The following is a 141,265-nucleotide window of genomic DNA, read 5'->3' on the forward strand; positions in this document are numbered from 1 at the left end:
CAAAAGAAAGAACAAGTGCCGAGCGTCTCAACGGCGTTCGCGATGCCGCGTCTCCGCTTTCAGCGGTCGCGCCGAGAGCGCTAATGGAAACCTCGTGTCCCGCCAGCGTGACGTCGTATTCCGAGCCCGTTGATCTGGGAACAGTTACGATGGCCGCTTGTGGCGTTAGCGGCCGGACGTTCCCACGCCGTCGACAAAGAAAGCGCCAATGGGCGGCGCAGTTCTTTCTCTTGTCTATAGGCGGCCCTGTGTATACCCGTGAGCTGTTTGCGGCCGTGCTCTGCGTGCTTTACTGTTGGTTCCTGTGTGCGTGTGCGCACATAATGTGGTGCTCTGTATGGCACAGCTCTTTTTTCCTTTGATTGCTTCGGTCTGTGCAGAAGGCCGCATTTACAAAACGCCTCGCGCGCGCGCGCGCGCGTGATTGTGTGTGTATGTGCTTGTGAGAGAGAATGTCTGTGCATGTGTGCGTGTGTGTGCTGCGGATGGCATGGTTACTTTCTTTATCTGCATTGTCGTACCTTGTCCATGCACTATAAATTTTACATAGAGCGCGTTCCAGCCTTTAGGAGGGGAGGGGGGGGGGGGTGATTGCTCGAAATGAGACTGGAAGGGGGTGGGGTTGCGGTCGTCTCTTTTTTGTTTTGTCACACAACACCCACTATAATGTAAATACTGTTTCATTTTTGCTAACAGTCATCCCACTCATTTGTCCTAATCGGTTTTTGTGCTCGTAAAGAATTATTAAAACATTACGGGCGACCACGCTTCAGGTATCTCCGTAATTTACTGCGCTAAATCTCTAAATAACGAAGATTGCTTCTCAACGTGTTATGGGGAAAGCAAACACAATCCCATTGTTAGAATGAGTGAGTACTGATCTTGGTGCCCTAATAGGTGCAATTTTAAACGGGTAATTGCGCTGGGTGTAGTACGAGATTATTACATAACAGACATACAGTGCTGCAGTTATGAAGATTATTTTATTTTTTCCCAATAAATGAAGTTCATGCGATTTCATTCAAATAACCATTGTTCTACAATTCCTGTGAGACGTAATAACGACGCGAAAAGTTACTTGTACATAGGAGAATATCAGTCCAAAACCTGAATATATATATAATATATACGAAAGAAAGCACGGCAGTATCGCTATCTATTGTAGAATTATACAGCGACGAAATGACATTAATCAAATCATGCCCATCGAACGAAGACTAGTGCACTCAACAAAACCATGGTAACATTTTTATGCAAAAAGTTGCAAGCGCAAGATCGGTTCAAAGTCTCAAATTCGAAGTACAACATGAAGCAGCGACGCATTTATAGAACATTCATCCCACTTTGTACTTCCTATAAACGCTACGGAATCAACATGATATGGCACCGTGAAGAGAAAATCCCCCCCCCCCAAACTCGACAACATAATTAACATAGGGATTATACATTTCGCTAATTTCAGCTCGGGGAAAGAAACGCACATGTAATTACAGCTACGCCACGTTAGCCTGAATCCGCCGAAGACTATAGAAATAGTACTTCTAGATTGTCCGTCCGCGGTGTGCAGCGTTGCACGCGCGCTCGTTTCACACTTTCTACTTCTTCCATGTCCCACCTGGACACAACAACAGCCGGGAAAGCGCGGTCTAGCCAAGGAGGTTTTAAAATAAAATTGGGTCTAGCTAACACAGCGGCGCACAGAAAAAAAAAATAGAGACTAACTGAAACCTGCACACACGACGCCTTTGCCACACTGCGAGATCTACGGAACAGCACACACGCATGAGCACACATCACCGTAACAACGCCGCCATTGTGCCACGGTACAACATGGCAGCTACAGAGAAAAATACCACGTGATTTCCTCCGCACTTTTCTCCTAGCGCGCGGACTGGGTAGGGCCTTTCAGTTTTTGCCTTCCTCCATGAGCGCCGACGGACCGGGATCAATCACTAAAACCTACCGCGCGCTCTATCGCGACGACCATGTGCTGGGTCAAATCGTTCGGCTTGAATCGTGTTGCGCAATACCGCCGCCTATAGTTCGTTCCCTCCTCCATGACCACCGCCTTCTATTTCTCAGCAGCCGCACATTCTGCTCAACGTACGGACTACCAGTTACGTCACCTATTTGTTACGTTAACGAGGCTATATATATATATATATATATATATATATATATATATATATATATATATATATATAGCTGCCGCGTCCCAGGATTACATTTCTGTGCATTTGTACAGAAAGTACAATAATTTATTTTTGGACGCTTTTCGATTCACTCCACCTCGATGAAGATAGTCTCACTGTTCAATAAGTTGTATTTCCCCAATGGAGCAGTGTACATGTGGCAAAGTGTGCCTTCTAAAGTTGTTTTGCGCACAATATGGAAACCGCCCAATTCTTGACTAATCCACCACGCTGGGTATCTGTCACTTGTGCAGAGAAAACAATAGCTGCAACAATGCCGTAATGATCGAATAGTGATCTAACGCCGTTACACACATATATATGATGCCATAGGCACATTATATAATCTACGTTCTTTTTTTGTTCTTCTTTTCAAGTAAAGCTGAACAGTATTTGTTTGGAAATTATTTTGTGGCCAATACACCGCCTTCGGTGTGCTCTATGTCGGATGGCGCAAAGAAGAAGATAACGAAGAAGAAGGCGTCGCCATTGCTGCTGTAGTTCGTGCAGTCGCCTCGTTCGCGAGATATCCAAGCCACAGAGTAGCGATTCTTTATCTCACGTCCAAGCACCGCTGTCGCCAATGTCCAAGAAAGAGAAGAAGAGTCGCGGAGGGAGCCAGATCCCGCCGTCGAAGACCACCGAACTGAAGGTCTCTGCACGACCGAGCACACCAGCAGATTCGAAGAAAAGTTCCATCAGCGAAGCCGAACCGAAGAAACCGAGCATCGAAAAGACCGCTGTCCCGGCAGTCACTAACCCCGTCAACAAGAAGGTCTTCATCGAAGCAGTCTCTTCTGACTCAGAAACTCAAGAACCAAAGGACGGCCGAGCTCAGGTCGACTCTAGCCCCATCGGTGCGGCCGTTAAAGACGCTACGTTGAATGGTGAAGTGACCAACCGCGAGAAGGCTCGCCAGGAAAGAAGGCGTCGAAGACGCAAGCAGGGTCGCCGCTCCAGAAGGAAATCCATCGCACCTCCCGACTCTGAAGACTCGGAAACGGAGAACGTGGCTGCCGAAGCGAAGACTTCCGATGACGACGACGACAGCGAGGAAGACGACGGATCGCCGACTGAGCGCAGGACCCGCCGTTCGACCCTGCCGCAGGCCGGACGGAAACGTGATCGGGTGAAACTGGTCGACGCTTCGACAAACACTCCGCCTGCTTCGATGACGGGCCTCGTCAGCTCTGAAGCGACCGCTGCCAAGAGCGTCCAAACGAGCACCAAGGCCACTCAGACGGGAGACGTCATTTTAACACCGCGAGTCGCCAAAGGCAGTCGCGCGCAGCGTTCTTCTAAATGGGCCGACAAAAAAACTACCCAGGAAAAGTCGAGCCCAGCAACAAGACGACCGAAGCCACGTATCGCAATGTCAGACACGACCGTCGTGACTACGGAGCTCCGCGCGCCCAAGGCCACAATTTCGGAGCGTTTTTACGAAGAGACCATTTCAACCAAAGACGACAGCACGGACGACCCGTCATCGTTCAGCAGCGATTTCTTAAGTGAAGACGCATTCACGTTTTCCCGTCCAGCGAATGTGTTAACACGGCGCCCGCGGAAAAGTGGGAAGTCGAAATACGCTAGAAGCACCTTTGAACCTCGACCGGCCTACTCAACAGACCCAGCTATAGCTGAAGGACCAATAACGTCCGAGTCGCTGGAAGACGTGAACAGACTTTGTTCTTATTTGCCCACGACAAGAGGAACAGATTATGTTGGTGCGGTCGAGACGCGAGATCCGCGGTACTTGAAAAGCAACGACGATGCCAACATTGAAGAGTATTACAAAGAAGTGAGAGAAGAGCTCGTCGAAGCTAGCAGCAACGACTCTGAAGGTGAGCAAGCTAACCGAGTAGGACGTGACACAACGGTAATAGAGCGTTACAACTTCATCGACACGCCTGAGTACGCGCGTAGACTTCCACGGCAGTCAAGTGCCTTTGACGACTCGCAAACGTCTTGGCAGCCTTCCATGGATGGCACGAAAGGGCAGGGTGCTGTCTCTTCCTCGTGGAATTTTCCCAGCCGCGTCGACGTAGAAGCATCACCCACGCGATACGCATTCCAGGTGGCTGAAACAACCGCACAGGGGCAAGCCCAGCCCCCGCCAAATATGTGGCCTGGTAGCCAGGGTGCCGCACAGAGCACCAGCGTTAATCCAGTATTTCGGTATTGTCGAACGAACGCGGCCGAAACGTGCTCCAGCGAGCCTTGCGTGTCTGTACCCGCCGATGACACTCTGATGGGCACATCCGCGGCTTCAACACCGGCGGTGCGTGAAAACGCAAGCTTCCAACACTACGGCGCTGCAGCTTCGAGCTTCATGAATCGATTCCCCGTCAATGCTGAACCATGTGTTATTCATAAAGCCATGCTTCAAGGAGGCCAGATGTTACCGCTGGCCATGCCGCCCCTGGTGCGCTTCCCAACGGCCGTTCATTCGACGTGTAGTTTCCCGAGTGCATGCCACAGTTGGATGCCGAGCAGCCACCCGAGTCAATTTTGTCAGTTTCCCCAGCAGGGAACCCACTGTTGCTGTTCGTCGGTCCTACGCGGCATCGCCAGTTGCCTAGGCTGCCGACCTTGTCCGGCGAACCCTGGTCATCAGCGTCAGATCACGTGTCGTCCTGAAGAACGCTCACGTTCACGACCGTCTGCGGAAACCTGCAAAGCCCTCGAGGACGAAAGAATGGGTAGCGTCGGCCGACACGGAAGACAAGATCAGCGTGGCGTCCCTCCAGCAGGACACCCGAAGCATCCAGACGCTGGCGGGATGCCGCATCGACAAAGGAGCAGAGCACCCCGCAAAGCTTTTCCCCAAAAACAGCGCAGCGCGGCAGGGACGTCGTCTTCGGGTGCCCTCCGTCAAAAGAACGGGACAAAAGAGAGGTCGTCTTCTAAGCAGTCGGTGGCAGGAACGACACCGCCTCTAGCGGGCTCACCGTCGCGACAGCTTCGCGGCAGCAAGCAAGAAGTACGAGTAGCTCGTGCCAAACAACCCGGAAGGATGTCACCCAGAAAGAGCAATGAGAGGGCCGCAACTTCCTCAAGTTCACGTCGTCAGCTGCGGGACCATGCAGATGAGACGACGGCTCCCTGCTCGAGCACCGAGTCTCGTCCTGAACGATCTCGTCTACCACCAGAGGATCTTCAGTAGATTCGCCTAACCAGTTGGCCAAAGCTGTTAAACGAGTAACATTTTCACGTGAGAATGCCACCGAGTTCATCCATAACCATTTACCGAGCCACTCTCATCTCCTTTCTGTTAAGAACCGAGTTTAGAATCTGCTACAATGAACGGTGCGCAATATACCGATATTACCTATATTCGCTGGTAAATGTGATGATCACGGATGGTAACTTTATTTATTATTAGGGTGTCTTGCGTTTTTACCCGGCGCATATATGGAACCTATGGAATAGTTGCTTGTATAAACTTTCTTCCAGTAACTGTTTAGGCTTGTCGAAGTGGTGGTTTTGTTAAGTCATAGCCTCCTCGATAACTCTGTGCATGTCAAACGGCGCTCGATCGGCCGTCGCTTTTCCCTCTCCCTATTGGTCGTTTCCACCAAGAGATGGCGCCACCAACGTAGACTAGCTCATGACTCCTGTCATGTGCCCACGTCTCCGTCTCTCCGTTACCTCCGCTGGGATCGCAAGTAGGGTGCATTGTTTTTGTCGGTTTTTCTCGTGCAGTACGCTCAAACCTAGCAACATTGGTGTGGTCCGCGTATTTTAAACCACCTTGCGTGATCGTGAACCTGAGCTTAACGCTGAGCGACCATGATTGCTAGATGCTTTTGACGTGCGATCATCTAAAAAAAAATAAAAAAATCCGAAGAGGCCACGCTGTTTCACACACATGTGCGGGTAAAGCCAACACCATCTAGACTTTTAAAAGTCTAGGTGGTGTTGGTAAAGCACCGTGAACTTCTTCACGTGGATACATGTAACTTCGCGCAACGCATATAGTGACAGAAGCGCCCTCGGGATTTTGTATGTCTGAACTGCATGCATCATTCAGCAAAGCGTTTGCACTAAAATATTTGCTCGAATCTTGCTTATTCAAGGCATGCGGCGCTTTTCTAGGTCCTTAAATATGTGTTTCTATTTTTCCTGGTCGCCAAGGCACACGGACGTGGTAGACAGTGCAAAGGTTTCTGGGTATGAATATTCACGTCGGCCACAACGCGCATATGATGCAAGATAACTTGGGGAAAACTTGTCTGAAAGTCATAAAAATAGTATGCTACTAACGTGCGCCGAGGCCCGAAGGACAGCTCACTATATAAGAATGAAGGAAGAAGAAGAATATAAGAAGGACGGCTCACTATAGAGCAGCGTCGAAAGCAGTTTTTGACAAGATATATCTGTAAGAACGCTTGCCGACTTGCGTATTTTCTGCACTTTACTACGGTAACTAAGGGCGTATTAACCACAATGAACAAAGTCGCGGTTTTTTTTTTTTGCTACGTGCGACGCGCAATCCGCTTTGACGCTAAGTTGCTGCAAGCGCGCTCGCACTTTCACAGACTGTATTCGAGACACCACTATGGTGCTCTACAGCGTTATAAACACTGCTCTGGTCACTCAGTGGATCGTTGTTCCACCTTCGCAGCAATTAAAACAGCGCGTCCTACGTGAGACCTACGCTCCCAATCTATCGTCGCGACGAGAAAAGTACCCCGCCACTTCTGCAACATACCGTACACGTGCGAGGAGAATTATGGAGCGCCAACAAGGAACCTGCCTAACTATTGTCTGCCGTGGAAGTGGAAGAAGAAATGGCTTTTATACTTCTACCTACTTGTTTTCTAGAAATGGACAATGAATAAACGGAAGACGCGGACACCTCGGAAACGGCGGTAGTGGGTTCGCCTGGCTTTGCAAAAGCGCGAGAAGTTGGGTCACGCCAAGGTTTCGTTGCCGCACCTCCCGTCGCGCGACGTTGAATACTATCGCGAATATTGCTGACAATACGTTTTAGTGCCACTCTTGTCGTAGAGCAAGGGCTGGTTCTTGATCGCGTCGATCAGCATTACAGCCTACACTTTTGGTGCCATGTTCAATTTTACGACCGGTTTTTTACATGCTAGTGTAGCTTCCAGTGAAGCAGAACGACTTTCCGCCGCGTTTCCGCTTCGCCATGGCGAAAAAATCGGCCCGAGACCGATTTGGCTCGCAGCCTGTTTTGCCGCCTAGGCGGGCGGATTTTTGCAAGATTTTGCCGCTTCCGACAGTTTCGATACCAAGTGTGAACGTAGCCTTACTCTGCCAACAACCGCGCTCGTCGCTCGCCCGCACCGTCTCTTATCTCCACACGGCTCTGACCTTTATGCACTGTGCATTCGCCGCTCAGTTTCTGTTGAAGCGATAGACAGCACGTACCTTCGCCCGCTGCAGCTTATGCGCTTGCTGCCAGCGTTTTGACAGTCGTTGTCTGCAGTCATTCAGTGTGATCTATTCATGTTTGTTTGTGCGCGCTCACAAACAAACATGAATAGCCAAACGCGAGCCAAATCGGCCCGAGACCGATTTGGCCGAGACCGATTTGGCTCGCAGCCTGTTTTGCCGCCTAGGCGGGCGGATTTTTGCAAGATTTTGCCGCTTCCGACAGTTTCGATACCAAGTGTGAACGTAGCCTTACTCTGCCAACAACCGCGCTCGTCGCTCGCCCGCACCGTCTCTTATCTCCACACGGCTCTGACCTTTATGCACTGTGCATTCGCCGCTCAGTTTCTGTTGAAGCGATAGACAGCACGTACCTTCGCCCGCTGCAGCTTATGCGCTTGCTGCCAGCGTTTTGACAGTCGTTGTCTGCAGTCATTCAGTGTGATCTATTCATGTTTGTTTGTGCGCGCTCACACCACGCTTGTTCATTCAGTTAGTAATAGTCGGGCCGCATTTTCCAACGCACGCTACACATGTAATGCTGCCCGGATCGGCAGTGCAGCGCTACAGGTGTGTCCCTTCGCACGCGCTGCCCACGGGAAGCGCTTCTCATCAACACCACCGTCTCACACGCGCCTTCTCGTGGTCATCGAGTCTCTCTTCATGTCGGTCTACTTACGCCGCAGCACACCTGCTTACTTAATCAGCTCATGTTTACTACAATTCATATTGCTACCAAAGCCGCTCACCTTACTTCGTATGACATTGCTGTGTTGCTATCGCATTCATTGCTTCGCCCTTAGGGCGAAATTGTGACATTTTTTTCTTTATTAAGAGCGAAGCTGTTTAAGCCAGCCGGAATTTGTGGTTCGTGTCAAGAAACTGCCGCGCCGTAGCCATGATAACCAGGAGGGCGGAGGAGGGGGGCGCGGCGCATGCGCACGCGGTCTCCTCTTCGCCAACTCCCTTCCCAACCCCCGCCTCTCTTCTCCGCGGCGCGCTCAGCCAGGGGAAAAAAAAAGGCGAAAGCTTGCACGAGGCTGCGCAAAGCTTGACCATAGCCTCTATGGCTTGACCAGGCGCGGATCCAGGGGGGATGTCCGGATGTCCTGACCCTCCCCCCCCCTCAGATTTCTGCATACGCATAGCCCACTCGCTGACAGGGGGATGGCCCTGTCACAAAAAAGTATGGCCACCAGCATTCTTCAAAATTATTTTTCGTGAGTACCAGTGGTATCAGCCATGTAGAAGTAAAGCTAGCTCACTCACAAGCTTAGTTGTACTCCGTAGGGGTGTGGTGTCGCGAAGTTGCCGTAGTTACTTTTTCTCATGAATAGCTTGGACCTCCTGGCGCCTGGATGTCCGCGCGAGCGCCTTCGCGCCTGATCAACTGAGTTCCCCATTGGGGTGTTATCGGTTGCCTCATTTGCTGTCATCAATTCCGCGACCAACTTGCTTAATGAAAGAGATCTCGCGCTGAAGTGTTCATATATAAATAATAACAACTAACAGCTAAACTAAGAGCTACGCATAGGCAACTTATTTTTAACTGTAGCACTCATTGTGATCACAGTTACACATTGAAAATATCCAGTACGAGCACAGTACCATTCGTACGCTACAAGTTTTTCATTGTAACTTCGCAGTTTTATTGTCGTACATTAAGCATAGGAGGCTCAAAGCCGCCGGATCCGTTTACCTGAGTGGGCGTTCTCGCGGAGCGGGGCGAAGCCTCGAGCCGCGGCTGCGAAGTGGGGAAGCATGACGTCAGCGGCCAACGCCAGCGCGCGGGCCTAGGATGGCGTCGCGTGGTTAGAGAAGCGGGAGCAGATGCGCGCCTTGTGTAAAAGGATGACGTCGCGTGGGAAACAAAACATGAAGACGGTGGCTCGCGCTCTCGGCTACTATGCCACATCGTTCTTCTTGTAGGTGGCGTCGTGAGTCTTCATACGCGGTAATTCGCATATCGTAAACAACCAGCGTAGTTGTTGCCGCGTTGGAGCGCAGTCCTCCAATGCAAACTAAGGTGTCTCAGCCGAACACAAAGAATCTTCTTAAGGAAATCAAGGTGTCCCAACAGAACTCCAAAGACGGACCCCTGCTTACGCATTTATAACGAACCTGCGACAGATCATCCCAAATTTTATTTTAAGAAACAATACAGGCTAGATATACCTGGTGTTCAAAATTAAGCTTTATGGTTTTCTGAAAATTAGGCACTGGGAGGCACGTGGAGACCAGCTGCGCAAATAAATTGTGTCCAGGGGGACACAAAGTGAGATAATTATCGCTGTCAGCATCCGAATTAACCTAAATTGAATAATTAACTTTTTATTGACGCAGTGAGTGTGTATGTTTGTATTCAAAAGTTAGAGGCAGTCGTGTTTCTACACAGTTTCACTTGGAAGAATTCTTCTAGTATGTCTATGCTCCGAGATATCCAACTCCAAATTTTAATTGTCGTTCGCATGATTACGCATGCAAGAGAGCGAGGAACGGCGCAAAGCTCCTCCCTGATGTCGACGCGGCTGTTGGGTGCGGCGTTAAGTCTGACAACGCGGTGGAGGCATTGGCAAAGACAATAACTGCTCCCCTTCCCCTCACGGCTGGCGAAAAAAAAATATCGAGGAACCTGTAACCGCTGTCGTAACACGCCACCGCGCAGCCTGTAAAGATGGCGGCAGCTGCCATGCCAAGAAAATGGCGAGAGCGGAGAAGCCGGAGGGCAGTGCGCATGCGTAATGGTGACTAGACGACCGGGCATGGTCCTTGTTTGGGCTACGCAAATAAAGTGACTGCTGATTTCCAAGTATTGTAAGTTTTATTGAAATCAAAAGCAACAACTGCATCATCAACAGCAGAAGCCTTTTTAGCTATTCTAACGAATATTTAATACTGCCGCTTTAAGTTTGGTGTTGTCATGCACAAATATTATGACAACACTTCACCCATCAAGATGTCAATGCCATAAAAATGTTCGAAATGCCTCCCTTCCACAGCAACGCAAAGCATAAACCGCTCTCGCGTCGACTCGATTATTCTGCGCAGTACCACAATTGAAATTTGGAGTCGGATGTCTCGGAGCACGAACACGCTAGAATAATTCTTCCGACTGATACTGTGTAGAAACACGACTGCCTCTAAGTTTTCAATACAAACATACCCACTTACTTCAGTCGACAAAAAATAATTGTTCAATTTTAGTTAATTGGGCTGCTCACAGCGATAATTATCATCTCACTTTGTGCCCCCCTGGCCACATAACTTAATTGCACAGGTGGTCTTCGCGTGCCTCCCAGTGCCTAATTTTAAGAAAACCATAAAGCTTAGTTTTGAACACCCTGTATTACCAGGCACAGCCGCCAAGCACATGGCTGTATTGGGTAACGTGCTTTTCCTATAAGCTCGGAGAAACCGATACCTGGCTTCGCTATAGGGCTTCTTCCTCTTTCTGGGGTTTTACGTGACAAAGGCAGTTCTGATTATGAGGCACGCCGTAGTGGACGACTCTGGATTAATTTGACCCCCTGCAGGGTTCTTTAACGTGCACTACAACGCAGGCACACGGGCGTTTTTGCATTTCGCCTCCATCGAAATGCGGCCGCCGCGGCCGGGATTCGATCGCGCGATCTCGTGCTCAGCAGCGCAACGCCTGAGCTGAATGAGCCACCACGGCGGGCTACAGGTGTTGCTCTAGCCCTATAAAACGCGGGTTTATCTTGAGCAGAAACTTTGAATTTCGGTAAATGAGAAGGCCTACTATCATCATCATCATCATCATTGACAGAAGCTGACCCTCCCCCCCCCTCTCAGAAAAAAACCTGGATCCGCCCCTGGGCTTGACACAGCGAAACTGGCCGATTGATATCGAGTGGCTAGCCTCCAACGCGTTCGGCGTCGCAAGCAACAGCGTTCTTGGCACTGCGCCAACCTTGGTTAGCCTGCCTGCGTTTGTGGCATGCCAGGAACGCTGTCGCTCGTAGGCGCCGACGCGTCCAGCGCTAGTCACGCGAAATGTCTCGAAAGGGAAGGTACCTCCGAAAATGATCGCTCGAGAATACTATTCTACATCCGTAGTTAAGTTAAACCAAGTTAACACCTAGCAGGAACCAAGTTAATACCTAGCAGTAGCAGCCAGTAAGACTTGAGGATCGACAGTTTCGCTGTACCTAAGCTTTGCACGACCGAGTGCAAACTTGCCCGTTTTTTTTTTTTTTTTTTCTTCATTTCAATTTCAACTGCAGCTAATTCTCCCGATGATTTCCCCGATATCATTGTCTGTTGGCTTTATACGGTCATGAATAACAAAATCAAGCCCCTTGGTTTCCCTTCTGCTCTGGTTAGTGAGATGCCATTCGAGCCTATTAAGCGCCATTTTCTCCATAACTTTTCCCACACAGGAAGTGAGGTATATCGGTCGAAGGTTGGCCACCTTGGGGGGTGATTTGCCAGGGCATAGCCTCCTCTATACTTTTCGTGCCCGCGCGTTGGCGCGGAATACACAGGCGCCGTCCGTCCCTCATAGTTCCGGTGCTTGCCGCTAGAAGCCGCCCCGATCCCACAATACCAGCAGACGACGTGGCCTATGTGCACGCTTGCATTGGTGATCGTCTAGAAACGTCTTCATGGCATTAGACTATGCGTATACGCTAAATAGGGTGCACACATAAAATTTTTAACACAAACACTGTATGCGGAATGCAATGCGAACTTTTATATTTGATTTCGCGCTCATAGCTTGAGCACTTTTCGAAACAACGGTTTGGCGTGTAAATCTTTCGCAAAGTCGTGTTTGTCAGTCACGCTCGTCGCGAAGTTCACAAAAAATGGACGGAGAAACTTCATAAACACAACGTCCAAGAGTTTTTCATGATGGCCTGGGGCTGACCACTTGAGTTGTACACGTTTCTGAAGTACTTTCGCGGCGTTGTCAACGGCAGCCTTTAGTGGCTGCTTCATCTTTCTCGCTTTTGCGAGGAAAACTTTCAGGTACTTCTTTAGCGAATGCAGAACCATTACAAGCTCAGCAGACGGATAGAGGAGTCCACCTCTGTCCTGGTGCCTAATTAAGGCATCCGATGGCGTAGAAGTGTTTGGTTTCGTTACTAGAGTGAAGCATTCATCACAGGAAATGGTTTCGTGGATTTTTCGTGCGATATATCCGCCAACCATTGCTAGTGCAGCAACATCTGGTGTTGGGAGCAACGTCTTCCCCCTGTCGAGATGCTCCTCGAGGGTCGTGGTACGCTTCCTGAGGGCTGCATCGCTTCTTTCGGTTTGCTTTCGAGGCTGCAAATATGATGGATACTCTTGGAAGACGCTGGGCATAACGCCTTTCTTCAGTCTTCGCGTCGTGCACCCTTCTTTAAAGTCGGACGGGACGAATTAAGTGTCGGCTACAAACAGTGGAATAACAAGATGTGCTATTTGGGGTCCAGTTGTCTCTCGAGATTACCTTAAGCCACTTTTCGCGAAGTTCTTGGTCACTGGGAATTTCGTGGAATGATACTCCGGTTTCTTTCCGGCCGCTCCATGGTTTGCAGTGCGGTACGCAGCAGTACGGCATTGTGCAGCATTCGGGGCGCAACCAAACTTCTGAGCTTGGACAGCCGCCTTTTCTCTTTATCGGTAGTGCTGCACACAACAAAAATACCATTTTTAGGCATGTTGCCTTGAAACAAGCGAATTTTCTTTACGATGTAACACATTTAACAGAGAACTTACCCGAGTCGACCAAAAGTTGGAAGAAAGCGCACACAGGCACGGCTGTCTCAGTGAGTGCTGCAGTTAGCAAAGCACTTTGGGGACACGCACCACACTAGAAAGAACATCAACTGGCAAGCAGAGTTTTAGAACAAGCACGGTAAACTAATTTTGCACGCGGCGGGAAAACCGCAGCGTAGCGGTGTGCACCTGCTGTTGCAGCGAACGCCGAGTGAGCTATTATGGGACGCGAGCGCCCCTAGGGGAACGCCGAGGCGTTCAGGGGACGGCGGTGAGGGACCGACCGCGCAGGCACAAAAGTTATAGAGGAGGCTATGGCCAGGGTGTTGATGTAGAACGACAAGGGCTTCTATCCACGATTTGTGCACACGTGCCATTTCCCCTACCTCGCTGATAAAGTAAAGTAAGTGTTCTTGACGAATCGCAGGGAGGTTATGAAGCATCGCGTAAATGACTGGCCCAGGGGTAGAATTGCGCTGGAACTGCGTGAGCGCTGACTGAAGCTCTTGCATAGTAAATGGCGAGTCCATCCCCTCCGGCCTTGTTTGTACAGCCATGGTTGCGCCGGTGGAAGTGGTGGTGTGTCAAACTAAGGACTGAACGTGTCACGGAGCTCTTGAATGAGTTCATCAGTGGAACAACCATTCTGCAGTTGGTACCGTTGAAGTGCGTAGCGCTGTTTTGACTGACCAATCAGAATCGGAAAAGCTGCCAAACCTTGGACGTGTGGTGATCGTTGAGGTCCTCGCACAACTGCCGTCACCTCTGTGGCGCAAGTTTGTCAGCGTATAGGTATGGCCATATCTTGGGTGATAACGTGAATGCGCTGATGCAAGTTTTTTTTTTCTTTTTTCTGCCGTCGCTATCTGCTGTCAAGTTTTCGACGTCGTTCCCAGAGTGCTAGTATCTCGTAGTATTATCTAACACTTCGTAGTAGCATCTATAAATAGCACCTAACACATCTCATATTGACCCTTTTCGCGGCGCTCCCGTGGGCGCTGCCATGTTTGATCACGTGGTGACGCGTCCATTGTTTGCCTCGGCTGCCTCCGTTGCGTCCGCCTTTACAATGCAAGCGCGTGACGCCGGTGCGGCGCAGCAAACCTCCGTTTCGACGCATATAGTAGACGGTGGCTTTGTGCACGGCACGACGCTTTGACCGCAGCTTAAGAGGGCATGTAAGTGCTTTCAGAGCTCGTTACGCTTTGTCCAAACGGCGCGAGCAGCGTATACGATGTTTGCACTATAAAAGCAGGGCTAGAAATGTATTCCAACTGTGCAAACTTTCCGCTTATGTATTAAATCGGGATCAGTGTGCTCTTCGTTCTTTATTTGGCAAACATTTTGAAGCAGCGGCTTGTCATGTTTCTGGCTCAGTAAAGTTCCTAGGGTCCTCGGTGCGGCCACTATCTGACTGTTTATTTTAAGCCTAATCGCTCGCGGGTGTTCTCTGCTGCGATAGATTTGTTCTTGTTGCGCACAAAGCTTGGAATGTGAATGTTCTGTACTTTGCGGTAGCCTGTAGCAAAGACGTATTATTTATCGCTAGTCCCTCGCTTACTTTGTGGACCGTCACGAAACATTCAGCTTGCAACAGCATGTCTTGTAGGTGTAGTCGCCGTCACTCATGCTTCAGCACACTGATTCAAGTGTGCGCCCATTCACTTATTGCGGATGCGTTGGCGACAGGGTGGGCGCAAGTTTACATGCGAGTATAGGGGTGGAAGTCTGTAGACAATGCGCGAGAAACTTACTATGGCAGTAAGTGGCGCTACTTTTCCAACAAGCGGTACTCACTCTTAAGTGCGACATTCCGGAGTTGAAGTCCTTAATTTGGAGGTTAGCTATACAGCGCTGGCGGATGAATTATCTCTTTTTATCCTTGATGATGATGATACACTTTATTAAATAAAAAGTTAAAAACTAAATTATGGGGTTTTACGCGCCAAAACCACGATCTGATTATGAGGCACGCCGTAGTGGGGAACTCCGGAAATTTTGACTACCTGGGGTTCTTTAACTAAAAAGTAAGAATAGCCGTTGTGGAGACGGTCCCTCAGTCAGGGTCCCGCCGGGCACGCCTTTCATCGCTGCAGCGATGAAGGTTGCCAAGTGAGGAAAGCCGTGCATCGCGAAGGGCGGCAACACCTTATGTAGCAGCGGCGACACAGGTTGATTCCATTCCTTAATATATGAATCACTATTTTTGCAGCGAACTACGGCACACGTCTTCCCTTTATCGTTACACATTTTGCAGCACGAATTGGGCACAGTGCATTAGCGAACACCCAGTTGCATTTCCGACAGCTGATCGCACAGTAGCAGGGCAGAAGCAGTAATGGTTTCGTATTCGTGCGCATTCGCTGAGGCAACGTATGGCGCGCTGCCGAAAGCGCCATCTCGTTCCTCTAGAGCAAACTGCTCCGCGAAAAGGGTCAATAGCACCGAGTGCGATATGAGGTGTACGTGTGCTGAGAAACAGCTTCAAGTACTAGACTTACCCATGTGTTGGGATTCCGTGCTTTCATCAATTTCTTCCTCTTCGAGCTTGCGGCGTGCTTTGTTCCAGTCGTGTAGTTCCCTAGTGAGACGCTTTTCCAGACTGTCCTTTCTGCAGGGGTATTAGTATCTCAATGATGTGATCAGCTGCCCAGTGCGGCTTGGGAGTTTTCCCATTGGATGTATCGGTGGCTTATGGCCCAGGAAAGATCAGGGTTGGTGTCCTGTTCCCTCGAGTTTCCTAGCCTCGTTGTGGTGGTGACATCGTTCATGAGGTTTGCACGGCGATCTGCCACGAATGTGTTCAATCTTCTGCCGAGAGTCGACGACTGTGTGTATCCCCAGGTGGGGTGTTGGTAGCTGAAGTCGCCTAGCTAGTAATGTAAGCTGCAGCGTAGCGTACTCTTGCATGGAAGTGAATCAGGAGAGAGCAGCATCAAATAATTTCGATTGTATGGCCGTGGACATCTGTTCGTGTGGCTACCTGCTAGGCAGCAGTGGAGTTAAAGGCAAATATTGAGTCAGCGTGGACTGTTGAAATACCATTCCAGAAACCTCGCAGCGTTCATTTCGCACCAAGGAAAGACTTTAAGAGAAAATCGCGCCTGAAGGGTTCGCATACCTCTAGCGCAATTCAAATCGCCAGCCCCCGAGCGGGGAGTGGTGACGTTGCATACGCCATCACCACTCTTAGCTCTCGTCGGTGAGTAAAACCATGAGTAAAACGGTGCTCGACATGCGCCCGACAGACGGCTCTACGGTTTTTTGTGCGAAACGCAAACGCGCGGTCATGGAGAAAACGAACCATGACAGAGCGTTAGATTCACTGCTGCAGCTGCTCTTGGTCAAGTGGCGTGGACCGTTCGGTCATCCCGCGACATCACATGGACGTCGAATTCTCTGTTAATTGCAGTTTGTGTGAGCTGCGCGAGCCAGCAAAACCAGCGCAGTACTATCCGATAACGAAACTACTGAACTACGAAACTTCTATGAAGCGCGAAAGCCTGGGCAGCGCAGGGTCGAGCGAAAACGAAACCTTTCAGCCACCCGCGTCGTTGTGTAGGGTAAGGTTAACGAGTTCTTTTTTTTTAAAAGAATCGAATAGAACTCGACAAATAGCATTTTCTTCCGTCTTACAATGCAATGCAATTATATTTTTTATTACGAGAGGTTCAGTACTAGTGACAGAATTATGAGGAGTGCCTACGCCATTGGGCTTGATTGTCCCGGATGAGTCGCAAATCGTGGCCTGCTTCATTTACTTCAATTTCTCTATTACTAAAACTTTGTTCGCGATAACATTGACGTTTTAGACGTTCTCGGGCATTAAACTATCTGTATATAACTTGACTTGAGTGAGAGACAGAAGAAAGGGGAAAGGCCGGGAGGTTAACCAGATGGGAAGATCCGGTTTGCTGCCCTACGCTGGGGAGAGAGGGGAGGTAAATTAAAGTGACGGCAAGGTAGAGATAAAGAAGCAGAGACACAATCACAAGCGGTCACAGGTGGCACCGTTTTAGGTCGTTGCATATGTTGCAACAGATGGAGTCCCCCACTAGAGCACTGCACGGGCCTGATTTTTCGGCCCGAGCCCGGCCCGGGCCCACTTTACGAGGCCCGAGCCCAGCCCGGGCCCGTAATACAAAGCCCGAGCCCGGCCCGGGCCCGAGCGTACATGACCAAGACCAGCCCGGGCCCGACCCGGGCCCGTGTTACTGAGCCCGGGCCCGGCCCGGGCCCGGGCGTTCATTACTAAGCTTAGCTAGGGCCCGCGTGTGCATGACCAGGCCCGGCCTGTAAGAAAAAAATTCATTTTTTTTACTTACAGATTGTACCGTATCTGTCAGCCTCACCTTCTCGAGGTTTAATGAGCTGCAGTATATAAGCAATAAAAGGCCGAAATCTTTGTTTCTCCCACGGGAACATCAGTAATCCGGCCCATTGCCTGTGCTACTATTTTTCTGGTGGTGCGCATGTACTTACCTTGATTTGTACGATATGGTTCTATGATGTCGTTTAGCATGCAAATATACAGGGCCTTTCATTTTAGCTGAACCAAATTTTTAAAGATTGCCTGTGGCAGATAGCACAGTTACAATCCTTGATCTAAACTACTCGATGAGGCGGCCATTACTTCCCCGAGATATCAAAACGCCTAATTGAAGAATTAACATAATTACGCTAATTAACGTTTTAATTAATTATTTCATGGCACATCTTTCAATCCACTAATTATATCCGCCGAGTTCGCAAGGCGTATCCACTTGGAACGAATTCTCAGGACTAAACCAGTTTCGAGATAATAATTTTCAAAGTGTCCGACGAAATCAATCAAATCAAATCAATTTATCGTCCAGTTTACATGCTGGACGGTCATTTTGGACTAAAAGCTACATATGTAGCTTGACATTACCCGAAAGACCACACATGCAAAATAATTCACATATATTTCCAGCTATCGCTGGAATTCCTCATAGACGAAATAGCTATGAATGGAAAGGCAAATAATATTTGCGTAACGGCGAGTTAACAGAATTGGAAAAGTTTTAACAGAATGCATTTTAAACAACACTACAATAACAATACTAGCTATACAGAACAACGCAGCACCAGCTATACAACATAGCATGAGACTGAATTTTACAAGATCAACATTTGCTAAGAAAACGAAACAGGATTTACATTATATACTCAGAACCATACAGAAAGGCAGAATAATAATCACATCAGATACATTACAAGTGACCAAAGTGTCAGCTGAGTTCCTTCTTACTGAAATTACCGCCATTTTTGTATCTATTGAAAGTGAATGGTAGGTCATGTATTAACGACTGATGCTTATAGAGTGTTCTGAAGTATGGAACTGACCATATCTCAGGATTTCTTGTGTTCGCATTAATGCGACGACGCTCTAAGGAGGCTAATTGTTTTTTGTAGTTACAAGCCAATTCTGACATGGATGGCCTAATGGATGGTAAAAACGCCTACTTGAATATTCAACATAATTATGCGAATTAACTTTTTAATTATTTTACGGCACATCTTTCAATCTACGAATTATAGCCGCTGAGTTCGCAAGGTGTATCCACTTGGAACGAATTCTCAGGACTGAACCAGTTTCGAGATATTAATTTTCAATATGCCCGACAAAATTCATGGGCGTTCCAATTAACTTTTTGAGGAAAACGCTGTTTCATGCATTGAAGCAAAAAGTAACTGGCCTTAGCGCTAAAATAATGCCATATTATCGACACTGGTAATAGTGCGATCGCAAAAGCGGTAACATGGAAATGGTTTGAGGAGTGGTTCTTTGTATAATTTATTTTTCCTTACGCGGAAACAATGTTCGCTTTTGCGGAAAAGGAAAAAACAAATTAGCGTAGCTTGCACTGGCTGCGCAATGCTAACGAGACAGTGGAGATGATGGGCACCTAGCTAGTCCTGGCTTTTGGACTAGACTAAGCACTACTAAGTCATCCCCAGCATTTCCCGGAATTTATTTACTATTGATTGGCTATTGATTAGCTATTGATTGGCTATTGATTGTCTATTGCAGGATATTGGCCACGTATTTGGGATAGGCTAAGCACTACCAAGTTATCGGAATTTATTGATTATTGATCATTATCGATTAGCTATTGATTGGCTGCCGATTGGCTATCGTAAGGTATTGGCCACGTATTTGGGCTAGGCTAAGCACTACCAAGTCATCCCCAGCATTTTCGGGAATTTATTGATTATTGATCGATTATCGACTAGCTATTGATTGGCTATCAATTGCCTATCGATAGGCAATTAGTCCCCACTATTCTTAGCTAGACTTATCCTCGCTCAGCTTCGCTAGTTCACAGGTGTATGTGCCATTGCGCTTGGACCCTTTCTGCACTGCTGCCAGGATCGGCCCACATTTTTGGATTCAGCAGACACATTAGGCCCGACTGAAACAGCTCCGCTATTAAAAATGAGAACTTCATCTGTTTTACTATTTTCTTTGATAAGATATAGTCATCTGATAAGATATACACTCAAGACAGCGGTGTGGATCTGAGAACAAATGGGGATAACCGATATTCTAATTGAAATTGAGCGGAAAAAATGGAGCTGGGCAGGCCATGTAATGCGTAGGATGGATAACCGATGGACCATTAGAGCTACAGAATGGATACCAAGAGAAGGGAAGCGCAGTCCAGGACGACAGAAAACTAGGTGAGGTGATGAAGTTAGGAAATTCGCAGGCACAAATTGGAATCAGCTAGCGCAAGAGAGGGTTAATTGGAGATCGCAGGGAGAGGCCTTCGTCCTGCAGTGGACAGAAATATAGACTGATGAAGATGATGACCGTCATCTAGCATGTGTCACTTCAGCTTGGCAGCCCAGAATGCATTGAATCATGCAATGCATAACGGTCGCGTGTGCTCGAAGGCCTACTTAGGCCCTTCAATGAGCGGGCCCGAGTCTGGCCCGCTCATTGTGGCTTCAAGCCCGAGCCCGGCCCGGGCCCGTGGCCTAAAGCCCGAGCCCGGCCCGGGCCCGCGGCTTTAAGCCCGGGCCCGGCCCGAGCCCGCCGACAAAACGATTCGGACGGCCCGGCCCGGCCCGCGGGCCGGCCCGGGCCCGTGCAGTGCTCTATCCCCCACTACGGCGTGCCTCATAATCAGAACTGGTTTTGGCACGTAAAACCCCATAATTTAATTTTTTTTTTTGTTATATTGTTCGAATCAGCGGGAGTTCCACTGCCATATTGTGAAGTGCGATGATGCTGGTGGAGTGGGGGAAGGGGTGACTACCTTTGTTTCAGTGGCCATGTTGGGTTTCACAAACGGCGGAATTAAGGATACATCATTTATGAGGGTGTACGGTGTTTTCTAAGCCCTACAGGCGAGACATTTGTGCTAATTGGTCTCCCAAAGAGGTAATAGCTTACCTAAGTGGGCGTTGGATCTGCTCGCGTATGATCTGCAAAATTGTTGCTTCAGCCATCTGTTGCAATATGTGACAGACGCGTATTTCAAACCCTTCGGTTTCTGCGCAGGTGTATGCTGGAGGAGCAGAAGAGGGGATATTGGTGGTTGGAGCTGGACCACTCATCTAGTGGTCCTTTTTCTGAGATAGTGTGTATGTAGACGTTTGGCGTGACAGTTGCCAATACCTAGCTGTCAGGACCTGGAAGTCCAAGGACCTGGGCATGCAGTTGCCAGGCTGAGCGTGGTAGCGGCTGCTCGGATTGCTGTGCGGGCAACTTGCCCGGTGTTTTGGCGATGCTAACCTTTTGCTGCGAACTTGACTAGGTCTTCGGCGCAAGCCAGCTTCTGTTTTTACTACGCTGCCGCATCAAACCACCATTCCTCTCGGCTCACCCTCGCAATCTTTCCCTCGCACCTAGAGAATACGGTGCGCGATCGCGATGTTATCGCTCTTGCACTTTATATGGAACGTTACAGCGACGCCGATGGCGGAAATTCGCCTAGACTGTTAATCTATTTTCTATAAAGCGTTCCAAAACTGCGGCCTTGGCCACGCGGAGCTCCGTAGTCACGACGGTCGCGTCCGACATTGCGATCCGCGGCTTCGGTCGTCTCGATCTTGCTGGGCTAGACTTTGTCTGGGTCGTTTTCTTGTCAGTCCGTTTAAAACAAAATGGGCTCCAATCAACGCTGTGCTGTAAAGCTTCGCTGGTTGGCCACCGAAGCTATGGTATCACCTGACCCGATCGACCAATGTGACGTAGCCTTGAATGGCCGAGCAGCACGACGCCGTTGTGCATATAGACGTTGCTGTTCCTTTAGTCGCTCATCGTATTCGTGCTGCTGTTCAGGCACCCTATATGTGGCTTGCTTAGGGTAGGAACCGCTGCGTCCTGACTAGCCTGAGCACGACGCCGCTGTGCATATTGGCGTCGCTGTTCCCGTCGCCGCTCATCGTATTCACGCTGCTATTCAGGAGTCCTATGCGCGGCTTTTCCATAGTGCCATCACAACACAAACGAAATTAGTTGCTACGCAGCTTCTTTTACATATTACAGTGTAGTTACGTCACTCAATGCGTCGTCAGCTACAGTTGTCACTTCCCGGCAACTGCAGCTTATGCAACCGTAATCTTTACTGCGAAACGCTATGCGAGAAGGCGAGCTTTCTTTTTTCTTTTCTCCCGCACGGCCGGCGCTGCCGCGGATGCGTGAAGCTTTACGGATGCGCGGAAGCGAGCGCCATCTGATGGTGCTGCAAAGAACCCAGCGGCGCACGCCTTCGACTGATTGGTTGTTTTTGGCTGCGGAGAGAAGAAATCCCAGAATCCTAGTCATATACAGCATCGCTGTAAAAAATCCGAGGACACCTAAGCATGAGTTGCGAATACGAAATCAACGCCACTCAGCGGTCCTTCGAGTTATGAACTCATCGCGGGCAAGCGAGCGCGTGTACACGCTTGGCGCGTTTTGATTTGGTCCTACCGAGGCGCAGATAACACAGGCTTCCGAGAGCGAGGGTGACGTGCCGTCGCGGCGATTCCCTCTCCTGTCACACAAAGCCCGGCACGCTAAACCTGCAGCAGGTGTCCCCTTTCGCCCGCTCTGCTCCGTCGAGGTGCGCTCGTGACGTGGCGTTGTCGCAGCCAATGGGAATTTACCTGCCGTTTCACTGCCACAGACGACAGACGCCGGCTTTTTCGCTCAGTGAGCCATTTGACGCTATAGCATCAAAAACGCTGCGCGCGACTGCCTTAAGTGACTCGCCGTTATGATGACGTCTCCCTTCTGAGTGGTCTTGGTGCTCGTTCGGACGCTCTCGGCAGCGGTTGCTTAGGAGCTGACGAGGTCCATCATCGAAGCAGGTGAGGTGTTGGTCGAAGCGTCCACCAGTATGACCCAGTCATGTCTCCGTCGGCGTGCAGCAAGGTCGAACAGCGAGTCCTTCTGCACTCATGCGGCGATCGGTCGTCTTCCTCACTGCATGTCGTCATTGTCAAGGAAGACTTCACGTCAGCAGGCATGTTCTCCGTTTCCGAGTCTTCAGAGTCGGAAGGAGCGAGTGATCACTCAGTCTTACGGACATCAGGAGAGTTTCATCTGTGACATCGTTTTCTGCATACGTTCGCTCCCCATCCTCCACCAGCAGCGATGGCACATGCTGCCGATATGTGCTTACAAGGGCTGAGCATCTCAACAATCCCCATGGTGGACTTTTTCATAGCCTTTAAAATAAGTCGTGAATGTCCACTATGAGCCCCAACTGGGCCATGCTGCCTGACGAAAGCATGATGTCAGTATGTGCTGTGCTCCCCCTTACGCAAGTGCCGCTTCAAGATCATGGTAGAAGATGTCACATAATTTAACAGCTACAGTCAATGATAAAATCAGACAGCTTTTTTAATTTGTTTTCAAACTAAGCCGAAGTAATGCAAAATTTTGTATTTGCCAAGTTTAGAACCTTTTCTAACCAACTGAACCACAAGCCTCCATAACTAAACTATCACACCGTCCAACAAATAATGTTCATCTCGGAAAAGAAACTGAGGCACAAATCCTTTGGTGAGTATCTATTTCATTGCTTAAAAAAATGCCAGCAGTAGAACTTCAATAACTGCTAGTAGCAAAAATATTCTAGGGAAGAAATGCCTTTTTTACCTAAAGCTATGAGCTTTTTTCACTGATATAAAATCTAAAACTTACTGTACAACCCTTTTATGTTGTGGTGCGTGGCTAAGTGTGCAACTTTCAAATTTCATGAGATGCAAGGGCGCAGGAAATTCCATGCACAAGGAGTACAATACACCCTGGGACACTTGCATAGAATGCCCGTTTCTTGGAATATTTTGGCCACAGAACTACATACATTTATCTTATAGTATATCACTTTCAATAAAATTAAAAACATCACTCCGACATGTTAGGCCAATCAAGAACGAAAACATCGAGCAATGACACTGCCATTACTCAAAAAGATATGCATAGCCACATTGTGCAAGTTATTTTTTGGATGCACCCCTGACCAGACAAGCCAAGACCACTTGAAGCTTTCAGAGCAATGCATGTTTAACCAGAGACAGTCTATACATGAACAATGTAGAGAGAAAATAATGCAGTAATTATTGCAGGTTAACCTAGATTGATAGATCACACCAGTGGAAATGTGACTAGGCCAGTCTCATCGAGAATGGAGGCTCGATAAGACAGAAAAGACGAGGAAAAAAAGAAGCGGCTCAGGACACTAACTACCTGCCCCATTTCATTGTGACGTCCTAGATTTTGTCACTGTCAGCTGGGCACTAGTCAACCATATACCAATAAACAAATTGCGTTGTACTCGGAAAAGGTTCACACTAACAAAGATTTCACCACTCATTCCACATAAACGTGACTGAAGTATGCAAAAGTACCGTTGAATCTACATAAGCTTTTTGCCAACAGTGCAATGGTTCCATCATGCAATTCAAGAATAGAACAGCTTGGACCTTCGTTTTATCGGCAAATGGCCAACCTTCTCCCACAACCTTCTCCCACTAACGAAAATGTGGGTATCATTTCGGACAAATAATCCACCATTTCAGGCTCGTTTTTTTTTTTGTCTCCTCTTTAATTTAGGTCCTCATAAATCGAAAGCTCCCAAATTTATGTGTACCATAACTGTAGTGACACTCATCAGTGCATAAATGCAACTCCCTATTTGCTGGACAGCAAATGCCACAAAAGCAAGGCAACTCTGCATCTCTGATTTACAGAGCAATATGTTTGACAATATTCAGCACACAGTACTTACATAGCGCTTCAGCATTTAAATTTTTTACACAAGTTTTCCAATTATAGCTAGACAGTCTGCTCAAGAAACAAAAAAAAAAAAATTATGAGGTTTTACATGCCAAAACCACAATCTGATTATGAGGCACGCCGTAGTGGGGGACTCCAGAAATTTGGACCACCTGGGGTTCTTTAACGTGCACCTAAATCTAATACATGGGTGTTTTCGCATTTCGCCCCCATCGAAATGCGGCCGCCATGGCCGGCATTCGATCCCGCGACCTCGTGCTCAGCAGCCCAACACCATAGCCACTGAGCAACCATGGTGGGTGCTCCAGAAATAGGTACCACAAACAGAATAAGTACAATTTAATTCTCGAGTAAAAAGTTTTATTTCAAACGAGCATAACACATTTCTGGTAATTACTATACAAATGCAACACCATGTTTCCTGACCAGCAAATGCCACAAAAGCAAGGCATAGATTTCAAAACAACGCCTACCTGCCACAGATAGCAAGAAATAAAAACGGCTTGAAGATTTGAGGCCCTGTATACAAGGTACCCGTATGAGCCACAAAATGTCAAGCTTATTTTTCATCCTTGCTTTCTGCAGCTACGTATATTTTATTTCAGGCATGTTTATTTCCTCGCCAGATGGCTTTCCTTTGCACCCTAGAAAGCACTTAGCCTCAGGGCACATGTGTTAGCGGCAGGATGCCCACAAACTATTGTACAGTGCCATAGATGATTATCTTAACACAACACTACGAGTTTTCTAAAACAGTTTCATTAACACGCATACATAATCAACACGGTTACTATCTTATGGTAAAACGTCCTACTTGCAAAAGAACTAAAAGCTACTTACAAGGAACCAATGAGCTACTGATGTCACACACACTGCTACTTGGGAATTACAGCACAGTTTACAGAGTTCCTTTTTTTTACATTAGCACAGGCAGTGGCTCACATCTTCTTTTTGTCTCAGAGGCACTTCAGATCGCAAGCCCAGCAAAAAAAAAAAACCTTGCCAGGCGTTTTCCTAAAATATAAAACAACTAATGTTTGCAGTTGCTAGACAACAATAAATATTGAAGGTGGCGCACTGGAAAATTGAAACCACCATGTTTGTGTGGCAGCACTCAAGGGCTTGCATCTAAAAGCACAAAACAGAAGGGAAATGCAGGACTGCAGGAGTTTCAGAATGCAGTCTCACAGAAGTGCACAACAGTTTACTTGTTTGAAGATGGAGAGATCATAGACGACAGTTCGTGTGGCATAGCAGGCACTAGATGTCACAAGACAGCCAGTCCAGAGTTGAAGCAGTTAAGACATGCCACAGCATTGCTGGGAGCAACACCACTCACATGATCATGGTGATGCTTGGCTGAAGTTAAAATGGAACACAGGGACACACGTATATGTACATATGGAGACAGCTGGAGAGTAACGCCACTGACTACTAGAAGCTGCCTTGCCTTGTTGCCTTCACCATTCCGATGGCCCAAAGCGATGGACCACCTTCTCTTGATCCGAAAGATCCTTCTGTACTTTCTTTCGCATGTAGAAGATGGGGCAGTCGCGGCTGTAAGCAAAACACGCAGTGGTCATTAGTAATCACAGTGCTCCATCACCGCTTCATCACTGCTTCACTGACAACTGGTTTAATATAGTTATGCCTGAAAAATCCAGTGTACAGATGCACTCTCTACTGAATAGCGTCAAGCATCACACACCCCCTAATGTGAATTGTTGCACATTGCAGATCTACAGTAAAACCTCACTAATATGGAAAATCATAGAATTCAGATTCATTCTGTGGCCCCGGCACACATATTAATTATTTAAGGCATCAAAATCTCATCAATTCAGACATGTTTGGTCGCACTGATTAATCACAAGCCTTGGAGTACAGCGAGCATCATCATCATCAGCTTATATTTATGTCCACTGCAGGACGAAGGCCTCTCCCTGCGATCTCCAATTACCCCTGTCTTGTGCTGGCTGATTCCAACTTGCGCCTGCAAATTTCCTAACTTCATCACCCCACCTAGTTTTCTGCCGTCCGCGACTGCGCTTCCCTTCTCTTGGTATCCAATCTGCAACCCTGATGGTCCACCAGTTATCCATCCTACGTATTACATGGCCTGCCCAGCTCCATCTTTCTCTTAATGTCAATTAGAATATTGGCTATCCCTGTTTGCTCTCTGATCCACATCGCTCTCTTCCTGTCTCTTAACGGTAGGCCTAACATTTTTCGTTCCATCGCTCTTTGTGCGGTCCTTAACTTGTTCTCGAGCTTCTTTGTTAACCTCCAAGTTTCTGCCCCATATATTAGCACCGGTAGAATGCAATGATTGTACACTTTTCTTTTCAACAACAGTGGTAATCTCCCAGTCAGGATTTGGTAATGCCTGCCGTAAGCACTCCAGCCCTATTTTATTCTTATATGAATTTCTTTCTCATGATCAGAGTCCCCTGTGAGTAATTGACCTAGATAAACGTACTCCTTTACAGACTCTAGAGGCTGACTGCGATCCTGAATTCTTGTTCCCTTGCCAGGCTATTGAACATTATCTTTGTCTTCTGCATATTAATCTTCAACCCCACTCTTACACTTTCTCGGTTAAGGTCCTTAATCATTTGCTGTAATTCGTCCCCATTGTTGCTGAATAGGACAATGTCATCTGCAAATCGAAGGTTGCCGAGATATTCGCCGTTGATCCTCACTCCTAAGCCTTCCCAGTCTAAGAGCTTGAATATTTCTTCTAAGCACGCAGTGAATAGCATCAGAGAGATTGTGTCTCCTTGCTTTACCTCTTTCTTGATAGGTGACTTTCTACTTTTCTTGTGGAAAACCATATGCAGTGAGCATGGAGCGGCGCAAATGTGCAACCCAAAAGAGCAACAAGAGCGGCGCTAGCGGAGGGCAGAGTCCTGTGCTAGCGAAGGGCGAAGTCCACATTGTTATAGTGATCAGCGGAAACTGTATAGGGATAAGAGGAACACCATAACACTTCGTACCTATTTGTGCCTTTACAGCCTTTATTCTTGCGTTCAACACCAGGTTGGCCACGTGCCTTTGTCTAAATTGTTTGCGCTTAGTTTTCCAGTCAACATATGCCTTCAGAGCTGTGCGGTTACCATCCATAACTGCGTTGAAAGCGACATTTTTGTCCGCAGTGGTTGTGACAAGCATTAGCTTTATTTTGGCTCAGTGCTCTGCACCCGCAATGTCACAAACACTGCGGAAGATGTTGAGGATGAAGAGCAATCCTACCACAGCCCGCGCACTGGCATCAAACCCATCAACTACATCGTAATGGATGGACTATTAGCTGCTGACCAGCTCACCGGCAAAAAAAATTAACGGAATGTGTGCGCAGAAGTGAAAAGCATGTCTCCAAAAAAAGCCGCAGGTTTTGTGTTGCGGCTGCACTGTGAAGGAAGTTGCGAGGCCTTTACCGCTGCGAGCACTAATCAGTCCCGAGACGAGAATTGCTGTTTCCACAATGCTCTTGTGGAAAATAGAAACAGGATTCGCTGACTCATTCAGAAAATAAAAGCCCGCTAATGTAGTGAGCATTTTATTAACAGCGAAGCTGTTTAAGCCAGCTGTAATTTGTGGTTTTTATCAAGAAACTATCATCATCAGCAATGAAGAAAGAAATAAAAGAAAGTAAACTTTCTTGCCGAGGCGGGATTTGAACCAGCATACCCATGGTCCCAAGGCGAGTATCGTAACCACTAGGCTATACAGCCATGCTTGCAGAACATACATTTATGCGAACCATACGATTGCGTTCGAGCATCATTGTCTTCGGCCACAGCTGGTGCCGTTGCACGCGCTCGTGCCAATGCTCTTCGAGGTGAAGAAGAGGTTTTGCGCACTATGCTCAGGACAGAGATAAAGAAAATTAGAGTGAGTGAGAGAGAGAGAGAGAGAGAGAGAGATGCATTCACGGAGCGGGTCTGCTGGAATGCGTTGTCAGCATTGCAACGCGGTATAACGCGGTGTCGGCATTTCGGCCAGCTTCACTGTGTCTTGAGCTTTGCGTGGCCTAGAGCAAGCTTTCGCCTTCTTTTTTCTCTTGATACCCTCGATGATTCAACGTTTCGTTAAATCTGATATTCTTTTAGTTCTGTGAAATCCGAATTAACGAGGATTTACTGTATTCGCAAATGTGAATATATAATAAATTCATAACATGAGGTGCCAGTATATTATTCCATTTCAATTTGCAATCCAAACATTTGCACACGTGTTGATTCGCACCCCCATCAACAGCGGCTGCCACAGCTGGGAATCTCACGTGCAACCACGTGCTCAACATTTCATAACCTCACGATATCTTCAAGTTGATCATGTTTCCTTTTCTTAAAACAATATACTGCACTACGGAAAAAAAAAAAAACAAGAACTGGTAAAGTCCTTATCACACCACCCACCCACCTGGTACAGAGCACCTCCTCATGAAGGCTCCCCGAGCAGCGCTGGCACTGGGTCCACAGCTGTGAGAACTTGGACTCAAGGCTGCTCAGGTGGTTCACCTGCACCACACAAACACGGTTCACGCACCACCACCCACTCACAAGCGACAGCTTTGAGCACAAGCACAACTTCTTTGCCCACTCTACTCAGCGTACCAAAAAAAATTTTTTTTCCCTTTGCCACTGCCCTTAGGTCAGGCCTATAGTCGGGTACAACATAAGACAGCAGAGGCCCCGCCCAGATGACCAAAGCGCGGCAACCGATTGCCTCCGCGACTAAAGAAATAGTCCCGCTGACGCGACTCAGTCCAGCTTGAAGCGCAGGCTGCCATGTTCTCCATCGGCAGGGTCACCAGCCGTCTGGCTCACGACATCAGTCTAGAGTGCGCACCCATTGGTGGAGGCTTGTGCGCATCTGGTCTTGAGGGGCAAATGCCGCTGCCTTCTAATCTTCTACCCGACTATAGATACACGAAGCCTTAACAATTGTTCCTGTACATAAGAAGGACTGAGAAGAATAAGTGTAGGGCAGTTGAGATAACCAACACAACAAAGGCACTGATCAATAGCATGCAGATTGTACAAAAACAAAAAGAAAGAAAGAAAGATCTGTGACTTGGGCCAATACTGCAGATAGCCACTAGATAGGAGCTTCATGCAAAACCTACTAGTATGAATGAGAGTGGGAATCAACAAAACAAACACCCAAATGTTAATGTGCTAACTGGCCCACAAAGCTATGCTATTCACGCTTTGCCTTTACATATAAGATGCACAATGCATAAAAGACACTGCTCACCTCTACTAAGTAAATCTCAGCCTCCCTTGTCTTGCAGTGTTTGCACACAGCAGAATCTGAAAGAAAGAAAGAAGAAGTTATAGTCAATTCCACTGGCTGCTGTAGAAATTTAGCATATCAAGAAAGTGCTTTCAAAGAATGCAAGTGCCTACAAAGTTCAATGAACATGACTTAGATTACTTCAAGTCCTCCCTCAGGAACAGCTCAGTAATCTTACATCCACTAACATATGTAGGGATACGAAACGATCTACCCAATAAATGTTCTTCAACATGTCTATTTATCACAAACTAGAAATATTTTCTTAGGGAGGCACATGTGAGTACATTTGCAGCATTACTTTGGTACTATATAATAGAACAGTAGAATCCCCAGCCACTGTATTGACAGGTGTCCAAAATTCTTGCATATGGGGAATGACTGCAGCTGATGCAAATAAAGCTGGATCTGCAAATGAGCAGCAGTCCCTCATAGCCATGCAGCTCTAACAGTATTGCATGCGTCTTGTAGGAGGTCACAGGTCTCATTTAGTGTTTGCTCATAACACTAGCTTAATTTAAGGCTATGGATTAAAAAATGGATTTGCTTGTCTAAGAGATATAAAAGAGTCAGAAATTTAAAAGCAGGAATAGAAGCAACACCAGTCTCACTTTAATTCCAATTCTACCCAACTGTACATGCTTGCCAGGTGGAACCCACACATGAAAATTTTGGGTTCCACCACAGCAAAACCTTGTTGATACATTGCTGTTTCTTAAGTTTCGCAGTCTTTTATGCTCTGAAACTCCGGTCCTGTTTAGTTCCCATAGGGTCATGTGTGCCATGTGTATTACCTTCCTGTTATGTTTCCCTTCCTAGTTGTATCCAAAAACTGTCACGTCGCCACATTCGCAGATGCTGTCGTGACCTTTGGTATGTTGCACGCTTACTTTGATTTACGAAGGCGAGTCAAATGAAAGTCAGCCAATGCACCCTGTGCAATAATGGTTCAGTCCATTATCTGCGAGGCATGTGCGTAGCACACAGGCATCTCTCATTTACAAAAGTGACACGCAGGTGTGAGGATAAATGTTCGTTAATGCTCTCATACACTGGGTTGAACATAGTTGCGTGGCATAATGGATGCTCCAAAAGTTGAACAGCAGTGGTGTCGTGAGGTTTTTGACAGCTGAAGGTGTTTCCCAAAAAGAAATTAGTCGCCGTATGGCTGCCTTGTACGGTGAACATTGCATTTCATTTGCCACCGTGAAGCGTTGGAACATACGGTTCAAAGAAGGACGCGAAAGTTGCAAAGACAATCCAAGACTGGGCCAAAGCCACTGTGCAATCACCCCCAACACAATTGCAAAGGTTGATGAGTTTGTGATGCGCAAGGGCTGGGGCAAGCGAACCCAAGACCCGCGATGGGGAGCCACGGTTCTTGGAGGCCAAGTGCGGGATCAACAGTAGTTGACTGAGCGGAGAAGAGGTGGCGTGAAGTGCGGGGAAGACAGCAGCAGGAGTGAGTGAGTGTGTGTGTGCGGGTGGACGGGAGGCGAACGGGGCGATGCGGAGTGTCGTGTGGTGTGCATGGTTGGCGTGGGGAAATAAACGATACGTTCGGGACGAACGTGTGGTGTGTCGTTGATCGTGACAAGCTGATTAGACAAGAACGGAGGATAAGCATCGATGAACTGGCAAAGCGTGTGAACATCAGCCACAGTTTGGTTCACACCATTATTCATGACCATCTTGGTTATCAGCTCTTGTGTGCCTTGACTCCTCTGGTCCGGTATCACAATGAGGGTTACGACTTTTTGTCTGCAATTGTGACCGGGGACGAATCATGGTTCCACTACTGCGAGCCTGACAGTGGAAACATTCGAATTCATCACGCCCAAAGAAAGCAAAGGCTGTCATTTCCACCGGAAAGGTGCTGCTGACTTCTTTTTTAAGATCGTGACCTGGAGAGACTATCAATCGTTTCCGATATTGTGAAACGCTGGATTGGCTGCATGTCGCAATCAAGAACAGACGACGCGGAAAATTGACGAATGGGGTCATCTCGCTCCACGACCATGCCCGTCCCCACGTCGCTGATATGATTAGCACAAAACTGGCAAAGTTCAAGTAGGAAACGCTGCAACATCTGCCATAGAGCCCAGACCTGTCGCTTTGCAACTTCCACATTTTTGGGCAATTGAAAAAACAGCTCAAGAGAACCAGATTCGTGTCGGCCGATGAGGTGAAAGAGTCAGTTACAGACTTTTTGAAGCAGCAACCCAAGGAGTTTTATGAGACAGGAATCACGCATCTCGTTAGTTAGTGGGACAAATGTCTAAATGCTCAGCAACTAGCTATCAGCAACTTAGGTACCTGTGAATTGTGATGCATAGTATGCTCTACTCTTATTAAAGAGAACACCAAATTATCAAATTAGTATGCCAGCACTGATAATAACTCAGTTCGTATACAGTCGAACCCATTTATAACGATCTATCGGTTATAATGACCACATTTCAGTGCATTTACGATTTTCCGACCCTGCCTATTGAAACTCCTTCCAGATATAATGAACATTCTTTAAATCGCCACATTGTTGCAACGAATGCTTCGAACCTGGTCACGGTAAAAAGAGGGTGCACGCGTGACGAAACTGGGCGCACGGCAGCGCGCATCCTGCTCCAGTCAAACTGTGATGACGACACAGCCTTCGAGATGAGCGAGTGACCGATTGCTGTACGGATTTTAGAAGTTGCGAAGAAGGTCACTCGCTTTCAAGGTATGGTACAGCATAAACAGCATGACACGGGGCATGCACTAGCGTGTGCGCCGGTGCAATATCGGATGCCATGACGGCGGCGCTCTCGTTTTTGCGTAATTGTCTGTGTGACACCATGTACATTACGCCTATTTCAACGATTTGGAATGACCATCTATGTCCTTCCACCACAGGAACAATGGCCGCTCAAGCATTCCTGTCGTTGCTGTCGATATTCACGTGGCCCGAGTCACCGTGCTGCCGCCGCACGATGTTGCAAAGGACCGGCAGTTACTATGTCGTCACTAATCCGGCGAAGGCCAATTTTAGGATCAAAATAACGAAACCTTGGGCACATACAAATGCATGGGCACCGGCTGGGACCTTCAGCCAAGATTAAATTAACCGATAAATTGAATTAACCAGAGTCGAATTAACGGAAGTCTATCGTAGTCGTAGTCGCATTACGTTAATGCAAATGCAGAGCGCAAGACTTCAATCTGCTATGCAGCCCAGCTCTATTGCAGGAACATTTTCTGTTGCAGTCACAAGGAACAGTACTTTGCATGAACAGTACGCACTCTGATCTTCCAGCACGGCTCGGCAACCGATGCAGGTGCTCTTCTTCTTCGTGAAGGCTGCCAGGGCACCAACCTTGGAGTGCACCACGGTCTTGGTCCGTGTGTGGTCGCCATCTACAGTATGGGAGAGAAGAAAATGAGCAAAAGATTACTGTTGGACCTCGATATAATGAACATGAATATAACATATTATCAGATATAGAAAAGTGAATGCAAAATACTTCTTGCCAAAGCATGTGCGTAACAAATCTATGCTTATAATGAATATTAAGTATAACGAAGGTATCTTCACCTCAGATGCAACTACGTTGCAACGATGCTGGACTGTACCTCCATCACTGAAAATGTAATTATGTAGTTTCCTTATGTACAGGCCATGACAGAAAAATAAACCAAAAAATTTTTGGCTTAACTGCATGTCACTCCCTTTTTAAAGAAAAAGCTGTGGATGTGCAATGTTCATTTCTGGTGTATTTTGCAACAGAAGTCCACTTACTGGCGACAAACTATTAGCATAGCTCTATTGTTTAGTGACCCCCTTGCATTTTATTTTTAGACTACTTTACTTCGGGAGTTCTGAAAACAATACCTGCACTGTAAATTTCAGAACTTTCTCTGCTGGCTGCAATGTAAGCCCTCAGAAACTTAGTGAATATACCAAAGGATGCACTGAGGGGCAGAATGGTGGGATTTTCTGGCTTGTGTCTAAAGCAAAAGAACAAGTTTGATTTTTGTCTGCTTATCTCATTAGCAGGTAAGGGCAGTTTCACGAGCATCAGCCCTCCCAAGGTCATCCTCACTCTCACCTGCCCTCACAAAACAAGGCAACACTGCGAGGGTGCGGGAGAGTGGATGTTTAGCTGATGAACTGAATGACTGGTTGGAGACTATTAATGTAATCGCCGAGGGTTCCAGTTTACATTTGACCAGTTGCGGTTCTTCAATGTGCAGCCAAATCTAAGTATACAAAATCAATAACAAATTGCGGGATTTAACGTCTCAAAGCATTGCATGAGCTACGAGAAATGCCTTAATGAGGGACTCCGGATTTGTTTCCACCGACCCGGCGTTTTAGAATGTGCACCTAAATCTAAATGCATGAGTGGTTTTGCATTTCACACCGATTGGAATGCAGCAACTGCAGCCTGGAATTGGACCCGCGAACTCGTGCTCACCAGCCCAATGCCACAGCCACACTTGAGCAACCCTGGCAGGTCTAAGCATACAAGGGTTCTTGCATTCCAGCAGCTTCAGAAGGCTGCAGCGACTATAGCCAAGGAATCTGCCGTTACAACGTCTATGCATGGTGGAACGCATCAAGAATGCAAGAACGATCCTGATTGGCAGGCGCACTCACGCAATAGCACGGACTCTGCCTTGGCTTCGCCAAGGATGGGCTCGAAGATGCGCATTAGGGGTTTGCTCAGCTGGTTCTCCAGGTAGTACTGCGTGTCGATGGGCACGCTGTGCTCCAGCACAAACATGGGGTCCTCCGACTTGAGGTAGGCAGCCGTGCCCTTGGATGCCGCCACAATGACGTACGGCACACGGTCGCCCAGGTTCGGAGCGCTGCCGGCGTCTCGCTTGCGCATCCTGCGTAGAGATGCAGAATTTGGAGAAATTTCAGACAAGTGGAAAAAATAGCAAAGTTAATGGGCAAAAAAAGTTCTGCAAGATTTGAAAACATTAGAAAAATATAGTTTAAAGTACTACATCAATAAAATTAAAAATTTGTCAGAATTGTGTTGCTTTTACTTATGCGATGCCTCCCCCACATCAGTGCCCCATAAATGACCTGTAAGGGATCTTCAAAGAAATAAATAAATACATTAAATTGAATAAAATACCGCAGCCAAGTGTACATGCAAGGGCAGTCTCCACTGGTTGTGGCATCCTGTGTTGACATTCTATGATGATTAAGCATTTAGTTTATTCAGAGATGGTTAACGCTTTACAGAAATTCTCATTTGCCAACTCTGAAAGCTGCTTTTTTTTGGTCTTTCACAGAGAATAGGCTGGCACGCTGCCTGCACATTTGCTGTACCTTACTTTATCGTAGAAATTCATGCACGTGTAGTGTGGGGTTGCTACATGGTCCATTTCATGTTGTGGATTTTCCACTGACAAAAGCAAATGTGTAACTATGTAACAATGCTCGGATCTCTCGTGACATTCGTCTTCCCCACATGGCTAGTGTCTCCTAGTGTTTCACACAACACACATGCGACAGCGAGAGTCAGTGTTGTAGTTACGCAGTTACAAGAGATGGTGCAAGTGTTCCGATGCTAGCGGCGCATGAGAGCGTGAACAACTCAGGCATGAGAAGAACCTGCTTTGGGACGTCAGCGCATACAGAATGACCACACACTCATTGGTGTACCTTGCGGGACTGTTCTGCAAACGGCTTCTAATTCGGCTTCAAAACATAGCATCCACATGGGTGAACATGATCACGCATACATTCTTCCATTCAGAGAACCGCACTCACCAATGATTGAGGTGTCCGTGTCAAGCGTGGCGAACATTATTGGCTCGGTATCCTTGCATGGCAAGCCGAACTTCCTCAATTTCCTCAGCGTCTGCCATTAAGGAATTATTCATTCATTGTATATCTGCTGGCTGGCATTGTTGTATAGAAGGTGCAATGAATTCCTTTTTGTTGCGCCGTGTGTACTGTGTCCTTTTCACTAAGATTCAGACACCACAATGTATGGGCCCATTTAGACACAGTAAATTGAGAAAAGGGGCAGCCGTCAGTATATTCTGTTTTGCCTAGCGCTTCCATTGTGCACTGTAACATGTGGAAAGTGTCCATTTCTTTTTCAGTCTCAGGAGTAGGAGGACATGTCAAAGTATCGCCTTATGGTACATTCTACTTGTTCCAACTCGGTTTGCAGCAATGCGGAGCTTTCTGGAGGTTGGAACCACAAAGAGCCCAACCCAGCCAAACATTCAGCTGCTTCCAGAGCAATCAGACGAGCCACGTGATTGGGATCTTTTGTTGGATCTCGGTCACACTCCTAGCTTGAAGGTGAGAGTGCCCTCAAGTGCTCTGAGCTGAAGTGTGGCATTCTGAATGAACCAGCTGAATGTAAACCGCACAGCGAGAGCACTTAGAGTGCTTGAAAGCGACCAATCGAACGTGCCATTAAAAAGTCTGCTTTATGTGTGTAGCGGTTCATCAGTCATGTGGCCAGAGAGTCTGCCCTAGGATATGACGGCGTGAGGGCTCCCAAAGTTTAGTCACAGCAAGCAAGGAAATTCTATGGAGTCTTTCCTTGATAAAACAAAACTGGAAAGCCAAGCAAAGTTTCATAAGGAACTCACAGGAGTAATCTATGTCAGAGGTATGCCACTGTCAATTACAAGCACCCACTACTGGTGTGATTCTTTTTCTAGTTTCTCTGGCCTGCTTTTGTGCACTTGCAGTTAAAAGCTAAAATAACTCTTGGCCTGCTCATAGAATGGCACGTTTGCTTTGAAGCCAAGGAATGAAGTACATAGCGTAGCTATAAAGAATGCCACATGGATTTACCAACCTCTCAGTTCACACGTTTTCGTGCTCCATGAAATCAAGCACTAATTTCCACCTACAAGTCCACTCATCCGTGGAGCTGTTAAAGAAGCTTAGAAAAAGGAACTCTGGAGATACTGCACACCATATGGCATCAAAAATGCCACACATACCAAATAAAATATATTCTCTATTTCTCTCTTTTTCAGTGTACCTTATTACGTTATGTACAGTCCGACTGTCTTTGTTCTTCTGCTTCTTATGCCAAAAAAAAGAGAAAGCTTTTTTTCTTTTTCAAACTCCTTGTTTCTGTCGTGAGCTTTCACAGTTCTAACTTGCCACTGCTACATGGCCACCAAACAGTGAAATACAGTGAAACCCCAATAATTAGAAATCTCTTAACTCGAATTGATGAATAATTCGAACTGCTCTGTTGGTCCCGGCAAAGTCCTATGTATCTGAAGAGAGAAACACTCCCATGAATTCGAACTCCAAGAACCACACAATGGATATTTTGAACAAAATTTTTTACTTCCATGAATCGTTTTCCGAACAAACCCAAGCCAAAAGTGAAGATTACTGCATCACTAGCTACTGTAATGTCGTCTGCCATAAAAATGAAGAAGACGCATAGGAAGCCGAGACCGCACCGGATTAAGCAGAGCGGCATGCGCCCTCCTTTCCCATCCGGCTGAAAAAGAGCATGAAGGACAGTTACCGCGCTGCACTTTACGCGACCTTTAACCTCCCATAAACCAAGAATCTCTCTCGAATCCCCAGTGCACGCTTGATCACATTACTGCGTACTCACCTAACCCCCGCCCCCCCACTTCCATAGCACTTTAACTTAACACGGAATCCAGGGTTCTTCCATCACATGTCGTCACGCACTGACGAAGGAAAGATAAGACTTTTTCAATGCCAGCCTAGTGCCGGTTCTGGTTTTACGTGCCGTACCGCGCAATTGATTGGGCACTATACTTAAAGGGGCTCTCCTTAATTCGAACTCAAAGTTTATTGGAAACCGGAACTCCAGTTTATTCGAATAAATTTACAGGCCCCTTGAAGTTCGAATTAACAAGGTTTTACTGTCTATTCTTAAAAGTCATCTCGTCGTGCCAAGTCCAGGAATTTCACTGGAACATTGCTTTAACATTGAGCAATGACTTCACACCACTCAACAAGCAGTCGGCAAACTCACCGGTGCGCCAATTCCACGTGAGCCTGCTTGGCGGCATACTCGCCGTCGTTCTTGGTGAGCTCCTTGGTGATGACTAGCTGTGAGATGTCTACTCGGTTGCAGAGCAGGTCGGCTATTGTTTGCTTCGCAAATTCCACTGCACCATCGGGGTCCCTGTGCAAAGGAAATAGGCTATGCTATCACAGAACCAACCAAACAAAAAAAAAAAATGAAGAAGAAGAAAGAAACGAATGTTACTGTATTTACTCGATTCTTACTGTAGTATTTACTCGATTCTGAGGTAATTATTTTTTGCACAAAAATGAGACCAAATATTAGCTGCTCTTTACAACTGGATACAATTCAGTTCACAGCCTCGACAACAGCTTAAGCTCTGAGCCAGTGCCATCACCATTTTCATCAAAAGATGGTCACACAGCAAGTTTCTGTGTAGGTTGACCATGAAACACCACTTTCATTACGAGAGCTCATTAAAAAAAAGTCATTTTACAGCTTAGATCACTTATAACGTAACCATTTATAGTGTAGAAATGGCTACAATGCGGCCTTTTCTGACTCCTGTTTACCCTCCCTTAGAATTCCATGTATACGAATACCACTTACAGTGCAGCCGCGCGAGACAAAATACCGGTTATAATGCAGCTGTCGCAGGGAAATCTCTCTGACAAGAGCATGCTTCTCAATGATGTTCGCCCACTGATGGAAGAGGAAAGCAACGACGGCAAGGTGGAGGATAAGCATGAGAGGCAGAGCTAGCGAACAAACAAGGAAAAAAAAAAAAAAAATGTGGCGTGCGGTGGTTACCTAGGTGACTGAGAAGCCTTTTGCTCGGCTGCTCAGCAGCAGTGTGCTTTGCACAGAATGCGGCTTCAGTTTCTGTGCACCCGTCGCGATGCGCATTGTGAAGTGCAGATCTCGCGCGTGCAACACTGACAATTTAAGCAGTGTTCTGCAAATTTAGTTTGGAGCTATTAAGCTTTATGCGCACTTATGAGCATTCACCGTTCGTAGTAGTGTGTGCACATACAAACTTGGTAGGCATTCGTAGTAGATGCCGCAGCTGATTGCCCGAGGAACCAAACTCCACTTCATACACGTTGCTGTCAGTTCAGCCCGTGCGTGTTATCTATGCATAGTCTCTATGTAATCGTCTACGGGTACGAACATATCAAGCTTCCCACGACTGCATGCCCCTGGACAACCCCGCCAGCTAGGCCTAACCAGCGAGCCTCAGCGGCGACCAAAGTTGTGGTCTGGTGCCGAGTCAACGAAATGCATTGCAATGGCTGTACGGCACATGGAAAGCGGAGAAACCACTTTGATAACGAAAGTGAAGGCACGGGCAACACTCAAATGGTGGCAAATTGGTCCGCTGTCTCCATGGTTTTGTGGTTTTGACACTGTGCATAAGCCGATCAGTCTGAGAAATCGGATGAAACACTGTACTGCGCTTGAAATTTCAGCTGCCATCGTATTTTATATTTTTAATTAGTATTACTTTGTCTGCTTCATGCGAAGACCGTGGGCACTTGGACATTACCGTTTCCACGTTTGTAAAATTAAACGGATGCAGAACTCCTGGTCTCACGCTTCGATTCTCGGGTATGCGGGACCTACCTGGTCTACGTTTTTCATATGTGCAGGCCTTGAATATCATCGTTTTGGTTATCGTATGGTATCGGTTATAGTGCGGATATTTGCGACTCCGACAACTTGCATCATAAGCGGTCTACATACACTGTACGTTGTAAGCTGGTGGCAAGAGATCCGCAATACATATTTTTGGTGTTTTGAATACTTGGGTGTATAGCAGGACACAACAAATCCATTTGGAGTGAATTCATAGCTTATTTTGGCAGTCTGACAAGACAAGACTTTCTTGTCCTTTTTTTTTGTTGCACTGCCAAAATAAGCTACAAGTACATTTAGCCACTGTAGAGTTCTATATGCTATCAGTTCTGAATGCATAAATGTTTCTTCTTTTATAACGAACATCCCACTGCACTGAATGTTGAGTGAAGCAAGGACAGAATTACAGAACGAGACACATGTATGTACAAGAGCACTGAGCTCAAATATACATTTAAGGCTCTTATGCCCTTTCATGGAGTACACATTTTTCCCTTAATCTTTCTAATAAGTTCTTTTGAAACAGCAGGTGTTCAATGCCCTCACCGATTGATGAGGATGCGCTCGAGACAGGTGTTGATGAGGTTCGCCACCAAGGGGCAGTTGTCTCGGCGCACCGTCTCAATGCCCTTGCAATCCATCTTGTCGTACGTCTCTGGCCGCGTGTACAGCAGGCCCGCATAGCGCTTCTTGTTGATCAGCAGGTATGGGTAGTACACCTGAGGCCAGCAAAAAAAAAAAAAAAAAAGCAGGAAGGACAAGAGGGGCAACATTTTCATCACTCTATTGGAACAGGCATCCGCCCAGCTTGTGAAAGAGTCAACACCAAAACTAAATGTGAGTGTGAGGGAGCGACAAGTGCATGACAAGGTTGTAGCAAGTGATGTTCTCATATGTATGATGTTACCGCAGACAATTTTGCAGACAAGAAGCAAGAATTACTTCATAAAGTTACTGCAGATGAGTACTACATGCATACTCTTGCTACGTCTTACGTGAATGCATACTGTTGCAAGCATTAAGTCTGCAGCAACCCTGCTCTTATGGCACAGAGGTGCAGCTTGGAATCGGGACGTGCTCTGCATTGGCAGAAGAGGCAAGTGTGAGTTGTATCCTCAATGTGTGGCAACATGTGAAGCCCATGAAAGATCTACTGCAACAGCAGTTAAAAGCTTAAAATTGGGTTTGGTGTGTGTGTGTGTCTGTCCATTCGTTCCTGTCTCCATTTACGTTGCACCATCGACGCCATCTCCTCATCCTCAGTTTCAGCCTTGCTATATGCTCCAGAAAAACGAAACTTCACCTACCACTGCCAACACATTGCCTTTAACAGCTTGAAAATGGAGAGTTTTGAACAAGCAGTGTTTTCTTTTTTATTTATGTATTTATTTTTCGCGACACTAAAGATAAACTACAAGAAACTGCACTAAACTTAGCAGTAAAAAACAAAACAAAAGAAAAAAAGAAACAAAAAACACAACTCAAAATATTTTTAAACACTTCTTAACATTTAAGGGTTTTCAATGCTTCAAAAATGGAGGACGAGGAGTGTCGCTTATCACATGCGGCATAGCCTGAAGCCCGTCACAACGCAAAGGGCTGACAACCAGCAATGACGGATATGAATCGGCGTGCCATCCACTCGCAAGCCATTCATCTCACCTTGCCCTGCTAGCCAGCCCAAACAGCTCATCATTCATGCTTCAGCTCAGTGTCATGAAGGAATTTCAGGAGGAGCCGAAACACCTCCCTTCAAAATGTCCGACGTCTTCGCGGAGACAAGATGCCACACTTGCCTGCAGGGCTATTCTACACTTGAGCCAATCCATTATTACCACTTCACGTTCTGTAACAAATTCAGGACACACTAACAAAATCAATATGTCTGTTTGGATAGTCAAGGGCTTTCAAGGACCAGTATGAATCCTTGGACAAGAAATACAGTCAAACCTCAACATAATGAAGTTGTACTTGCAGTGAAAAACTTTTGTTATATCGCGAATTTCGTCAATTTGAGGTTATAAAGTTTCAGCAGGAAAAAGAACTTTATAAATTCCCACAGCATTCCTGGTGGACAGTATCTACGAGGTGCTACCCAAAAGTTCCAGGAATTCAGTCGTAAAAAAAAATGTGTTCACCAAAACGCCTAATCAGCACAGTCTCCTTCAATGTAGACCCCTTGAGCATGTATACACTGATCGCAGCGTTCCTGCCGCGATTCCATGCATTCGTGGAACTCTCCAGGCGACAGTGTTTGAGGACCACCTGCGATTTTGACTGGATCTCTTCAACAGTGTGAAACAGACGTCCTTTCAGCCTAAACTTCAACTTTGGGAACAAGAAAAAGTCACAAGGGGCGAGATCAGGTGATTAGGATGGGTGCGAAAGTACTGTGATTTGTTAGGAAGTCAGGAACTGTTAAACAACGAGTGATGTGTGAGCGGGTGTGTTGTCGTGATGAAGAAGCCAGTTGTTGTTCTTCCACTTGTTCAGACGTTTGCGACGAATGCTCTCTCTTAAGCACTTCAAAACGTCACAGTAATGCTTGCTATACATGGTTTGTCCAGGAGGTACGAAACCTTTGTGAACAATTTAATGTAGATAAAAAAAAAGAAAGAATGAGCATGGACTTCACATTGCCACGAACTTGACGTGCCTTTGTCGACAGCGGGGAATTTGGCAACTTCCATTGCGACGACTGCTGTTTGGGTTCAGGATCGTAGCCATAAACCCATGTCTCATCCCCAGTTATTACACTGAAGAGGAATGTGGGATTGTCTCCGACTTGTTGCTTCAGTTCCGTACAGACAGAAACACAGTGCAGCTTCTGTTCAACACTGAGCACTCCTGGCACGAATTTTGCAGAAATGCGCCTCATGTTCAAAACATGCGACAAAATTCGCTGAACTGTGCCATACGATTGTCCTACAATGTCACAGACATCCTTTATAGTTAGTCACGACAGTCATGATGCGGCGTTAAACGTTGCCTTGCGTGCACCACTTGTGTAATTGTCTACGTAGCAGACAGAACACACAGCGAGATGTGTTTGCTTGAGGCGTAGTCGTGCGCCATTGTTCGTAGCCTGCGAGAAAGTTAGATCGCATCGTGGCTGAAGTGTTGATTTGCTGGACAGCCACTTGCATGTTATCGTCTTGACGCTGCAGTGCTTTAGTGCGGCTTTGCGTCTGCACGCCCTGCGTCTGCACGCCCTGCGTCAGTTGTCTGCATGTACAAACCTGCACGGTGTTTATTTTTGAGAAATAGCAGGAACGTGCAATATCATACCTTGAGTCTTTACAGTTTGTCTACAACTGTTACCATGTTTAGTAGTAGCGTTTCTTTTATTCAAGAGACCCCAAACGAAGCAAGCTTTCTGACAACGCCTTTCCCTTCTCCCACAATCATCCCATATATGTAAGCTGCCACGAGCGACGAGTGGCTATTATTCACCTGTTTCGTCAGTGCGTTGGCTTTACACATTCTCTGTCTACTCTTTCTACTATGCTATATCCTCTCTGAGCTGTTGCATGTGTGTACAAAAGTAAGCGCGCTGCAGCTTCTGCAATGCTTTAGCGTGGGGCTAACGCATAATTACAGCCGCCCAGAGGGCATTGTGTCGATGGCCAGAAAGTTCCAGAAGGCACTGTGACAATGACCAATGCCCATGAAGTTCTCACTGGAAAGGGCTCACAGGCACCTCTCCTGCGTCCCTACCATGTACATTATACACATTCTCAACCACCCCCAAAAGCAGCGTGCAAGACAGCTCCAGCAGCAGCAGTAGAAAATTCAAGGGAAGAGGCAAGAAGGTTCGCTTTAGAAAGGTGTATCCAACTTGAGCCAGAAAGAAAACGTCACAGTTTTACCAGAAAAGCTGAGCGTTGATGGCGATAGCAAAGAGAAAATTACACCTATGAAGCTTCGTAGTTTTGTCACTGTCAGCGCACTCAGGCAAACATCACCAGATCTGGCTCGATGACCATGAACTCACTGTCGCAACGCAAGCAACCGCTTTGCACCGTGTTGTGGAAACTTGAGATTACGTGACCGCCAAATGCAGATGCGCAGAAATACAATGCGAGACATTCCTGCCCCCCCCCGCACTTGCTTGCTCACGTTACCGCGCGTAGGCTCCCTACCCATCCCCATTACACGGAAGCAATTGTCAGCTCACATGCTTTTCCGACCGCTGCAAGCTGCCGCATGCCTCGAGGCCTCCACAAGTTGTTTGCCACACGACAAATGGTGCAGCAGTGTTTCCTGCCAACCGTGTCCCGGCATGTGCTTTGGCAGCTTTTTGCTGGTCAAATTTTTCATGCGGAAGGACGTTTGAAATAACTTTTGCCTTGGCCGTTATTTTTATGGTTCCTTGCTAGATTTACTAGCCATACAGGCTCCTACATGCTTGAAATGGCCGAAAACTTCATTAAATCGAAACCGTGTCGCGAAATTACTTCATTAAATCACAAAAAATACACAGTTTTCAATGGAACTAAGATCAGGAAATGAAAATAGTATGTTACGTCGCGAAATTTCGTCAAATTGAGGTTCGGTATATTGAGGTTTGACTGTATTTGTAAAATTTAAACAGCTTTAGGTAAGAAGCCACTGCCATTCATTCTACCAGCGAGCAACTCACCTTCTCGAACTCAAGGTTGATGGGGCGTACAAACTTGGCGGTGACGTAGTTCGCAGCCTCACGGCCAAGCTCCATGGCCTTCTCGAGTGTGTCGGTGCCGAAGCGGATCATGACCGAGTCAGTGTCGCCGTAGATGACCTTGGCGTCGTGCTCGTACCCGTTGGCCCGCGTGTACTTGGCCTCCACTTCCTGCTTGGTCTTCTCAATCATGGTGCGGCCGAACGCAGTGACACTCTGCAACCGAGACAGAGGCACAGAATGCTCAGTGCCGAACTCATGGTCAGTACAGCTAGCCTTTCTCCTAAAGGATAACTGTTACGAGTTTTCAATTTGGTTACATTGGTTATACACGAGTACTATACGTTATTGAAGCAATCCTGCCAAAGCTGCAGGGCTGTAATTGTCTAATTTTCTCGTTAGCAGCCTTGTGAAAATACATCTCAGCCACCTGTTGGCTAGTGCACGTGATGTGAATCTCGGAACACGACTTTCGAGATTTTCATTGCGCAGCGAGACAGACGCGATCTCGGATATCATTTGCAGGTGGCGTGCTGGTCTCAGTCTTCAAGGTTCTGCATTGTTTCTGGCAAGCAGTAATGGTGGCATTTGGAGTCAGAAACCTCTATCTCTGCTGGCTTCTTGTAAAGCATACCTTCATGCCTCAAATGTAAAAGCTTGCAGGATGGCTGCGCTATATCTACACTATCTGAAACTAGCCTTGTTATACAAGGTCCAAATTTTGCTGCAGTTGGCCTTTAAAAGCACCCAGTTTCGCGAGAATCATTTTTCCCAGTTTCAACAAGCCAAAATTTATTTTGCAGCAGGAATAGGAAACAAGAGGCATTGAAGGTGAAAATTATGCGCATGGAAGTAAAAAAAATTCTAGCACAACCTGAGAGATGATGATGATGATGTGTGACGTTTTATGGCGCAAGGGCCAGTTATGGCCAAAGAGCGCCATGCCAGTGTTTGTGAGTGTGCAGTGGAGCGATGAATTCTGAGAAGTAGATGAAGTGTGGCTGTAAAGGGGCCTAAAAATAATCGCTGTAAAATGCGTAAAATATACATGCACTAAAATCATGGCAATGACTAATGAGGTGTACTATGAAATGAAGAATGCACTGAGAAAGAATGACATGATATTTAAAATATTTAAGATGTAGTAGTTGGAAAGAAGCACTACTGCCTAAACAGAGCCCTTGAACCACAAGGGCCTGGAGGCATGTGCTTATACAAAACTACCATCACAGCAGCATCCTCTGGAGAGAGGATGCGCTATGAATTTATTGGGCTTATAACATGCAGTACCACGTCATTTAAGAAAGCGAGGACTGCTTTAGTGCTAAACAGCGGTTCCTCACCAAGAAACATACTGGGATGCAGAGGGACATGATAGCGGTAAGCTAAAGGGAAATGTTTTTTTCTATCTGCTTCGGCATCCCGACACTCCAGGAGAACGTGGAGGACGGTTAGCCTCTCACCACATCTACCACAGGTTGGTGGTTCATCCCCGGTCAACAAAAAACTATGGGTGCCAAATGTATAACCTATTCTGAGACGACAGAACAGGACATCAGTTCGCCGTGTTCTCGTTGCGGAGGGCCAGAAACCTAACTGTGGCTTAATCAAGTGAAGCTTATTATTTGTTTGTGCATCCCACAGACGTTGCCAATGGCTTCGCAATTTCTTACGGAAGAAATGTTTCAAATCTGTTGCAGAAACAGCAGCTGTAGGATTAGTAGTGTGCGATGTTATTGACGTAGCCATTCGGTCAGCTAGCACATTACCCTCAATGCTTCTATGGCCAGGCACCCAGCATATAATGATATGCTGGTTAGATACATACGCTCTACACAGTACGGAATAGAGCTCAATGAGTATAGGATTTTTCTGTTTACAGGGTGACTTTAAAGCGTTTACGACACTTAGAGAGTCTGTAAATATGATTGATTTTTGAAGTTTAGATTTCCTTATATGCCTCACAGCTGAAAATAATGCATAGGCCTCAGCCGTAAAGATACTTGCTTCCGGGTGGAGTACACCGGATTCCGAGAAGGATGGGCCGACGGCTGCATACGACACCCCGTCACGTGACTTAGAAGCGCCTGTATAAAACTCTGTGCATGTGTACTTGGACTGGAGTTCAAGGAAATGCATTTTGATATGTGCCTCTGGTGCGTGCTTAGTGACCTCTACGAACGATGTGTCGCACTCAATGATCTGCCACTGCCACGGCGGTAACAGTTTCGCTGGGGCCATAAGACAGTGTTCAAGCAACGGAACACCCATTTCCTCACTAAGATTCCGTACATGCAAAGAGAACGGTTTTCTCGATGCCGGTCGATTTTGGAAGAGTGTGGCAGTGGTCATGTCGTTTATGGTTGAATAAGAGGGATGTTCAATGTTCGCGTGTACTCTAAGAAAATATGTAAAACTATTATATGAACGCTGCAGAAGAAGTGACCATTGATTCGACTCTACGTAGAGGCTGTGGATCGGACTTGTTCGGAAAGCACCGGTCGCGAGGCGGATGCCCAGATGGTGAACGGGGTCTAGAATTTTTAATGCACTTGGCGTTGCTGAATTATAAATTATAGCTCCGTAATCAAGGCGTGAGCGGACAAGACTGTTGTACAAGTTCAGTAGGCATTTTCGGTCACTACCCCATGTTGCGCGCGACAAAATTTTTAAAAGGTTCATCGTCTTCAGACACCTTGCCTTCAAATATTTAAGATGGGGGATAAAGGTAAGCTTTGAGTCTAGAATTATTCCCAGGAATTTATGTTCACTGCTCACGGATAGTTCCTCTTGATTAATCGTGAGATTTGGCACTGGTGTCATGCCTCTTTTGTTTGAGAAAAGTATGCACGTACTTTTCTTTGCATTTATTTTAAATCCATTTACATCAGCCCATTTAGACAGTTTGTTTAATCCAAGCTGTACCTGTCGTTCGCAGATAGCAATGTTGCATGATTTGAAACCTATCTGTACATCATCGACATACACAGAATAAAACATGCTGCGTGGAATAACTGTATACAGGGAGTTCATTTTTACAATATTATTAAGAGTGTGCAACTAAGCACACCCCCTTGTGGCACGCCAGCCTCCTGGGTGAATGTTCTAGATAAAACATTGCCGACTCTTACGCGAAACGTCCGGTTAGACAAGTAGCTTTCGACTGTGTTTAACATATTTCCACGGACCCCCATCGCGGAAAGATCTCGCAGAATCCCGAAGCGCCATGTCGTGTCGTACGCTTTCTCTAGATCTAGAAAGACCGAAAGTAAAAACTGTTTGTGTATAAACGCATCTCTGATGTTTGCCTCGATGCGAACAAGGTGGTCTATTGTTGAGCTACCTTCTCAGAAGCCACACTGGAAGGGGTCTAGTATTTTGTCATTTTCTAGGAAACAGATTAGGCGCCGGTTTATCATTTTTTCATACAACTTGCACAGGCAGCTTGTTAGCGCTATTGGCCTGTAGCTGCTAGCTAAAGACGGGTCCTTGCCTTGTTTAAGAATCGGGATGACTATGGCTTCTTTCCACAAGGAAGGAATATATCCAGCCGCCCACATGGCATTAAAGAGAGAGAGGAGTGTTGTCAGTGTTTCGGGGTGTAAGTACCTAATCATTTCGTAGATGATACGGTCGCCACCTGGCGCTGAGTTGTTGCAACAAGCGAGAGATGCTTTAAGTTCGGCTAAGCTGAATGGTCGGTTGTAAGCCTCATTTGATGAACCTTTGCGATTAAGGGGCTGCCGCTCTTCGCGTTCTTTGAACTTCAGGAAAGATTGTGTATAGTGCGATTCACTCGATACATATTCGAAATGTTTGCCTAGACTATCCGCCTGGTCTTCCAGGCTATCACCTTGGCTATTTACTAAGGGTAGGGGATGTAACTCCCGACCTATTAATTTATTTACCCTATTCCAGACTTTCGTTTCATCAGTGTACGAATTTATGCTGGAGATGTACTTTTCCCAGCTCTCTCTTTTAGCACATCTGCGCGTTCTCCTGCCCTGCGATTTTGCTTGTTTAAAATTAATCAAGTTTTCGGCTGTTGGGGAGTTGCGAAACAATCCCCAGGCCTTGTTTTGCTTTTTATGTGCTTTTTGGCATTCCTCGTTCCACCAAGGCAGGCGACGCTTATTAGCTAGTCCATTAGTTTGTTGTATGCACCTTTCTGCAGCGTCAGTGATAAAACGTGTTATATACGCCACAGCATCGTCTATGTTAAGAGAGGCAATGTCATCCCGGCCTAAATATGTTATTTCTTTAAAAAGTTGCCAGTTAGCAGAGTTAACCTTCCATCGGGGAACATGTGGCGAGCAACCATCTTGTTTTGTTAAGCTTAGTATAATTGGAAAGTGGTCGCTCCCAAAGGGATTCTTCAGAACGGACCACTGCAGGTACGGAATTAGTGTACTCGACACGATACTCAAATCTATGGAGGAGTATGAATTATGCGCCACGCTGTAGTACGTTGGCTCTTTCTTATTAAGTAAACATGCTCCCGAGGAAAAAAGGAAGTTTTCAATTAGGCGACCTCTTCCATCACAACGCGAGTCTCCCCACAAGGTGTTATGTGCATTGAAATCTCCGAGAACTATGTATGGCTCCGGAAGTTCATTTATGTAGTTTTGAAATTCAGATTTATGTAGTTGATAATTGGGAGGGATGTATATAGAGCTGATAGTGATCAGCTTGTCAAACAACACCCCTCGGACAGCAACTGCCTCTAGGGGCGTACGAAGTTTTAATTCCCGGCAGGCAATACCTCTATCGACTACAATAGCCACACCACCGGAAGACACGACTGTGTCATCGCGGTCTTTACGAAAAATGGCATATTGCCGGAGAAAGTTTGATTGTGTAGGTTTAAGGTGTGTCTCTTGAACACACAGCACCTTAGGATTAAACCTGTGTAGGATTTCTTTGACGTCATCGAGGTTGTGTAGGAGTCCTCTGACGTTCCATTGTATTATTTGTGTATTCATGTTGGAAGTGTTTTTTTTTTGTGCTGTGTGTTTAAAAAAGAGACTAATTTAACTTACAGAGCCCTTGTCGGGCCCTGTGGTGCGGGCTTTTTCTTTTTTGGAGCGGTCGAGAGATTCTCGCCGCTCCTTTGGCGCTGGCTGCGCCGTCTGGCTGGAAGATGTGTCCATTGGCTCTTGAGGAGCGCTGGACACCCGCTCTTGAGAGCGGTTTGTTCGCGGTGAAGGCCTCGTCTCGATGGACAAGGCCTTGGAGGCCACTAGCCCGGAGGTTGATGGCCCCTTCTGCTGGGGTGGCGGAGCAGCGCTAGCTGCAGCCGCCAATGGCGGATGGCGTCGCTGGCAGCTCACTGTGTGTGAGCCGGACAGCCGCCGGAAGCCGCTGTGGCGCTGCCCCCTGACGCGCCACTTCGGCAAAGCTGGTTTTCGGCAGGTGCAATACCCGCCTGCGTGCCTCCTTGAAAGTTATGTTTTCTTTTACCTTAATTGTCACTATTTCCTTTTCTTTTTTCCAGGATGGGCACGACCGCGAGTATGCGGCGTGCTCCCCATCACAGTTCACACAATGTAGAGAGCTTTCACATGACTCAGAGGAGTGTTCATGACTACTGCATTTCGCACAAGTTTGGCGGCCTCTGCAGTTCTGGGAACTATGGCCGAACCGCTGGCATTTGAAACATCGAAGAGGATTTGGCACGTATGGCCTAACACGAAGCTTGATGTACCCGGCCTCGATAGACTCGGGCAGAACACTTGAGTTGAAAGTAAGTATCAGATGCCTGGTCTGGAGTTCTTTGCCATCTTGCCTCATTTTAATCCGTTTTACATTGATGACATTCTGCTCACTGAAACCCTCCAGGAGTTCAGCCTCACTCAGCTGCAACAGATCGTCATCTGAGACAACGCCACGGGTGGTATTCATTGTACGGTGCGGGGTTACTGTTAATTGCGCATCTCCAAATGATACTAGGTTGGGCAGTTTTTCGTACTGTTTCTGGTCTCGGAGCTCCAAGAGGAGATCACCGCTCGCCATCCTAGATGCTTTATAGCCTGGTCCAAAAATATTAGTCAAAGTCTTTGACACAAGGAAAGGTGAGATTGCTCGTACAGATTTGTCTGTTTTTTCTGAGTGAATCACATGGAATCGGGGAAAAGTTTCTCTTTGGCGACCAAAAAACTGGAAGACTTCATCGGTGCGCCCTCGTTTCAGACGGCGATCGGATAGTGGGGGGAATGAACTTGCCATAAGTATATATGCATTTTTCGGCAGCAACGCCAGCCACCCACCATGGAGCCCAACAAGGGGACGCTGGAGGGCCTGTAAACACAAGACCTGCAGACGCCAGCTGTACGTCACCACTATAACCAAATATGGAGTATCCGAGGTTGGGTACCCACACAAGGTTAACCCTAGCTGCCTGGGAAATTGGAAGTAATGGAAGTCAACAGAAGACAGGATAGATTGAAAGTGAGAGAGAAAGACGAAGATTAAAGAGGAGGACAGGAAAAGGCAACTGCCGATTTCCCCTGGGTGGGTCAGCCCAGGGGTGCCGTCTATGTGAAGCAGAGGCCGAAGAGGTGTGTTGCCTCTGCCGGGGGGCCTTAAAGGTCCGAACACCCGGCATCGGCTCAACCCCCAGGATCCCCCTTTCCCCAGACACGGCTCAGCCGCGCACGGCTACACGCGGGAGGGTCCAACCCTCATGTGCTCGGGTCCGTGGTGTCGCAAACCACCAAACGCCTGCTGACGCAGACGCCCCTGTGGGACAACCTGAGAGAACACTAGTGGGCAAAAATAACAAAACTTCCATCTTCAGGACTTCCAACGCCAGCTTGCTTCCTGTGCACACAAGAACAAGCAATGAGCATCTTTGCTAGCAGTGTAGTTAGACTGCTAGAACAACGACAGAGGTGACGACAGCTCCGTGAATACCTACAACAACATACGCCGAAGGAAGATCCACTGCCTGCAGGCTTGTTGCGCGTGTGTCAAGTACGGTACTCATGCACAAGGCCCACACCAGTACTGCACTGACGCCGGATGTACTTGCATGCTCGTGCACACAAGGAAAGAAGATGCCTTCCGGGCAACACTACGGAAGAGCTACCACCTATACAGACAAGTTGCCCAGCGTGTAAAACGGCAGCTGCGCCAACCATCAGGCATTTCCTGTGGGAGTGCCAAAAGTATGCAGCCCTCCGACGAAAGCACTAGGGGCAAGTGGCCAGCTTCGAGGAGTGGATCCGTCCTTCGACGGAGGCCGACAGTGTCCTGCGAGCGCTGTTTGCCTTTAGGGCGGAATCGGGCACCATGCGGGGAAGCATTCCTCGGTGGCTAGCCCTGTCCTCATCTCCCAATTCCCCAACTCCATTACCCTTAATAGGCCGATGAGCCATCCCTCTCTCAATAAATACCATTCAATATTGCCAAAATATGGTCTGAACTCGACTGGTGCTGTACGTTATCACCTTCAATTACATTGTACTATTCATGAGCTTTTGCATTTCTGGTAAGCCGAATATGTGAGCAGAAGAGCCCCCTTCACGTGTCTAGATATAATAAATAAAGGAATTCCATATGCAGTGGATGCTATATGCTTTAAGCCACTCATTGGTCAAGCTTAATCCAGTTGACAAAGAGGAAAACCGATCTGCACCAAATCGCAACTGCCCCTCCCTCCCCTCCCCCTCATGTCATACCTTATATAGCAGGGTCCTTGAGGGATTTGCAAACAACTGAAGTACTGACTAGAGGTGTTCACTGGGGGGCCATGCATATACTGTCAGAGGAGCAGGGGACATGGGTGTTGCTCGCAACTTTGGGCTACCACAAGGACAAATAGTTTGAGAGCCTTTACACAGAAACGAAGTAAAGAGAGTAAAAATTATTTTCTTGTAACTCGCCAAAGTTCTAAGGGCCAACAGCAGTTGGGTTGAGAGATGGACCAAGTGTAGCTGGTTTGTCACTGGAAATAAATGCGGGAAACATTGGGGACCTTGCAGACTCACCTTGGAGATGGCAAGGCAGGGCAGCTTGCCGACCTGGGCACCCGTGAAGCCGTAAACAGAGTTGGCGCTGATCTTCAGAGCAAGCTGACGGCCGTCAAGCACCTTTTTACGGAATGGATCCGTCTCATTTTTCAGATCGGTCTTGGCCCTGGGCAGTCAATAGAAACGGTGCACATCTGGCTTGACTGTTCATTTCTTCAATGTTGCCACATGTGCATTATTTAATATTTTGGTAACAACCACTTTTCCCAAAATTAACCCTGTTATACCATTAATCTCATTATTACTCTTGCGTAAGATGTGCTTGCTTTTGAATTTTATCACTTTATTAGCAAGACAAGCCCATCCTAACCAGATTTCATGCTTACAGTGCATGCTGTAGTATGCAGTGGTATCAAAAAGTTCCAACACTGGCTCTGTTTTGAAGAAAGTACAGTAGAATCTCATTAATTCAAACTCCGAATTCTTATACGAATAAAACAGTGTTCAACCTAAGGAGAGCCCCTTTAAATATAGCGCCCAATCAATTGTGCGGAACAGTGCGCAAAACCAAAATCGTCACTGGGCAAGCATTGAAAAAGCCCTATCTTTCCTCCATCAGCACGCCACATGAGCCAGAAGAAGCCTAGGTTCGATAAGATCGCACCGCCCATGCCACTTGCTGTGGGTGCGAGGGAAAACGTGCGAGGGTGAGCAGAGAATGATTGTGGCTTGACATACGCCATACTCCCGCGTACCCAATGTTAGAGATGACGTGGTTGAGCTTGCGCTAGGATGGGGGTTGTAGGTGAGCATGTGGTAATATGATTAAGCGCATGCCTGGAGAAGGGGGGCCCACAGGTAAGCATGCGGTAACGTAATACGTGGGTTCTCAAACTGGGTTCCGTGGAACCTACGGGTTCCGCGAGCCATTGATAAATTTTCCCTGGTCCCGCGCTCGACAAGTGGCTAAAACGGTGAACACGAGGTGCACTCGATCCAAAGAACCTCCATTACCCATGCCCGAGTGTCAAAAAGCACATCACAGTGCGTAACAGCAACGCGCGAACTGCGCAATAAATACGCAAGCAGCTTGTAGCCACCCAACCTCTGAGAACGGGCAGCGCGCCTAAGCTTTCGCACTTGAATCTCGGAGGCCGTAGCTAACCACCATGCGCCTTTCTCCTATTTGTAGATAGGGTAGGTGCCGATAGCGTGCGCACTGATGTATACGTTAGAGGAATAAAAAAAAAAATGCGCGCCGCAGAAGAGCAAGAACGGCGTAGCGTCCAACCAAAACGAAGCGGCGCAGTCCGCATCACCGTGGTCTTCAGCGGCAATCGTACGCGGCACGTGACTGACAGCAACGCCGAAGCGCTTCGTGCCTTTATTCTTGCGTTTATCGCCGCGCGTAACACCACGTTGGCGGCTAGCCGCGTGCTTCCATAAGTGCGTAGTTGCCATTTATGATCGCGTCGATAACCACCGCCGTTTCGTCCACAGCGGTTGCGGCAAATAGTTTCGTTTTCACTTGGTGCATGCGTCGCCTGTGTGCCTTCACAACTGCGTAGTCGCCTCCCATGGCAGCGTCGATAGCGACCGCAGTTTCGTCCGCACTTCTTGCAGCGAACGGTAGTTTCGTTTTGACTTGGTGCGTGCATCAGCCACCTGTCTTTTGAACCGTAAGGTCGCCGTCCATGATCGCATCGATAGCGGCCGCGGTTTCGTCCGCAGCAGTTGTGGCAAGCAGTAGTTTCGCTTTGACTCAGTGCAAAGCTGTCGAAGATGAAGAGCACTGGCTACATCGCGATGGACGGACAATTTGTTGGCGAGCAACTGAGTGGCGAAAAAATAATCGGGATGTGGGCCCGTTGGTGCAAAGCGCCTCTCAGATGAAGACGCGCGTCGCGAAGGATGTCGCGAGGCCTTCGCCGCTGCTAGCCCCCCCATAATCAGTCATGAGATGAAGAGAATTTCAGCTTCTGCACTGGTCTTGTGCTAAATAGAAACAAGATTTGATGATTCATTAAGTAAATAAAAGCATGTTGACGTAGTTAAGCATTTGTTTATTGTTTTCTTGATACCCTCGATAATTCGACATTCGGTTAATTCGGGGGGGGGGGGGGGGTAGTTCCTTGCAATTTATGGAACGTAGCAGGGTTCCCTGGGATGCACGTACTTGAGAACCCCTGACGTAATCAATCATGCATGCTGGTGGCTCTTCCTTCTGATGGGAAAGGAGGGTGCGCGATGCTCTGTTTGCTCCTGTTCCGTCTTGGCTTCCCCCACGTCTTCCCTCGTCAATTTTACGGCCCGCGACATTACGGTAGCTAGTGATGCATCGAACCTTCGCCTTTGGCTCAGGCTTGTCCAAAATAACTGTTGCGTACCTTCCGACATTCAAATTCATGGGCGTTTTTCTCTATTCAAATACGTAGGACTTTGCAGGGACCAACAGAGTAGTTCAAGTTAACTGTCAATTCCAATTAAGAAATTTCGATTATCGGGATTTCACTGTACTGTACTTGGACGTAAATAATGTGACCACAGATATAACGCGAGGGGGAATTTTCGGACTTTCTACCTCTCCCTAGCTAGCACAGAAATGGCGTGCACCAAGCCACGATTCTTTTCGGCTTGCCCTTGCACCCACAGCAGATGGAAAGAAAAAGCAAATGGTAAGGCGATATAACGGCAGTTCGGGTGGTCTCAAGCAATGAAAGACGACAGCGAAAAGAAGTTTTTACGCAAAAGCTGACGTTTATCGCTCTTTTTTATCTGAGAACGCATCAAGTGCTAAGATGCTTCGCTTGCTTCTTTGCTTCTCGAGGTGCTTTTCCTGTCGTCTGGTTCTCTTGCGAGCAGAATCGCCATTCTCTATAAACATAATAATTGGGAATTCCTGCCAGTGTTTCCTGCTTATTATTTCACAAGAGAAGCTCTGATTATGTGTCTGCATAACTGGGGGAATCATCTCGAAGGCAAGGCTGAGAATTTACAGGGTAGCCAGCCGGTATTTACACTGGCTAACCTCCTTGGCTTTCTTTCCCTTTCTCTCTCTCTCTACATTACGGCATGTCTCTGGGCAAGGAAAGGCACCTGCACTGTGTTTAGTTGAAGAGAAATTTAAATTTAGCTCCTCCCGTCCTTCCGCATTGGCGTCTTCTGGTTCCTCCTGGCATTCAGCATCATTGAGCTACGCCAGGCTTCCCTAAACAAATTGAAGGAACTGCTCCGCTTCGAAGTCGAGGCACTTTCTTTACATCTAGTAGGACATCACCTTTGTCTTTGCTGAAGTAACTATCAAAATAAGCTGCTTCTAGAAGTGTCGCGCACATATTTTGTCCAATGCTTTGAGTGCTCGCTTATTTGAGGCATTTTTTGATGCCACTGGTGGAGTAGTTGAAGATCAGATGGCGAAGCGAAGAGCGAAAACTTATCGCGTCCTTTGCCATAACCAGATTTATAGCCGGGAACAAAACACTGTCCTGTTGCTCAGTCTCTTCATGCACAAGTATCAAGATACCTTGTTCCGTCAGGCATGAATAAACATACTGCAGACATGGTAAACAAAGCAAGGAAGACGAAAATTTCGCACCTTCGCTTCCGCGCAGACGTAGAGGAGTGAAAAACAAGTACTTCTGTGTTGTGTCTTTTTGTACAGCATCATTTATCGTCTGTTCCCTCTAAAGACCCACGAGGGTGAGTCAAAAAAGTACCATTCTGTACTTGCTTTTTGCGAGCACTGAGCAGGTCTTCGAGAATCTCGGGCAGGAGTCCCTTGCGGACGGAGGCCTTCACAAAGTGGTCACCCGACGGTGTACGGATAAACTGGTCCGGCTTGAGCTGCTCCCTCTGCCGGTTGTCCAGCACAGTCGTGTAGCACAGGTTGTGTGCCATCATGATGGATGGGTACAGGGACGAGAAGTCTAGCGTTGCAATGGGCACACTGTAGAAACCCTTGACCGGCTCGATGACTGTGGCACCCTCGAAGTCCTCGCCGGCCTCCGAGTGCACCAACGGCATGATCAGGTCCTGCTCGGCAGCCTGTGGTGGACAGTGACCGAAGTGAGTGTCATAGCAAGTTTTCATCTACAAACAAACCTCGACATAACGAACCTCGATTTAAAGAAATTTTTGGCCATTTCGAGCATGTACGTGGAGTTTGTATGGCTGGTAAATCTGGGAAAAGGCCTATAAAAATATATAAATGCAAGCGTCCTTCTGTATAAAAAGTTTGAGCGGCAAAAGCACCGTCAAAGTGCATGCGCCGGGTCGCAGTGTGCAGGAAACATTGCTGGGCCATTTGTCGCATTGATAAAGAACTTGCAGGGGCTGCAGGGCACACGGCAGCTCAAAGCCCCCAAAGAAACACGAGAGTTGAAGATTCTTTCAGCGCAGAGGGGTTGGGGAGGGGGTGAACAAGCGGCAACGTGATCAAGCATGCGCAAAGGGAGGGAAGAAGGGGGCGGGGAGGCAGGAGTAGAGGAAGAGACGTATGCGTTAGAGGGAGAGGGCAGATAAGCGCACACACCTGCCCCCCCACCCTTCAGCAAGGTCATCTCCTCCTCTACCCTTGCCGTGGCTGTGCGCATGGCTGTCCATACATGGGCCACATGCCATATCCTTGAGGTAATCTGCAGAAAGTGCGAAGATAGAGCCGAGATGGTTGGTGCCTTGATGCGCATCGTGTTCCTGCGCATTGAGTGTTGGCAATCACGTTATCTCAAGTACAGTGGAATCTCGATGATACGACCATGGCTAATACGAATTTTCGGATGATACGAATTTTTACGTGGTCCCGGCCGAGCTCCATTACTTTGCAACGTGCTAGAGAACGGTTGTTACGAATCGATTTTCGACCCGCGTCGGTTGATACGAACAAACGTCGCCCCACCGACGGCCACGAAAGAGAACAGTGCGCAGTCATGCGCTTTCTCCCTTTCTCTTTTGGTGCGGACGCGTGGACGCGGCGCCGGACAGCGCGGATGCCGTAACTGGGCGCGAAGACTTTGAAGCAGTGGTGCTTTTGTTGCTTTTCCTCCTTTTCGGTGGCCCATCGGACGGAGTGGCTGCTGTGCTTCGGGCCGCGTTCTTTGTGCTTGCGCCATTTCGCCTAGTCTCAGCGAGCTATGTCTACCGAGATACGATCTCGGCTGATTCGCACGGCCGTACGCCGATGCGCGGGAGCCTTCGTTGGCGCGTCTTCCGGCGATTGCGTTATCGGTGCCGATGGCACAGGGTGATTGTTGGTTTCGCTGCTGGAGTCACACGGTACAAGATAGCACGGCACGTAAGGCACGGTGCAAGGCAGCGCGGCACGTTCAGTTGGGTGCTCCTCCGCTTCTCCTGCTGATAGCCATATTTTTCTTGCCGTAGGAGGCTTGCGCTTCTGTATTCCGAAGGCGTGCTTCGTCCAAAATTTCTTCTCCAACGAGCGACGATCCATCACTAACCTGGGAGCTCTCAGTAATCCGAATTCTGCGTGTCAAGTGAGGATGCCGGTGTGGTTTACGAAGCAGACAACTGCGGTTGCCATCTTGCCCCTGCCACAGCAGCAACCAATGGAGAGACGCCTTTCAGCGCAGCAGCCAATCGGAGGCCCGCTTTCATCGGGGGGCCCGTGTGACTACCTATCGCAGACCCGCGCTTCTTTTGTGTTTGTGCATTTGTTACAAGATGGCGACAACGGACGAATTGAGAAGCGGAACGGCGAAACTTTGAGCTTTCGAACGATACCAAGATGGCAGCGCTTGGTGGGGGGAAATACGAGATATGTCTCCGTGAACTGCGGTGATCTTGCACGATTTAAAGCTGTTTTCTCGCCCTGCGCACTGACGAATTAATTTTTTTGTGCCACTTTTAGTGCGTTTTCAGCCAAACCATTTTGATACAGCGTAGATTAGGCGTCACAGATACCGAAACGCGTGGTTTTAAAAAATTTATTTTTCGGGCAATTTTCGCAATCTGATCCCCGCGTTCCCCCATAATTTAGCTAGTTTTAATTGTGTTTCGGTGATACGAATTTCGGCTAATACGAATATTTTTCGTGACCCCGTGAGATTCGTATCATCGAGATTCCACTGTAACCGAGACACGGTGCGAAGGGTTAGCTCGCATTGCGATAGCAAGTGTTTGTGGTATATCGAGTGAGACCCGTTCATGTTTCCCTGAGCGCAATTAATGAAACTCATGATATAAGTAAGTTTTTTGCTGCGGGTGCCACTTCATTATATCGAGGTTTGACTATATTCATTTCTAGCGAAAACACGTGTTAGTCTACTTGAATGTTCCATTCAGCTCCATGCAAGCGTTTGACTTTCCAGTGACATCAACTCTAAACACAGTTCAACACTTCCTTTTGAATTAGAGGGCAGCAGCCGCCTTTCTAAGCGAGATCCAAATAATACAGTAGAGCCTTGCTCACACGTTCTGGGGAAAAAAATGCGAGAAAGCACGTATGAACCAGGAAAACGTACGATCTAAAGTGCTAAGAATTTGGTAGACTTAACTGTAGTTGACGCTTACATAATGTGAAGCGTTGCAGCACGAGACACCCGACGTGTGCCGCACTGGTGGGGCCTGCGCGACCCCAGACACGCGTTGTTTTTGAGGCTTCGGAAAGTTTACGTTTGCGCTCCTCAATTTCAGCCTGTGTCGGCAGCTTCTATTGGCAGGACATTTCGGCGGCAAGATTTCATGTCCAAGGTTGCCAAGAATTGTTGCGACCATAAGACACCGAAGCGCTTCGAGTGGCAAAGCATGTGTGCCGCGAAGCGCTTTGTTGTTTTTCTATTGCATAGTGTTTTAAGAGAGTGATGGGAAACCGAAATAAAATTGAGCTGGTAAGCATTGGTGGAATACGATGCCACTGGAGCGAAACATGACGCTCACTTTGCAGAGCCTGCAGCAGGGAACGGCGGTGCGTTTAGGTATCGACTACTAAACGTGCAGTACACTTCCAACAGCCCTATGCCACATGCGCTGTGAAACAGATAGGTGAAGATGCTTATCGCAATAGGGCTGGCAGTGATAGCTGTAAATGCAATGTGCGATGACCTGTGAGAAGATTTGCCGGTACCGGAAAAAAAGAAACCGAGTGTGTGACAGCATTTTCACATGACACGTGCAGAAAATTAATGCAGGGAAGCTGCCGTGGCAGACGCCTACTGCTTTTGATCACGCTCATGCCTGATTTTGTTGACATGGGATCTAGTAGCAGGAAAATGAATCAGGCGATCACAGTTTGGCGATGTACTGAACGTTGGTGGAGGAAGATAAATGTTTTCCGGGAAAGCATTAACCAGTAAAAAAGAAACGTGACTGTATTGGGTCCTTTTTTGTTTTCCATCATGAGCATTGCCACTGAGAAATCATATGAAACGGGATCACATCAACAATGTTTTACTGTATTTGGGGCTGAATTCATTAAGAATTTCATTCACAAGAGCCCTCTCTTCTTTTTTTTCATTTAATATGGCCAGCGCTCATTCTCATGAACCGTATCCACCATTGTTGCTATGGCGTTCTGCCGCTAAGCTTGAGGTTATGGAATACATTCCTGGCCACAACAGCCACATTGTGACGAGGGCAGAATGCAAAAACACACACGCTACCAATCTTTGGGTGCACAACTGTGCAACTCGCACAGTTAGAATCCATACTCTTCCACTAAGACATCTCAGATGGACCACGCTGCTTGGAATGTTAAAGCCAATCGACGAAACAATTAATTTCAACATCCAATCAATAATTAAATCAATCACTGATTCAATAAATCACCCAAGACATTCCATCATTCAATCAATTAATCAAGCAGGCAAGTAAACAATCAGTCATTCAGTCAACCAATCATTCCCTCAATCACTGACTCAATCAATTAATAATTTGATCAATTATTTGTTCAGTTGATCAACGAATCACTCACTCAATTGATTTTTACAGGCCACACGTATGCACACATGCATTTGAAAATGCCACTAACCTTTCTAAGGAGCTGCGAGATGACCTTGATCTGCTGCCCCCGTGACAGCAGGTAGGTCATGGGCACCCCCGTGACACGGGCCATCTCCATGTAGTTGATGACGCTCATGAGTTTGTCCAGCAGACGCAGCGGTAGCATGGCGTCCTTCAAGCAGTAGACGGCCAGGCGACGACGCGTCTGGTCTGTGCCATTCTGCACGAGCAAAAGATAAAAACAGAAATGGGTGTGAACTGCACAGCAGTCGTAGCGAAGGATGCCTGCTGCAGAGATTTGTATGAGCTCGCAGAGGAATCGGGGCCGTTTGACCCAAAAGAGTGCTGGCCATTTTTCATCACGTGTGCGACAGTCTCAACGTGTGAGCCGCAGATGCATGTTCTCATTTCCCAACTACGCATTGTTTTAAGACGCCAACGGGAAACCCAAATGAAATTGAGCTGGCAGGCGACGCCGGAATACGATGCCGCAAGAGCGAAAGATGATGTTTACTTTGCGCTGCCTGCAGCAGGAACGGCGGCACGTTTGGGTTATCGCGTATTAAAAGCATGCAGTATGCTTTGAACGGCACTATGCCACATTTGTTGTGAAACAGGTAGGTGGAGATGCCTATCGCAATAGGGTTCGTGGCAATAGCTGTGAATGCCACATGCGACAACCCGCAAGGAGATTTGCTGGTGTCTGTAGAGGAAACTGGGTGTGCGACGTCATTTTCACCCGGCAAGGGCAGGCAAGTACTGCGGAGAAGCTGCTGCAGCGGGCTCCTATTGGTCTCTATCACTCGTGCCTTCTCGCATTTTCTTGTTCTTAAGTAATCTAACAGTTGAAAAACGTATCATACGAGCACAGTTTGATCATGTGCCGAACATTATTGCCAAAAGATTGTGTGGATGGACATGCAGCTGAAAGACCCTAGAGGTGATTCATGTTTGAAGGGTAGTGTGAAAACCTTCACAGGTATTGAGGTCCTCCTCAATACAGCCAAAGAAAGACACAGAACGGCCGGACAAAGCACTGTAAGTGATACTACCACAAAAATGCAAGAGGAGTCGGTGGTTTTCTCAATAAGTACGTAAGTGTGCTCACCTGAAGGTCTGTGATGATGCTGTGCTGGACGTCTTCCTTCTGCTCCTGCAGGAAGTGATAACTGACCGCATTGAGCGTGTACGACCTCAGCTTGTAGTCACGCAGCAGCACCTGGTGAACACAAGAGAGAGAACAAGAGCTTTTCACATGCCATGACACAAAGGCAACACGTCCCAGATTCAATCAAGTGCGGTTAGCCAGAGAAACGCGCTTTGAAATGCGCACTCTCGGACTTTTGATGCAAGTTTGGCAAGTTCAAGTAATTATTGTAAGCATGCGCTCACCCGAGCGATTAACAGAGGTTGCGCAATCAAGAACAACTGGCAACCAATGAGGAACTTGCAGCACTTTTTTCTGAATGTACATTTAAAAGCAAATCCACAAAAATTCGGCAATGTGTCAAGCTGAAAAATTTCTGGTGTCTAACTATTTTACCAAAAAATAGGCATTACACTGCATACCAAAACAAGCTAAGACAGCCAAACAATTTAGTGTACCACATTTACTCAAATCTAATGTGCACTTTTTTTTCGATAGAACAGGTCCAAAATTTGCGTGCACGTTAGAATCGAGTACGACCCTAAATCTGCGTAACCATATAGCCGTCGGCATCTCAAAATGGTGGCCACCTCGCACGCGCTTCGAGCCTAGCTACCGTAGCTTCCTCCATGTGCTGCAGTACACATGCTTAGGCAATAGTCTACCGTCTGTCTTCACGTTCTCTGCGTCTGCTCTATCATGAAGCAACAAAACGACAGACAACAACAGTTTTTATTAATTTTTTAGCTTTTATTTTGGTCGGTGTCTGTCGTTTTGTTGCTTCATGTTTCATCCCGACCAGACGGGCTTCCGTCGAACCCTCGATTTCGTCTGCTCTATCAGCACGAAGTACCGAGTTCATCATGATGCCGCATTTCAAAGGAAAGTGATCGTCTTTGTGGAGACGGACTGAAATCGGGCCGCATCACGGGCGTTCGGAGAATCCGACACTTGCGTTCGGGACTGGCGCAAACAGAAGGATTGGATTTTCGCCAGCAAAGCAATGTGGAACGGTTTCAGTGGACCAAAGCAGGACGTAATCTGCGACGATCCACTTCGGCGATACGATCGCCTTGGCCCTATCTTGAAAGCAATCTGCACCGGGAAAAGTCCACCGCGCGCCATGTTTTCGACGCTTATAGGTCGCGTTGAAGCGAGAGGCATGATAGCACGAAGGTCAATTCGCTCGCTGCGCTTCGTCACTCGAGCGTTTTGACAGTTCGTTTCTGCGGTCAACAAAGCGAGATGTGCTCATGTTTGCTTGTGCACGCGTGACACCGTGCTTGTTAATTTATTTAGTAAGCAAATGTTTGCAAGTTTATACGGCCAATAAAACTGCTATCCTTACTGCGTATAGCGGTCTACTAATTTGCTATTGCATTCGATGCTTCGCCTTTCGGGCAAAACTGCGACTTTTTTTTATTTATAGCAACTTCAGTGCATCGGGAGGAAATCTGCTTTTCCGAATGACAGAAAGTTGTATTTCTGTTTGAAAGCATGAGGTGCGCGGTACTGTAAAGAACTTTTTTTTTTTGTCCTCACGGAAAACGGGTGCACGTTACAATCGAGGGCGCGTTACAATCGAGTAAATACGGCAATATTTTTGAACAAACAGGGTCCAAATACATGATAATAATATGAAGTCTGTGACATCACATTCATGTCAGTGGCACAGCCGTAAGGGTGTGAAATTTAGGGACAAAAACTAAGGCCTTCATCTTCTCCAGTATCCAACTGTCTCCTGCAAAAAATGGCACCAGAACCAGGGAATTGTCATAGTGAATTTCACAGTTCCAGCACCTTCTGAAAATTCTGCACACCTGAATGAGAAAACCATGTGCACCATTCTGACATATTGCTGTAACTTGAGAGCCAGTGAAGATAACTGCATGAAATTTTCTATTTCTACTAATGCTTTTGCTATGAGTCTATCCTGAAATTTTCATTAAGATATCTCAATAAACAAAAAAGTTGGTATCCGACGGTAGCCTCCCCCTTAAAGTGAATAATCAAGCAATGTAAAAAATTGCGCAGATCCCACGCGCTGTTGGAATCGATGTTATACAAAGCATTTTGCGGGCACCTGGCTATCCAGCATTGTTTGACGTTCTGCAAAGCAAAACCAGGTGGATCAACATGTTTGCGTAAATTGACTCTATGTGTGTGTCGTGAGCAGACATCTGTTACGACAGCAGCACAATGACCACGTTGAAGAAGATCATATAGTGGCAACGGCAGACTTTCAACGCGAGCCATTCGACGTGAGCTTAATACACGGCAATTGTTGGTTTCTACATGGGTAGTGGACGAGCATAAACGAAAGAAACACAGATGATGTCATCAGTGACTACGTGTTACACAATAATACGTACCTGCAGCTATGCCTTGTGGTGTATGTAAAATGACGACATGTGCACTCCGGCGGAGAAACGTTAAAGCATGATTAACTTAGGCGATCATGAAGTCGGTATAACGTCGCACAATTTCTACGAGTGTTCTAAGTGAAAAGTAGTGAGGAAAGTGGGCTGGTCCCGGAGATAGTGCAGTCTAACATGGCAGCTCACAGCATGAACTCTCACAAAGAAAGAAGACGAGGAAGTAGCACAGGGCACACGCACCAATTGTTTCAAAGAGCTGGCTGGCTTTGGAACGAGAGAACTATGTGTGCAATCGTGGCCTAATTAGCAGGTTCCTGTGCTCGACGGCAGAGGTTCGATTCCACCGTCGGTCACCCATTATTTTAATTTTATTAAAGCAAGGCAAGACAGGTACCTACACACATCTGTGAGCAAAAGTATACGGACCAGGAATTGCGCGATAAAGCCGATTTTTTCAACTGCCTGCGAATGCAACTTGAAATTGAGGACTGCAGTCCAAACTTGGCATTGCGAACTTTCCAGTGTACTCGTAAATTTTAGTTTATGCATGTTAATTATGAAGAAATTCAGTTTTTTCGGCGACCACGTGGTCCGTATACGTTTGCTCACGGGTGTACCTACCTACCGCAATGTGTCAAGATTGAGGCAAGGAATGCTTTGCATTAATACATGGTGTTTCTCTTCTTCATCATCCTATTAATTTCCACTGCAGGGCAGAGGCTTCTTTTAGCAATCTCCAATTACACTTCTCTTGCATTACCAAACTCCATTCAGGGGAATGCAAGTTTTCTAATTTCATCACGCCACCTAATTCTCTACCATCCTTGACACTGTTTCACTTTCACAGGTCCCTAATCTGTGGCTCTATTAGACCACCGGTTGTCTGCCCTACCCATTACACGACCTACCCAAATCCACTTGTCCCTCTTAATGTCAACCTGAATATCAGCTACCCTCGTTCGCTCTCTAATTTATACTGCCATCTTCCTGTTTCTTAACATTACACTTATCGTTTTGTTGTATCACTCACTGCATGATCTTTGGCTTCCTTCCTGTTCAGTGTACAACTAACAGCATACGGCAGTGCTACTGCGATACAATTTTAATGGCAACAATCTTGTAAAAGAAAAACACTGCAGAGAGGCCCACCTGCAGGAGGTCGAACTGGACGCGGCCCTCAATGGTGACCACCTTGTTCTCTCGGCGGCCCATCTGCTTGGACTGCATGATGGCGTCCTTGAGCAGCGTCTTGCAGTTGCGGATGCGCCCCAGGAATGGGAACAGGTCCACCCGCAGCTGCTTGGCCCGGTTCATCAGGTAGGGAAAGTCAAAGTTCTGGATGTTGTAGCCCGTGATCACGTCTGGGTCCACCTCGCGCAAGAAGTCCGACCATCTCTGCACGAAAAAGGAGAAATGTACCATATTTTTGCTTTTATAACCCGCATCGAAAATACAGGAAATTCTAACAATAAAGTCATGGTGTGAATTATACAGTTAAATCTTGATACAACTGGTCCGTAAATCAGCATTTTACTACTTCGTCATATCCAAATTTTGCAAAAATGAAATTCTACTTTTTATGCAAAGTACAGTCATCAATCGATCCTTTTGTTTTATACGGAAGGGGCACAGCAAAAAATGTTTAAATAATCGGGCAGTCTGAAAAAAAATTTTCAATAACAAAAAAAAAAAAAAGATTGTTTTGTTGAACTTGAGAACCGGCGGCCACATTTACGGTTTGATGCCCCGCCGACAAAATCCTTTTCACAGCTGCCCTATGGCACGCAAAACCCCCCCCAAAAAGGAAATGAAAGTCCCAAACACTGTGGTGATTGGTGTAAGCGAACTTTTTGCGACCATTCCTTCGTCGTGGCTTGCCAAAATAATTTCGTGCGTCACCCAAAGTGATATGACACCAAACCGAAATGCTGCTCTCCACAGTCCAATAAACGCAGTATCAAAACCCGTCAGATGCCGCAAAAAAAAAAAAAAGGTTCGCTTTAAAATCGCATTGAGGCGAGGCGAGAACCTAAATTACAGTAACTTTGTTCACAGCTGCCACATTTTCTGTTTTGTGACATCATGCATGCATTCTCTCCGAAAATTTTAGCAAGATCCCCTATAGCATCGGAAATTTCAGTCGCCGTTATGCATCGGTTCAACAGAAGCGGAGGTCTGTTTTATCACAGTACACCCACTTGTTTTTATGGAGCAGCTGGCGGTGCCGCGGTCATGTGTGAGCAGCTCTAAACGATCAGTCAGCTACTACAGTAGACTTCCGTTAATTCGATCACAACCAAGGGTTCCGGCCGGCACCCATACACCTCTACAGGCCCAAACTTCCATTATTTCAATCAAAATTGGCCTTCACCACATAATTCGAACTTGACTGGCCAGCTTCGCCGCAATACAGCCGTGTTATGCGGTGAAGCATACAAAAAATTGAAAGAGGACCACTGTCACGGGGCGTATTACACGTACCTTAATTATAAAAGCACACACGCGCCACATTCGGTCACAGTACAAGCACCAATACTCCATTAATATGCACACTGACAGCCATTCAGAGTCGTTTCTGACGTTGCTGTAGCTATTTGAGCCCTCATTTCGCCCGCCATGCGTGTCTTGTATATGAGACCCTTCACGTCTACACATTCCTTAATTATATGCGCGTGCACGCGCCCTTTACCGAGAAGCAGAGAAAAACCATCTGTGTTTTGGGAAAGTGTGCAAAAAGGAAGGCGCTAAAATGACAAAAAAAAAAAAACTCAGGAGAGTTGAGGGGACGTTCAAAGCCAACAAAAACGCGGGGGTCTATCTAAATCTCTGAAGGCCTGTCAGTCAACTTATTAGGCCACTCGGTTCTCGTACTGTGGCCGAAGACAGCGCTGTGTGTGTGTAAATTAAGGAACACGTGCTATCTCCCGTAGCAGTGACACCTCCCCCCCTACTTGGTATGTTTCCCCACATAACACAGAATTTTAAAGGCAATACAGCCACAATCACAATAACCGTATGAACACACGATCACCATAACCGTATCAAAATAGGTTGCTCCTATTGAACGTTGGCCGGGGAAAAAAACGCATTATCCCCAACGAGATTCCACTGTGTAACCGTATTTAGAGCATAAGCCTGTTGCAATATCACCGCACTTGACTGTACATACAAGCGGAGAGGGCCAGTTTCCACCCACCTGGAGCAGTTCCTGCTCCCGCTGGAAGCAAAGAACCTCGCAGCCCGCGATGTGTGCACAGGTGTTGAGGGTGAAGACGTTCCGGATGAACGGGTCCTTCTCGCCCTGGCGCACCACCATGTTGGCAATCTGGATGACACTGTCCTTCTCCGGCTCTGGGAATATGCCTGCATGCCAGGTATCGGGGAGACCACATCTCAATGCAAACCCAACTCTCTATGTGGTGGCATTGTACACAGCGAAAAGAACGAGGGGTACAGAGGGGCTTGATTTTTAAAAGAGAGCATTTCTTTTGACTACCCCACCCCACTTTGGTCTGTCTATTTGGTCTCTATAAGACAAATGCATAAAAAAGGATTACGATAATGTAGCCCCTATGAGAAATCGAACCCGGGCCTGCAGCATAGTAACCGAGTACCAGTCCTTGGCGTCATGCCAACAGTTCAAAAGGAGCGCGGAATATGTGCGACAGTAGAGCGGAAAATCACCGCCGCCTTCAGGCTATCAGGCTTCAGGTATGTCAAGCTGTCACAACAGCCCGGCCATTTGAATGACAGGAGAGCAGGGGTACCAGCTAAGAAAGTAGAACAAAGCCTGTAACACGAGGTCAGCTTCATGTGCAAACCATGTTGCTGCCTTACATTGACACGATGGCAGCTCATTACCAGTGGCAGCAAGCAAGACCGAAACTAAGCCAGTATAATACACACCTTTCTTTAGGCGATTCAACCAAGCCCAAATTAAACAATTTAATATCTTTCCATCTTAAACACTCCCACAAGCAGTGTTCTGGGCCGATGCTATGCCCAAGTATAAATTGAAACAGAAAATGGGTGACTTATAACTGATCCTTTGACAGAATGCGAGGCAGAAAACCTTGAAAAATGACAAAACTTAGGTTTCAATTTGTATGTAAGAACTGCAAGCATACTTTTAGTGTGTCAAATGCAATGATATCACTGGTTTGGCCCACACTTTCAGCTTCAAGAGAGACATGGAGGCCAGAAGTTTTCTGCAATACATTCTACTCAAGAACCAGCATAGACAGAAATACTTCTGTCAATTCGACTTCAGTTAATTCATTTCAAACCAAAGGTCCTGGCTCCAGGCTGGCGCTCGTACATTTCTATGGGCTCAAACTTTCATTATTTCGGTCCTAAATTTGGCCTTTGCCAGATAATGTGAACTTGACTGGTCAGTACGCAAGCACCTTACCCCAAGGATGACCCCAATAGCGACCCGTTTAGCGGCAGTGGCAGTCTAGGCGGAGCTTAGAGCACAGTTATTGCTTTGAGCACATCAAAAAAAAAGAGAGAAGAGCCCTGCCGAAAACACCTATTTTTGTCCTGCCCTAGGAAGGTTTTCAAGCGAATGTGGAAGCTCACAATGCATGATTACAGTAGTTCCAATTCTAATGTACACCTTTTTATTATTTTTAATTCGTTTGAAAATTGCCTGCGTGGTGCAATCAGATATGAATCTAAAACCGCGTTTGCTATAATTTCTGGGCCGATTTTGGCCTTTTAAGTTTAGCTTCCTCTCTTAATTCCATGTTATATATATCTGTATTCACATCTTGTCTGTAAAGCAAAACAGGTTATCTCCCCCCCTCCCATGAATCATAAGGGAATAAAATAGACCACCCCATTACGTGTCAACTTATGCCCAGTGATTTATTTGCTTCTTTGTCATAAATTGGAATACTGTATTCGTGACACATATTTGCTACTACAGTAGCCGACCGATTTTCCGGACTTCGCGGGGACTGAAAAATAGTCCGAAAAATCAAGCAGTCCGAAAAACCGAACATTCCGAAAAACTCCCCCCCCCCCCCCCCCAAGAGAAAAAAGTTATGAGGCTTAGAGCGGCTTAAGAAAAACATCGCAGTTTCGCTCAAAAGGCGGAGCACCGATTGCGATAGCAAATTAATAGACAGCGATACGAAGTAAGGATGTTAGTTTTATCGGCCGTATAAAGTTGTAATTGAATATGCGCTTACTAACTAAATAAGCACGGTGTCACGCGCGCACAGGTTACATGAACACATCTCGCTCGATGACTGCGGGTAAATTGACCGTCGCGCCGTCTATTCTCTCGCTTCGACTGCGAACGTCGAAAAAAAAAAAAAAAACAGCGCATACGAAGCTACCGGCACAAGGCGCACGCCCTTTGTACCCATCGCAGATCGCGGGCGCACACTTCGGCCACATAGCAGATCGCTTCAAGATACGGTGCCTGCGCGGCAGCTCCGTTGGCAGCAGCCGCAAGAGCTGAATGCAACCGTCTCCGCCGCCTTCTCCCCTTGCCAGGGGAGAAGGCAACAACAGAGGAGAAGAGCACATGTAAGCAGCATGGCAGACAACGAAAATTCGTGACGTAGCCACATGACGTAGCGTTTTCTTGATTGTTTACAGTCCTTACTTGATGTCAATGTCGCGAGGTGCTCCGTTTTGCGGTTGGCTGCGGGCACGTACTTTAAAATTGATTTTAAATATGTTCTAGGCTATATTCGCCGCTGATATTTTGTAGACGATGTTTGTGTGACCACCTAAATCGATCTCGCAATTTATCTCGACTTCAAATTTTGGTGTCAGTACTCCTTTAATTGCGGTTGCCGGCTGACCCTCGCAAGCTTTCACCCGCACACAGCGTACGGCGCAACCGAAACTTAAAAAACAAAAAGAAACAGAAAAAAACCCGGATTCCGCTTACGTGATATGGCGATAGTGCCGAGCTGACAAAAAAAAAAAAAAAGGCAAGTGCCGCTTTTTTGGAAGTTTTGTCGGCCAAGGAAGCGCGGGCATAGCCTCAGAGACGAGAGAATAGCGTGCGTCTACTAATCTTGAAGGCTATACAAGGGGGCACTGGAAGCCAAGCCCGGCCAAGCCAGCGGAAAATCCAACATGGCGGCCTTTAAGATCGGGTAGCGCGGCTACTCGGAGCGAGCAATTTAGTCCGGAAAATCGAACATTGGCACCTAGATTCGTCCGAAAAATCGGTCGCGAAAATGCATTAGCTTTATGGGAATCGTGCCAGTACATCTATTAAGTCCGGAATATCCAACAAGTCCGAATTTTTGGAGTCCGAAAAATCCGTCGGCTACTGTACAGTCGAACCTCGTTAATTCAAACACGCTTAATTCGAGCTTCTGGTTTATTTGAACTAACGCTGTGGTCCCGTCAAAGTTATGTGTATTCCTATGAGCGAAAATGCCCGGTAATTCGAACGCGAAAGCATTTGCGACAGTTAATTCAAACATACGGCACACCAACAATGCCCTCAGCAGCGCGCCAAATCACGCGGCGGCGCCTCCGACTGGCATTGCGTCGACACCGCCATAGAGCAAAAGCTTAGGAGAGACCCCTCAACGCCGTGCGGAGGAAAAGAACACGAAAAAAAAAAAAAAAAGCGGCAGCACTTTCACTCTCAAATGACAAGGTTGCTGTTTCACTGTCACGCCGGAACACGCATGTACATGCCGACGTCTTAGCCAACGCTGCGGCTTTGGCGCAGAGGGTAGTAGCGGCGGAGGCTCAGTCCGGCTAACTTCCCGATAACGGCAGAAAACGAAACTTCAGGGAGCGGGCTAAGCTGGCGCGCACGGAGACAGCCGAAGGTGGGGGAGCTGCGAGGGAGTTGAGAGGGAGGGCGAGGGGAGCCACAGAAGCGATGGCATTGCCAAGGCCAAATCCACTTCTCTGCCGCCCTCCTCCCTCACCTTCGACGGTCTCCACGCGTGCGCGTGCCCGTTGCCGTGCCAGCGCCCGCTCCCTCAAGTTTCATTTTCTGCCGTTATCGGGAAGTGAGCGTTGGCCGGCGGGGGCACTTTCGTGGCCCTCGCTCACTATGTGCTTGGGCGCCGCATTTCATGACTCGCACCGTTCGTACATCGTGCTATGGTGCACGAATACTTCAAAAATAAGTCCTTCTTTTAATTCGAACAAATTTTCGGGCCCCTTCGAGTTAGAATTATCGAGATTCGACTGTATTCATAATGTGTATCTTTCATTACATTTTCCTGAGCCTCCTCCTGTCACCACTGCAATTTTAATGTTATCGCTTGGAACTGTGGGTATGGGATAAGTAAATTTCAAAACACTGTGCACCCCCAAAGTTAACAATGATGCAGGGCCTGCACATATGTGCACTACACGCACCTTTGCGGCCGGCACACTCGATGTCAAAGCTCAGGATGCGCAGAGGAGCGACACGGGCCCAGGCACCCTCTGGCGCATGAGACACCATGTCATCCCATGCCACGTCCACTTCAATTTGTGCCCGTGACACCCGACTGCGGTCGTCGCGAACTTTGTACTTGCCCCGGGGCAGCTCGATCCAGCAGCAGCCCACCACGTGTGTGTCCACCATGAACCTGCATGCACGTGTCCCCACCCAGATGACAAAAACATTTACCAAAAAAGAAAATACAGAACTGTCTAATTTAACGCAGCATGAAATACTAACACATTCCTGCGGCTCTTGCCTTTCCTGTGACTACTCAGGCCAAAATGGAAGTCAGAGACTCCCTCGGAAAACTATGATGGCAGTATGTAAAAGAAACAGTAAAATTTGCAAGTAAGGAAATATTATCCAAAACGATTACGATAATCCCTAAGCGAAATTTGAGTGCAGCTCTATATGTGTTTTCATCTCGTGATATACTGACTGGCGCAGACAATCTGTCTCTTGTGACACGTTGCAAACAGAGCGAAATGCAGCACGACTGCCTCGCTAATCGGGAGATCACGAGAGGCAGCGGATGGGTGACACGCGGGCGTGATTTACAGCAGCCGCCACAGACAGACCTCCACTCATGCAGTGCTTTGTTTCGATACAGACGACACACGCTACTCTGGCGCCATCTCGTAGCCATCATCGCCGCAGAGCCCGTCTTGCACGGCACTACGCTTTTCTCCTCAAGCTTTTGCCATACTCTCCTCCTCCACTTTCCGCCTCATGGTTCCACTGCACCCTCCTCTTCCTCCACTTTCCTCCTCGCACTCTTTTCGCTATCGCCGTCTTTCATCCCCCACTGCGCTCCACATTCACTCTTTAATCCTTTACTGTGCTCATTTGCTCAGTTACGAAAGATGCCGACGCCGACGCAGGAATGGGCTCCCAGGAGTTGCGCTCTAAAAGCAGATCATCTAAAACCACAAAGTAAATACATGGCACTAGTAGCCCTGGTAACTATGGCATTATCATCATCACCATACCCGCACTCAGCACCAAACCGCAACTTAAATTTGGTTGCTGACTTCGACAAAGCACCTTAGCCAGCGGGTGTGGGAAGTTCGCTTTTGATGTTCACCCTTCAGTTCACTTCCACGGGCTGGACCGACAGCCACATGCTTGAAGCTAAGTTTGTGTTCGCGGGCAATCAGCCGGACACTACTGCAAACACCTGACTATGTCAGTGTGTATGCTTAGACTCGTGTGTGGGCTCAAAGCCAATAAAACTCCAAATTTATTTGGCACAGCACAGCTTAAACTGACAGTGTCGTCGTGTTAAGGCAGCGTGCACGGTATCTGCACTTCACAACAACCCGCAATGCACATCAGGCTGCATGATTGGTGAACGCAAAGTGCACCTGCAGCCTCTGCCATCCAAAAACTTCTAAGTGATTTTAATTTAACGGAGTACAACACTAAGCAAAACTCTGTAGATTAATTTTGCGCTGCTGGCGTTCTGAAAAACAACGAAATTGATTTTACCGCTGCAATTCATTTATATCAGAGCGTTTCCCGGTAAATTACGCACCCAACTTCACCATGCAGATTGCCGCTAAACAACAGTAGCACTCCTCGTAAACATTAAAAGCCAGAGTAAGTTTCACTTAGAGCAATTGACCACATGCTGCTGTACATTCTGTCAGCTTTGGATTAAGGCTTGAGAGTCAGCACTTGTGTTTGCCATGCCTTCCTTTCTGTCAAGTTTTTTTTTTTTTGTCTTTTTGTTTCTGTGGTGCCATCACCCAAAGCATGAGGCAGGAAGACAAAAAGTATTGGATGAGCTGTATACAGTAAAACCCCATTAACTCGAAGCTGTAAAAACTGAAAAATATTTCAAGGTAAGCAGAGTTTTGAGATAAGCAAAATCATGAACATAGAAGCCCATTGGCCGTACATATACCAGATGGAGCTTTTCAATAATGCCACCAGTAATATTCTCGGCCACTTTCACGTGCATCGGCATCTACGAGCAATGGCGATACTCGCACTGTGCCAGGACAGCGTGCATGGCACTGAGTTAAGACGATTGATATAAATGCAACATTTGAAGCCAGTCATCCGAGTATAACCAGTTCCAGACATCGAAAAAGCTGATGCTGATACTTTCTGCATCGTAATGAGCTCCAGACAACTTCACTTAGAGAACGGAAAATGAACTGGGTAAGAGCACAACTGTCATGGCCACAACAGACTTGGCGTTTATGCCTCACCATCGCGCGAGCATGAAGCAAGAAGCCTTATCAAGCTGCGATCTCATTAAACGCTCTGGGCTGGCATGCTGGCTTTTTTTGAGCGTGGACTGATCGCACCTGCTAAAAAGCGCCGACTGTCTCATCAAGGTCTCGGTTAATACACTTTGACCACACTGAGGCGTCACTGATGGCATTCTAAATTAGAGGGAAAAAAAGTTCATCACTGCTGTGCGAGGCCACAATGAAGTAGCAGCTAGCAGCTGAGCAAGTGCAAGTGAGGAGTGATAGAAAGAAAGAAAAGAAAAAGATATGAAAAAAATTTCAGCTTAACCGATATTTAGAGATTTTAAGTTAACAATACTTTACTATACTGCCGTCAAAAAAAAAAAACCTAACACATAGTCAAACACAGAAAATGTCATTGTACCAGCAAGAGAAGGCAATGCAAAAGACGCTGCATCACCTGATCTCAAAGTCAACGTTGCTCTCAAAGATGCGGTAACTGGGTGCTCCGTAGGGATCTACGGACACACTGCCCGTCTCCAGCAACCGCTTGGCTGGTGCAATGAGCCGGGGCAGAACCATGGTGACCTTGAGAAAGGGCGTCTTGCCCTTGCTGTTGTAGCCATAGATGCCTGGAAAAGTTTCAGTAGACTAGGCTTAGGAGGTTCAGTGGTATAGAATTATGGCCAACACAAGTAACAAACCAGCATTCGTTCTTCTTCACTCAATGTCACAACGCTTCTATAACTGACATTTCATAATCGCATAACTTTTGTTTTGTAGTCTCTTGAGTGCAGCATTCATTAGTCAAAAGGAAAAACACTAACACATTGTAAAAGGCCCTCAGTAGGCTCAGTTTAATGAGGACTACTTAATCCTCATTATTTATTCATTATTAATTCACTGTGTATATAGTTTTTTGTGAAGTGAAAGTGTTTTTTTTTTATTATATAGTCGAGCCTTGATATAACAAACGCAGATACAGAGAATGATTGGATATAACAAAACAAAGTAGAAATTTTGTTGGTCATGTGTTATTTCTTTGAGTATTCTTCTGCCGAACAAAGCTGAATTTACAGGACCTGACACAGTAATAGATATAGTGAAACAAATTTTAGTTTAACATTGCTCAAAATATGCATTCTGGTAACAAAAACTTTCAAGTACAACCACCGACCGATTTTCCTGACATCAGATCTTTCAGGATTGTGCGATTATTCAGACTTCCCAAGAGCACCACCACCTCTAGAACCAATGTAAAAGGGCAAGAAATATTTTGGACACCACATGGTGTGCCACTGAAAATGTTTGGACACGACCCACACGCATGATGCTGCAAAATGGCAGTCGTATTAGCAACAGTGTAAGTTGCGTGTATGTAAATACCCGTCGGAGACATCAGGTTTTCGTTTCTCTCACACAGACCTGCTTGCAAAATTATTATTTTTCCTGCCAATATCTGCATGTGTGCTTATAACGAATAACGGATATAGCAAAGGTATCTTTTGCCATGCGACTTCATTACAACGAAGTTTGACTGTACTACTTTCTCGCAGTACTTTGTGTTTTATGATTGTCTGTTGTTTTATGTTTATGTTCACCAGCTCACTTGTGTGAAATTTAGAATACACCCCTTGGACCAAGATAAAAGCACTGAGCTGTTAGAGAGTGAGAAGAATGAGAAGTAAGGCGCTCGAGGGACAACCATCCCCATAGCTCAATTTTCAGACAACCGCACATGTCATGTGGAGGCTCTGGGTTTGGCTCCTACCAGCAAAACAGTTGTCTTTTTCTACCACTTTATTTCCCTTTACTGTTACTACGAATTTGAAGTTCATTGCACATTCAACCCTCACCCATAATTATTTCTACATTATAGTTTAAAAAAGACAGTTCATTTCTCCTATTCTTTTCTTTCCTTCCTTGCCTGTTGATTGCATAGGCAGTTAATGGTCATTTATACCAATAAAGATTAAAGAAATCAGACACCGTTGTTCAAGGCAGAGTGAACTGCGTGTCCGCACCGATAATTTGCAGCCAGAGAATAATTAGCGGAAGGGTAAACACAAGCTGGAAATAACTTAGCATACTGTTTATAATAGGCTGCTATGGCTGCATACAAGTTGAAGCAGGCTGCACCAGCAGTCTGTTATGGTGAGGTGTCAAGCAACACATCGAAAACGACAATGAAGTGGTGTAAAAAAATATATGCAAGCACGTGCACCGTCCACAACAAGGGCAACGCCTTACTGCACGTGCGCTCATGGCGCGGTTGAAGATTAAATGAAGAAAATAAGAAATAATCAAGGGCCGCCATACTAGGGTATTAGCGAATGAGAAGAGGCCATGTCGGCAGAGGCAGACGCACCTGAGAAGAGAAGCAGGGAAGACGCGCTTGGTCGGGCGTCCACGTTCGAGAGGTCAACCACTGTTGGAAAGACCCTGTCGAGCAACAATGCCCAAGAGGGCCTCGAAGCGATATGCCTTCCCCTCCTGTCACTCAGAAGACACGCAAGAGCCCGCCTACCGTCTCTCAAGTAATCCATCGAGCGACGTAGCCGCGTCAGCTTTGTGGTACGCAAAATCATGAGCGTGCAGTGCCCGTACACGATTGCTGCGTGGGACGCTTTGCTATTGTCCTCGTGTGCCCAATGTCTTGTGTTAGTGTAGCTTGCTACGTTTATGTTTGAATTATGTTTGTGTGCCGTGCTTGTTGTCATTTCTTTCTTGCTGCCCTTTTAAGCATCGCTGACTCTCACAATTAAGCCTGCTCCTCGTACCAAACCTTAACATCCGTGATGCAAGGTTCACTGTTGCCTGAATCTACAGTCAATGCTAGCCGCTAAGACAAGTCAGCAGTACGAGAAAGTGGCACCAGGTGCACAAGAACGCAGAGATGTACGACAAGGAAAAGGCACGCACTCTGCTTTAAGACCATGTCGATGCCAACAACCGTGTCCGACAGGTTGTTCTTGTTGGAGCGCATGTCCTTCAGCACAGCCTTGTTCAATGCTTCCTGTGTCCAGAAGTGTAGAAAATAGAACACATAAGGGCTGGAACATGGAACACGAAACTCTGACCACCAAGTTACACACACAAATACATGCACACACAAGAAACACCACTGAGTGTTTAAGAGAACAACAGAGTGTTTAAGAAAAAAACGGCTGAATTAACCACATGTACAATTATCGAGGGTATCAAGAAAACAACAATAATAAATGCTTGCTATGCGATTCCGCCTTTATTTACTGAATAAATTTGTAGCCCTTGCTTCTATTTCACACAAAATCAGTGCAGAAGCGGCAATTCTCAATTCTCAGCGAGGGCCTCGCGACTTCCTTCACAGTGCAACCTGTTTGGCCATGGCACAAGACTCGTGCCTCCATCCAAGTATGCACGCTTTTCAGTACTGTGCACACGTCGCGATTATTGAAAATTTTTTTAGCCGGTGTGCTGGTCTCGGCAACAGTTGCCAGCGTGCGGGCTGCAGTAGAATCGGTCATCATCCTCGACAGCTTCAGCCGTGTTTCTGGCATTGCACATGCATTGTGCTGAGTCAAAACAGAACTACTGCTCGCTGCAACAACTGCCGACAAAACCGTGGTCGCTATTGGCGCAATCATGCACGGTGACTGCACAATTCTGAAGGTCCGCGGCCAATGCGCGAACTAAGCCAAAATGGAACTGCGGCTCACCAGCGCTGTTACGGACGAAATCACGGCCGTTATCAACGGGACCGTGAATGGCAACCATGTAGTCCTGAAAGCACGCAGCAAATGCGCATGCACTGAGTCAAAACGAAACTACTGTTTGCCTCAACCACTGTCCCATGGTCGTTATTTTCGCGATCAGGGATGGCACCTATGCAGTTCTGAAGGCCACATGCGGCCAACACTGTGTCATGTGAGCCGGTGGACATATGAACGCACAAATTGACACGATGAGTTTGCCTTTTCTGTTGTTCCCGTATGGTTTCCACTGATTACTGTGTCAATGCGAACTCCGCCGCTTTATTTAAATAGGCCACTAGCACCTCTTTTGTGGCGGTCCCAGAGTTGTCTGAATCAATCGGTGTGCGGCCACATGTGTCTGAGCTTAACGAGTTTGACGCCATTAAATAATGCATATGCCTGCCGAGACTAATGTACGATTCCGAATTATCTGATTTTCATGATTAGCAAGAGTCAAGTTAACAAAGTTTTAGTGCACAGTAAACCCTCGTTATAATGAAATCGCTTCATTAGTTTTGACGTTCATGCGTTACTATGAATCTTCTATAGCTCCCTCACTTTTAATGCAATACTGCTTATAACTAAACCATTTTCCTGTCTCAATGACTTCATTACAACAAGGGTTTACTGTATATCTCAATATGGCACTTAAGCTAGCCGAGGTATCGAGAAGGAGGAGAGGAAAATTCAAAATGCAGTCAACGTGAGAGCTCATCAAAGATTGTGGAATGCGACAGTCATGGTAGGATTGGTTTATCTTGTGGCCTGAGCTTGGACCAGAGAGGTGCACTGTCAAACATACTTCAACTCTCAAATAATTGCTGTGGTTTTGCATCCCTAACCTACATTGTGGGCTGTAAGGGGTGCATTAATGGAAGGCTCCAGATTGAATTTGACCACTTAAGACTTCGTTACCACGCACCCAATATGTGTCCGTGTGTTCATGCATGCACGCACGTGGGTGCCTTTTCCACAGTTACGCTTTTCACACTATTCCTGTTTCAATGTAGATTAATGGTCAGCAGTTTCTGTTGCAAAAAAAAAAAAGGTTCTCATCTGATCCCTTTTGCTGATACGAACACTGTTGTCTTCTGCTGCCTTTGTGCTTTACTGGTGTAGTGAGACTAGACAAGCTGTCGTAACGCAGCTATTATTCCACTACCTTTTGCCACTATTGTACATTCTGGCATGTACTAATGTGGTGAAAAAGCAAATCAACTCAAATCAAATTAACACTAACTGCAGCCAGCGTGGTAAGGCACACTGCATGGTATGAAGCAGGTCAGGCTTCAGAAGCATCTTTTGCACTCCACTACTTTTGCTCTTGCTTCTGCAACCAACATTTTTCAATTACTTAATTATGTGCTCTCAAAACAAGACACACAGATCAACGCTCGAAACCACGATTAAAAAAAAAAACATTGCAACCATGACACACACAACTGTGAAAAAAGGCCATCGGAGTAACACGAGACCGGCAATTTTTCCCTATACCTTGAAGCAGTGACAGATATACCTTGGTCCTCTGCATCAAATCTACCAATGACCAAACAAAAAAAAAACAACCCAAGAAAAGTGCCATTGACAAGGCCCTTCTTCAACCAAGACACACAAAGTCAGACATCCATGGCATTTTTTTTTCTCTTGTACAGCCTCGTGTAGTTTCTCTCTTCCAAAGTATGTTACGGATTAGTTCAGGAACAGTGGCTCATTGTTGGCTACTAAGCCATTTACTTTTGCTGTTGAATGTGTAAACTGTCATTGACAATTTATCTTTCACTGAAAATCGCATCCATCCTGAGTGAGGCTTTTTCCAAGCTGCGCCTGTTTCAGTTAAGGTTCACTTTCATGACTTGCGAGTGCTGTGAAGTGCCCGTAAACAAAAGACGCACCCTGAAATTCCAGCAGTGCTCCTTGCGGAAGTTTGGTGGTGCCTCGATGTAGAAGTAGGGCAGGAAGCCGTGCACGTGGCAGAGCACGCTGTGTCCGTCGTCGGTGACGCCAAACATGCGCACGATGGGGATGGGGCCGCGGCTCATTCCGGGCATGCCTGGCAGCGGCTCGCCCAGGTAGTGGTCCAGGTCCAGCTGCTGGAACTCGAGGCTGCGCGCCGCGGGGTCCCATGGAGCTGCCAGCGGAGGCCGTGCCCACCGTGCACTCGTGCAAACGTCGGCAGGTCCAGCTGCATTCAAGGATCAGATCGTGGGGTTTAACGTCTCGAAACTGCAGACTGGTTTACGATGGATGCCTTGTAGAGTGCTCTGGATTGATTTTGACCCTCTTGGGTTCTTTAAAGTGGCAATATAGAGAAACACTATAGTCTAGACTAATGAAATGTTCATTCAAAACTCTGTTCTTGTTAACTTCTAGTAAGAGGTAGTTTACTAATATTAGTAAGTGGAGGACTTTTTAGGTGGGGACACTTCTCGGCTTGCTTGCGAGGCGAGATCGACCAGATAAAGTAGCAAAGGCGCGCGCCGATTGGCCCGGTGCCGGCAGCGGATACCTGTCGGCGGTACGGTGCAACTTCAAGAGAGAAAAGGTTTTATCTAATGTTGCTATAGCAAACGGCGCTTTGCGGGAAATCTGAATTCAATGACGGGCGCTCTTACTGCTACAGATTACTCGTCTCTATGTGGCATGCATGGCTCTGAGGCATGCGGCAGGCGCGGTCTCTCTGCTTATTTATGGGAAACATGCTGGCATTAGAAGCTGGTTCTCACGCTTCCTGCCAACTTGCTATGTGTTCGCGTGTAACAGGACATGTGCTTGATCCGAAGCTTTTTCAAAATTTCGTGTTTTGCGGCTCTATTTCTTAAGGAGTTCGGTTTATGCAGGCTCGCATCGGCAATCTCGCCGCGGGGTCTCCGAGCACACTAACAGGGAGGGGGACATGCGTGCTTTTGATCGGCAGCTAAGCAGAACTTTGAACGAGAGTGCGTGACTGTTCGTAAACGAGAAGCATTGCTCCTCTGTTGCGAAGCAACCACTTACGGTACCGAGACCAATTGCTGTACGTACATCAATTAGGTTTCGTGTTGCCCCGAATTACATTTTTGTGGTTTCAATGGTTAATGCATGACAGAAAGTTCAGCAATGTGGGGAGAACAGTGGGGGCAAACAACGTGCTGTGCAAGGTGGTCCAGCAAAGGCTGTGCAGAGAAGACGGAAAAACGCAAGAAATTGCATCTTCCGAAAGAACGCTTCCTTTTGGCACGTCAAGCAGGAGCTCTCCTCCTAGCTCTGAGAAGTATATTTTTTTCAAAATTATATCGTCTGCGAAATGTTTGCTGCAAACTACATCCTTTGTGCTGATCGTACGGTCCTTCCTAGAAATCGCTTGAGCTCAGGCTTTGAGGCGTTCTGGATCAGAAGGAACATCGAACAAAATAGATTTTTCTTTGCAGGTCTGGTAACCTGACTTGCAAACTCTAACGATGCATTTCCTGCCCATCGTCGCTTGCTGTGTAGTCCTGTTGTTTCGTCAGATTTTGCACATGGCTGCTCACCACTTAAAGTTCATTTTGCAGACGGCAATGTTCAAAATATGTTGATTTCCTGGTCAGCGAACTCGGCTCAGCATGCAAGCAAGCTAACATAATGTGATGGAAGGCAAGCGAAGAACAGCTACAAATATTTCAAGAGCACAAAATCCGAGGGCCTCTAAGCATTTCTTAAGCCGGATTCACACGACGGATTAGACCACTTAATCAGAGACATGGCTGAGCTTCAACAAATCATGCCACGAGCATTTCGTCAGCGGCTTCCTTTCGTGTGACGTGATTCAGCTGCACTGAGCCACGTCATGCTAGTCCGAAGACTAAACCGGCGATCCGTCCGGTACTGTGAATCGTGTCTTACGAGTTTGAATGCCACTTGGTGCGTTTTGATTTGGCCTCGTCACGGTGGGCCTGACTGTGAGGACACTCGCCCCGAGGCGCATTTAGAACGCAGGCAAAAGTTTGCGCGGACAAGGAGCGTGCGGATAATACAAGCAACCAGAGATTGTGCCACCGCATCTGCTCCGTCGAGGCGATGCCCTCTTCCCTCGCACCCCTCACCATCGGTGACCTACATTCGCGCAGTCGCACAACCATTTCGGATTTCCCACGAATCGCCCGATTGCTATACCAATGGTAGATGAAGTTGTCTGTCTGAAGCTGTCTTGAAGTTGTCTCGTACCGCTGATAGGTATCCGCTGCCGGCACCGGGCCGATTGATGCACGCTGTTGCTACTTTATCTGGTCGATCGCACCTCGCGAGTGTCCCCACCTAAAGAGTATATATCTTACACCGTGGTGGAGGCCAAACTTCAATTTCGCATCGAAACACCAGCACCGGCACGTCAGGGTGAGGTCATGAATTTCAAATTATGCTCTTGCATTTGGGCCATTATGGCACTAGTGCTAAGTCCTGGCACAGTAAACAGTTCTCAAAACTTGCTCAGTTCAGTCTCTGACTTCCTCCGCAATACAATGCAGCCCATGCTTTACTGATAAAAGATTAACTAGGGATGCCTGAGCAGATGCCCCCGAAATCACTGATATCATTGTTTCCTGCTGCAGTGACTTCCAAGGAAGCGGCGCAACCCATCTTTCGGTTATGCGTCTTATCTAGCTTATCAGGCCTCATTATGGTGGCAGTGGCTTTTCTGATATTCCAGAAAGGCAATTTACTAATATAGCTTAACTCCTTTTTCTCTTTAGTGGCCCTCTAACATGCACCTAAAGAACCGTAAATGAGCGTTTTTGTGTTCCACCGCCATCGGTATGTGGCTGCCGTGGCCAGACATACAACCCGTGATGCCGTACTCAACGCTGTAGCCACTGAGCCAGCTGCTGGCCAGTTCAGCTACATTCCACCCAAGAAAACAGCCCTCGACGGAGCTGGAAAATGTGCAAGCATCTTCGCTTCGAAATTTTCACAATCCACCTAACCATGGTGGAGAGATGTCGGTCTTATATCCTTATCATGCTTCTCATTTTGCTCATCAACATCGCACATGCAACGTTTAGATTCATGTGTTCCCCACACCACCAATTTTATATTTTCGTTTCTCTTCAATAAATCGAATTCAATTCAAAGCACAGCACACCAGTGAAGAAACAAGTGCAACAAACTGCAGTGTCTTGGTTATCAGAAAGATGCTGCATCATGAATCCTTCCCTGCAAGCGTTTTCCAAGAATGCTGCAGACTTAACAAAAACCTAGATGTTGTCCGTTCCCCCTATTTTAAGACAGTTCAGTGCACCCCTTAATTTTAATATTTCCAGCACAATGAAAGGTGCAACTCATTGTTCAGCGCTGTGACAAGTCATGCTGCAGTGACATCATCAGTGCCACTTTTTGGTTTTGATTGATATGTTGATTCATGAAAAAAAACTAAATTATTGGGTTTTACATGCCACAACCACGATCTGATTAGGAGGCACGCCATAGTGGGGGACTCCGGAATAATTTGGACCACCTGGGATTCTTTAACGTGCACCTAAATCTAAGTAAACATGGTGTCTTGGCATTTCGCCGCCATCGAAATGCGGCCACCAGTGACATGTTTGATGGATTGGAACATGAAATGTAACCCCGCAAAGCCCAAATGCTATTTCACATCAAGAAAAATTGAAGCAACTTGTTCATCTTTATTTCTGAATTTGAAGATTACAATCGTACCGGAAAACAATGAAATGTTATTTGAGTTATAAATTTGTTAGTATGGTAGTTAATTAGTAATTCATTTTCTGAACCATCCACAACTGAAGGATTCTCTCCAGCATATCATAAACTATGGCCTTAGGGTCAAGTTTCCCATGCTTAAATCAAAATTTTGAGGTATCCAATTTAGTGCATCGAGATATGCTGGGCTCTCTGCAGTTAACGCTGCATAGCAACACTGGGGCTATCATTGATATTGTAGTACTGGGCTTAGGATTAATTTTGACCACCTGGGGTTAATAAGCACTTTATCCAAGTACACAAGCACTTTTGCATAAGAAACGTGGATCTTGTGCAGCAAAAATAAGGCCCTACTCTTCAAAAGGGCTTTAAGATTACCTCAATAAATTAGACATGCAAGGTAACGCTGATATGAAACCCCAACAGCACACACTAAAGAATTGCATAAGAACTGAGTACTAATTTCGAAAGTAGTGAACATATCAAAAGCACAAATGTTTCCAAATGGAAAATTTAAACCAGTTAAGCAGCGCAACAACTTGCTCACAGAACCAATCGAACACCACTACTCCAAGAGGCACATGATGCTTCCACACTCATCTTCGTCTTTTTCTTCATTAACAAAAAGCTCTCGTAAGGCCAAGAAGGAAAAAAAAAAATAATAAGACTCTCCTCTCGCTACAGCCACATGATGAAGCATACATTTGATAATAAACGCACGAGGCCATATTACGCACAGTACTGCGCACTCTTAAAAGGAACGTCCAGCTGATAAAAAAGCCAACACAAATTAAACACAACTTTACCAATGGAAATAAATGGCTGACAAGACATATTGGGCAAAAATCGATGCACTAAAGAAATAGTCTACATACCTCCATGCCATATTTCAGCTGTAGTTAACAGGCAAATACTAATCGGGCATCCCCTTTAACAGTGGACCGTACTGTATGCCATTCTTTACCAAGAACCATCCAACACAGTTTGCAGTTTTGTGACCCCATCCACCATGCTGAGCTTTACAGTGCCTCATTGCCTCGACAAGTCCCCCACTGCACGCGCGTACAAGGAACACATACGGGCCATTCAATGTGAAATTCAATCTTAGCGTAGAGCTGTGTGCACGCTTTAGCAGCTCGTGCGTATGTGGAACCTCAGCAAAAGAAGGTACGTATCTTCCTGAAATACGAGCACAAAGCCACAAGATAATGTTAGACTGCCAATGCAAGAAGCCAAGCTTTCAAGGACAACAAGGTGCACACCAGATTTGTTTAGTTAGTACCACGCAGTCATCGAAACCTCAAACTTAAGTGGATAGCAAGAACACAGGGAGCACTTCTGCAGTAGAAGACAAAAAAAAAAAAAAAAACGAAGCAAGCCTTTTGCTTTCTCTTTCTTCATCTAGTAGTATTCGTTGGTTTTCCTACAACCGCCAAATTCCTGACCTACCCCCTGAAGTGGGTATGCGCCATGGCTGAGGATCGCCAATCATCATCACAAACACACAAACACATTTAATATTGGAAGATAGCTCATCGTTATCACCCTTCATTATTTTACTTCTGGTCTGGCTATTGAGTTGCACATTATTGCTTACTTTCATAATTTTTGTTTCCTAGTCCTTTTAGCACTTTTCGTTATATTTACTCCACGTAGCGGGGAGTGAGGATCAACAATGGTGTTGGCCCACTAGCAGCTACCACACAATTCGTGGCCTGTCTGCCTCAATGCTTTGTGCCATTTCGCTTGGAATTACCCCATTCGTATCAGCACTCAGGCAAGACTATCAAGTACTACGAGATGACACAGCTTGTAAGCCCTATCTCAAAGCGAACTTGCACAGGTGAGATTACATAGCTCTATTTATATTTTAAATTTAGAAAAATGTGAAGGTAGGCCACTTTAGGGGCTTCTATCCCAAAATCCCAAATACACTACTCAGGCAATAATAAGAAAAGCAAGCAAGAAAAAAAATATCGACATGCACCAGACACAAACACAAGCACAAAAGTAGTGTCACTATACAGGCATTGTGTGAAAGGTTGGTTATTGTTGTCATATTAACTGTCATTGTTTACAGATGTTATGTATCTGACCAGCAGACAGCCAAGAATACTACTACAAAAAACAGCAGCCCCAATGTGCATGTACAAAAGCTTCGGTCAGCCCTAAGCCACTGGAATTAACGGGAAATTCATCTACATAATACTCCAAATCCCGAGAGCAGTGCTTCTTGCAGACACAAGCACAGGTATGCGCTCAGAAGGGTAGCTGCTGTTTACAAAGCGGATAGCACCCACGGAGGATGAAGTACCCAATAACACGGAAGTAGATACAGTATATACTCACGTAAGGGCAACACTTTTTTTTCCCATTTTGATGAGGCGTAGCCCTTACCTCAGACAACACCTTTTGGTCAAAATGGTGCCAGGAGCCAGGCGCAGCCAGCAACTTGTGCACACCCCGGATCTTGCACACACCATAGCTCTTGCCATCTAATAGCGGCATGCGGAAGTATGCAGCGCGGCATCAGGGCGCCGAATGTAATTGCTTCTCCGCTGGAATTTTTTTTCCAAATTTTGGGATGCCAAGTTGGGGGTGTGGCCCTTACACGAGTCTATACAGTATTCACACCAACAATTGGTTTATAACTACGGAGTGATGGCAAGAGATATGGTAGGAGGAAGTTGATCAACAGATGTGACAAAGTGAAAGAGAGTGAAAGAGGAAACGAGGATGGTGATTACACAGAATAGAAACACGCGCATTGGTAAAACGGCAATTAGGAAGCATTTCTTGCTTACACCTACTATTTCTCAGGACTGGACAACATTCATTTCATCTGCAAATCATGCCTGACCAATCCCATCTCCAGGATTTGATTCACTTTAAAAAGAAACCAAAACTATGGTGACCAAGTGACCGCCAGATTGGATGGCTTTAATGGCGATTAAAAACAGCATCTACTCCCTCTTGTGTAGGTTGGCATTGAATGACGGCTACTGTACTTCTCTTGAAAAGATGGAAGAAGATTCCAAACCTATTATTCATCTGACAGACCCTGCAGGATGGCCAAGTTGCAACAACTCACAAGGAACAATTGAGAATTGAAAAACATTAAACACTCACCAACAGACTCCTGGGACTCTACATCATCCATTGCCTGCTCCTCGCTGAGCTGCTGCTCCATGAGGGCCAGCTCTGCTTCGAAGTCCATCGGCTCGTCGTCATCGTCATTCTGCCGGCGTGGCTTCTTTGTGCCACTCTGCTGTGACGAGCTCGGTCGCCCCGCCTGCTTCCGTTTGTAGTCCATCGCGGGCTAAACAAGACAAGGGCTGTGCCACAGGCGGCTCTGGACAAACCTGCACTAATGTGAGACCATGCAGCAACTGTCAACAACAGAGCAACAGCACAGGTAATCATCGCAGTTGGTCGTCAGCCTACTCTACGCTCTCTACAAGATGAAGGCCTCTACCCGAGATACCCAATTACCCCTGTCTTGTGTCAGCCGACTCCCTCCTATGCCTGAAAAATCTCTTAATCTCATTGCGCCATGTAATTCCCTGCTGTCCTTGCCTGCCTTTCACTTCACACGGCACTCATTCTGGTAGTTTAAAGGGACACTAAAGAGAAAAATAACTTCAGCTGTATTAGTGAATTACCCTTCTACTATACCAAAAAAGCCACTCTTACTGTGAGAGGGAGGCCTTATAAGCTAAGAAACATGCAAAAACAAAAGACTGCTGGTGGCGACGTCTTGAAGTCCCCGCACAGCTCGCTGTAATGTCATGAATTTTTACAGCTTTACTTGGGCCTAGTTAGTTTTTTCTGCTGACAGAGATGGACTACATTGTGTTCCAGAAGAGCCAAAGACTAAACTTGGCAAGTTTCAAGAACTTTTTCCGAGAGACGGCCCACGTACAAGAAGATACTTCGAAATCCGTGAAGTCACACTGATATATTGGCAGGTGAGGTTCTGGCACGAAATTCAGAAAACGGAAATTTCATCTCCATTTTCTTTTCTCATAACTAACATGTTCCTGTGAAATTAATAAAAACAGAGTTTCGAAGCAACACTTTCGAGTCTGAACCCTTCATGAAAAAGTGTCAAAATGGCGTCATCAATAGAACAATGTGACGCCCTACCTGCAAGCTCTTTGCCGAACGAACTAAAGCAGATCCTTTTCATACAGCCTCACAGAACTATTTAGAAAGTCAATATACTTTGTAAATGTGTATGCCTTTAGTTTTTGCACCCAAATATGTATATCACATTTTTGTATTAACTTATACCAAACTGTGCACATGCTGTTCCCCATTTAACAACATCTGCTCTGTTCATTGCAGTTTCATTACTGATTATATACTTAATGATGTTTCTATTTAACATTGCTTTTTTTTTTCCTAACTGATGGTGCATTTTGTATTTGTGTTCCCCAACCTGCACGATTTTTTCTATTTTTCTCTCGCTGACAGGACAATTTCTTTCAACACCTACAAAAGACAAACTAATACAACAATGCACAAATGCTCACTTTGGAAACGGAAATACACACAAAATGGCACTATAACACAAGCGCAAACTCTCAACTCAAGGTTTATTCGTGGCAAACGAAACCATATTTAACAACATGTGGTTAAACAAAGTGGAAAGTTAGCCGTTCAAAAACAAACAGCCGTTCCTACACGTGCAATGCAATTGAAGGAAAACTGGTACATGTATCCTTTTTTACGGTGTGTGTGCCACGTCGTTAATAATATCCAGAGTCGTCTGACTACGATGCCTGCAGAAAACACTTAATTACAACGACTGCTCTATTTGTCACGAATAAACCTTGTGCTGAAAGTCCGCGTTCATGTTATCGTGTGATTTCATGTTTCTATAGCGCTACTTCCAAAATGAACCCATACCAACTCGCCAAACTGTCAGTTCCTCTTAATTGACAAATGATCTCAATCCAAGCTATCAATTATTCATGGGTTAATTTAGACCACCTGGGGTTCATTAATATACACCTAAAGCTCTGTACGCGGCTGTTATTGTAATTTACTCCCATTGAGCGCAGCCTGGAATCGTGCCCGCAACACTGAGCTCACCAGCAGTTAAAGCCTAAATTGAGCAAGGTGCAGAACGTTTTGTGACGTAGGTGAACTAAAATAGCGCGATGATGGATATGGCAATGTCAACTTATTGGTCAATGTTCTGTTGCTTATCTAAATGTTCAATTAATTCACCCTCGTCCTGCCAGTTACTAACCTACTGGTTAGCTCACTTAGAAGAGTGATTGGCTGGCGTAAAGATTGATCCCCAACCAATGCCGTGCCCCGCACTCCTCTTTCACGTGGAAATTCGGACATCCAAACCTGCTAGTCCGATTTTCACAAACTATCCCAGTCCAAAAAAAATTGCTCGGATCAGTTGGAAATTTCCAATTGGAACCAATTGGTTATTTCCAATTGTGTTTTGGGACACCCACTCGAAAAATCCAACAGGCCCAATTAGACCTGTTTTTGAAACACAATTGGACCGAATTGGTCTCAGAATTGGACTCTTTGGGACCAACGTGAAAAACGAAGGACAGGTTAAAAAATGTGTATAGACGGGCCCTAACCTTGATATGACAAGGATAAGCTTGAAACTCCCTTCGAGAAGCATACTGATGCATGAACACACTACAGCAATTTTCTTCACAGACATACCCAACACTCACCACTTCACTGTGAGAGATGCATGTCAGGTGCTATGTGAGCAAAATTTGGTTGACCAAGTGGTGCCAGTGATGCATGAGAAATTGGTAAAATTTCAAGATTTTGACAGAAAGCTAAATGGTTCTCTCCATTGATCACACCAAACTACAAAGACCTTTTACTTGAAAACTAACATCATAATTGTGCTGTTATTATTATAAACTATTCTGTACGTTGTTTGGCAAGATTACTCGGTGACTTTCAATCGGGTCCAACTGGAACCAACTGGACTTCTCATTATGCCCAATTGGAACCAAGTGGACTTCTCATGAAGCCCACTTGGAACTTGGGCCTCCGATGACGTTCAGTTGGAATCAGTTGGGCCCTATTGCAAAATCCAACTGGACTCCATTTTATTTTATTTTTTTCGGGGGGGGGGGGGGGGGGGGGGGGGAGTATGTGACAGCTGCACAGTTCCCGCACAGAGCATGCAGCTGTCAAGCAGGATCAGTCCATCGACAGCTGACGATGACAAGGCAAGCGACAGTGCACTACTGCTGCTAGCGTGGGAAGACTCGCACTGAGGTGTTGATGCGAGTTCACAACAGGACAGCAGACCGACACATGACAGCCCCTCGTCTTGCTTTCTATCGTCTCTACCCGGTGTTTTAAGGTGTTTGCTCATATATCGACCGTCACTCCCGAGTCTCGCTCGATACGGCGTCTAACAGCATTGCATGTCATCAGCTTGTACCGGGTTTACAACTCTCCCAAGAAATAAGTTCGGGTACGCAGGACGCGCACACACGTCTCGACTGCTGGGATGTCAGCGTGCGGCCAGTTTGCGCGTTATGTCGAGCCTTTGCCAGAGTCCGTGCTGCCGAAAACCAAGATAGCAGACTAAAATAATTCGGACCTCGCGTTGCCAGTTCCGTATAGCACATGCGAGTACCGCGCACTATCCGTGATTTGTAAGTGAAAATCGTACCTTGCAAGAGTAGCAGCAGTGGAAAACGCCGCAGGAAAATTTCAGCCGAGCCTTCGTCACGAAGATTAACGCGACTTCAGGCTATGGGATTTACCAGTAAAAGTATGAGTAAAAGACATACAGCGATGCAATGACACTGTTCCACTTATTTCGCGGCAACGCACTGCAAACACGCGAACGGACAGGGCGCAATATTTCGCTCAATATTTTGCGCGCGAAATAGAGCAGTGTTGCTGTCCGTTTTGTTCGTTCACGCTAAAGTAGGCCCATATGGTAGGCCGTTCATTGGCTTTTCGAATGTCCAAAACCAGACTTCTATGACGTGTTTCCGGCTCCCAAAATCTTGTCCGGAACCATCCGGAATGAACCCACTGCTCAACGTGCATGCGCAGAAAGAGCGGAAAAATCCAATTATGATGTGCTCTTTCCGCGTCCGGTGCTAGGAAGATATCCTCCGATGCATAGAGTAATATAGTGAGAAACTCTATGCTCCGATGGCTCCGATGTGCTCGTCCCTCCTAGACGCGGCCCGGCGCCTTCAACCGGCAAAAGCTCGACATAGCGTGAAATATGTGCTTGAGCATGAAACACAAAATGTTGCTTGTTGTTGCGTAGCTGATGATACAAAAGTGCATTAAGCGCTGCTATATAATAGGGCTTTTTTTTTTTTGTTTACCTACACTTCGTGCAGGCTCGCGTCTGCACTCGCGCCTGCACGAGTGTAGTGCCGGACAGAAACTCTATGGGCAGAAGCTGTGACGTCTTGTGCGTCGCATGCCTGTAGCAATCAGAGCACAATGAGTGTGCATCAGCACACGAAAAGCGCCCGACTCCGCACTGTATGCCCTTGCCTAAGCGCCAATGTACGAGTGTCCTATCATCAACAAATCTAGACAAACTGCAGCGAAATACATCGCGAATGCGCAGTGCACGAACAGCTCGCACCATCCGTAAGATATTTTTATCTTCTTGGAAGAGTAGCTCACGTTGCTCTGTTACACATGGTCACTGCCAGCACTTCGTTACCGGTCCTTGCAGCTAATATGCACAGCGCCGCCGCAGACAAAATGTCACCACGTATTTGCAACGCTAGCTTGCTTGTTTGTCGTCTGCTGCCTACACTCATCAAAACCGCAGTGTAGAAAGTGTAGTTCTCATGCTACACTACAACCATAAAAACGGATTCGTGTAAGTGGGCGGAGCTACACTTTTCTACACCAAGTAAAAAAAATGGCGACTTCCTACACTAGATACACTCGTTATGGTGGCTAGAAGTTCTAGCCACCATACACTCGTGTAGCCAGTGTAGGTAAACAAACAAAAAAATTGGCCCAGGTGGCTAGATGGGTAGGTGTGCCGACCGAGCGTAGTTCACCACTTCTCCGCATCATGACGCAAAAGTGGCACTGCGGACAGTATAACGGCTGAGCTGCGCGCAACGTCGGCTGCGCTGTGTTGACGAGCAGCGTGTTTGATAGCATCGCTGCCTCTGCTCTAGCTTCGAAGTATGCCGTTTTGATCAGTGTAGGCAAAGCCAGAATGGGGAATTTGTTACCGTCGTCTCGGTCAGAAGACACATATGCTGAAGTCCATTTTATAGCTTGGCGATTAGTAACATTTATTGGTATAGATGCGGCGCTCCAGCCCATTGCATTAAATACGTAGATGCATTTCTTCCATGCATAAAACAATACTGCAGTGGTTTTATACGGTATATGGAAACGTGTTTACGTGATATTTAGTGAGTTCTAATGTTTCTATTTCGAGAAATCCAGCTATTGTGTTTATTGCTGCCTTAGTTACAGTATTTAAATTGTTACGAGACGAATTGTGTTGGTAAGTGCATATGGTTCACTGTTTGGTTGCAATAAAATAAAGCAATACGTCTTGGGCTAGATTCATGAATATATTTAAAATACAAAAAGCGCTCTCATAACTTGAGTCAGCAGACGCACCACCATAAATAGCCTAGCACCATCAAGGTCGCAACGTTTGTCCACATGGCCACATCATAACATTATTCACAGCACACGCCTCCGCTTCAGGTGATTCCGTCTTCTCCCTGGTTTTTTCGCGCGCCATGTTCTTGCCCTTGACAAGAAAGTAAAGGCGTGTAATTAAATATAACTTCACAACATCGTTTGTGAGCTCTTTCTTGTACCGCTCACAGCCGATCAAATTCAGAGGATTCAGCTGCAGAAAGGATGCAAAGTCGGCGATACTGTTCCTTCGTAATTCATTTAAACTGAAGCACAGCTTGAAGGCGTTTTCGAGCGATGCTACCAGTTTTTTTAGTGCTTCAGAAGGGAGCAACGGCCCTGACCATCGTCGGTCATTCTGTTGAATTCAGTAATGTCCCTGAGCAATCGCAGCACTTGGTTCTTTGCAGGAACTTTCTTGCTACATAGCCTGCTATATAGAATATAAGCCTAGGGTTACTTTTCTTTTCCCTGTAGCAGCGCAGCGCTGCTCGATGTCGCAGGCGCTGAGCACCTCATGTGCGGCTTGCAAATTTCCAATGTCGAGGAGCTCATCGACGTACGCTTTTCGGTGTACGGCTTGCTCATAAACGTCGCCGATACTGAGCAAGCTACTGAGCAGCCCGGGGCGAACATTTCCGCTGTCAGACAGCGGAACATATCCGCTGTCTTTCTCACAAATTTAGAGTCCGACTTGCAGTTCGGAGTGAAGCAGTAAGTCTCCTTGGTGGTCTTCTTCGGTGGAGCAATGCCGCCGGTAATCTCGTCGGTCATTTTTCCGACCTGGAACATTCCACATCGCTTAGGAACTTGCAAACAGTACGAGAGACGCGGAGCTCTTCACCTTTGAAACTGACACGAACTCTCGCCGCCAGCCCCCTGTAGCAGACGACGCGCGCTGCGGAACCGTTCTACTGACCGCAGCGCCAATTTTGCGTCATGACGCGGAGAAGCGGTGAACTACGCTCCAGACGCGCCGGTCAGCACACCTACCCATCTAGCCACCGTAGTCGTGTGGCGAAAACGTGACTTTTTGCCACGACCTACTGGAATGACCTACTGGAACTCCAGATCTGCACACATATCCGGCTTCTATGGGAGACGCTTGCGCCCACTCTCGTTCAACCAGTAGCCATAGGTGGCGCTTTTATAACCTAGCTGTCTGTTTTATAACCTAGCTCCGCTGTCTCGAAAGAAATTGCTGTCACTAAGGGCCTGAGGCTGTCCCCTCTCGCCCTTGCGTTACATTCTGTACACATCAAGAATGGAGCGGGCACTGCTAAACTCGGGCCTCGGGTTCCGCCTGAGGTTTAGTACGAGCAGTGCCAATGAGAACCACCGCCTCCCTGGCCTGGCATTCGCGGATGACCTGGAAATCATGGCAGAGAACAGAGAGGATCTATACAGACCCTCCTCGACATTTGCCAGGTGGAAATCTCGCGCATCGGGCTATGCTTCAGTACCAGGAAGTCGGCGGTCATTTGTCTGGCTGGAGGGCTTACTGATCCAGCTGTCCTGACTCTCGGGGGCGAGCCGGTGGCTATATGTAATGAGTACAGGTACCTCGGGGACACTCAACCGTATTACCTCGATAATTTTGAAATGCACACGGGCTTGCTGTCGTCCGGAGGCAGGCACATTTGAAATTGCCGACAGCGAAATAATTCTCTCGCGGTGGAACATCGTATAATCGCTGAAATGAATAGCTTTCTGCGTTCTCATATCATACTGGAATGTAAACTGAAGTAGGTACGATAGTAACGGTTTCTGTGGTGTGCTTCCGCTATGTGTTTTTGTTTTACTTGTGGCAGTGGCGCACCGACGGGGGGGGATTCGGGGGTTGTAACCCCCCCCCCCCCCCCTGTGGCCGACTTAACCCCCCCTTTTGTTTAACCCCTTTTCTTTCCTTACGCATTTGAGTGCTGCAACTAAGATGTAAGACGCGCAATCGTCTGCACACTCGCAAAAAGCGCATTTTTTTGACAATTTCCCGTGAAGAAATCGAAATTAGTGCTGTTTAGATGGTATTGGCAAACTGTCAACCCCCCCCCTGGCAGAAATCCTGGGTGCGCTACTGCTCTCTGTGCTGAGGCAGATAAATACAGCTTCCACGAGACCGCACTGCGGCAGGCGGCTCTTCGGGCGCAATGTATCCTCCGCCGGCGGTGCTTGTGGGGCTGTAACCGTTTCCTGATGATCCGCGATCTATGGAAACTGGTTCATGTACCCGGCCTCACCTTTGCAAATGCAGTTACCTGCCTCTCACCAGCAACACGAGAGTGGCTGGAGCGTCAGCAGCGGGAGGCTGGGCGCACTGCTCTTGGATGCCATGGCCACGTAGCCAATGAGGCCGTGCAGGGAGATGTGGGATGGTCGAGCTTCGAGGCCCGGGAAGCTGCGAGCAAGATCGCCTACCGTGGCCGTCTCCTCTTCCTACCACGCACGCAATGGGATCGCCGAGTTTTCGAGTATCTCTCGGCGACATGCATGCGAACTGACTGGACACGCCGAGTGTACCATATCCTTGGTGAAAAAATCGAGGCCGACACTGCAACCAAGTGATCGATCGAGGTCCGCCGACGCGTGAAGGAAGCGGAAACCACCATCTGGAGCAAGGAAATGGAGTCGAAATCCACCCTTGAACTCTACCGGGGAAACAAACGAGGGATCAGTGCGGAGTGCTTCTATGATAACAGCATTGGAAGCAGCCTCCTGTTCGAGGCGAGGGCAGGGGCACTGCGCACTCGTATACCGTAGCCGCTTCCAAGACATATATAAGTCTATTGCTGCAATGCGACGCGGCCTTGGCGCGCCAAGCAGCTCAAGCGCTGGCCTGCACAATTCCGTCTTTTCAGGCATGCGTCTCTTGTATAACGGTTATACCATAGAGCTTCTGCGGTGGGAAGCCACGGAGCGGAACCTATCATCGGACCAATTATATGGACACTCCAAGTGAATTTTCGCGCTCGTCGTCAGCGTCGCCGTGGCCTTCCGCATATAAATATGCTTATATATGACGTAAATGCGCGCTATACTGCTACACTAATCAGTCACTAAAGTTTCTCTTACCAAGTATAACGTTCTTGACTAAATTTGTTCCTCAGAATTTTGAGAATGACAGCCCGCAAGTAAATTTCATGAAATATAACCTTCACAGCGCCTGTCTTTTATAATAAATTTTCTCAGATGATTTTTAAAAGTGCAAAACAGTGCCAATGCTCAAACATGACAAGGATGTTATTTTATTGGTGCGGCTCATAACGGGCAGCGTATTGGCACCCGGGCGGTGTCGTTACAGGCATGGCGTGCTTTACAGCTTTTAAAGGGCCCCTCAACCAGCCACACAGGAAATTTTTGCACCAAGTGCAGGCTCTGCGGGGCGGAGGCCGAGACGCAAGAGCATCTCATCCTTCGATGCGCTGGCCTGCAGACTGCTCCGGCAGAGGACACATATCTCCCTCGGGCACTGGGTTTTCACTTGCTCGAGGCAGAGGATGGAAACCACATCGCGAATGGACGCAACGTCGGCCGGACCTGCGCTGTAGTGGCCACCAAAAAGCGACTGAGAGAGAGAGAGAGAACAACTTTATTAAAAAAAAAATAGACCCCAGTCCGGGTCCACCAAAAAGAGCGAGGCCTAATCTTCAGACAGGCCAAGAAGTTTAAGGGGTACGAGCAGTGCTTTCATAATGTCTGGGGAGGAGTCCGCCAGCCACTCCTCCAGGGTCGCAGGTCTTCTTGTAGTAGGTATTTGGCTGAGGCTCCCGCGCATGGCTGCATGGGCACCCGGACAATCCCACAGAACGTGGGCGTTATCCGGGAAACCACCGCATGCCACACAGGTGGGAGGCCCGTCATTGCCTTGTATGTAGTGCTGTATGTGGGGGGTCAGTAGAGAGTGTGTTTGCGCACGCCGCACTAGGGCCGCCTCGCGTCGCGTCATGGAGTGGGGTGGATTCGGATAAACTCTGCAGTTGCTACGCATTTCGTCTAATCTTTCGCGCCGATCGGAACGTGCCAGAGCAAGTAATTCGGTACGGTTCAGTGAATCCGGCCACCACAGGGGAGGGCCCGGGAGACTTGCGCGGGACGTGGCATGTGCCACTTCATTCCCTCTAATCCCCGAGTGACCAGATATCCACTGTATCCGCACACGTATGGAAGGGTGGGCATCAAAGTGGTTAGCTAATGCGTTGTAATGCGCGTCTGGAATGTCACCTGTCGCGAGGGCTCGACAGGCTGCTTGACTATCTGTGCATATCAGTATATTACGGGCATGCGGGTTGGGCATGGTAACGGCCTCTACAACGGCCGTGATTTCTGCCAGGCGTTGCGTGCTAATGTTGTAATGGAAGCCCCAGGACAATGGTACTCCTTCGGACGCTATCCCTGTTCGGTAGCCCTCGCAGCTCTGAGAAGGAGATGCGTCCGTGTACAAGATCCACTCTTCTGTGTTTTCGTGGAGATGTTGGGCTCGTGCTTGTCGTCGTCCTGGCTGTCTGTCTGGGTCCATGTGTCGTGGTACAGGTTCGACGGCGATCTGGTCGAGCGTCGCCCATGGGGGCCGGGTTGCTTCGAATATGCGGATGGTGGAGGTATATCGTAGCCCAGTTCACTAAGCAGGGCGTGTCCTTGTGCAGAGAGCTTGAGGCGGGTAAATTGTGCTTCACGGTGAAGTTGAGCCAGCTCGTCGAGTTTAGGAAGAATCGCCGTATCTTGAACCCTTGCGGACTTGGCGTATTGTGGGGTACCCAATATTGTACGAGAGATTTGACGGAGCATGGTTTCAAGCTTAGATTTTTACGTTTTAGTAATTTCCGTATACGGGTATTGATACATGACGCGGAGTATGGCTAGGGCCAGGGTCATGCGCCTGAGTTGATGTTCTTTGATGCCTCTGACTGAGTGGTGGACCAGTGTGCGCCGGATGTGACTCTAGTTTGCATAGTGACCTACGAAGTGCAGATTTCCTTCCTTTCTGTCTTTTCTTTCTCCTTTTTTATTTATTTATCTATGTATTTGTTTAAACCCTCCAGGCCAGGACATTGCGTGTGTCCACCCGTTACAAAGGGGCTGGCCGCTACTACATCATCATCATCATCATGTTCGTCTGCTACTCGGTGGGTGGCTGGGCGGCGTTTATTTATTTTCAATGAAGTTTTTACTCACTCAATCGAATGTGTGCGCCTGCTCTTCTGCTGTGGCGGACTGCTAGCATATATGTGACAATTTCTTGCGAATACAACAGCTAGTATGTCAAAATTGTGTAAGTGTACTCATTGTAGTACGTGCTATATGTAATACCGTGTAAAATAGTACTCTTGGTTTACCATTATGCGGAAATTTCGCGCCACTCCACATAAGAGAGAGAAAAAAAAAACTGATCGAGTGGTTGTTTACGTGTTTGTTCGCGGTTCGCCAAATATGCATAGCAAAGCTTTTATAAAACTGAAAACTGATGATAGATCCCTTGCTTTCTTCTGACTTACATGGTGGCACACAGCAGTATACCATAATAGAATCGTTTACGTTATCCCATCTGTAATTCACTCATGAAAGCTGCATGTAGCCAAAGCTGAAGTTACATGTCTTCTGCAGCGTCTGCAGATTCTCGCTGTCTGTGTGTAGTCTGCGTATACATATCGATCGTCTGCGTGACTCTTTTAAATTTCCTCATTCAAATCAATATATTGTTTTTTATTATTGTATTTCATTATTACTCCATTGCACTATATTTTATCCTATGGATCTTCTTGTCATCACATTTTGTTCCCCTACTGCGAAGGCAATGGAAGGAAAAGTTATCGTCTACAGGCTGCACTCGTTGTTTTCCTTTCTTTCACTACTCTTCCTGCTCTATCTCGTGGTTGAAATGAGAAGCAATCATTCGCAAATTTTATTTTCTTTTTTATTTGCGTGAATTTAGGCATTTACAAAGAATGTAAACGCTTTGTGGCTGCCGAAATAGCGGCACAGCGCTGGAATAGATCACAGAAGCAGACGACAGCGAACAGGTTATAGCTAGCGCCACTCTGCTCGTACGTTCTATCCCTAACGGCAAAAGTGGTGAACTAGACCAGGCGTGCTGGAGCAGGGAGATCTGTGCAGGTCTGGTGTTCAGTAGGTCGTAGATCAGTGGTCAGTAGATCAGTGGTCGTGCTTTATGCACCCCCCTGCCGACTCCCATGCCCCAGTGTGCAAAGCATATAGTTTCTCACTATATATAGTGAGAAACTCTATGGTGCGAAGTATCAACTGGGACTCTACGCAATTTGGTTTTCTTTTAACAGCGGAGCTGCTTAAGCTTGGCAAAATTCCGGTGTGCAACGCTAATACTGGTTGAGCGAGGAGCTACGCCATGTGCGCGCGAGAGAGGAGCCTGGTCATTGACGTCATAGCTGCGCCGAGCACGTGTTCAGCTCAGTCATGTGACCGCGCAAATGAAAGCGTGCGCCCGGGCATTTCTCCGCTCTACCGAGATATGGCTCGACCTAAGCGTACCTTGACGCCGGAAGAAGAGGCTGTCCGACGAGAGAAGTGCCTTCAAGCTACGCGGGAAAGGAATCGCCGTCTTCGTGCCGATCCAGCCTACCTCGCCAACAAAGCCGCCGATATGCGACGTCGCCGAGCCGATCCGGAATACCGAGAACGCGAGAACCAAGCCAAGCGTCAACGCCGCGAAAGCGACCCCGTCTTCCGACTTTTCGATAACTTCCAACGGCGTGAAAGGAGACCCGTGACTGGTGACGGCAGAAGATTTGCCCGTGAGTTCTTGAATACCGAGTTTGGCCATAGGTGTCGAGTTTGCAATAACATGTGGTTAGACTCGAATTTGGCTACGATAAGCTCTGTGAGCATAGCCTTGCCCCAGAAAAGCCCAGCCTTGTCATGGGCCGTATTCTGAAACGTTCCACTTCGGCGAAATTTCTTTTTTCGCTTTCAGGCGCGCGCTGATTGGCTGGTTGAGCAAAATTGAATGACGTCAGGCTCAACCAGCCAATCAACTCATCTAATTTTGCTAAAACAGCCAATCATCGCGCGCCTGAAAAGCGAAAAAGAAATTTCGCCAAGTGGAACGTTTCAGAATACGGCCCCATGATAGCCTAGTCATTGACCCTTTTCGCGGAGCAGTTTGCTTTAGAGAAACGAGATGGCGCTCACGGCGGCGCGCCATACCTCTCCTCAGCGACCGCGCACGAATACGAAACCATTACCGCTTCTACCTTCCTTTTGTGCGATCAGCTGTCGGAAATGCAACTGAGTTTTCGCTAACACACTGTGCTACAATCATGCTAGATTGAATCATGTGGATTGAAGACGTGTGCAATAGTTGGCTGCAAAAATAGTGACTGGCATGTTAAGGAACAGAATGAATCTGCGTGGCCAAGTTCGCAGACCGCTGCTGCAACTGTCCGAACGTGTTACCGGCACTTCGTGATGTACGTACGGCTTTCCTCTAGGATACAGAAATTTGCTCACCCGCCAGCTTTGTATCGCTAACCTTCAAAGAAAGGGCTTCATCCCCAGAACGTCGGCAAGAGTGAGTACCACTCGTTAAACAATGGCAAAGGGAGTAGCGCCGCTTCCTGTCATAGTAAGTTTCGCGCACGTTATCTATACACATCTGCCCCAAATGGCAGGAAAACTTACGCCCACTCTATCGCCGACGTATCAAGAATAAGTGAATGAGCGCACACTTGAATATGTGCACACTGTATACGCACAATAAATGACGGACTACACCGATGGCGCACAAATGGTCGAAGCTGAATGTTTCGTGACGGTCCACAAGAGTAAGCGAGTTACTAGCTGTAATATACATTTGCTACAAGGTACAAAACAGCTATGTTTCAAGCCTTGTGCGCAGCAAGAACAAATCTATTGGAACTGAGCACACCCGCGAGCGATTAGGCTGAAAATAATCAGGTAGTGGTCGCACCGAGGAACTTCACTGAGTCAGAAACTGACTAGCCGCTGCTTCAAAGTATTTGCCAAATAAAGTACAAAGAGCAAAACACACTAATCCTGATTGTTTGGATAGCTTGGATTACATATTTAGCCCCGCTTTTAGAACAAGCACCATATAAGCTGCTTGCGCCGTTTGGGCATAGCTTAATCAGCCCCGAAAGCGCTTTTGCATGTTCTCTTAAGCGGTGATCAAAGCTTCGTGTCGTCCACCTAGTCACCGTCTACGATATCTCCGAAAACAGATTTTCTAAGCTGCGTCGGTGTCATACACTTCCATTGTAAACAAGGAGGCAGTTGAGGCAAGCAATGGATGCGTCACCACGTGATCAAACATGGCAGCGCCCACGGGATCGCTGCGAAAAGGGTCCATAGTGCCTAGAATACACTAGCTAATGTGCCGAAGGCGTGCGCTTCCGTGGTCACCGTGGTGATGCCTTCCCCCAGCAGCCGCGCGGCGACGCTGTCAATCGTGAAGGTGTAGGGTGCCTCGATGTAAGGCGGCGCTGACATGGAGGCTGAAGACGCATGTGCTTGCTGCGGTAAAGCTAGTGAAACGATGGAACATGTTTTATTGGAATGTAAAGAAACCTATCCAGCTGCCAGTCTAGGCTCCTCTGACCTTGAAGCTCTTGGGTTTAGGGATAGCAGGGGGAAAGTAAACATGTCGCTATAGAGATTAGTAAAAGGCGGTTGGAGGTTTGCTGGCAGAAAAGTAAGGAGACAACAAACAATGGAGACGTACAGAAACAGTTCCCAGTAATGGTTCAAAATGTTTGATGCTTGGAATTCTTTGTATTTGTGTGTTTTCTCAAAAATGAAGGTAGGACATTAGGCAAAATAATAAGAGCTTAGTGGCGCAACCTACCATCCCGTTTCAAAGCGGATGCTCATAGCATCCATCCTAAGAAGGTGTAAAGCCTCTCAATCTACGAAAGTGCAACCGTGCGCATTCGCAGCATAGACCTGCGTTGGTAGTACAGATGGCCACGAAACCCGTCTTTCTCCTTGCCTTGACAGCCCTTCGTCTAAAAGCTTTACTATCCTAGCCTGTTGTGACGAGGCCGACGAAACTTTGAACACCTACCACCACCGGGCTAGCAGGCCAATGTTTATTATTTTGTCTCTCGTTAAATCAGATTGAATTTAGAACATCCAACGAAAGACACCACTTGAAGCAAACAGTTCTACTGAGTGAACTCAATAAACAGCTGTATCCTGGCGACCATACTTAACGGCCAGTAAAGAAAAATGATCCAGGTTGGCTCTATTGCAGTAGCTGTTATTTTATTTATTTATTTTTATTTATATAATATTGCAGGCCCAAATGGGGGCCCAAGCAGGAGAGGCAGAATACATAAATATGTACATATACACGTATACAAACATACACACATGAAAAAGAAATACAAAAGCAATACAACATATGCAATGATCAGAAAAAAAAAAATGAAAGCGACGACCAAATAAGATTAATAGAAGGTACACTGAAGGAATACAACTTGACAAACATTAGAACAGTTTCACACGGAGTTTAAGGCATAGGAATAAAGGCAGTACGCATATATGAGCACTTGCAACCATTCTCGCGAGAGGGGAAAAAAAAAATCAACAAGTACGAGAAGTTGATGAACGAGCGACCATTGCAAAATACTGAAAATAATAGAATAAGGAAGATGGGTGGAATGTATCAAACAAAATTCACGTGTAAAAAAAAGAAAAAGAAGACAGTAACAAGACTTGCCGACATCGCAATACCGTTAACATCAAAGACGCATGCATTCGATAGAATCGGTGCTTATCAATTGTGATAATGGCAGGCTGTTCCAATCTGTTACAGTGTGTGGGAAGAAGGAAAACTTAGAGGTTAGTTCGGCCGTTATAAGGTGCTAAAGAATCGGCGTGATGATGCCGTGTTCGATGCGCTGTAAGTGGTTTAACATAAGCCTGTGAATGGAAGGACAAACAGTTGTTTTTAAGCTAAAAAAGAAATTTCAGTCTTTGTATTTTCCTACGTAGCTGTAGCGTTTGGATATTATGTTGATTCATTAGGCTAGTAGGAGAGTCACTTAGTCTATATTTAGAAAAAATAAACCTGACAGCTTTACGTTGGATCATCTCTAAAGCGTTAATGTTAATTTTCTTATAGGGATCCCACACAATGCATGCATATTCAAGTTTCGGTCGGATGAGTGAAGTGTAAGCCAGTAATCTAGTACCAGAGGGAGCGTGCTTTATTTTGTGCCTGAGGAGACAAAGTTTCCTGAAAGAAGGGCTACATACGTTAGAAATGTGGCTATTCCAGCTGAGGTCACTGGATATTGTTATTCCAAGATATTTATATTGGCTGACTTTGGTCAGCAGTTCAGAGCCGAGGTTATAGACAAACATTTTTTTTTTGTTATGGACATGTAAACAGTTTTTTCTCTGTTCAATTCCATGGCCCAACGACTGCACCAGGAAAGAATGTTTTGAAAGTCAGAGTTAAGCATTAATTGATCTTCATGGCTAGTAACCTCGTTAAACAACACACAGTCGTCAGCAAATAGTCTAACTTGAACAGGATGAGAAATTTCGCTTGTGATGTCATTTATGTATATTAGAAATAGTAAAGGTCCTAGCACACTACCTTGAGGTACTCCAGAGGTTACTGAAAGTTCATTAGAAGAGTAATTATCAATTGAAACAAACTGCTTGTGATTAGACAGATAAGCCGCCACCCAGTTAATAATATAGGCTGGAAGGTCTATCGACTGTAGTTTTTCTATAAGTTTAATGTGAGGAACAAGGTGAAATGCTTTCTTAAAGTCTAAAAATATTACGTCAGTTTGGCTTGACTTGTCAAGGGCACTTGCAAAGTAGTGAATAATTGAATAATTGTGGTTAATAATTGTGGTTAATTGTGTCACAGTAGAGAAACCCTTCCGGAAACCATGCTGGTGAAGAGAAAGTACGTTGTTGTCAGTTAGGAATTTGGTTATTTCATTAGCTATAATATGTTCGATTAACTTGCAACATGATGAAGTTACTGATATCGGACTATAACTGGTTACTAGGGTTTTGTTGCCTTTTTTTGGTATGGGAACGACACGTGCAGTTAGCCAGTCTGTAGGAAGATTAGCCGAAGATAATGAGGAACAAAAGATAACAAGAAAAGTAGCTAACGCTTCAGCGTACCTGCACAGAAAAGTGTTCGGTATGTTGTCTGGTCCTGGAGATGATTTAGCTTTGAGGTTCAGCAACATCGACACTACACCCGGGTGCGAAACAGTATCAGAGGTCGAGTTACATTGCATGCAGTTAAGGTTTATACCACCATCGAAATTTGAAAAAACACTGAAAATAATTATTGAAGTGCTCCGCGATACGCTGTTTTTCGACGACATGGCCCTCATGAACAATATGATCAATTGACTTGGTTTTTGTGCTTAGAAAAGTCCAAAATATTTTGGGGTGCCGTTCGAATGAAATTTGGCAATATATGGTGAAAATACCAGCGCTTCGCTTGCTGTACTTCTTGGTTTAGTTTATTTTGGATTTTGTGAATTGAAACACATGAGGCACATCATCATCTTAAGCGCTTAACTTTTCTTTTAAGGTGCAAGATCTCTCTCGTTATCCAGGGAGTAGTCTTGGAAGTTTTTTTGGTTTTATTGGGAATAAAGTTGCTAAGGCAGCGAGTGATAATTTCTTTAAATTTATCCCGAAGCACAGTAGCGTTGTTACAGTGAAAGTTATCAAGGCATTGTTCAAGATAATCCAAGACACTTTTGTCTCTGGCACGAGAAAAATCTTTTAACAGTGGTTGTTCTACATTTTGCAGTATTAAGCACTTCCAAAGAACAAGAAAAATGTACCAGATATGATAAAAAATTCCAGGTTCAACAAACACAAAAAAGTTTTCTAATGAACGACTTAAGAAAACGAGGTCAAGTATTGTTGCTGATGTACCATAGGTGCGCGTTCGCTGTTTTACAACCTGTTGTAGATTGTGAGACAGAATGATGTCATGCAAGTAACCCAAGTGTGAATTATTCCCGATGCAGAAAATCCCGTTCTCCCAATCAATATCTAGTAGGTTAAACTCGCCTACAAGTATCACTTTATCGCTTGTGAATGATACCGTGTGTTCAAAAAGGTCACGAAAGAATTCTGGGGGCGAGTCAGGTGCTCGATAAACTGCAAATAGCAAAAATGATTTATCCCAGCAAATGAGCTTTATTGTAACAGATTCCAAGTTATCAGCCTGACATAACAGAGTAGCGGATATAGTTTTTTTACCAAAACTGCCACCCCGCCCCCTCTAGTACACCTGTCACAGCGATACGCTCGATAAGATGGGGGAAACACAACAGCATCTTCAATATTGTCATGCAACCATGTTTCTGTTATCACAACTACATGGGGATTGTAACCCATGATAGTTGCCTCAAGGCTTTCTGATTTATTAACGACAGTGCGGGCGTTGATGTTTAAAATTCTCAGTTCTTTAGCACCAGGGGAAGTGTCAGCGGAGGCAAGTCAAGCATTTTTCGAAGTGCTTTCATGGTCGTCAATTTTTATCCTCAAGTTCTTACTGTCATCCCATGTGAATAGTTCATTGTTAACACTCATCTTATCATTAATTAAGCGAACTTTCCTGCCTTGTTCTCTTTCACTTTTAGCACTATCCCACAAGAGTTTTCGTTTCCTTAGTGTGCTGCGCGAGTAATCGTTTTGAATCTATATTCAACTACCCTTTAATTTGTACGAACTTTAAAGACAAGCTGTTTTTCGGTAAAATCCTGGAAGTAAATGATGACTGGTCTCTTGTTACCTTTGTTACCAAGACGATGAATTCTGCCGACAGATTTGCAAGGAACAGCAAGGTTTGCAGAAAACACCTCGTCAAGAACTTTATTTTTAAGAATAGGTTCAGTTTCGCCGACATCCTCCGGAATGCCAAAGACTACCAGATTGGATCGCCTGCTCCTATCCTCCAGATCAGTCAACTTCGCCTCCAGTGATCTTACTGTATGCTCAAGGTCATCTACACGTGAGGCTCGTTTTTATAATTCAATGAATCTAGCTCCCCAATCAGCTATAATATTTTCCACCTTATTCTGTTGCTCCCGGAGCACAGTCATGTCCGGTGCCAACTTATTCTGACCAGACAGCAACTCTTTCAGCATGTCTTCGATAGAGGCCTCGCTGCTGTCAGTGGGGCCGGGATTTAACTCGATGTCGCCGCACATCAGCAGCAAGCATACGCTGTACACATAATTGACAATAGAAGCACACCGTAGGGGGCACGGCATGACCAAAAGACCGCGACAATCACTTCTAATCATGCTATAGCAGTTACTAACCTGCACAAGGTAGCAGAACGGTTTAAGCCACATGCTCGTCGATGGTCCGCCGTGCCCACCACACGATAAACTACGATAACTACACCACACAATAAAATTTATATAAGACTAGCTGAACGCTGTATAGAACAACTTTGATGGGGTCTATAGTCGGGTACAACTTTAGAAGACAGGAGAGGCCCCACCCAGATGACCGAAGCACAGCAGCCAATTGCCTCTGTGACCAAAGAAATAATCTCGCTCAAAAAATTGAGACTGCTTCTAAAACGCATATTTCTCGGTATAAATAAGATTTGTGTATATTGACGAGTGGTTTGGTAAAACTATCATGATGGAAGTGCTACAGCACATGCCGGATTGCGAGAGAAAAATAACTCCGTGCCTTCTACAATGCTCTGCGTCGTCTGCTACGGAGCAAGATTGATCTTCTTTGTTTTTTTTTTTACGGTTGCGAACCTGCAATCTCGTGAGTTTGCGCACAGCATTCTGTGCCAGTTTTCCGCCATAGAGCTCAGTGAGGTGACATCGGAACGCGATCCTTTGTTGCCGAACGAGCCTTGTGTCGCCTCGATGACCACACCACCAAAGAGCCTCGGCAAGAACAAGAGTGGCCACATCCTGAACAGCGATTCGTGCAACATGGGGACGTATTCTGAAACGCTCCACTTCGGCGATAGTTCGCCTAGGCGACAATTTCGTCTGCAGGCATGCGCTGATTGGCTGTTTTAGCAAAATTGGATGAGCTGATTGGCTGGTTGAGCATGACGTCATTGAATTTTGCTCAACCAGCCAATGAGTGCGCACCTGAAGACGAAATATCGCCGAAGTGGAACGTTTCAGAATACGTCCCATGATCTTACACTGCTACACGTTTTGGCGTAACAGGGAGCCTGAACGCAGCGTGGAGGACACGAGCAAGTTTGTCGCCGACATGCTCAGTGTCAGCGAAAGGACTGTGAGTGAGTGAGTACAAACTTTATTTAGGTCCTGAGGAGAAAGAATTAAAGCGGGGCCGGAGGCCCCGCCAATCTCTCCGGTGGCTCCACCCAGGTCGGGGCCGGTAGACATAGTCCTTCGGCGACGGCCCGGGCCCTCTGGACAGCCTTGAGCTGAGCGATGAGCTCTGTACTTCTGAGCGCTGAGTTCCAGGAGGACTGGTCAGGAAAGTCCGTGCCCGCGTTGGCAGGGCACAGCCAGAGCATGTGTTCGAAGTTGTTGTATTCGTGGCCGCAGTGTGGGCATGCAGTAGGAAAGTCTGGATTGATCCTGCTTAGTGTTGTTGGTGTGATGTATGTCCTAGTCTGCAACTGTCTGTAAGTGACTGTGTTCAGGGTGAGGGAGGAAGTTAAAGCTTCGCATTTTTCGGGTGGCAAACTGACGACGTCCTCGCGAAAGCGCCCACGCAATGCAGAGAAGAGAAGACGCAGTGCAAAGTTTGACAGCTTCACGTTGTGTGCGCTGAGGTCATGTGTACGTGATTTGTTTCGCCGCAACGAGATACCGGTGGTCGAGAAGACAACTACCGAGCTCTCGGAGCGTATGGAACTCCCATCACTAAGGCGGTGTGCTGTGTGTTGCCTGCTTGCCGAGATCGGCTTCAACCACGAAAAGAGAAGCCGCAACTCGCTGCTTATCGACCGGGATGACATCACCGATTGGTGGAATCGATACCTCCGTGACGTGGAGTGCTACTGGGCGGAAGGCCGAAAGATCTTCAACCTGGATGAGACATGGGTGACGGCGGGACACACTCGGTCGATCATGTTGACAGACACCGTGGTGCAGAAGCATGGACGCCTGTTCGCTTGAGCAAGTGGCCTGACGACGGTTCTAAAACAACCTTCTGGGAAAGGTCAGCGCCTGATCGTGACACACATCGGCAGCGAGGATGGCTTCGTCGACGGCTGCTTGGATGTATTCCGAGGCCAAAAGACAGGCGACTACCACGAGGAAATGGACGGCAATCGCTTTGAGGGCTGGTTCAATGACGTGCTGCAGAAGTTGCCAGCTGGTAGTGTCATTGTTTTAGACAATGCACCTTACCATAGCCGGCGTGTGTGTATCAGTCATAATTTTATATTAGTACTGAGGCTGACATTGAGGAAATGAACACTGCTCCCCAACACCTGACTGTTAATAATCCAATGACATTCGCTCAAGCAGGGCGTGTTAGTCACTGATTGTTAGCATTGGTGGAAAGCAATCAATCGATGGTGCTACACAACACTCGAACGACGCTGCTAGACGCTCATCTTATCACACTGCTGCCAACGATAGATTGTTTGCGCGCTGAGCTGGCCGCAACTAATCTTTGCGTTGGAGGTTTCTTTCGCAAATCTTTTCTGTTGAGAAACTTGTACGTTGGTTTCATCTGCACACGCTTTTCTCATTTATCCTGATAATGGTTTTGCTCCATCACTTCGCCACCTCCGACGAGAAACGCAGGGGCACAGTACACAAACACACCCGCTGCTCACAGTAGGTACCAGACTTTGGCAAACTCTCTTCGTCGTAACTTCATTTCCACGCCAAGTGCAGTGCCACCGATGTTCACTGTAATCTTTTTTCGTCAGCTCACGGCTCAGAACAAACACACGGGGCACAAATTGTGCATCGTAAGCTCGCAATAATATTTCCGGCATGACAGACCCCCACAAATAATTCGAATTCACTCTGACGAAGGGAGACGCACACAGCTGACGCGACTCGGCCCAGTTCGAAGCGAGGGTGGCCATGTTAGGCATGTTCTCCGTCGGCGGGGTCACCGGCCATCCGGCTCATGACGTCACCTGAAGTGCGCGCCTATTGGTGGAGGCTCGTGTGCATCCGCCTTTGAGGGGCAAATGCCGCTGCCTTCTTAAGTTGTACCCGACTATAGTTGGTGTGACATGTCTCGATACAAGTTGTGCTGTTTTATTTACACACACATGGCACGTAATCGCAAAGTCTGCATACATTTTGTGTTTACATGTTACTGTGTGCGTCAAATGAACAACACAACTTATACAATCAAGACATATATTTTGTGCAGGACTAATTCCTATTAGTTATGCAACAATTTCTTTTTCTCACATGCAGCTGGGCTTGGGTATCATTTCCGGAATATGATAAAATAAAGAAGTGTCCCTGTGTATGGTTCTAAAATTGATGGTTTGACAATATCTTCTCTGGCTGGGCAGTAAACTTATGTCAAAATAAAAATGTAACACACTGACCTAAACGATGTCATTTGAAAATTTTGCCAGCAGTTTGTCCTCATTGGCTGGCCTCGATCACATAACTAATGCTGACATATTTGCAAGAACTTGTGTTCAGAATATTCTCATGACAGCCAATAGGCACCCTTTATATTGTGATAGCAGCTGAATTCTCAGGTGCAATGCACTGTGGTCATGAACATGCTAATGAATGACAAGAGGTGAGGTTCGCCTCTTTCCATAATCTGGCAGCACAGCTGAAAATGGTTCAGTTAATGAGTGGAACCGTGGCCTGTGCACAATAAAGATAAATGAGACAGCCACTTAAAGCGTCCAGTATCCTACACCCACGAATGACTCGTAGCAGTACGCCTAGAGTTAGATGAAAGTGCACCGAAAAACACTTAATGGGCATACTTTGCAGGCACAAGTCAGTTTAAGGCACAGTTCGACACTGGTTGCCAGTAGAATCAACAAGAGGATAGAATCTACAGCACTTCCCAGGCAGATATATATGCTGGTACTAGTAATGATTTTTGATCGCCATACACTGAAGGCTCCTGCCAAAACAGACGACACAAACCACAGAAAGAACTAGGGTGGATTTACAAAGTAACGGCGAACTTTCCCTTAGCTCTCTCTGCCTGCATTAGTACCGTGACCATGGCTAGCCAGTGAGAAAGAACTGTCAGCAAAATTTCTTTCATGCGATCTGCAGGATGCTAGCAGAACATAATATGTCACTGCTATACCTTTGTTCAGTCTTACTTGTTTATTTTTACATGCATATTGCTTTTTGTCAGGAAACGTGAATTTGTACAGAATCAGAAGGAAGCATCCACTTCTTATCTATAATATATTCGTCTACCATGCCACTGGTGTCTTCACAGACTCTATGCTTGGTCACCAGCAAAAACCAAGCAGTTAGGATTATTGCATATGCAAGCCGCTTGCATCTCGAATTATAAAGCTATTTACTTCGTGCAATCTAGAAATTCCTGTTGGTCACATCACTGTCCACATGATAAAAATCAAGGCTGCCCAAAATTTGCATTCATGGCATTAGTGCTCAGGCGTGTTCACATTTCAGGACAGCGTGGTATGTCTTGACGTATGTAACTATTATGATGTTCCCTAAGTTCCCCTCACCGACAGAAGATATCTTCAAAAAAGCAGTAACAACTTTTGAAACAAACGGCACATCTACGAAGCAGAAAAGGCCGATGTGGATGTGATAGGGCTTCTCTATCGGGGTACTACATAAGAAAACACGATCGGCAACACTTATGCACACTTCACTTCTGAACATACGCACATCGCATAAAACGAGCACTTTTACGCCTAGTACCGCTGCGACACATATATATCCTGATTTGTATCTTGCGAGCACTTCGTAACCGCAACAACACAGCTCGAACGTCGCGGTCACCACGGCGCATCGCAGGCGGCAAAACGGCACACGAGGAATGACAGCGATAACGACGCAACAAAGCGTATCGCTACTGATCTTGTCATCACTTCTAAAGGTTGTAAATGACTGGCGCGTTCACCACTTCGCGGCAATGAACCGCATACACAGAACACATGCAACTTGTCGCGTACGCTGGGTGCGCCGATCGGACACTTTTCACTTCGCCACGCCCTGAACATGTGTCGTACTCGGAACGCACGTGTATGTGATGGTCTTCTCGTTTGCAGTGCACACGCGAATCACGGCGCAATAAATCACGAAGTTGACGGCTTGGAAATATTTCTTCCGACGCTCGCGTAAACACAACACACTTCCTGCGCTCCGTCTGTTTCTGTCGGCGATCGCACGCACTGATGAGGCCTGGAAGAGTACACCGGCTGGCTGCCTTCGACGACTATCTCCGTGGGGGCTGGGTGACCCACAAGAACGAGCAAAATAGACTGTTTCTGACGCGGCTGTAGCTTAGGCCTCGCGTCACCGCTTCACATGGACTACTAAGTGGTTCGTTGTGCGAAAGGAAGGTTAACGCTATCTCCTGCAGCCCTTGTGATGACGTACGACGCCGTCCTCCTCGTACCAGACATTGGAGATTGACAGCAGACGCGATCGGAACGAACGGGCGGATTGAGCGAGAAGGTCGCCCAGCTCCGCTGTTTCTTCAGACTTGGCTCCGCTAGTGTCAAGCTGGCCGCATTTTTTACAGCGGAGCTGTTAAGCTTTTCGTAAGTCCGTTTCGTGCCGACAGAAAACTCGGCCCAGCTGTGCGTAGGGCGGAGTTTTACCGCGGCATGCGTGCGCTTCGCCTTCCCTCTCTCCAGCCGAGGAGAAGCCGTGACGTCACTGATATGCTAGAAAGCTCCGAGCAGGCTCCGGCGCGCCGACGTGTCGTCTCACTCGTCTAGTGCACTAAACACGCGTGCACAGCTGCCATGGGGCGACCGAAGAAATTCAAGACTCCCGAGGAAGAAGCCGCCTACAAGGAAGCTCGGCGCGCGGCCCAGCGGGACTACGATCGACGAAGGAGAGCCGATCCTGCCCATCGCGCCGAGGCCGCCGCCGACAAACGCCGTCGCCGAGCTGAGGATCCCGAGTTTCGGGCCAGAGACAACGAACGCTGCCGACTGAATGCTCGGCGCCGCCGGGAATCGGTTCCGGGCCTGCGCGTCACCGAGAACTTCCAACGCCAAGCCCGCAAATCCATGGGAGGTGCGAACGGCCGGTTCCAGCGTGAATTCCGGCGCGACACTTAGTATGAGCATAGTTAAGCTATGCATAACCTACTAAACCAAAACCTAGCAATGCTTGGTATGAGCCAACATTACTAGAAACGTTGGCAGTTACTAGAGCCTAGCCAAGCCAAGGTGAACCTAGCCAAGCCATGTATAACCTCGCAAAACCTAGCAACACTTACCAAAAGCCGGAACCAGCTTCGTTGTGACCCAGCTTTGCACCACTAGTGCGAACTGTCCACATTTTTTTTTGTTTGTCTGCGTTAGATAAGCAGCTTTGTATTACGTCAAAGTCGCAATTGTTTCATGGTACTTCTTGAAGGTTGCAAATTATTACAATAAGCACAGTAAATATATGAAAAACGATGTTCGTCTACAGTGAACATGGCAAGGCCGAAGGTCGGTGAGTGATTGCCTTGCCACGTTAGGATGATAACTCATCGGTTTTCATACCATAATCCTGTGACAATTTTTTCCCCTCTAAACTATGTGCATACGTGTAATTGCGACTATGGCTTACTTTTTATATGTATGTACTTTGTGATCATTGTAATTCCTTTTTTTTTATCTTACTAGTTATTACATTGTACTTTGCTCACACATATTTCCCAGCTGTGATCAGAAACCAAACTGTGTTTCGATATACATCCCTTAACGCGATAACGTTAAGGGATGTATAGCGACACGGGGCCCTTAACGCGATAGCGTTAAGGGCCCCGTGTCACAGAAAGTCCGGCGTCGGAACCAGCGTGCGATGCGGGTGGCCAAGAAAATCATCCCCAACCCTGACCGCATAGGTCCTCCACGTGATGCAAGGCTTTGGTGAAGAAAAATTGAATTTCTCACAGTGAAATCCGTCAGGAAAATGGTAAAGTATGACTTTACCATTTGGCGTCGGATTCGCCATCAGATTGTTTACAAATCGGCATCGGATTGTAATTGGAATGTACGAGAAAACTTAATTCTGCTACGAGGAAACTTAACACAAACCCCTTTTCCATCATTTCTACCAGACCTACAGCCGTGCGTTGTGATGCGAACGGGTTCCCATAATGCTATCGCATTTTACTCTTGAAGACTAAGCTTAAGCGTCCTCCAAATTTTTATTATTTTTGCTCGCATCGCATTGGTAGTTGGGCAAAGAGTTCTTGCCAGTTTGTAGAGGTATATATGGCGTTTTACTGACTTTCTCGTCTGTTGTATAGTGCTTGAATTTGTTAGACAAAGGGGTTTACTTCGTACTTGACTTTATGACAGCCGTGCGCGATCCATAAAATCGATTTTGTGTGTTCCCTAGTGAAATGACATTTCTTTATTATTATAATTTTTTTCAAGTCGCACTAAAAGTAAGGTACACAGCCTCCCTCAGAAATTTGGCAACACACGCATTCGTGCCTGCATTCACAGTAACTTACGTACACTTTTTATATTTGCACGAGTCTTGCCAGTGAGTCCCCGTTTAAATTTTGTGCAATTCAACTCCTTTTGATACTAATACCACCTGGGTTATTGCCAGCGCTGGAATTCAGGTGGAAATTAAAAACATAAACTTTAGTTCACTTATTCTGTTGTGGGCCAGCTGGTCGTTCTGTTTTTTCGCACTCCAAGGCGAATTGCAGTCACAACTGCCGCTTCGCATGAGGAAAATGCGGGGTTTCAAGTTTTCTCCATAAAGCCCTTGGAAATAAACTTTATTTCTCCAGAGTCCAGTGTGCCTCCAAGTGGCAGCATTTGTCAACTCAGCATTGAGCTGATTTCGAGTAAATATACAAAATTGAGAGAAAGAGAGAGAGCAGGAGAGAAATCATGTTTATTTTATGAATCAAGCTTAGGAAAGGCATCCCTATTCCAAAATGCCTTGAGCTCGGGCTGCATTTTGGCCACTCGATCTGCTACTGAGCCAAGCCAAAGGCTACCACATGTGCGTTCTCGCATCTCAGTCTTCTTTTACTTTTTCTTGCGCTCTTGTAGCTGCTCCACCTAAGTTTTAATCATTTTTGACCTCGTTAGTACTCTCGGCACCTTGCTACAAATTTTGGAGTACCGTCTCCGAGAGTGACCGCCGTTCAGCCGAGTGGTCGCTTGGCTGCCACTAGGCCTACTCCCCTGCTACTCCATGGCTACCTGATTGCCCATCAACCTTGCCGCAGGCTAGGTTTTGCGGTCTGCGACCACCCAGCCTGTTCTCCTCTACCTCATGGCGTGCGATTTTGCTCTGCGGCGACATCAGCCCAAATCATGGACCGCCTGCTCGCCCTTTATGTCCTCGTTGTGAGCGTGTTGTGCACGATCATGTTGCTGTGCTACAGTGTGATGAGTGCGATAGGTGGTTGCACCGATTATGTGAAAGCGTTATGCTCGCTACGGGCCACTGCCTGTCTGCGTCGTGTAAACCGTGGTTTTGAACCCCATGCCAGCTTCCTCCTTTCCATAAGTCGCTTTTCCAAGAACCTCGACCACTACCCACTGCTTCACAGGCACGCCTTCCATCCCCTGCCTTGCCCCAGCATCCTGCACCTATGAGTCCTCTGCTGTGGTACTCAAATGCGCGCTCAATACGGAACAAGATACCTGAACTCCAAGCTACGATGGCCTCTATGCAACGATATTCGCACTGTGTGGGACATGTTTGGATGCATCAACTTATGCTGTACCAAAGTCGCTAACATGCAGCCGGCGTCACGAATTTGAATCATCTGCCTTGGAGGCCTTGTTTATTGAAATTTCTGTTAAAAGGTGGAAATACCTTGTTATTGTGCCTACTGTCCACCAAATACACGTGCCCAATCCTACACTCTTTTTCGCGATTCAATTGATCAAGTCGTCTCCCTGAGAAGCATGTTCCATAACGTATATATTCTTGGAGCTTTCAATGCCCAACTTGACTGGAGTGACCCACTCAGCCCCATCCCCCTGGACCCTGTCTCTGACTCATTTGTCGAAGCTGTGGAGTCCGCAGGCTTTATGCAACTCTGCACCAAACCTACATACCTCATACACAGGAAGCTCATCCTACCTTGACCTCTGCTTCACTCTCGACCCGTCGCTTGTGCTGGAATGCAGTACCACAGCTGCTCTAGCCACGTCTGACCACCGTGGTATCCGCCTTAATACACTTGCATTGCTCCTGAACTGTGGCCCTCATGCTCGCCTCGACCAGTCCTGCAGAAGCCTAGATTCTGACCACCGTCTTTGCCTTGCAGCTCTTGCACCGTGGGATATTGCACTGGCTGAAGCCAACGTCAACAACATGTATGACCTTTACACATACATCCCTGATGACGTCCCTGACATCTGACATCGTTCCCGCTAAGTGCTGTTGCTGTGAACACCACACACCATGGAATTACTGGCGACATTATAGCACTGTGCAAACGCAAGGATCAAATTTTTCGTAGTGCGAAGAAAAGCCACTCTCACAATGACCTCCAAGCTGCTAAATATTTACAGCGGGATGCAAAGAGGGAAATCCGCATCGCCCATCGACACTATGTCAAAGATATTGCCAGTAGAGCAGTGAAAGAGCCAAAGCTATTTTGGGCATACATAAATTCCCAACACAAGGAATCTCAATGTCCTTCCTTTCTTATCAATGAAGACACAATGCCCCCTCCAGCTGTTATCATTGAAGCATTCAGTCGCCATTTCTCTTCAGTGTGGACAAATTGCACAGCACTTTCTTCTACCAACTCCCCTCCTGCTGACAACCCTCCCATGCCTACCGAATCAGTTCCACGTGACACTCCTCCTCTACAAATCACAGTTGAAGATGTCTTAGACGCAGTCTCACCCATTAAAGCTTTCCAAAGTCCTGGTCCTGACGGTATCCAGCCCTTGATCTTCAAGCCCACGGCTCCAACTATGATGTATTTTCCTGTGCTCCATGTTCCAAAGAATCCTTGATTCGGGCATGTGCCCTGATGTGTGGAAGCTTGCTTACATCGCACCTGTGCATAAAGGCCATGGTGCACGTGCAGATCTCCTGTCATCATATCGTCCCATCGCCAATACCTCTATCGTGTGTTGCACCTTCGAGTGTGTCCTTAACGCGAACATTCATGCCTGCCTTGAGGCGCATGATCTTTTATCTCCAGCCCAACACGGTTTTCGCCGTAACCGCAGTTGAGAAACTGCCCTTGTTTCCCTGGTGCTCATAGCAAGTGCTCATCTTGATCAACGAACACCATGTGAGCTCATTCCGCTAGACCTGTCTCGAGCCTTTGACTGCCTACAACACCCTGCCCTACTTGGTAGCATTGAAGCAGAAGGTATCTCCGAAACAGTACTCTCCTGGACATCATCGTTCCTCGGTAACCGCACCCAACGTGTCGTCTATTGGGGTACAGTATCGTCTCGTACAGCTGTGCTCGCAGGTGTACCCCAAGGTAGTGCCCTGGGGCCAACACTATTCACAATATACCTTGACAGCATTATTCAGAACCTTACCTCCATACCATTTCTCTATGCTGATGACATAACGTTGCTGCAGCCCATTCACAAACTCTTTGACTATGTATCCCTTCAGGCTGACCTTGACACGTATCCTCAGTGGACTGTCCAACACCAACTTCCTGTCAACTCCGACAAATCTTGTGCAATGACAATTTCTGGACTGTGTCGCCCCCGTGAAGCCCCCGCACTAACCCTTGGCGGCTGTGAACTCAGACGTGTGATGTCAACTACTGTGCTTGGTGTGGAGCTTGATTCGCGATTGTCCTTTGCCATCCAGGTGCACCACACCGTAGCCAAGTCCCGCCGAATGCTGGCATTTGTTAAGAGCAGTACCATTGGCATGCTGCCCACTGCTTTCCGCGGCTGCTGTACACTTCCCTGGTGCTGCCCATCCTTGAATACTGCTCCCCCATCTGGCTACCCCAATCTGTGGCGCTTCAGGGCTGCCTTGCTAGTGTACAGCGTCGTGCCGCATATATCTTATATAGCCACAGTACACCAAGAAACCAGCACCTCTCCTACACACACGTCTCGACTGACACGCTGCATCGGTTAGCTTCCTGGCAACCTCTTGCATCTAGAGTTTAGGCTGCCACCGTTCACCTTCTGTGCAGACTTCTCGCTCTTGACCGGACATTGGTGGGCGCGCCGTGCCTGAACCATCGGACGCATTGCCTTGAGCCCCTTCTCACCCGAACGGATAGGCACGGTTCCTCTTGGATGCCGTGTGATGTTGCGTTGTGGCGACGGCTTCTACGAACTATTGCGAGGACGTTTCATCCCGAACTTGAAGATGTTGAGCCTATAATGAAGGCCGTGCAGTGATTGCTGTGACTCTGACCAATTCACCCCGATCCCCCTCTGCACGTTTAGTGCTCCCCCCACGGGTCCCAGGTTGGGCAGGCAAACCACTTTGGTATGGGCATTTCTGCCTTCTGCGACCCTGTATGCCTGGACTCGCCCTCTCTGAGTGCGAAAAAAAGTATTATTATTATTATTATCACCAGCCGAAGCTGATCCTCGAGGTTGGAGCTGGCAATATTTTGCCCTATTCTCGTAGAAAAACGCCTCCTGGTTGCCTAGCAACCAGGAGCAGCTGGGTATAACCGGACAGAGCTGCGCTCCAGTCCGCCAAGCCATAAAGTAACATACACAAGGAATCTGTATGTTACTCTATGGCCAAGCTTTGTACGCAGCTCGGTGTGCGCTCGGTCGTACAGGTGCGGGGGCGGGGCCAGTCGAAGCGGCATTCTCTTGTCATGGGTAGGCCGAAGAAGGTGCGGACGGCTGAAGAAGAAGTCGTGTACAGGGAAGCGCGTCGTGCTGCCAATTGAGAAAGGAGTCGGCGACGTCGAACCGATCTGGAATTTCTAGCCAGTGAAGCGGCGGCCAAACGTCGGCGAAGAGCGGAAGATCCAGCATAAGCCGAGGAATACAATGCATGATCTAGGGAAACCATGCAAAATCGACGACAGAGCATGCCCGGTCTGCGTGTAATCGAGAACTTTCAGTGTAGGACCCGACAGAGCACCACTTCAGCAGATAGCCAGTTTCATCGAGAGTTTCTGAGCACGAAATTTGGGCACAGTTGCTGCGTCTGCGATAGACTTTGGTTTGACGTAAACCTCTCTACGTTGAACAGTGTGCGAAACTTTGACCAGAAGTGTGTGGGTCTGCAAGTGCTTCGTGAAACCTTTCCGCACGCCGAGGATCACGACGAAATGAAGATTTGCCAGAAGAATCGCTTCCGAGAGGCAAGTTGCCGCAATTTAGTACTACGAATGGCTTTGTGTACCCGCCTAAGCTAGCTTCCTTGCCGCGCTTAAACGAGGTGGAAGATCGGATGGTTGCACCGCGAACGCCAAGCAAAAACCTAGCAAAACCTCTTGAAACTTGAGGATCGACTTAGCGCAAGCTTTGCCGTTTTTTTTGTTGCATGGCATAGCAACGGAAGCAAGTTTAGGCATAAGTATAAAGAATCAAAACATCAATGCACGAAGTATAAAAAAAAACGAGAAAAACACTACCTTTTGCAGAGATTTGAACTCCGTATTTTCCGTGGGAAGCAGAAATTCTACCTCTGCACCACGGCGGCGTGTGTGCTACCGATCGCAGCGCCGGAAGCGGGGTTGCGGTCGTTTGGCTTCACTTTTGGAAGCTCGTTCCGGGCACTCTCCAATTATAGGGTCACTCTAGTGCCACTCAACTGTGTGGTAGTGCACTCTAGCCAGCGCGAAACCGTCAGTAATTTTTTTAAACCAACATTTGCTTCTGAACCTACCTTAAATATCAACGTAACTTAATATTCAAGCTGCTGAATTAAAAAAAACAGACGTGCAATAAATTATTTGTTCTTTCAACAGCGGAGCTGTTCAAGGTCGACGTTGAGTCGTGTCGAGTGTACGCCAAGAATCGGCGCAAATGAGGCTCTATTCTTGACACGCATGGTGTCTGCACAGCCACCATTATCCGCCGTCTTGACTGTCTCATTGGCTGTACAGAGGTCATGTGTTTTGAAATTTGTGCCGGGAAACTGAAGTTTTTCAAAATGTAATTTTGTTTTCACCAGAATGACGAAACATGACGTGGAGCTGCAAATTTTATCGACTAATACTTTTTTGTGGTTCTTGGCACCGATAATTCCACTTTAGCGCTTTAAAAAGAAAGTGGACGGTAGCATGCAGAAGCCCGTGCAATGCATCTGTAATTTCGTGAATATGTGGTGGCGTTCCAAGATAGCCGGCATGTCAGCTTGTTGAAGGAATATCCTGTGAACAGCGTCACAGGAAGGGCCGTTTCGTAAACGTCAATTTGATGTTGCGCTGGGCCGCCATTGCAGCGATTTTCCACCATAATTTGTGGTGCGACGAGCCACCCGAATTATAGTAATGAGCGCCCATATGCAATGGCGGTCGAGAGGCATACATATCGCTGCATTTTCCCTGTCATTCGGGGCCATGAGAATCTTTTGTTCAGAACGCGTGCTCATAGCATTTGCACCGTTCTCGGGTGGTGTTGGCATTTGTGTTTTGAACGATCGTTTTTATTAAAAACACGTTTATTTGAAATAATATTGGTTGAAACTAACAAACGTATTGCGACTTTTTGCACTTTTCACTACTGCGTTTGTATCATAATCAATATTAATGACTTTTCGCGTTATCAAAGGCTATGACAACGGCAACTTTTTATTCATAAAAGAAATATACGCATGGCGGCGCCTTGAAGTTTCCTCTCGCGGTGCGAGTAAGCAGCAAAGTGCATAAGAGATGGCAGTGCCGGCGCTTGTGTCGCGCAAGTGGTTATGTGTGGCGCGTGCAACGCTATCGATGATATTCGGTTGCTTCTCAGCCAGATGAGTTGGGCTGAGTCACTTGCGTTTCACGAGATAGCGATAACGCGGCCTAGAGCTTGCGCTCATCATCCCTGGTAGGTCGCGTACGTTGTCTCAAGCTAGAAAGCAAGCGAGTGGGTGCCAATATATGATGACTCATTCCGTTTCCTTAGGACACGCATCCTAGCTAATGAAGCAGACGATAGCTTGTGTGCATGCAGACGACGGAAGCGAGAAACGATTTTGATGGAATAATCGCACCCTTTGAGCTAGCTGCTTTATTTTTATTGGGGAGGAAAACTGTTTTGCTTTATCAAGAACGCTAGGTTCAACGCCTACATTAGTTTCCTAGGCGAAACGTCAAATTTGCGTCACGTTACGAAAGCAGATCGGGGCTATCAGCGCCATTTTGTAAGCCTTGCACCTACGTCATGCCTAGAAGAAAATGACGGAATGTCCAGAATAGCGGCTCTGGATGAGGAGCACGCGCCTGGGCGCAGGTGTTCGGAGAGCGGCGAGGGTAAGAGAGGAGGAAGGCACGCGCTGAGCACCAGGTGGGTGGAGCTAAAGAGAGGGTAGCGATGACGTAGCGGTGGAGAGATCGAGGGAGAGTGTGCGCCAAGCAGTAGTTGAGGCGGAGCTTAAGAGAGAGAGAAGTGATGACGTAACCATGATATGCAGGGTTCTCCTGAGCTGAGGAGACCGTGTGTTGGCGGTGGCGTCATTCTGCCGTGAGCATGGCTAGGACGAAAAAGCAGCTTTCTCCCGAAGAAGAAGAGGCGCGGCGTCAACGGCGTCGTGATGCTACTCGGGAGCGGCTTCAACAACTGCGCGCAGATCCAGGATTCCGAGCAAGGGCTGCTGAAGCAAAGCGACGGAGGAGGGTTGGAGATCCAGAGTTTACAGAGAGAGAAGCGGCATCTCGGCAACGCTATGAAGAAGCTCACCGTGAAGATAGACGTTTAGCCGCTCAACGACGGAGAGACTCTGATCCTGGATTGCGAGTCACGGAGAACCTTCGCCGCAGAGCAAAAGTTAAGTTAAAGCTAAGTAAAATCGATGTTAAAGCAAAGTTAAAGCTAAGAAAAAGCAAAAGTTAAAGCTAAGTAAAAATTAAAGTTAACATAAGTATAAGCCAATGTATAGATAAGTAAAAGCTACTATAAGCTACCAGCTCCGCTGTTTCATCAGTCTTCGCGACGTTGTCTGTGAAGCTGTTTTCCTTTTTTTTTCCGTGCCAACGGTGTCGTTGACAACGCTGCGCAAGCTGCGGCGGCAAGCGAAAACTTGCGCGTAGTGTGGTTGGTGTGGTGCTACGAGGCTACAGTGAACTACTGTAGTGTGACTAGTATGGCATAATCCAGTTCGGCCAGGTGTTCTGTAGCTCAGGCTTGTGGTGTTTCCACTGTTTCGCTAGTGTGCCATGGGGTGCTAAAAAAATGCGGCCAATACAAATCCTCAGCGAAGAAAAGCTGGCAGAGCGACGTTGTCGACATGCCGCAAGGGCTCAACAACGTTATGCTGCCATGAACAGTGAGGAACGGGAGCAACGATTGCTGAAGATGAGGGAAGCCAACGCTCAGCATGAGCAACTGTGTTTGACTGCGGGGGACGTATTCTCGGACAATTCTCGAGGCCCCTATTCTAAAACTTTTTACTCTGGAGAGTTCCAAAGAAATAGCGTCGAAGCCACTGCGCCACATAGGTGTTCTGTGACTGCGCATGCGCGAGACGCAAACTGTGTTTGGGTTTTGTGTCGGGCACGCTATTTCACTATTTAGCTGGAGCCCCAAGAGCTGCCCCAAAAGCTTTGCGTCAACAAACATGGCGGCACCTATCGAAGCGACGGCTCTAACCGAGCACCAAGCTGGGCTCAATTCGTGGTAACGCGTGAGGTTCGTAAGCTAGGAGAAGTGACTGCGCTTATCACTTTCTCTCAACTAACGTGTGTTATGAAGATCTGAAGCTGAAGGATCAATTTCTGAACCAACATGCCGATTTTGACAGACATTGGCAGGTTGCTTTGTCTTGTTCTCATTAGAAGACATAGTAAATTTCATTATCCTAGCGCAAATAGAAAAAAAAAGTTATGCATGTCCCCTTGAGCAAACAAGTGTGTCAACTTAGGAAAACTATCATTTTAAAATTATAAAAATGGATAAAACATTTCTAAATAAATATCTTCTGGACACCCTATATTACAGGTTATTGGAAGCCGCTTGCAATTTTCTGTAGAAACTTGAATCACTTGACAACTTTCTTTTTTTTTTTGTTACTGTGATCCAGAAACTTATACTTCCTTTTTTGATAGAAGCAATTTAGAAATTCATGACTTCCATAGTCTTGTTCCTCTCAAATTTTCAGCCTAAAAGCAGCCTTTTAAACAACTTTTGTCATGGCAATTTTGAAACTAATTTGAAAGTGCAAATCGGCCAACATGTGCAAAACTGAGACAAATCGACTAAAATATTGCAAAACATGCCATTTTATTCTCCAGACAGTGGTGCTCAGTCGAATGGCCTTGCTGCATAGGCTAAGCCCTCGCCTTCAACTCAACCGTGCTCAGCGGCTTGCTTCTGTTGTGCAGTGCTTTTTCGCATCCCAAAGCTCTCGCGCATCATTAAAGACTTCATGGCGGGCATAGTCTACCACAGCGCCAAACGCATGCCTATCACAATGAACTAGCATAAAATTCAGGCGCAATACAAAGATGGCCAGCATCGACAATAAAGAAAACAAGGCTGGGTACAAGAATCCCGCAGGCAGAAAAAATGGAATGTCACGAGTTGCATGTCCACCAATCCGTGCTTCAGTTTCGGTTTTCCAGACAATCCAGACTTGTCGTGCCCAACAATGGGCCTTTATTTCTTTTTCTTTTTTTGCACGTGTCTCAGTACTCAGCAGAAGGCATCTCATCGCTACAGTATGCTGAAAACAAACTTTAATTCTAATGAGTGAATTCACTTGGGCTTAATTTAAGCTCCTCTCCCACTCTATGGCCACATCTTGAAAACAGCATTTGGAAGTACTTTAGGCTGCAAATACGTGCTACTGCCTAATAAAAAGAAGCTAATTATTTTTTTTCTATTGCACAGATAATAATTCAACTTGGTGCATAGCTTCCTTATATGTTTAGGAATCCAAAACAAACAAAATGATGTCTACTCACATGAACTGGTATTTACTCACGTTCACATTCATTGGCCCTCACTCATGTTCATACTTATGTCCACTCACGCTCAAAATCGCTGACTTACGTTCATACTCGTACCTACTGACACCCTTCGTCCGCACTCACACTCGCGCCTTTGAAATGAGTGTGAGTGTACTTATGAGCGAGTATGCAGACCTATGTGTGGCGAAGCCACCCAAAACGAGTCAATTCCATTTCATTGGAAATGGAACACCGTGTTTTCGCAGTAGCAGTGAGATGTAGTGCCACTGTTTTCTTGCAGCGAAATTGTAAATTTTTAGTGGTGTCACAGCAGATGATACACACTTTGAATTTATTGTGAATGAAACAGCGGGGGGGAGGGGGCTAAACAATGCCTGGAAACATGGTAATGAACACAACACTGCAAAACTCCACATCTGTGTGAATTTTGGGCATGAAGGAGCCAGCGGTTTATTAGGAAGAGACATGTATACTTGGCCATTAATAAGAATGGTGTTTGCTCATATATGACTGGCCCGTTTGAAACCGTGCCTGCATATAACCTTTTCGAGCACTTTCTTGAAAACCACCGAACTCTATGCCTGCTGCGGAGGCATGGTGAATGTCATTCAGTAATCAATCGGGGCAGGCAGCAGTGTGCATTTGGTGGAGAATATTTCACTTGTATCTCTCGTGGCACAACGTTGAAAGAGGGCCTCAGTGATTTCTGATGCCCGAGGAGGTAGATGAGCGAAAGTTACGTCATGCTGTGAAGTGGCTTGGACGCCGCCGCGCCGCCCAAAGTGAGGCAGCGCACATACATTGAATAGGTAAGAGAAGCCTGTGAACAATGTACTGCCACACTTAGTGACTGCCGAGGAAAAGGAAGAAATGTTGCGGCACAGACGTTTGCGTGACAAATTCTTAACAACAATGACCCGAGTCTCATTGTCGACATACTTCGACAGTGGCTGCATATAAACATTCCAGTGAGAACCCACGCGTGTAGTGCGTACCAGAGTGTTGAACCGAAACTTTTACTGGTCCGGTTTTTGTTTCGGTTCACTGAAAACGGTTCAGTTCCGGTTAAACTCCAGAGCATACAAATAACAATTCAAACCAATTCGACCTGGTTCAAGTTCATTTGCACAGCCGAAGAATAATTACAGGAGAAGAACACATTTTTATTTCGTGCAAAAACGTGACGCTGCTGTGAAGCTGCACTGAAAAATAATGCTTGTTGTTTGTTCTTCAGGCTGCAGGTAGTTATAAAACGATTATGTAAATCCAACACTAATGCTGGAATCTTATGTAAAGTGAAGCTTTATCGTGGGAGAGATAGAGGAGAATATATTAAGGAAATGCAGAGAGCCCTCCAGCGTGCTACTCTGCCCAGAGAGAAAGGGAAAAGGAGAAAAATAGGTGCCCATCGAGTAATGATGAGGACAGGCAGTAGGACGTGATTATACACACATTCGTGTTCAAAGGCCCTCTTGCAACGCAGCCTTGAATATAGGCTTGTGTTAACTAAATATTCTAAGAGAGCCTTGATGGCTCGCTTCATTAACCCTCTCAGACGCTGTGTACGCCATTGTGTACACCATGATAGTATAGCAAAAGCATTGATGAAAGTAATGATTTGCAAGATGTGTCGCATATATCTTGAAACACTTGTGATTTGAATTGTGCTGCAATTTTGGATAACATGTATAAAATATTTTAGTGAAATGAGTGGGAAGGTAGACGGTTGGGTGTTCTTGCTTGGTGTCAGTATGTTGTCTGTAGTGGGTTAACTTCTTTCATAGTTTTTCACAATGTCGTGCACCAGGCATAATTTTCAAGCGACTGGTTAAGTGCATTTCAATACATGAAATAGTTGATGTTCCTATAGTGAGTTTTGGCATGGAGTCCACATTCTGTAAACTTGACACAACTCACTAAAGAATTGAAAACTAAATCTTTTCCGCAGCTCTGCACTTTCTATGATTCTGAAGATGCAAGAAATGTGGTGAAAGTAAGTTTTAAATCAACAGGATAAAGTGGCGTCTGAAAGGGTTAATATGTTCATTCGAAGGTGGCAGTAACACTTATCTGAATGGCTTGTTATTAATTGGCTCTAACAAAGAGATAAATTCCTGCTGTTCACAGTGATACCGGGGACAAGCAATAAGTATACATACTCCACTGTGTTCGGTACCTTGCACCCATCACAGTCTGGCGAGTCTGCACAACGGATCTGATGCAAATATTGTCGCTTTAACACCAAGTCTGCCCCCTGAAGCAATACACTGAAAACTGCACTAATGGTGCTGCTACTTTTAAAATCACGGGAAGGTGGTACGTGTTTAAAAATAAGAGCATAGGGCCTCTTCGATTTTCGGAGTTATGGCAGCCAGATGGCATCCAGCTATTTCTGGTCATGATAGGAAGTCACTTGGGCTGGGAGGCCAAGACAACGCGAAGCTGCCCGAAGTTTGCAAAATCGAACACCTGGACAGCTGGCTCCAACATGCTACCAGTATGTCAGATGTATGTAAACGATGTGCATTGGCCAATGAATTCCTACTGCTTCACTTTAACTGTCTCCCAGGTTGCTTGGAATATCCACAATTTTTTTTTATTATTCGTGCGCTCCCTGCGGCGCTTTGCACAACAACATTCAGTGCGTATCTTAATGAAGTCTACCTTTTTCTTTCACTTGCAAGCACACAGTGAAGAACAGCAGCAACATTATTAATTTTGACTTCCTACATGGAGCAACAGTTTGTATATCTTTTCTGGTAGGTTTCGTAGTAAAAGTGACCGAGGGTCGCTACAATGGGAACTGCCCATGTCAAGGTACCTGCACCATGCATAATTGCTGAGCTCAGCCGATTGACTTGGACCATCTTCTGAGCATGCAAAATTTACAGATTCGTGGTGCAGGTATGCCCAAAGCCATTACAAAGGAACGCTTTTGAAACAAGGTGCATGCTGTAAACAGCTGGGAAAACAAAGTATCTTTTTTTTTTCCACAGGAAGGAATGCCCAGAAGCAGCTGAGCAGAGAAGCAAATGAGAAGAGGACTGAGCAGAGGACTGAGCAGAGGACTGAGCAGAGGACTGAGCAGAGGACTGATCAGAGGACTGATCAGAGGACTGAGCAGAGGACTGAGCAGAGGACTGAGCAGAAGACTGAGCAGAAGACTGAGCAGAGGACTGAGCAGAGGGCTGAGCAGAGAACACCAAGCTGCAGCAGGCGTCCTCAAACAGTGGACGTTAAAACTGCAACGACACCTTCCTATCTAACCACCAGAAGCACACAGACTGAGATTAAACACAAATGTAAGTTTGTCCAATCTTGCCTGCAGCGGTGATCTCAATGCCTTAAGTTTTGTGTACTTTTAGCAGTGCAGACCAAGAAAGAAAAACCTGTGGAAAGTGGCAGTAATACCAGCATTTCACCACCTGGCGTTATTAGCCCACAGACAGAGGTGACAGAATGCAAATGTAAGCTCGCCCATTCTTTGCCTGTGGTGTCGATCTCAGTGGCTTAGCCATGTACTTTCAGTGGTGCCAACCATGGGTTCTTCCATCATCAAGGAAGCTGTCACAGCTGTGCCAAACAGCAGTAGTTCCTTCATTACCAACACTCCACCAGCGAACATTTGCTTCGTGCCTGGCATTAGCACACAGACGGGGATTAGAGAATGCAAACGTAAGCTTGCCCATTCTCACCTGTACCAGTGATCTTATGCATTATTCATGTACTTCCAGTGATGCCAACCATGGGTATTTCCACTATCAAGGAAGATAACACACCTGCACCAAGCAGCAGTTGGTCCTTCAGTACCAGCATTCCACCAGCAAACCTTTGCTTTATGCCTGGCATTAGCGCACAGACAGAAGTGCAAGAATGCAAATGTAGGCTTCCCCATTCTTGCCTGTGCTAGCGATCTCAGTGACTTATTCGTGTACTTACAGTGATCCCAAGCAGCAGTTGGTCCTTCATTACCAGCACTCCACCAGCGAACATTTGCTTCGTGCCTGGCATTAGCACACAGACGGGGGTTAGAGAATGCAAACGTAAGCTTGCCCATTCTCACCTGTACCAGCGATCTTAATGCCTTAGTCGTGTACTTTCAGTTGTGCCGCCCTTGGGTCCTTCCACTACTAAGGAAGATATCAGAGCAGTGCCAAGCAGCTGTTTGTCCTTCAGTTCCAACATTTCACCAGCAAACATTTGCTTCGTGCCTGGCATTGGCACACAGACAGAAGTGACAGAACCCATACGTAAGCTTGCCCGATCTCGCCTGCACTGGCGATCTTAATGCCTTCGCTGTGTCTTTTCAGTAGTGGCCACTATGGGTCCCTCCGCCATCGAGCAAGATACTACTCTGGCAAGCACCTGTGAAAGCTCTAGTACCAAGATTTCAGCAGCAGAGTCTTGCTCTGTGCCTGGTATTGGCACACAGACAGAGCTTATGGAACACAAATGTAAGCATAGCCATTCTTGCTATCGGTGCTAATCGTAATACTTCTTTACTATGTCTGCTTGCAGGTGTTCAGACAGCATCATTTGTAGTGACAAGGGCTATACAAACGTGAACTCATCCATCCTCGGTGTCTGCGACAGTGAAGGTTGCAGCTTAATTTCAAGGTATGTGGACTTATGTGTGCCTGGGTTTCCAAGTTTTAATGTGACTAGCATTCTTAGGATACTTCACATACTTTCCGGTACTGAGGGATCAAACCGTTTTCCTTTCACGCTAACTTGGGTCACTGGGTATGTGCCAGTTTTCAAAGAGCCTCTTTGATGCCAGCTTCAGTCGCTTAGAACTAAGATGTGTGCGAGTTTTTGTTGCCCATAAGTAAAGAGCTCGCTTCCTAGCACTGGCATGTGCCGCTGGATATGTACCACTCTTCCATGAACCTCTTCAACACCAACATGGGTTATTGGATATGTGCCACTGGGTATGTGCTGCTGTTAATAATAATCATCATAACATATAAATATCGCCAATTACACACCCATAAGATAGATTGGCAATCGCAATAATGTCACCAGTCATCTGCAAGGACGGATTCGCCGCCAATCTTTAATTTCTTAATGTATTTGTAAGTCGACTGCAGATATCGACCCCATTGCTGTGTTCCGAGTTTTCTGTAGTGCCATCTTTGCTTATGGCAATTAATCAATTAGATTAAATGTTAATGAATCAAATTAAATAATAATGAATCAAATTAAATATTAAGTTACACTTATGCTTTTTCTTCACACGCCAGCATAGATCAGTAAATAAAGCAAAACTAAATTGGCATCACATATGAGTTGTATATTAGCTTAACCCTCATTAAGAGTCGCAGTGAACAGTCCTCGTCGAACTCACTTTGACCCAGTTGTGCTTAGTTAGACTTGCGGGTTCACAGACCCGCTGAGCACTCATCCTCACTCAACTTCACGAAATCACCAGCTCACTCAGTCTTCTGGAATTGTGTGTTCAGACTTGGTATGACTTACAGAATTGCAAACTCGCGTGGGATTCACAGAATCGGGCTCAAATCTCTCAGCTAGGCTCGCTTACTGCATGCTCTTAACTCACTTAGGATAGCGAGCTCATGGTAAAGGTATTTACTCAAGTACAAGTAAGATGTATATAATACAGCCGAATTCCGTTAATCCAACATTGATGGGACCGACTAAATTTGGCGAGTTATGTGGCTGGCGAAATTAAACAAGATGCAGTAAAAACTTCAAAACACGCCGCTGATTCATTGGCAGTATTTATGTGATTCAACATGCCCCTGAATAAAGCACACGCCCGCTTTATATGTTTCCAAAATAGAAATATAATGCACACTAGATTTTTTCGCAAGAAAAATGGGCAAGGGTCTAATTTGTGTTGTGCAGGGGTGGTCGGTTTCCTAAAGTCAGCTTCACCACAATACAGCCCTGTTATGCGGCAAATCATATGAATGCCGCAAACGCCGGTTTTGAAAAAAAAAAAAGAGGACGTGCATTAGAATTGGGGAAATACCGTAAGCAGAATTTTGGGCTACCGTTATTGATTGAACATCTTTCGAGGGAAGGCCTAAAATAAACGTGTTCGACGGGAGATGACGTGTGTGTTCAACGCATGAACAGATGCTGACTTGCCTGGCATGTACCTATCTGCCTTGCCTGGCAGATGCTGCTAGTAAAGGGGTCACTATTGGAGTCATATAGGGGTTAGGTGCATGCATGCTGACTGGCCAAATTTAGGACCAAAATATCGAGAATTTGGGCTCATAGAAATGCACGGCTGAGAGCCGGGACCTTTCGGTCGGGATCCAATTCACTGGAGTTGAATTAATGGAAGTCTCCTGTACAAGTATGAGAACTGGTCTGATGCAGGTGCAGCAGTTTTGTAAGTGTGTGGGAAGGGTACACGCTGTCAGGCTGTCAAGCATTCTAAATGTCATGTGCGCCGAAGTTCTTCATACACAGCTTGCACATGATGCCATGAAAACAGCTTCTCACGTGCTGGTCCTCAAACATGGCAGTTAGGATTATGCCAGTGGTGGGTTGTTGAACTGAACCGGAGCTGAACTCGAAATGAACCATTATTTTCCCGCCATCTTGGAACCGAATGTACTGGTGGCTCCTGGCACTGACAGGGTATGCCATCGTTGTGGTGGGTAGCTTTCGTGACTCCCCTGCAAAGCTGTCAAAATAATTTATCTCTTGCCAAGCAACAAGGCATCTAGGTTTGGCAATCACTCATTCGGGATGGACAGTGAGCACATCGTGTCGCACAGCCTGTGGAATCTTGCCCGACAAAGAAAAAAAATACAGTGTATAAGTCGCACCAATGTCTATATAGAACACAGCAAGGAATATCATGGGGGAAAAAAGTTGCAGTTTTTCCCAAAAGGCGAAGCATCATTTGAGATAGCAAATAGACTGCTATACGAAGTAAGAATACAGTGGAACCTCGTTGATACAATCTTCGCAGGAACTGGAAAATAAAACCTATCATCCAAAGCAAGCCCCAAAACGTAATAAAACAGGCTTACTTGGTGACAAACTCGCTAGCAAAGCTTCCTGTGGCCTCAAGTAGTTCTGACGCCACAGTAATACTCCGCATAACACACGTGTTATGGGGAGCAGCATCACGACACCACACAAACTGCAGCCAACACACTTTTATTGAGCAACTTTAAAACAGCTCGTCAGTTTTCGCCGAACTTTCTTTTTTTCAAAGTCCGTAAACAAGTTATTTTGAAAGATAAGTTCCTTGACATAGCTACGGAGGTCACGGCACCACGAGGCTACGAATTCCGAAACAAAGGAACACTGTAGAGACTGTGACATAACGAGCGATACGACTGGCAGACGCTTAATTCAGCTATGTGACCGCATGAAGATGTCGCCTGAAAAGCCAACCAAAACAAGTGCGAGCGAAAGCTGACCCGAGCAGACGATACTACGAGTGTGAAAATAGTGGTCGGGCGGGTCCGCATGGCACCACTTTCCCGCGCCACAGCCGGTCTGGAGGCACGCTAGGGGACCATATGCACGCTCCCTTCCTTCTTTAAAGAGTGAGCGCGCGGTGCGCACTAAGGGACAATACGTGCGCTCCCTTCCTTCTTTAAAGAGCGAGCGCGCGCCTCCACACCGGCCGTGCCCGCATGTGATCAGCGTAGGGGGCAGCTCTCATTGGTCTGCTTTGCTCACGGCTCGTTTGCCGCCAGGGTGCGCGGCATTTTAAATCGGTCCGGGACCGATTCCTCCCACGGCACGAAAAACCTGCTTCGCGGAAGCTTTTGTGGCGCGCGCGTCACCGGCCCTTAACACGTTTGTGGGTCGTTGAAATGAAATTTATTAAGTTCACTTGAATATAAAGCTACGAGTTTCAGAAATACCAGTTTGCAGTCGTATCATCCACTTTCAGGTGAAAACGCGATCGTATCATTTGCATGAAAATACATTGCTCCTATGAGGCGGTTGTTGGCCGGGAAATGAAAAAAATGTATCAATCCCGAAAAACGTATTACGCAGAATCATATCAACGAGGTTCCACTGTAGTAGTTTTATCGGGCGTATAAACTTGCAAATTCCCTTACTAATTACATTATCAAGCATATGGTGTCACGCATGCACAAGCAAACATGAACACATCTCACTCGATGACTGCGCACACTCACTGTTAAATGCTGTAGTGAGGAAGCGTGGCAGCAGCAGCGAGCGAATGACCTTCGTGTTACCTCTCGCTTCAACGCGAAATAAGCGGGGAGAACACAGCGCACACGAAGCTATCAGCACTCAGCGCACTCTGTCCCTATCGCTGATCGCTTTCAAGATAGGGCCCGCGCGGCAACTCATACACAGCCGCCGCCAAAGTAGTACAACGTCTGGGAAAAGTACCGCAGCCGTGGCATAGTTGTAGAGCGCCCGCCTCAGCTGTGGGCTCGATTCCCACTGCTGCCGGGGCAGCTACTGGTTCAAATGGGCACAAGTGTGCTCTAGCCTGGCGTTCAGCTTTCTTCAGGGGTCATATACGCTTGGGAAAGGAGCCTGCGCCCTGAATTCCCGTTGAAACCCTCGTGAGCACCAAAAAAAAAAAAGGTGTGGGCTGCTCCTGTGGCGACAATGTCCCATGTGGCGTCGCAAATGCACCTACACTGAGGTGGGGACGCCTTCGGGGAGAAACGCACCTCTGTAGCGTTGAGGTCCCATAAGGGCCGAGCATCAGGCCGGGAGTGCGTGTACCTATTTTACCGGTAGGTACCCGGCAGCAGCACTTGCCTCCCACAGCCGCGGCGGATGCTCTTCAACAAGGCTGTATGTGGTTCGACAAGAGGCGCCCAGAGACAACTCGGGAAATCTCTATTGGGTCCCCTTTCAAGATGTGAATACCCACGAGAGCCGAGCACCAGGCCAGGGAACATCTCTACCCATTAGAAAACATCGGTGGGTTTCCTGCGGTACCAGGATTTGAACTTGGTACCTTCCGCATATGAGGCAGATGCTCTACTGCTAGGCTGCCGCTGCGGTAAAGTATAGTAAAGTAACCGTGGCAGTGGTTGAGGAGGAGAAGGAAGGTTGCGGAGATGGTGGATGCAGAGTATCGGAAGGAGTGCTCAGCCAGCGTGTCGCATGGGATGGTGGCACCATCTCTTGATCCCTCTTGTAACATCCACTTGTACACGGTGCACTCACTGACATTCGTGAGTGCAGCTGAATTAATATAATGTATGTTTATCACACTCCATCTGCGCTGTTGTAGGCATGTTCAACGGCAACTTGTTCGGATCCTTTCGCGTAAAAGAGCACCTTGGGAATGTTGCCACACAAACAAGTCTGCGGACGCCATTCTTGCGAAGGACGAAGCACTACTCAGGAGGGAGTCCTCCATAGTGTTGTGGCTGTGCCGACTACAATATGAATTTATCCACTGTTAAAGCAGTTGTTTATTTGTACTTTTTTAATGAAAATTAATGTCTATATGGTAGCATTGCATTAATGTTTTTTTTTCTTTGCACATTTTTATTCAAATGGAGAACTATATTTCCAGTATCGTAGAGCCTGAATAAATATTTTATTAGAAAACTGAGCAGGATTGTGCAATAAACAGGCCTATGACTTGCAGAGAAGCTTCCAGTGAACACCTGCCAAGACCACTTGTAAAGGCCATTTAGTCGTCCAACGGATTCCGAATTGTGGCACTACATTTCGCTGCACAAAAATCTGCACTCGCAGGTCACTTAGCCTTGGCTCTGCTGCAAGGAACTACTGAAACAGTATAATCTCGGAGATCTTGCCAAAGGGCCATGCTCGTGCTGAATGTTATGGATTCTGCATTATTTCCAGCGAGCAGTAATGGTAGCGTTTTTTTTCTTTTTCCAGTTCTATTATCAAAAACATTTAATTCTTGTTGACTATGTGGCACATCCACTCATATTTCAAACATGCAATTTTTCAGAGGCGGTATTATATCTTCACTATCTAAAATTAGGCTTTTTACTTATGCAAAGTTTGTTGCAGTTGGCCTTTTAAGCCCCAGTACCTTCCCTGAAGTATAAGAGTTCCTGCATCCTTTTTCGCTGACAGTGCAATCTTCCTTGTTCGCAGTTGTTCCAGGTTATCGCTTATAGTGACTTCAATTGCCGGCACCATCCACCAGAAAGCATGTTAATGTACCCCTCGTCGGACCACCAGCAGTATTGGCATCATGTTGCATCTCACATGCAGGGCACACACACTGCCAGAATAGCGGCACCCAATCCAGCTGACTGACCGACATAAAAGGTATGGTCATCTCTGAATTTTCACGGCCCCATTCGTTTGTACCAGTCTGTAAAACGTAGAATTCGGATAAAATACGAGCAACATAGTGTACTTGCCTTGCCCCATTGCACCTAAAGGGCTTCACTTCATTTGCAGGTGTCCCAATTGCTCGGCAGAGTGGGGCTTGCAGCATACACAGTGAAGGCACTCCTCCTGCCCCACGGACACAGCCTAATCCCAGGCTAGTGCGAATGGAAGCCTGGCAACCTTCCTCAGCAGCACTGGGATGCACCAGCACGTCATGTTTCGTGGGGCATGATTTGTGACCGAACTTTGGAATCTGCAAGCACAGCAGGACCACAAAGAACTTTTATTGCGATAGCAATTATATGGACACTAGAGGCGGATTCTGCCGTCGCCATCACCGTGAGCTTCCGTATAAAGTCCAAGGGCGATAAAATCGGTCGCCGCGTGCCATATGCTGTGTGTACGAGTGAAAGCTTGCGAAGGTCAGCTGGCGATCGTGACTCAATCTTGCGCACGCAAGGGAGGGGAGCGTGAAGGAAGCGCTCCTTCTTCCATTTGCGTGCAATGCTCCAGAGGGAAGGTAGGAAGGGGCATGTTCTACTCCAGGAAGCCCGAGCGACTGCCCATGCCCGCCCGCTCGGGCCGCTGTATCTTGAAAGCCATCTGTGGCAGGGACAGAGTCCGCCCTAAGCTATGTTTTGTGGCTTAGTTTGCGTTGATGTGAGCAGTGGCATGAAGTCAATTCGCTCGCTGCTGCTGCGCTTACTCCAGCGTTTTGACAGTTTCCGCGGTCATCGAGTGAGATGTGTTCATGTTTGCTTGTGCGCGCGTGACACTATGCTTGTTAATTTAGTTAGTATGCCTATGTGTACAAGTTATACGGCCGATAAAACTACTTTCCTTACTTCGTATAGCTGTCCACTAGTTCGCTATCACAATCGATGCTTTGCCTTTTGGATGAAACTGCAACTCTTTATGCACCACGACCGTCTCCTTCCCTCATATCTTTCTTTTAAATCCTGCTTTCATTCTCATATTTGGACTGCAAGATTTGTTAGCAGTGAGGCAGTTGCAGGGCCCACAATGTTTCTTTTCTCCATCATCATGCCTTTTTGTTTGCTTGACACATAGATTCAATTTGTGGCCACTTACATGCCTGCCAACTCTCCCATATTGTTAATAAGTTTACATATGTTGCGTCACTTTTACCTTTTCCTTTCTGTTCTTGAAAAGCTTAAAACATGTTGAAAGACTGAAAGGGGTGGGGAGTGAAGTTTGCGCGCAAAAAAAAAAAATTCTTATGGTACATGCGCCTTCCTCTCGTGGCAGCGCCTTATGCCAGCGGGGTGCTTGCTTCGAAGGTGGTTAGTACAGACAAGTTCCCAAAGCCGGCCAAGTCGGCAACAGCATAGTTGCTGGAATACTGTAGTCACTGTCATCTAAAAACTTTGAGATTGCTTAAGCTTCGCCTTTGAAAGTGGAACGCGATAGCATTCAAGATCCCTGACTGCCTCTCACGCTTCCCAGCAACTGCAGCTTATGTAACCGTAGTGGTTTACCTGGAAACGCTGGCGTTGAGCGCTATGCATGAAGGCTAGCTTTCTGCTTCTTTTTCTTTTGCTATAAAGGAACTGAGAAGAGTGTCAAGCGCGAGTCTCAGGCTGTGCTCACTCATCGCACCTACAGCGATTGGAGGAAGTAAGAGAGTCGGTGTACGGCAATGTTCCTACACATCCACCGTCTGGGTATTGAAAACTGAAACCGGTTTGTAGAAAGTATATTAAATTGTTTAAAGCACTCTGATGCTTCCAGTACCTTTCCATGATTTAGAGGATGTGGACCTTCACTTAACACAATGAGATGACAAGTCAAACTGTCATGTCAGTACTTTTAAACCTTTCCAAACCAACCTGGGTCCGTTTGACCAACTTCTACCTTTCCCATACAAACTGGCCCGGTTGCACACACTTTGGCTTGCTTGCCAGAAATGAGCTGCACTTGTCAGCACGAATAGGGTCAAGCGGTTGGGCTTCAACATTTGTTCATTTTTTTATGCCTTTTACACTACCTTCCTTATCACATGTTAGGACAAAATCATATAACACTTGCATATAGTCGGGGGATGCCTCAATTTCCAAACAAGTATCTTTGTGTGAGTCGATATAAAATGCATTACATGTACAGTTGAGCCTTGTGGCAACAAAGTTTCATCTGACATGCCAATACTTCGTTATGTCCAATAATACAAGCATGTATCGCTGAACGCTGATATGGCGAAAAACATTTTAGATTTACTTGTTACAACCGGCAGTTCATTATATTGAGGTTTGACTATTATTATGAGGATCTCATGAGGGAAGAGTTGACAAGCTTTTCCAGTTTTCTATTCCACACAGTTTTGCAAAATCTTGGCAGTGAAAGGATTAAATTGCGGCAATTTCGTGCACTTCATGCAGCAGATATGACGTCAGAAAGACTGTTCGCCTTGTTAGTGTGACATGTTGACTGGGAAACTAAGCGCAAATAAATTAGACAGACCCATGGAACAGGCAGGACGAGTGTTTGTCCTAATCTATTCTGTGCGTCTGCCCAATTTATTCGTCCTTAGTTTTCCAGTCAATCTGCAGCACTATAATCATTGTTTAAAAATGTGATGTGACATTTACATTCGCATGTGTACTGCAAATAAACATTTTACAGCCATTATAACTATCACCTACTATCACTGCAGCTAAGCGAAAGGTGTTGTAATCATAGAAACAAAGCAATCGACACGCCGAGCACATCATTCATCAGCGCCCCTTGCGGTATGGGAGATACAACAGTATTCCGATGTTTCCTACTAACATTAGTAGACGCTTTTAAGGTCCGTGATCTCATGGTGTGGTGTGGAAACAGTGGCATCTTTTCTGGCTTACCAAGCCTCTTATCACTCCAGGAGAAGCTATTTTCATATCGGACGAGCATAATTTAGTATTCCTCTTTGGTGTCACTTAAGGGGAGACCCTGCTTTGACAACTTTTTTCTTATTTCTGAGTCGATTTTGATTAAACTTGTGAGTTTATGTATTTACATCTGCTAATTTAAGATACACATTCAGTTTTTCTTACATAATAAATATATTTCTAGAAATATAAGAAATTCATAACATGCTTGGAGGTGGGCGATTTACTGAACTATATATGGTCTAATATATGTCGACATATAAAAATGATCCTGAGTAATCGGTGTATGCAGTGACCAAGCCCACCCGGTGAGAGCGTACGTCCCGTTCTCACCGCAAACCATCAAGGTGTCATTGTCGGACTCGACCCCAACGATACAAGAGAAACCCTCATGAAGGACTGGGGGTGCGGGACACCCACATTAATCTTGGACGCCTGCATCTTGGGCACATCTACAACATCGCTCCTCACCATAGACGGCCCCCACCTGCCCAGGCTGGTCTATCATGGCGGGTGTGAATACCCATGCCAAAGTTTATGCCGCCCGGCAGTTCGCCTGATGTGTATGCAGTCGGGACATCGTCCGAACGTGTGCCCAAACCCCAACACACCAGTTTGCCGCCAGTGTGGCATGCAGAACCCACCCATGTCTGTGAGCCAAAATGCAGACTCTGCGGTGGTCAGCACGAAACCGGCACCATGGAATGCCCCAAGAGACTGAAACCAGCAAGGGTACTTCAGCCGTCAGCCGCCCGCAACAACGTAGAGAAGAGGCCGTCTGATTGGATGGCCTTCCCAAGATCTACAACAATCGCTGGTTCTACTCCCAGGACAGTGACTCAGCGAGCCGCAGCCAGTCCAGGAGCCGGTCCGGGTCCGGAACGCGAGCCCGGCAGCAACAGGCACAACCACCACAATGTGGACACGGCCCACGATGCCGAGGAAGAAGCATCAGCAACCCCCCAAGACACGAAGCAGGTGAGCTGGGAAGGCAAGGACTCCCCTGCTGCTCAAACAGACCCCCGAATCCCTAAATTACAAGCAATTATAAAAGCGCAAAATGCTAAGATAGAACAATACGTGAAGCTCACAGCGCTTATGCCAAACTTGAACAAGTAATTAAACACAACCACCGCGCCGCCACCAGCCACACCCCCACAGCAACCAAATGATAGTGACACACCTAACGCTACAGCAAACACTACAAGACATGGAGAAGATAGTAGTCAGCTCTCACCGAAAATGTCATCCAACTATTCAGCGTGCTTCAAGCCAAATTGAGAACATAGCTGCCAACCTCGCGCAGGTAACTGTTACACAGAACCAACACTCCACCTCCATACAGGCGCTTCAGACTCAACGCCGAAAATGCGCCTTGTCATGCGAACAACGCCCCTCCCGCAATCGCAGCTGTGCCCGTTCCATCGGGAGCGATTCAAGCCCGCCAGCCACCTAGTCTCCCAATATGGCCCCAAACCATAAGCCAAGCCCTACCGAACACATTGAAGTATGGCAATGGAATGCAGAGGTTTCAGACGAAAACAGGGTCTCCTGAAGCAATACCTCTGCACCACCCCCGTAAGACCTGACATTATCTGCTTGCAAGAGATTGGAGCCGACAGAACCCCTACGCTAGCCGGCTACACGATCCACCAACCCACATGGCGAAGGTTGCAATCCTCGTCGCAAAAGACATCACTGTTATCGAGCACTCGTTGTGAGAACTGGAGGTTGAGCACTTAACCATAGAGATCGTGCCCACAAACGGAGATGAAAGAGCACATTCGTGGTTAACACGTACGAGCCACCAAGGCCGGCGAAGGCCGATTTCACCAACCTCCTTTCCGAAGCCAATCGACTGGCGCAAGCAAACTAGCTTATCGTAGTCGGGGACTTCAACTCCCCTCACCGGGACTGAGGGTATCAGTCAAACTCAGCAAGAGGAGTGACAGTCGCGCGAGCAATACAAGTTCTACGACTGGAACTCTTTACCGACCCTCATATCCGACCAGGGAAGGCAACAGCGTCACCCGTGACTCCTGCCCCGACCTCACCTTGACCAAGAACGTCGCCGAGGCCATGTGGACGAACCTAGGAGAAACCCTGGGCAGCAACCACTCTATACTCGCACGTCCATATCATTAGTAAAATTAGAAGACATCTGGGGGCCGCCCATATCACCACTGGCCAAATTCCGCAATGCACCCGTCCCATCAGGTCCAATCCAGTTGATACACTCTGGAGCGAAGACATCAGACAGGCATACAAGACAGCCACAGAAACATACACCGCACACTGGAAGCCCCAGAGGTAGACCGCCACCTTCTCAAGCTATGGCAAAAGCGCAGCCGGCCCATGGGAAAAGGCAACAGCTAAACAGATCCCTCCGCCTGCAGATTGCACAGCTCACAGAGGGCGCTCAGGCATACGCCACCAACCTAGCACAGCAAAACTGGCAACAGTATTGTGAGTCACTGCGGAGAACGCTGGAAACCTCCTGTACGTGGGAAATCCTGCGGAACCTCATCAACCCCTGAAAATCTAAATCTGAATCTACACGCACCCTGAAGCGTATGGCTCACCTCTTTCCGGCAGACAACGTAGCGCTACTTCTGGCTCTAAGGGACAAATACATCGGCACCAGCACCGCGCCACCCTTCTCTGCGACCTATCAGGGTGAGGAAAATCCGGCACTCGACGCTCCCATCTCCGAAGCCGAGGTGTACGCCGCCGTACGATCCTGCAACCCAAATACGACGGCTGGAGCAGACAAAATTAACAACGCCATGATCCGCAACCTGAGCAAGGCACAGATCAGGGACCTCACCAAGTACTCGAATGACTCGCTCTGGGAGAAGAATGAAATTCCCTCCGAGTGGAAACACTCGGAGATCATAGTAATCCGGAAACCGGGCAAGAAGTCGGCGGTCGAAGCTCTACGACCTATATCTCTCACATCGTGCCTGGGCAAGCTCTACAAGCGAGTCATCCAGACATGCCTCCAACACTACATAGAAGATAACAACCTTTTTCATCCATCTATGATTGGCTTCCGGTCGGGCCTGTCGACACAAGACGCCTTCCTTCTCCTGAAGGAGGAGTACTCTCTAACATCCCGAGGGTGGCGAACACCTCATTATGGCGCTGGATCTCAAAAGCGCGTTTGATAACGTGTCTCAGGAGGCAATCCTCTCCGAGCTCAGCAATCTCAACTGCGGCGAGCGCACCTTCCAATATGTCAAGACTTTTCTGTCCAACCGAACGGCAACAATAGGAATGGGTGACACGAGATCGGACCCTCAAGACATGCCCAACAAGGGCACACCACAGGGATCGATAATCTCCCCGCTCCTGTTCAACGTTGCCATGATCGGCGTCGCAAGGGCTCTACAGCAGATTCCGAACATCGGATACACCTGTATGCGGACGACATTACAATCGGACAAGCTCCGGCTCTCTAGCCGAGAAGGAATACACACTCCAAGCGGCAGCAATCTGCGTCGAAACAGAGGCCATTCGATGCGGACTGCATTGCTCCCCCGACAAATCCGAAGTGATTCGCATACAGGGACACCACTACAAATCGCCAGCAACCTGAACATTCTACATGGGGTCCCAATCCGGGAAGTACCACTCATCCGGATCCTGGGCCTCTGGCTGCAGAGCGACGGAAAGGCCAACCACACACTCCAACTGCTCAAGACTACAACACAGCAGATCTCTAAGATTAACCACCGGGGTCAGAAACAGAAAAGGCATGCGGGAGGAAGACACGATCCTTCTGGTGCAGGCACTGGTCATCAGCCGCCTCTCCTACGGGCTCCCTTACCTCACCCTGCTCCGAGCAGACTTCACAAAGCCAATGCGATGATACGCGTAGCCTACAGAACGCCATCAGTCTCCCACCGTACACATCAAACGTCAACTTGGAAGCTTTGGGACTACATAACACGTTCGAGGAAATTCAGGAGGCGGTCCTCCTGTCCCAGAGAGAACGCCTCCTCTCCACAGCGACAGGCCTACACATCCTCAAGCGCATCGGCTACACGGCAGACCTTGACGCCATCCAGTCGACCACAAACATTCCGACATCGTACCGGGCCAGAATACACGCGGCCCCGCTCCCGAAAAAACATGTCTCAATCCCACAACGTAGGCAGAAGAAACGCCCGAGTGGACTATCTCAAACGTACAGTGGGACGTAGCCCGAGGATGGTGTACGTGGACGCCGCCCTATATTAGGATACATCGAACGCAGCAGCAGACGTCGTGGTGGGCTCTTACGCAGAAGTCTCCAGCATCTCCATCCCGCACTACACCGTCACAGAAGCGGAAGCTGCGGCGATCGTGCTGGCCGTTCAGTACGGCGACGCGACCTACCGAGAACTTCAATAACCGACTCCCAAGCGGCGTGTCGGCTCTTCTTGCAGGCAGAATACCTCAAAATTAGCTAGACTAATCCATTGGCTATAAATTTATCGCTCAAACACCAGATCACGTGGGCTCCGGGGCACTCGGGGCTGGAGGGTAACGAGGCCGCGGACAGGCTAGCTCGAGGTCACACAAACCGAGCGGCCACAATCCTCGATCCCACTACCTTCCTCCCCGTACCCGCGGCTTACGGCGCGCGACTTCAAACACCTGCGCAAACAACGTCAGATTTACCTCCCACCCCACAAGGGGCTAAACGCACAGGAAGCACGGGACTGGAGACAGCTCCAGACCAACACCTTCCCTAACTTACACAAATACAGCATTATCTTCTCAGAACACTACAAAGACGCATGCCCATGGTGCAACGAACGGCCCACCACCTACCACGTCACGTGGGGGTGTACGGGCCCCAAACCCCCAGACATACAAACACAACAACCGGAGGAGCAGTGGGAGGCCACTCTGTCCAGCCCCGACCTAGCGACCCAGCGCGGACTGGTAATCCAGGCGAGAGCGGCAGCCAAGGCCACTGGGGTCTTGAAATGAATACTCCACTCAATGTACATTTTCCTCCGTATTTATTTTTCTCTCTGTGAATAAACGTTTTCCTACTACTACTACCTCGTGAACAGACTCAATTGAGGTTCGCGGGAGCACCCTCGACCGACCCTACGTGAGCGGGAAACCAGTGATTCGAATGATGCGTGAGAGCATCCGGACTGGAGACGCTAAGAAGACGAGCAGCTTGCTCGGCGATGCGACCGTTCTGAAAAGCTCTAACTACCGTTTTGGAATCGCTATAGATCTCCGACCCACGACCATCTAGCAGGGCGAGTGCGATGGCGGCTTGATCAGCGACTTGGGGGTCTGAAGTGCGAATCGAGCGTTATTGGAAATCTTGACGCTGGAGTCGACCACGACGACGGCGAATGTCTTCCCATTGCTGTACTCCGCGGCGTCGATGACGCTTCCTCTGATGCCTTTTTGCTTGATCTGCTTGAGGATCGCTACTGTTCTCACCTTGCATCTGCCCTCGTTGTGGTCGGGCTGGACGTTTCGGGGCACGGGGGCCACTTCGAACTTCTCTCGAATGCACCTAGGGATCGGGTATACTGACCTTTGGGATCCCGCAGGAGGGTAACCAAGCTCTTTGAGGATGCGTTTACCTGCCGCTGTGGTGGTCAGGCGAGCTAGTTGCGTGCGTTCTTTGGCTTCGGCAATCTCCTCGGCCGTGTTGTGTACCTCCAGCTTGAGGAGATCTCGGTATGGGTCCTTATGGGTAGCCCGAGAGCCCTTTTGACTACTTTGCGGATGAGAGCGTTGAGCTTGTCTCGCTCCACTCGGAGCCAGTTGTGCATAGAATTCGTGTACGTGAAGTGGCATAATACGAAGGCTTTGATCAGGCTGAGGAGACTGGCATCCTTCATGCCTCGGTGTCTGTTTGCGATTCTGCGAACGAGGCGGAAAGCGTTGTCCGTCGTTGCGATGATCTTGCGGAGACCCGTTCCGTTCCCGCCGTTGAATTCGACAAACATTCCCAGGACCCGAATGACGTCGACCCTGGGTATCACCCCCCCCCCCCCCCCCCCCCCCCGTCACAAGTGTGAAGACTGATGCTGTTTTCGGAAACTGGCTTCCAATCTTTGGGTCGGCCTCTCTTTTCTGTATAGCAGAAGCTCCTACTTGGCGGGGGAGCGCCGAAGTCCGGTGGGGCGGAGATACTCCTCGATCACGTCGATCGCCTCCTGCATGGCTTCTTCGACTCTGCCCTTGCAGCCCCCGACGCACCAGATGGTAATGTCGTCGGCGTAGATTGTGTGCTTGACGTCCTCGACGCGTGCCAACCTCTCGCAAAGACCGATCATACAATCATACTTGATTACTTTCACGGCATCCTGTGCCGAGAGTCCGGCGCGGAAGCCGATCATGTATGTATAAACCTCGTTGTCTTCAAGGTACCCCGTTGGCGACTTTACAATTAAATTTCTAGTAGGTAAAGCGGAGACTTCCGCTTAACACGTGTTGTCATGGCAATCGTGGAGCTCCTAGGTGCTTAGGGGACATAATCGCTTAGGGACTTTTGAGGAAACTGGTCTCCGCTGAGCGTGGCTCTCTTATCTCCGGACCGAGCGCAGCGACCTTGCCGAGCGCAGCTCCTACGTGCGAG

At 47.1% G+C, this 141,265-nt stretch overlaps 3 protein-coding genes across 8 annotated transcripts; 2 read left to right on the forward strand and 1 right to left on the reverse strand.

Moving 5' to 3' along the window:
• Positions 1-2,775: 2,775 nt before the first annotated feature.
• Positions 2,776-5,937, forward strand: LOC119448982 (uncharacterized). The gene is made up of 2 exons (XM_037712183.1): positions 2,776-4,367; positions 5,895-5,937. The coding sequence occupies exons 1-2, from the start codon at positions 2,776-2,778 to the stop codon at positions 5,935-5,937; spliced, it is 1,635 nt and encodes a 544-aa protein (XP_037568111.1).
• Positions 5,938-24,897: 18,960 nt separating this feature from the next.
• Positions 24,898-89,459, reverse strand: LOC119450738 (DNA polymerase delta catalytic subunit-like). The gene is made up of 20 exons (XM_037714254.2): positions 89,316-89,459; positions 85,769-86,001; positions 78,859-79,148; positions 76,155-76,248; positions 73,693-73,864; positions 70,962-71,176; positions 66,805-66,971; positions 64,758-65,003; positions 61,192-61,302; positions 60,112-60,303; positions 55,861-56,174; positions 52,149-52,296; positions 44,143-44,376; positions 40,047-40,219; positions 37,872-38,024; positions 34,514-34,749; positions 33,157-33,270; positions 29,836-29,891; positions 28,999-29,096; positions 24,898-26,130 (listed from the first exon to the last, which is right to left on the reverse strand). Exons 2-20 carry the CDS (start codon positions 85,950-85,952, stop codon positions 26,034-26,036), a joined length of 3,294 nt encoding a protein of 1,097 aa, XP_037570182.1. The 5' UTR covers positions 85,953-86,001; positions 89,316-89,459; the 3' UTR covers positions 24,898-26,033.
• Positions 89,460-97,528: 8,069 nt separating this feature from the next.
• Positions 97,529-132,091, forward strand: LOC119448984 (uncharacterized). 6 transcript variants are annotated; one of them, XM_049666170.1, is made up of 12 exons: positions 97,948-98,058; positions 118,972-119,329; positions 124,466-124,767; positions 124,831-124,932; positions 124,994-125,140; positions 125,200-125,346; positions 125,407-125,508; positions 125,569-125,715; positions 125,776-125,919; positions 125,984-126,082; positions 131,537-131,713; positions 131,849-132,091. In XM_049666170.1, the coding sequence occupies exons 2-10, from the start codon at positions 119,028-119,030 to the stop codon at positions 126,028-126,030; spliced, it is 1,440 nt and encodes a 479-aa protein (XP_049522127.1). In that variant the 5' UTR covers positions 97,948-98,058; positions 118,972-119,027; the 3' UTR covers positions 126,031-126,082; positions 131,537-131,713; positions 131,849-132,091. The 6 variants fall into 6 exon arrangements, with proteins under 6 accessions (XP_049522124.1, XP_049522125.1, XP_049522126.1 ...); XM_049666167.1 differs by lacking the exon at positions 118,972-119,329 and having other exon boundaries at positions 97,529-98,058; positions 124,462-124,767; XM_049666168.1 differs by lacking the exon at positions 118,972-119,329 and having other exon boundaries at positions 97,529-98,058; positions 124,462-124,767; positions 125,779-125,919.
• The last annotated feature ends 9,174 nt before the right edge of the window (positions 132,092-141,265 follow it).

Source organism: Dermacentor silvarum, chromosome 4, assembly GCF_013339745.2.
Source record: "Dermacentor silvarum isolate Dsil-2018 chromosome 4, BIME_Dsil_1.4, whole genome shotgun sequence".
NCBI classification, from domain to species: domain Eukaryota; kingdom Metazoa; phylum Arthropoda; class Arachnida; order Ixodida; family Ixodidae; genus Dermacentor; species Dermacentor silvarum.

Bases quoted from the DNA above. Each gene is read 5' to 3' on its own strand.
- LOC119448984 (XM_049666167.1), top strand. From the start codon at position 97,653: ATGTGCGCGCGAGAGAGGAGCCTGGTCATTGACGTCATAGCTGCGCCG. The intron at 125,347-125,406 runs GTAGGCTTCCCC...GTGTACTTACAG, and splicing joins AGAAGTGCAAGAATGCAAAT to TGATCCCAAGCAGCAGTTGG. The intron at 125,716-125,775 runs GTAAGCTTGCCC...GTGTCTTTTCAG, and splicing joins AGAAGTGACAGAACCCATAC to TAGTGGCCACTATGGGTCCC.
- LOC119448982 (XM_037712183.1), top strand. From the start codon at position 2,776: ATGTCCAAGAAAGAGAAGAAGAGTCGCGGAGGGAGCCAGATCCCGCCG. The intron at 4,368-5,894 runs GTATTGTCGAAC...TTTCTCGTGCAG, and splicing joins AGCGTTAATCCAGTATTTCG to TACGCTCAAACCTAGCAACA.
- LOC119450738 (XM_037714254.2), bottom strand. From the start codon at position 85,952: ATGGACTACAAACGGAAGCAGGCGGGGCGACCGAGCTCGTCACAGCAG. The intron at 65,004-66,804 runs GTGGGTGGAAAC...TTTTTCGTGCAG, and splicing joins GGGAGCAGGAACTGCTCCAG to AGATGGTCGGACTTCTTGCG. The intron at 33,271-34,513 runs GTGAGTGCGCCT...CCCATACTGTAG, and splicing joins GGCAGAGTCCGTGCTATTGC to ATGGCGACCACACACGGACC.